Raw genomic sequence first — 119,429 nt, forward strand, 5'->3', positions numbered from 1 at the left:
TTTCTCAATGAACAGGGAATTTATCTTTAAAAATACCTAATGACATATCTTGCTCAGGGGAAACCTTCATGTGCCTGAAGTGCCAGCTACACTCTCCAGCTCATTAAATGAAGGTTTTATGGCATTTTTTGTATGGGAACTATTTACTGACATGACTGGCTGGTTCAATAAATGCTGTAGAGCTCAAAAAAACCCCATATTTTTTGTTTCGTGGCCACTAGGTGTCAGAGCACGGTGATGTGGGGGTATCCCATGAGGACCATGGAGCCCACCACAGCAGCTGAGGCTGAGCCAGACTCCTCAGCTCAGCACAGGGACCAGAAACATTGAGCTTTAGATAGTTCTACATGATGAATAAAAAAAAAAAATTAGGAGAGTTAAAAAGTAAGGAGAGGTCTTGTATCCCTTGGTATCCCGCAATCCATCTCCTTTCTGCTCCACATGCTGGCTGCTACCTCATGAGGCTCCATGGAGAGGGTGTTTGCCTGCCAGCATTGTGTAGCTTGCTGCCTATGGTGGAAAACATACACCCCAACATATAGTTTGATGTCAAATCCACATTCAGAGATGCCTATTTTTTTTCTACCCAGGTGCTTACATTGGCAACCATCAAGGTTGCTGCTAAGTGCTGTTGGCTGCTTAACAATACAGTTTCATCTCTGTGTCATACTCAATTTGGATTAGAAACTGGCAGTGTTTTCTCAAGAAAATGCTCCAATCTCCACTGGGATTTCTGCTCTTTCTCATTTTATGTAAACTGCACTTATGCTTGGATCTGATGATGGGAAGTGTACAGGATCCTTCTCTTTTTAAAACAAAATTAATTTAAGTCCAGCAGGAAGAGCTTAACTATGGAAGAATCTATATTTAGAATATTTTCCTTTTGTGTACAGCTGAGTGTATTTCCAGATCCCTTGAGTGTCCGTCATGCTCTGGACAAATACAAAACATATCCCACCTTGAAAGTCATTCCAGAGGCAGAAGGAAGGCAAGAAAAGAATAATTATCTCCAGTGATCACAAAACTTAGGAAGAAGTCTCTTCCTTCCTCTGAATGCAAATATACCTTGTTTGACAGCACAGTTGTTGATCTACTTTCAATATTTTGTTGTGAGTGTTAAAACTAGCCCATAGAAGCACAAAAACATTGAATAACTTAAGTTAGAAGGGATGCCTGGAGATCATCTTGTCCGCCACCCAAAGCAGGGTCAGCTCCTAAGTCAGATCTAACATAAAAATCAGATCAAGTTGTTCAGGGCCTTGTCTAGTCCAGTTTTTAATATCTTCGAGGACAGAAATTACATGGCCTTTCTGGCCAACTTGTTCAAGTGCTTAGTTAGCCACATAGTGAAAAATTGAAAAATTGCTTGGACTAAGGATAACAAAGAAGGACTGATTTAAATATAAATAAATCATTTGGTGCTATATGAAAAATAAGAGGGTTTTTACCTCCTCAAGAATGTATCAATGCCAAAGGCCTCAAATGGGAAATTTAGCATTGTCAGCAGCACAGAGGTATAACTTTTATAATTAAAAAAAAAAGGTTAATTCAGCACATACTCATGTTTCTGTTCTTCTTGACTGCTCTTTCTTTTGATCCAGTCAAATACTTGTAGAGAATGAAATTTACAGTCTCCAGTAGAAATATTTTAAAGACCAAAAGTGCATTAACAAATCTTCCTCTCCTCTTTAACAGAAAAGAGCTTTAGGATGTGGTATTCCAGAAAAACAAAACAGTCCAATTCTTGCTTAACTGAAATTAGTTCAATTTTAACTTCTGATTTTTATTCTAGTCTTTGTGGTTATAGTTTTCCAGATGGATTTTCCTTTTATTTATTGTACATTATTTCTCAGTGCTGTGATGAATAATAAAAACTGTACCTGCCTGTGCCACAAACAGTAAGACACAGCAGAATAAGTGTAATCTTTAGACATACTTATTTCAGACTTCCACGAGCCTTTCAAAATCAGTCCAGCATAGAGTGAGATGGTCAAACAGCATCAACAATATGAACATGTGAAATTTGGAGGCAAAAACGTAATCACACACTGATCTTTAGATGTGTCATAAGTGGTCTCATTTAGAAACTCAAGCAATCTCACAGTGGAGGTGATGTACAAGATGAGGTCACATCCACTTCAAGGTGACCTCATTGAGAGGTTAAATGTCATCTTTCGCATGATCTTGTAATTTAACCAGTGCTCTATCACCATTTTTGAGCTATTTTTATTTGCACGATCCTAGCACTCTGGTCTTCATATACCATGCCGCAAGTTTGACCTTCAGGCTGCTTCCAATTTTTGGAGATTTCTAGAAAAGAATTAGCTCTTTCCTTTGCAAGAAGATGTGGGGAATGGTACAGCTGAACAGGATCACCAAATCTTATCTCCATTGTTAGGGACAAAATAAACTGTCAAAGCGTGCAAAGAAAATAAGCTCTTCTGTAAGCAGAGCAGATCCCTAGTCTACCAATCACAAATATAAAAATAATGCTTTAGGAAGGAAAAGTGCCATGAAAAGCAATTGAATTATCCTATTGCTAAGGAAAGAAAAATCCATATGAGGCAGGCACAGGTTGCAGACTGCTGATGGACCAGTAGCTCCATTCACACAAGGTTGTTTTGATCTGTTTCTAAAGTTCAGGATTTCAGAAGCAAACGCCTGATTGGCACACAGGTGTACGTGGTGTATGGGACACGGGCAACCACAGGCAGTCGCACATTGCCTACAGCTCTAAGAAGTGAACACCCAGCTCCATGCTTTGTGCTCAGCGTGGTATACACTGCTGGATGGAGCAGTAGTTGATCTTAGCATTACTGCAATTATGTCAGAAAGCGCACATGCTAATTAAATACAGACTTAATGGGAATAGTTTATAAGACACTGAACAATGTCTGACAATTTGCACAGGTAACAACAAGTTCAGGCTGAGTAAGCAATTGAACTACAGCTTCTAATGTGATAGTGTATAAAGGGTCCAAGCAGGGATTAAATCCTCCTTCAGCTAGGTACTATACAAACAAATAACAGAAAGAGAATCCCTCTCCCGAGTTCACCACCTTGAGCAGTGCATTGCCAATAACAGTATCATTTACAGCTGAGACTTGGCCACGTTTTCTGGGCTAATAAACAGGGAAGCTGTATTCAGTATTAGCTGAATTTTGCAAGAAATCTGGAAGCTGGCACTTAAGAGAAAAGTACTGGCAAGGAAAAAGTAAATGAACAGCTTATAATTTAGAATCCAGCCATCACTTAAAAAGGACCAAAAATCATATTAGGTTATGGTATGACCAACTGATAGTCCAGGGAGAACAGGTACTGCAAAAAAGAGCATGGAGTGGCACACAGCATGGCATTTAAGTAATTCAAAGAAAGATTGGAGGCAGGGGCTATATTTCAGAACAAAGATAATGCAATCAAATTTTTCTTCTGTTAAACTCTTAGATATTATTGCAGAAAGGTGTGACAAGAGAAGGAAAAATCCAAAAGCCTTTGTCAGGAGACCACCTGCCTGTGCAGCGGGTGAGGAAGGAAGAAGCCCAGGAGCACCCAGCCCTGAGAGCATGGGCGGGGGGCTTGCTCCTTGCTCGCTCCTTGCTCACTCCTTGCTCAGCCCTAGCTCACTCCTCACCCAGGCCTGCCCCTTCTCCTCAGGTCATGCCCCCATGCTGGCATGTCCCTCTGCCTGAACTAGAGCTGCCTGGGGCATCTCCCAGAGAAAAGTCACTGCAAGAATGGCGAGTACAACTCCACCCGTGTTGTAAGTGATGCCACGGCTTGAGTGAAAAGCCCCAGTGGTGGAATAAAACTAGAGAATGAAACTTCAAGTAAATGGCAATACATTTGCTCCATTTTCCTATCAGCCTGATACTTCTGTCCAGATATGGTGCTCCATCCACTTTTCTCTTTCTCATTTTAAAGATCCCAAGGTCAATACTGCTGACCCCCAAATTAGCCTTTCCTTTGGACCCATGAAACTTATGTTGCTTTGATCTCCAGCGCTCTCGCCAAGACTGCTAGGGCTGTCCTAGCCATTGAACACCCAGCTCCATGTTCCATATTCAGCATGGTATTCAATGCCAGGTGGAGACAGAGATAGTTTGTCTTAGCATTACTGCAATCAAGTCATAAAGTGGATTCCAGTATAGGAGAGCTGGTGTACTGGCATTTCAGGTCAATCAGAAGGAGGATGTGAGGGATCGCTCTCTTAATCCCGGTAAAAAATATACTCAATGCCCCAAGAAATCAAGACACTTGAGGTGCATCTTTATCATAAACACTAGATTTAATAATTCCTTTAGTCCTACGTCAAATTCACTGTTCCAGCTGTCACCATTTAATATTTTTAGAAAATATTTTATGGAAAACAAGCACACAAACATGGTCAGGCAGAGCATTACCCTCTAGCACCACAAACCCCTTCAACTAACACAAAGCCACAGAGGTCCATCAAGCTGAGAATCTGCCTTGTAGCTTAGACATTCAGGCTGTGTCTGCAGGGAGATGATGTGTGGATGATTATGTTACAGAAGTACCATGTGAAAAACATAAAGTGTCACAAGTAGTCTGGAGAGTGATTTTTACACTTATCAGCTTAATGACAAGCAAAGGCCATTAGATGCACTCTAAAAATTCCTGCCTGCTATTTGCGGGTCCCCGCAGCATGCCGCAGACACGCGCCGAAGACACGCTGCATCGTGAAATCCTGCCGTTCTCGGAAGGTGGAATCAATTAGCATGTAAGATGTGTACTTAGGGAGAAAAAGCCTTGCTGTGAACACCCGACAAGAGAAGTATCAGCTGGGCTGTTTGCTCACATGGAGCCTGTTAGTTACACAAACACAGGGAAAGAAGATAGTATTACAGGTGAAATCCTGCAGTTCTCCTAATGAAAGTGAATTTGTTTCCCTTCCTGTTTTTCCTACTTGCCCCTACTATTTGACCGTTGTTAGACTCTGGCATGTACACTGGTTGAATGCCAGTTTTCTCCCTCCCATTTGGCATTTTCTATCTCTCTCACTGATTTTAACTCAAAGAAATTGCAGAAGAAATATTTTGACTTTTCTTGGGAGCAGCACCCAAGGAAAATGTCTTTGATACAGATGAGGGCTGTTTCAAGAAACAGCTGCGGAAAAGAAACCCTAAGAAATCAGATCAAAAATGGCAATTTGGGAAAGAAAAGCATGCTTTTTCAATTTGCATTTTCCAATGATCTTTGACCTTCCCATTTACATTTATCTTCCTGAGTTTAAGAAGGAAGCAGTGTAACCAATACTGAAAAAGTAAAGCATTTCAAACAGAGCCCCAAGAATATTAACCTCTGGGGAGGGAAGACTTGCTTTACTCAGAAATAGCATAACCTGTACAGTGAACATTCCTTTTAATGCAAAGCTGAGGAATTAAATTCTCTTCTCTACCAGAGGATGTTGTGATGAACAAATATTAATTCCCTCTGTCTGATTTGGTGACACTCCTAAGCACTATTCAATCCCTGTGCGTAGTGAGACACGAAGTCAGTGTTAAATTCCTTTTCTTATTCGGAAGGATGGAGCTCACAGGCAAGGAGAGATAATCTTGGCCTTAATGGGGAACAGAGGTTTTCCACTTCTTCAGACTGCTGTCTTACTTCCTAAGACTCGGGAGCTGGCAGTCAGCACACTGGGCGCAATCTCTGCCCTGGCTTCCTGCTGCCAAGGGACACAGGTGCTGAGTGGAGGTGGGGTGTGGCAAGAGCTGAAGCAGAGGTAGTTCAGCGAAGAAAGACTCTTCTGAGATCTTGGCAATAAATCCTAGATCAAATTTTCAGATCATGGCTACTTTTCAAAAGATTTATAATTTGAAAAAAATGTGCAGATTTTTTCAGGACCAATACGCATCTTAAATTCAATTCTTTGAGTTAGGAGCGATAGTTTTCCAAACAAAACCCACCATTTTGAGACTGGAAAGCAGAATATTCTTATTTCTTAGCCTTGAAAACAACTAAACTGTTTCTAGCCATGCCGTTTTTTTAAAAGTACCCTGAAGCAGACAACCGGCATGAGCAATATCAATTCAAAGGGCTGACATCTGCAACAAGAAATAGCAAGTAACTTCAATAATAGCTAGCAATACCAAGCAAATAAAACTGCATTGCTCTAACTTGTCAAAGTCTGGGAGCAAGTATCATGGAGAATCCTGAAATGCTTCTCTCACCGCAGAAATACAAAGACTAGTAGTTTGCTTAAATTTTTTTCCTAAAACTATACAAAGCCTGCCATAATTTGAAAACTCCACAGGTTTTTTTTCTCTGCGTTATCAGCATGAGTGACATTGACCTTAATATCACTGCATTTAAGCTTCAATCTTTCAGGCAGCAAGGGGGAAGAGCAGAGTCTCTTGAAGAGAAACCAAGAATTAAAAATTCCAATGCAAAAGATGAATATGTTGAAGAATACATTAAACAGGGAATTTATAATGCAAGCTCTTTTTATCCCTTCAGCTCTGTAACACACAGAAAGGCTGAGACTTGGGTGAAATCAAACTGAAGATGGGGGGCGTAAGATCCACTCTCCTTTATGCAGGGTAAATGCACAAAATATTTAGGCTCTTGAAGGAACAGGATGGGTTGAAAATAGAAACCATCTCTTAAAATATGAGTTACCTGCAAGGACTGGGATTGAGCTCCATGGTTACAGGGTCTGACTGAGAACTGAAAATGGAGCAGGAAAATGCTGAGATTTTTTTGGTCTGTTTAGAGGCAGTGGGGATGGGCTACTTATGTCTAAATGGGTGTCTAAAAAAAGTGATAGAAAGGAGGGACTGACCAAAACCACCACAACACAGACCAACAGTTTGAGTCAGAAGAGGTATCGCTAATTGTACATATTGTTTTTCCCTGAAATGAGGCACATCCTCTGCCAATTTGAAAACTCTTGTTGCTCCACAGGGTATGGACTCCAGAGAAGGAATTACCTGCAAGCAACCAAAGTGCAAGTCGCTGCAGTAAATAAAATTTCAACTAATTACTCTACTATAAACATACTTGCTTTTACTGACAGATCATTGGTTTTGAAAAGTTTTTTCTCATTTTGAAAAGGAGAAAGACTTCCCCTTCCTCCCAGAGCTTTGAAGCTGTATTGTCCACTTGATGAAAATATGAAAATATGAGCCGGGTTCTTCATATGACAATGCAGGAGGGGAAAAAAAGGGAAATGAAAAAAATAATATCAACTCAGCACCATCATTTCAGAACATTTTGGCATATTTTATTGTTTCCTCTTAACCACCCCCTCCTTCTTATCTCATGTACGGGCCCATCTACAGTAATGTTTTAAATGAAAAGCTTTTTAGTGAGCCAACTGCACGTTTCTCTAGGGAGTTCCCAGTGAAATTCCTGATAACACCAAACAATGGAGCTTTTTTCAAAGAGTTGCAAAGCATAATGAAAATGACATAAATTATAATTTAAAAATTTCATCCCTTTGAATACATTTTTCCTTCATTATTCATAGCATTTTTTCTAGAAAAACAATCCATGATAGACCTTTCCGCAGAGTAACTTAATTAAGCCGTAATATTAGTAGTAGAAGTGGGCTCCCTCAATTACTTCCATTCTGGATTTCTATTTTAAATTGCTTTTTATAAAACAAGTAGTTAGGGAGATGAGTGACTCAGGAGCCAAAGCTTTCCAAGTCTTTACAGCAACCAATTAAAACTGTAGTAGAGAGGACACAGTTTAAGTTGGTGCAGGCTTGACTCAGCTGTCCATAAATTGCATTTAGTACCTCTGGAGATGCCCTGGAGTATCCCACTAGTCTCCTCCAGGAAGGGGTAAGTCTTTTGAAGACCATCTGTCATAGCTGTCCACCCATGGGGATGCCCTGGCTACCTCTGGGCATTTCCAATGGCACCTTATACCTGAGCATAGGAAACTCAGTCAAGCCCTTAGTGTCCACTTTCAGAGCATTATATTATGCAGACAAAGCCATAGACAAGGAATATATTTTAATCTGGAGCCTACTTTTTATGACCTGAAAAATGTTAGACTTTATCATTATGAATACAGAAGACTAAATTGATGTGGAAACTGGTGCCAAAGTACGATGGAAGTATTCCTCCTATATGTAAGTGAGGATTTATGGATACTTGGAAAAGTATGTCAATAACAAATTAACCTCCAAAATACAAATCCTGAGCCCCATCCATGCAGGTAAATCAATGTGTGGAGTAAACTCGTGCTAACTTTCTTCATTTGGGTAGATAGGAGATGGAGGGATGTAGTTGCTCTAACCCATTCCTAGCCTGCCCTCAAAGCCATGCCGTGTGTCAGGGATGCGACTGGAAGCCCAGGGGAGACAAAAGGGAGACCTACTGAGATCAAAGGGCTCTGTGTGGCACAACTTCACCTGGTGGAAAAGATGGAGTCATTGCCATGTTTTAGCTTATTCATTGACTAATTTAGGTGCCTAACTTAACCTACATGGTAGTAAAATCAGGTCCTTCAAATGTCGATAGCTACTTCACTTAAATTGTACGTATGAAGAAGGAGGGGGTGACCTAGTCCTCTGAAAGTAAGCTCTTAAATTCACTATAAAGGCCATGGCAGGAGGAAGGTGTCTCTGACGACCCCCAGAAGCAGATCCTGTCCAGTGAACCGGACCTCTCTCCCGTATGGGGAGAACATGCCTGCCCAAAGGGTGATCTGCTCAGGCCAAGTTTGGTGTCCATCCCTCTGCCGGGGTGGCCCCAAGAGGGGAAGCATGAGCCAGGGGATCCCCCTGCCCAGAGGAAGAGGACCTGGCCTTGAAGGGCCGCTGCGGGCTGCACTCGCCCCAGATGCTCAGCAGGCAGATGGATGCCTGCACAGCCCGGTCGGATGCAGGCAGAGGGGCTCCTTCAGACTGGGGCAGACATGGACCCTGCTTTTGGGGGGTTCTCTAGCAATTTGATTATTGCAGAAAGGGGGACAGGTCTAAAAGTGTGGGTGTGGGCTGCTAACACTATGCTTATAATTTTTTGCTTCAGTAGAGAGATTAGTGAGTCCAAGAAAGTAGGATCAGTGTGGGATTTAGGCAGACCAAATCCTATCCAAGGTTTTATGCTATTTTGCTTTCTTTAGTCTCCTGCCAGGCCAATACACAGATCTGCAGGAATCCCTCTTCTTCCAGCTTCACACACACTCACAAATGCCAAAATTAACAAATCAAGATTGCATTTAATTCCAGATGAGCACGTCTGAATTGCTCCATCTTATGATAATATTTTGCATCTTATTCAGAAGAAATGCTTGCATACTTAAGCAACTAAGCAAAACATTTCAAAATCAATTTCCAGCTCACATCTCTTCCTGAATCCAAGACTATGTATGAGTCCTCCCCCTCTCTCCCCAGTCAGTGTTTTCTGGTGCAAGGGGGAATTGAGGAATTGGCCTCCAACAGTGTCAGGCAATGGGTGAGATGTGGGCATCACGGCGCTGCCAGAACCGGGACCCTTCCAGCCGCTTCCAGCTGTGGGCACTGGTGGCAGTGTGGTGGTGAAAGCTGGGGTGCCGGCGGGGGCTGAGCACCGTGCTCCTGGGCGTTGGGGCTGGCGATCCCATTAAGTGGTAGGGCCCCCTGCCACTTATGGACTGCAGTCCCGGGGACTCAGCCGCAGCTGCACAGGAAGACTGCAGCAGAGAAGGTTATTGCACACGCAGAGCCTGCGCTCAAGGGTAATTTCCTAACCATTGCACCCTCCTTTATTGTTTTTAGTGCTTCTTCACCACGCAGATCTATTTTTCAAAAGCAGGTGCAGCATGGTGGGGTCTCCCTGGGGGTAACACAGGACGGCTCTTGTCGAAGGTCAGACCTGACCTGCACCAGCTCTAAGTCATTTCAGATGGATCTGAAAGGAAGACTTGGCAGTAATTCAAGAGGTTTGAGTTCCTGGTTGTGGAGTCCACTGAGTCTGTAAAACCACCCTTGAACATTTTGTTTAAACACACCCCTGCCCACCCCAGTCTTCCTTCTCCAACCATTGTAAAGGAATAGCAGAGTTTCTTAAAAATAGTTCTCTTGTATAGGGGACTATGAGAAATACTAGGCAAATCACCAAGCGATGAAGACCTAAATCCCTAAGAGCTTACACATATGCATTAAAAAGAGCAGTTTGAATGTCAAAATAAATAAATATAAAGCTGATTTTACACTACAGGATTATGCTTGGGAGGGAAGGTTTTCCTCCTGTCTTACATGACGAAACTTCAAAAGAAAAATCCCTGTGAAATGATACTGGGTTTCTGCAGTCATGCGGACAACTGGACCACTCGTTGGGCAGGACAAAGCTTTTTTCTGTTCGAGGGAAAAGCTCCATTTGGAAGGTTTGGAAGCAATTTCTGCTCTCAGTTTGCAAAGTGCAAATCAGGACAGTTTGTAACAACACAGAGCTATTGAGATGCAGGGAACTATTTACATAAGTAAGGTAAGCAGGATTTGACCCAGCCCCGTGAGCCCTGCAGATAGCATTGTCCTGTCAATTTTCACTCCCTACAGCAATGAAGCCAGATAAATGGCTTCCTGCCATATGGCATCACCTTTTTACAAGAGATCATGTGGACATTGCCACTGGCCTCTAGATGCTTTGGAGGGAAGATCCCACTTTGCTTCACAATGTAAATTCCAAAATGTTTTCCAAATCTGCCATGTACTATGAGTTCTCTGCTGAAATATATAAAGATGTCCTAGGTAAGGCACCAGGAAAAGAAGACTCACGTGTACTAGCTGTGAGGTTCAGCATCTTCAGCCCTCACCACCTGGCAGGATGGAGCTCTGCATGTGATCTGTGTGATCGCTTGGGGTCATTATTGCCTCTTTTCACTGGGCAAGGTTCTGTACACAGTATTTTGAGCCATTTGTGACGACTTCCATAAGAGCAGATACCAGCCTGAGTTTTGAACAGCACCTTTCATCGTAGGGCTTAGACCATCAAACGAACGAAGCTTAATAGCAGAATTTAGTCTGTTAGTCAGAGAAGATCTTCCTCAGTATTTCCCAGGCTGTGCTTTATCCATAAATGTTTCCTCTCATCCTCTACTGCCCCTCAACTATAGACTAGCTAGCTGTGATGTGTTTCATGATCGTGTAACACCAAAGAAGGTCAGAGAAAATAAATGGTATTATTCAAACTTGACTCAAGAAAAGAGCAAATCTGAAAGGAAAGCACTCCTCCCCTTTTATTTATGAAATAAAACTCTAGAGTCTCACCCCTCAGGGAGGGATCCCTTTATGTTCTCACTATATGTAAAATTTACCCTGCCAAGAAGCAGCTGATAAACTCAAATCTCTCCTCACAGCATGAGCTTCTTAATGCCTCTGCCTCATTTGTTCATCAGCACTTTATGAGAAAATAAACAAAAACACTGTCTGTTTGCCCATTGTCATCAAGGGCATCTGAACGCTTCCTGCCGGGAGAGGTGGTGTACCACCCTTGGAGCAGAGGCGATCGCATCTTTATTCTGCCTCTGCATTTACAATGGCCAATCTACAAAGCCGGAATCCCAAGGAGCTTAATCAAAAGCCAGAAGACACCCCAGGGTACGTGTTTTTGTCTAATAAGAGTAAGCGGCGCACATTGGCTAGCGTCAGCGTTTCTGCATACTCGGGCATCCCTTGGAGGAATCCTGCTGCTCTTACGGGGCAGAAATTGTTACAGATGTAAAAAGCAGGCTATCGCAATCATACAATGATTTTTAACAAGGTGAAAATTAAAAATAGGTCCTCAGTGTTCCCTTCTGGTAACAGCTTTTTCCCTCTCATCAGTTTGGAAAGAACTTTTATGCTTTTTTCAGTTCAGCCTATCAGCTGCTACAGTAAACCAGTGCAACACTGCCTCAGAATATCCCCATCATGGAAGAGGAGTAGGATCACAGTGATGTTTAGGTTAAAACCCACAGGTTTCATCGCAAGCGCGCTAGCCAACGTTTTAATGTATTTTTAAAGCGCAGTTCTGTGAGAAGCTCAATGCAACTCCTACCATCCATCCCTCAAACTAGGCAGCAGCGCATGTACAATTTCTGTATGATGAGTGCAGTGGATTTTTCTCCAAGTGCCTTCTTTGCTTCTTTCCTGCTTTTTTGTGGTCTCTGGCATTTTTTTGCCATCGTTCCCCCTCAAATTTGTATTTTTTTCCTCTGCAGTTTGTCCATTCTAATAGCATTTTCCTTCCTTGTTTTTAGTGTAACTGGGTAGAAGTGGATTATTTGACCCCAATTCTGAGCCCACATGTGCACGTGTCTGAGAAGTGAAGGGCAGCAGATGTGCAGCTGGGAGGCACGTTGTTCATGCACGCTTTGCTCATCCAGCGTCTCTCTGAAGAGATGGAGGGAACTGGTTGGTATGAAAGATGGCTGATAGCACTCATCTGCCTCCATCCTTCATGTAAGGGGCAGCATGGAAAAGGTGCTGGGGAGGGGATTCACAGTCCACAGGGGAGCTCCTGTGCCCAGACACAGAGACGAAACAAGGACCTGCTTCCACCCCTGCCCACCATAGCCTGAAAGTGAGAGAGAGAGTGTACACCTGTGACTATACGTGCTATAATCAGGGGAAACACTCTGCTAAGTCCTATTTATACCATGCTTAGGCAAAGGGAGACCTAAAGATCTCTGCATCTTCCCTTTGCATCAATTAACTGGTTAACAAGGGCAAGAGGGGACGAAGCAGAAGTGTCCTGGGCAGACCTACAGCAATGTTGTCATTCACGGCAGCTGAGTGCCAAGATGTGCGTTCAGTAAATGTGTTGTCCCATTACGCTGACACCGCAGTGCTCCTTCTCCTCCATAGCCACAGCATAGGAAGATGTATCTCCAGCCCATGCATTGGCCTACACCATCATACCTATATACTGTATATGCATGCAGCTAGCAGATGAAGGTGTTACAGCCTCTCAGAACGGGTGGGAAATCTGATGCACAGAGCACTCTTCCCACCAGAAGTACCTCCTGTAGAGAAGGTATTTTCATTTGAAGTAAATTCTAAAATAATTTTTTTAAAGGATTGTGCAGTCTGCTTTAGTGGGGAACTAGGACTCCTAGGCAGGTTTCAAATCTCCCTCTTTTAAAGTGTTGGTAGTCTGGTAGCAAGTGTTTTTCACAAGAGATTTTTGCATTTTAACAAGACAAAAAAATCCTTGAACTTTAAAATTCCTCCTGCTATCACCTACTAGTAGCCAAGTTTGCATAAATATACCCAGAGACACAGATACAGACAAAGATACAGTTATTAAAAAAAAATTTGAGCACTAAGAAAACTAACAAAAGCCAGGCACAGCTCAGCAATTCTCACTGACTTGGTGTCTTGTACTGCCAGAGAACATTTTAAAAGGCAAATTCTCATCAGATATTGGGGAGGGAGGGAAGGGAAGGAAATTCATGACAGATTGTGCTGTGAATTCCTAAGCCTGGAGTTTTGTTTGTGATTTATCATTGCTAAGCCTTATCAACCACTGATTGAGTCTTTCCTCTCTCAGCCCTCGAGGGTGGCAGTCTCTGGTCTCCTGTGGTTCCCTCCCGGCTGCCCAGCTTCTCTAAATGCTAATCAGATGATACGGACCCTTCTGTGATCTTGTGAAGGGCTCTATCAGCAGTTTGGTAGAAACACCGTCATGTAAAAATGATACTCCCTTGTCATCTCCAAGAGGTGTCTGCCAGGAAGCAGGTTAGAAACACAACATCAAATGGCTCATATATTGTCAGCTGCTACAGTTCTCCCTGTGATGTGTCAAAGTGTGGACAAATACTTAACCTGACATGGCTTGTTACAGAACTAGGGCTTTTGCAAAGGCAAGAGATGTTTTATAACTCATGAATTTTGTTTGTTTGTTGGCTAAACTGAATTAAATTCAGCCAAAACCTATGCTGTTTCCAGATAGGATAAATCCGGGGCCAAGGTCCTAGCAACTTCAGTTTTCTCATGGAAGATATTGTAAAGCATCTACAGGCAACAGCAATTTCCCAACATATAAGCAAGCAAGGGAACAGTGCTCCTACCAACACGGCTACGCAGTCAAACAGCTATTCCTCAGTGCAAACTGCCAAGCTAAGAGCAGAGGAAGAATTTTGCTTCCCCTCTTGAGGGACAAAGCTTCTTGTGATGGGGATCTGGCTGGTACAAGGTGTATAAACGTGATCCTTCCATCACCAGCTGCTGTCCGAGTGGCCCTTGGAACAGAGGGTGGCCAAAGGCTGCCTCGGCACCTCTGTATCTGCCCAGCATCTCCACTGTGTCGCATCCACCAAGGGCTGCCTCTGTGGCATGTTATGGATAGACTTGTCCGGGCATCACCTGGGATGCAGGCTCTCCAAGGACTTCTTGCACAGAGCTTGTGGGGCTCTTTTCAGGTGCTCCCTCAAGCTCAGAGGGTTGCAGCTCCCAGTTGTGGGCCAGTGCTCTGACCATATCAACGTAACCCCCATTGAACCAATATCCAAAATATAATATATAATATAATATATAAGATAATCCAAATGCTGGGCACTGCCTGCCCTTCCCTTTCAGATGCCCTTCCCTACTCCGCAAGGTGGCCAGCCTCAGCAGAGGAGTGGGTGGTCTGCTCCTCTCCAGCCTCAGAGGAGGGTTTGGTTTGTTCTCTGGGGGCAACTGCGTTCCTGGGACAGTCCAGGTAAAGAGGAAGGCACCTTTTCAGGACTGAATCTCCCTCCAGAAACCTGCAGAGGTACCCACATACAATTCACCCAAGGGGCTACAAGGGAAATGCCTCTCCAGCTGTGCAACACTATTCCACTGTCCAAATACAAAATTGATGCAAAATGCAGTTAATTCCTTTTTGCTATTACCATTCAGGCTAAAGCTAACTCGGCTTCTCTCATTGCATATGCCAAAAAGTTTCAACCTGAGATCAGTCAAAAATCATTTATTGATTTCAGGTTGTTCAGTTAGCAAACAAAAACTATCCCACCTTACACCCAAAAGCATTGTGACAGCCTTTGAGGAAAAAGCCAACCACCTGTGTGACAATATGCCAGAAATACCCACCAACCAAGTCTGCTGAATTTAAGCTATCCAAAGAGAGACTGTCTTCTAAAATGGCTAATAAAATGTGTCTTAGGAACACTGAGGCAGTCCCTAACCCCAGGCCATGAGGAACCCATTCCCCAGCCCAGGTATTGCTCCTGTGACAATTTTGGGAGCAGGTCTGCTACCTAGCTCTCAGCACACACCGTCCACCTACAGACCTCATGCAGATTCACAGTTCATTTCTCCTCTTTCAGCTGTGCCCTGAATCTCACCAGCAGATTGACGGTAGCTATAGTCTCCAGGTGAGAAAAACCAGCCAGGGCTTCAGGGGCAGTGCAGTGGCACCAATCTACCCACGGTCACCATACGTTATTGGAGCAGGGTGGTTTTAAACTCACTGCAGGGCTGCTTTGATTCATTAGTGGCAAAGCAGGTTCAGATATTAATTACCGCTGGCACTGCAGGGCCAAGTTCAGTTCCCCAAGCTTTATCCAGAAGTGTAGGAGACTATGGAGATACAACCTGATATGTTTATCTTTGCGAAGCACGCTCTCGGCCTCAGTCGTGTGCCAGATGTAGCCACAGCTGCAGGAAGTTGTTTATCTGCCCTCGTGACCTTGCAGAAGTGTCGGGCGATGGTAAAATCATGTTTTTACTGAGCATCTCTTTTCTTCAACTGGAAATTCTTCACCATCAGTTAAAATGTATTTTAAATTCTATAAGGAAGCCAAGCACTGATACTGCAGAGGTCTTAATCCAATTATATCCTTTACTGTGTGCTCACTGTAAGAATTTATTTTGGGGAGCTAGCTTGAAAATGTTCACCTCGGTGAAAAAAATTGACTGTTTGAACACCTGTGGTAGCTACTGCTGCTGGTGCCCTAAATCTCATAAGTGTGCATATTTATTGCTCTTTACATCTCCACATTTTGTAGAAACTTAATCTATCACGTTAGATGTACTGTAACATTATTCTGTAGCGTAAGAAAGATCCTAATGAGCCTTTGGCTGGGTTTTCCAGGACTCCTGGGGCATGCAGGCACTTGGTGCCCCTGGGATTTCACTAAGAGGCGGACACCGAATTCTCCTAGGTCCCTCTGAAAATTTTAGCCTTTACAGTTCTCCAAAGGAAAAAGGATACTGTGTGTCAGATAATTCTGTCGAAATAAATTTACAGCTGCAAATGACAGAGCAAGAGCATTTGTTAGTACAGCTAGAGACTAATATACATTGACTGATCAACACTATAGTGTAAGTGATAGTCCTGAGCATGGGAGAAAAAGGATTAAGCAAAATACAAGTGGTATGTATCCATCAACCTTATCACTCAGGAGAAAAAATAACAGTGTCATTAGCTAAGTTTCCAAAATAGCCCAGTTTCCTGCTTGAAAGTCAATCCTTCAGAAACAGGTTAAGCCTTCATTTTGTTATGACATGCTGGTAAAGTCACAAGGGTGCCTTTGGTCTCTTTCTGTCAACATTAACGTGCTAAGTGAAAATCATTGTTCCAATGGAAAATACTTTCTTGGCTTATAATACGTTATAATTATCAATGTTTCCTTTTAGTCGAACAGCAGTTGTATCACAGAAAGATCTTGTTTACCAAAAAAAGTGAGTAAAAGAATTTAGTAATGCTTTGTTTTCATTTTTTTCTTCTACTTTTAATCATTTCATCTGAGCCGAATTAACATACAAATTTTAGTAATTGTTTATCTTTTGCCTTTTTAGAATAAGCAATGCAATTAATAGTAACCTAGTCACTCGAATATTAAATCTTCCACATAACATTAAAAACAATGCACATTTATTACGCCTGCTGGTCCTGTACTCAATTAGCTGCTTCTATCTTAGCTCGTAAGTTCCAGACATTCGCAGTAGCTATGTTTAGACACATTTACTATGTGCTCATGACAAAACCACAGAGCCAAAGATGCTTTAAAGCTTGGAGTAGATCCCCATAAAGATGAGGCTGCTCTTGAAGGTTTGCACTGACTGGAGGTCAAATTTGAGAATTACATAATTCTTCACAGCAATCTCATTTGTTAGGGCCCAGAGATACTCTGTTTACATTTGGATGCAGACCTGGTTTTCTTTTAAATTAATTTAGTGTTCTTGAAAGGTTCAGGAGCAAATATCTTATTTAGCCACAGGGAAGTGACAGCTTGGGTAGGAGCAGCATAAACTCCCCACCTGTTCCTACTGAGGTGCCTCATTTCTTTTTTTTAGAGGCATCCTGATGCAGCTGAATGGGTAGGTCTGTCTCTATAGTCATTTTGGCCTTGGAACGTCTACCTAGCTTTTTGGAAAGGTGCCTGCTAAGAACAGCCATGGTGGCAGAACCATGGTGTGGCTACTTGTGGTTATAAGACTCAAGAATTCCTTCCACAGGGGACACCAAGTAACGATTAAAGGTCAATAATGCTCACTTACCAGTGGTATGAGGACAGACTAAGCCTACAATTAAGTTCCTCATCCAAGATCTTCTAGTTCCTCAGTGGAAAGTAAATCTTCATTTATTTATCTGGGCAATTAGATGACTGAATTACATAGACTCAGAGCACACATTTTTTCAAAAATGTTAGCTTGAGTCTATGCCTTATATGAATCTTTACTTCCTAAAATCCCCTTTTCCAAAGGCAAAAGAGCTCCACTCTAGGCAAAGACACCCTCAATAAAAACCTAAATGTGGACCTAGGACATAATCCAGTTATTTGTGAACACAGTAGAAACCTACTGACTTCACAAAATTATCCTCATAGTTTTTAGTGACATATGATGTTGACATGTAAAATTTTTGAGGTTTCAATTTAACTATCAGACAATTAGGTGGACCAAATGAACACACTGTCTTATTGAAACTAAACTGTATTCAGGTTTTAATGAGATACTGGCTGATAATCACTTAAACACGAACTCCTATTGCATAGGATGGCTTGTGCAATTCTTGGTCATGTAATATAAACTGAATAGGAAAGTCAGATCCTTCTTTATCTGGCATGGATGAAATTGCTGCCAGAGCAGTGGGATTCATTCTGGTGCTTGCAATCAAAGAGCGACTTCGCTTTATCAAAAGAGATTCTAAGAACAGCCATAAAGGAAGTATGTCTTTCATGGACAGATGCAAGTGGTGGTTCTCATCTAAACTAACAAATAAGAACAGGGATGATTTAATCATAGGTGCATGCACTTGTGTTGAGTCTACAAGCTGGATTTTTAAATCTACAGGAGAACAAGGTATAGTAAGTCCGTAGAGTGAGAAGCTGAAGCCACACAAATTCAGATTAGAAATAAAGTGCAAGCTCTTTGCCTGTGAGGATAACTAATCACTGGAACAACTTACCAAAGGTTGTGGGAATTCTCCACCACTGAAAATTTTTAAGTCAAGAGTAAATGTCCTTTTTTTTCCTAAAAGATGTTCTATGTCAAACTTTCATGGAAGTCTCACATCTTTGCTGGGGAAGAAGGAGGTCTGTATGCTCACAGAGGCTTCAGAGTCCATGGCACTGTCAAAACTGAAGTAACAATGATTCATTTTGATTAGAATTATTTAAAATACCACATAAGGAAAAAGTAAAAACAGAAACAGAAATTATCTGTTCATTTTTTTCTCAATTAATTATCATGGATGAGTACATATTTTCACAAAACATTCCACCTGAAATTAAGCCAAAAAAGCGCTCCTAAATGCACCATTGGGAAATTTTGGCCAGCTCTAGTTTCAAAATATAGCTTCAGCACTCTGTGCTTGCTGCTCCTTTTTCTGTACAAACCTCCAGTTGAGAGCAATGCAAACTGTGATGCTACGAGAAACTCAGGACTGGACTCTACAGGCAATTTCAACTCAGGCATAAAACAATAGAAGTGACATTTTATACGCGGCATCACTAATGTTCAAGACCTTCTTTAAACATGAACTTTTTAAAAAATGAGTGTTCTGATCTTCTTTGTTATTTTGTTTCATTAAGAAACAGTTTAAAAGTTGAACAAACCCCTTTATGTCTCCTCCTGAGATTTATCTTTTCATGTCTCTATGGTCTATATTTCTTTTGTTCACACCATAAATTTAGGTTCCAAGCCAGATATTTGTAATAAGTCTATAAAGAAAACAGAAAGAGGTGTGGTAAGTTTATCAGCTTGAACCACACATTTAAGTTTCTGGTGTACATAAAAATTCCAGACTTAAGTCTCTTGACTCTCCCTTCCAAAACATTTCCTGCATGGTTTAGAAAAAAAAAAAAAAAAAAAAAGAAGAGACAGGGAGAGAAAAAGAGAGAGAAAGAGAGAGGGATATTTTTGCACAGGAAAGACACAAAATACAGTTCAATTTATTTTTTTTTTAAATAGCAGAATTTATCGGATTCTCAGCAGTGGCATGTTCAGACTAGCCCCATTGTCCTCCCATGCAAGCCAGACTGGCTGCAGGACCCACCAACCACATTTGATTTCCAAAGCAGAAAGAATGGAGTTAAGTAAGAAGCAGTGGTATTTCTTGCTAAGATTTATGCCTGCCCTTTATTTCCAACGAGAAATGAAGAAAGAATGCCCTTTTGTTTCTCTGGGAGCGAATAGGGGTTTCGGTACAGACCAGACTGGAGCTCGTGCAAGGTGAGGTGCAAGGAGCCAGCCCCCTCCCTGCAAGGGCTCAGTGCTGCTGGTGGGCAGCCGTGGGATAGCGCCATGTCAGTCCCACAGACAGGAATCCAAAACCCCAGGATGGAAAACTTAGCGCTACACAGAAACCCCTTTGTTTTTCCCTCCCTGGCATCTCAAAAATCCTGTATCATAACAGCTTAGTACTAGTCACAGAAAGACTTGAGGAAGTAACAGAGCGCTGCATAGAGTTATTTTCATTTCCTCCTAAGTAGCCTCTTCTAATTCATCAGATCACTTTCCAAGTCTCTTTAGACGTAAGTGGAAACAAATGTCGCACGCAGATAAAAGGAAGGAACCGAGCAGAGAAAAACATCCACTGTCATTGCATTTTTAGGTGTGATGAACACCGAAGCTGCCTCACCAGTGTAGACATCACTCCAGCACGGGTCGCTGGGAATTAAACTATGCTTTTCCTGAAGTCCTCAAACCAGTTGGAAGCTGTTGATTCCACTAGGAGGTGAATTAGGCAGGACAATGTGCTAAAACTGTCTGGATTGGGGTGAAATGAAAAACTAGACATTAGATGCATGTTTCCTCAGCCAGGATGGATTTTCAGAGGAGCTCATTGAGCAAGTCGGGAGTTGAATTTAACCAAAGGGGTGGCCTTGGTAGGAAACACCAAATCGAAAGGTTTCCACCAGACCCTCTGATCACTGAGAACCGGTAGGCAGAGGAGATACTGTTAAGACTGATTTTTGCAGAGGCAGGGAGGAAGCAAGTGCCGTTGTCTCCCAGACATCAGGTCAAGCAGGGGCTGAGGGCAGGCAGAGGGACTCAGCATGAGTGTTGCACAGATGGTCCCATCAAAACGCAGGAGTGACGAGCAGCAAGCTGGCCATTCAGTGGGCCTTCACAGTTCTTACATTCACTGTTCATGACAGCCAGACCTCTGACTATCGTGCTAATAAATATGAGGAAGGTCCTGAGCTTAACTCTATCCCTGTTCAGCAAAGCCACTTAAGCTTGGGTTTAATCCTTTGCTGAAGAGGGAGAGGCTCCTGAAATAAGACCTAAGTCAGCAAGATAACTGAATTTGAAGGATCAGAGAGAGTCACTCTTGCTCAGTTAGAGCTGTGACGTGCCACTGTCTGTCCTCTTGGCCAGCAGCATTCGTGCACCTTGCCAGGCCAGCCCACCAGGCACAGACCCATCATGCAGGTTGCCCAGTGCTTCTGTCCCTACGTCCCTGTCAATGAGAGCAGGAGAGAGGGCCACTAACACCCTTCTGAAATGCTGTAAACGACTGGCAGTGCAGGAGAGGCCTTTATCACTTATTGCCCTGTGCTCTCTCTACCCTGAGCGCTGGCTCGGACAAGCCAGCCTAGAAGGTTTAGTGATCCTACCTTGGCTGTATTTCTTCTTGCATCTAAGGGCTGCATAGTTGGAAAGAAAAAACTAAACTGTTTACATACTGGTCCAAATTGCTGCCGTTTTCATCTCCCCTTTTTTTTCTTCCTTTAACTACTTCAGGACTGGGATTGATTTCAGTAGGAATAGTATTCTGTATGTAAAGCACAGCAGAGCTATGGGTATAGCAGAGCCAGCGCATTGCTCTATGCTCCTGACACAAAGGGCAGAGGCACATGTAAGCAACGCATCCCTATTGCTCTGACAGTTATCTTGTTGCTCTCATTTCAAGGGTTTTAAAGCCTCTCAGGGTAAGACTTCATTAAAACAGCCCAGAAATCAGCCGTCTAGAGAGTGCAGCCTGCATCTCCTCCTAGGTAACAGTGCCAGCCCTGCATGACCTCAGCTTTGTTTTGAGACCGGACAATAAGAATATTTATTAGCTGCTGTCTCGACTGCTGAACAACACACAATGAATCTGGCAAGTAAGTCGTGATGTTAGCCAAAGCTGCTGGCAGTATCTGAACACAAGGGCTGAGATTATTTATTGTCGGAGACCCCACACGCCTCAATCATATCTACCCGCTCATAATCGTTTATTTTTCTAGCCTCTAGTTCAGAGAGCAACAGAACAGACTGTCAGTACAAATCTGTAGGTAAGGCACTACAAGTAATTAACTTGCGGATGACCTTTTATTTGCTTTTACCACTTCCAGATTTTTTTTTAATTCTTTTACCCAGCCATGCGTACAGATGCGAATGAAGCGGGTACCGGCACACTTGCCTAGCTGTATCACAAGAAGCCTTTCTGGCTTCTCACGTGTCTATCAAACCAAGAAGACTATTTCCACTGGGAGAAGCTGCAGTGTATTTCTAAAAGTGCTTTAAAACCGGTGTCAACCCCAGCTCCCCTGGTTTGGCTGCTGCCATTTTGAGAGACTTGCCTCTTAATTCTATGCCCCCCACCCAGGAGCTAATCCTGTGCCATCATGCATGTAACAGATCTGGTAGGTAAGGAAAGCTTAGCTCTCCTACCTAAAAATCACCAGATATTTATCACTGATTAGCTGCATCTGAACATGCTTGCAGCACACAGGGCTCTTCAGGTACAGTTTCTGTCTCGGCTGTAGTCAATATTTATCACAATTCTACAGGGGTTTGTAGTGTTAAGCCTCTAATAAATATTTATTGAGAAAATTACTAATATAACAATTTTCTGATAAATATTTACTAGAGATTTTCTGTAAGGAAGCACACCAGGGAAAAAAATTTCCATTAAAAAACTATTACTGCAAAAAATCAATTAGAAAAGCCAGCCAAGATAAAAATAAATCAAACAGCTGGCAAAAAGGAGTATACAAAATTAAGCATATGTCAGCAAGGGAAGAAGTACACAGCAAAGTAAGGGTTTGCCAGGATAAAAGAAGATGTGTGAGCTAAAGGGGAGCTGACTCTGTTCCCACTCCCGGTTTCATTCAGAACTAGCCTGGGATTTGTAACCAAAAGCTACAGATAAAATTAATTTCCTTTGAATAAAATCACATTCTCTTGCAGAGAGACACCTTCATTTGGAAATACTGCAAAGCCAGCACTAGTTTGTCTCATTTCCAACCTGTACCTCAGTCTGAAAGCTTGAGCTCAGATGTATTTAGGATCAAGTTCTGCTAAGATAACTCAGCAGTTTGAAGCACAAACCGTATACTATTAGCACAGACCTTACATGCTATCTATGCTATCACCTTTTTGCCCTTTATAACAATGTGTGAATACTTGTATTAATAAGAAAACAAAGATGTTAAATTATCTTTCAGATATTGCACTGAGTTAATTAGGAAGAGTTAATTTGCCAGAATGATATTTATACAATAAGGATAAATGGGAAAAAAATTGAATATTCATAAACAGCTTTCATTTCCCTTGTGACATGTTTAAATTTAGCAACACAAATGATTTTCTACAGCTGTTTTTACAGCTGTTAACTGTACTTAGTAGTTGAAAACCTGAATTTCTTTCTAGTCGCAGTTCATGGACAATAAGGGTTCATTGAGCCGCTGTATCTCTCCCAAGGCAGGATCACCAGTAAGTATGAACAGATATGGGAATGAAGCCCTTGTCTTCATGTTATGGCACAACTCAGCAAAACACAGATAACATATGGAAAAAAATACACATCTGCATTCTGGAACACGGCAATAGCCCGGCATTTTCAAACCTAGCGTTTGCATTGATGAAGCAGGCAGTATCATCTCTGGAACACAGGCACTTTCTTTAGCCTTCTGTACCAAGGGAGAAGTACCCACCCTGGATGGTGCTCATCTGAGAAGGTGCTTCTGCTACTCAGCAATAGCATTCCCCACAGCCCACGATAAATGTGGGTGATGTTCTTCAAATGTCCTGGTATGGGATTTCATGTATAGATTGGGTATCTAAAACGAACTCAGTGGCATTCACAATTCTCTATGTTCACAACATTGCAATACAAAACGGGGAGTCTCTTCTTTCCAAATGGGGCCATATGGATATTTGAGATGTGACCAGATCCACAGTCACATCTTGAACCTGCCTCTATCGAGGAACACCAAAGCATGAGGACTTTTTTTTTCCTTTTTTGTCCATGGCAGATGAAATCTCAGAGTTAGAACATAGGTTCCACATAATAAAAAGCAAATTCATAGCCAAGATTATTCTACAACACATTTTAGGAAAAAAAATATGGTAGTTTTCAGTCCTTGCTGCTGTGAATGACTCAGCTAATGAACAGTAGAAGAGCAACTGCCTGAACTGTGCTCTCCATGACCTCTACGGACCATATGCAGGCTCCTTTCAACAGCCACTGTAGAGTTTCTCCAAGCTGGGTAAGCCAAATAAGCTACTGGTCATGCTCACGCAGGTCACAGCTTGGCTGCTCTGGAGTTTGGCCACACATAGGCCATGCCTTTCAGGCTGGCCCTCTGAATGAAAAGCAACCTCAAAATAGAAAGGAGTCACAGAGTGGTCCACAAGATGCGGTGTAGACAAAGTCTTTCTCTTCAGATTTGAAGCAACTTTTATCCTCCTGGAACAACTTCTACAGCCCCAGAAAACAGCAGCTATCATGTCCCAAACACCCTTCCATTTCCCAGCTGATTCTTATGAAACAGGTACCAGCATTAAAACACTTGCCATTCACGGTCCCAGAGGCCGTAGGAAGGGGCCACTAATGCCATCCATTTCCATGGAGTGCAAAAAGCAGCATACAGAAGGTCTTTGTTTACTTGAGGAAATTTTGACCCGTCCCAATTGTGAGTTATAAATGTTGCTGTTACCTTTCTCATTGCCTGCCAAGTTTACATAGAGCTTTCCTTCTTCAGCTGATAGCCCTGTTAAAACGAACTGCCCTCCATGGCTTTTATCAGCACTGGTCTTTCTCCTCTGGCAGGCAGTCAGTGCCCCTGAACTCTCAACTCTTGTATTTGAGTCTGCAAGTTTCAACAGGAATCTCAGAGAAAAACTTTTACTTTTGAACCCGTGCCTGAATGCAGCCTGTCTATTCCAGGAAAACCCTGATCATTTTACAAGCAAATAGGTTCTGGCATATTTCTAAAATAACACAAAACAAAATACAGAAGGCAGAGACAGGTGAGTATGTCTGCCATAAATCCTTTGAGAATTTTGGTACAGAGTCAATTATTTGCTACTATTAAGGATCTGAATTCTGCTCCTGCCAAGCCCTAGGATTGGATCATGGACCAGTGCCCTTTGACAAAGACAGTATTAATGATTCATCCCTGAGAATTTTAAGTCATCTTCCCTGCTCTCATTTTAACCGTAACTTAACTATAATCCTAAGTAAAGGCGTATTTGTTTTTCATTAAGCTATTCTGCAAATCAAAATGATTCAAGTGATAATTATGAGCTTTAGGTAGTTTTTTCCCTTACAAACTTCCTTAGATAATGATAGTTTTTAAAAAATCCAAATGCAGGTTCATATAGCAAACAATAACTTGCCCAGACTTAGCCTTCACAGCATGTGACCAGCCCACGATCAATACCATATCCTACAAGCTGTAATAAAGCTGCTTTTATTCCCAGGGTGAAAGTCCAAACTGTCTCAGATTCCAAGTCGACTATGTCGACTTGCTAGCTGCAATCAGTGAAAATTCAGCAAATAATATAGCTGAATAGTGAATAAGTCATATATCTTAGTATCATGGCTCTAAGAGATGTAGAAGTCACACCTTGAAGTCTATGGATTCATGCGTATGAATTATGCATTAAGAGCTATGCAAACATAATAGCGTTTATCCCAGGAGCATAGCACCAATCCTACATGGGAGCTCTCGTCTTATCAGAGACTAATTCCTGCTTTCCGTCAGCTAGTGGAAACACTCACATTTTCTAATTTGAAAGCCAAGGGCACGTAGTGATCCTTGAATGGTGGGAAGTGCATTTCAGTGCAAGTTTCTCACATCTCTAAGCACACTTTTTTTGTGCTCTGTGATTTATGTTTTCTTGGCCCCACTATCTCGGTATTATCTTCCAATGACTAAAACCAGTAGAGCACAGGCTACTATTTTAACCTTCAAAATGTAGCAATCTGTTGACTTTCTTGGTTTATTTTCCCACAAATCACAGAAGTGAGTGATTTTACCCCATTGGGCTAATTAGCTGAATCAAGGAATGTTTTACTAATTAAAGTTCCTAGACCTGCTGGTACTGACCAACTTAATTAACATAGATTATCATGTCCCATAACTGAGTATCTAGATTTTAGGGTCCTCACCCATATTGGCTTTAAGCATGTTCATAAAGGTCTGAAGGACAGTGGCCTCAATTTTTGCTTTTAAGGTTGCCCTTACCCTAAATTCACATCAAATCCTGTCTCACAGAGATTACCAAGATACCCACCTGTAGTTATTTCATTCACAAAGCTTTTTGGGCTTCGTTAGCAAATTAAAATCCTCCTTGGAAAAAAAAATCTGAACACAGCAACCGGAAAAAAGTATCTGAGAAAGGGAGCAATTTCCCTGTTCTCCCTTATATATTAAAAAAAAACTAAACCAAAATCACCACTAAAATCAGTGGGTAAGTCTATTAAGTCCAGAGTTGCTGTGAAATCTGCTCTGAGCTGGCCAGTAAACTATGCTGATTTTTGTCCCTCACGCAGACAAATTCCTTTGAATCATATGATGATCTGAGTCGGAAATCTCCGAGCAGACCTTTGATCTCCCACCCCTACAGCCATTTCATGAAGTGCTATCAGACATTATGGTGCACTGTGGCTCACACGAGTATAGCTTTGTGCTACATAAATTTGAGCTCTGATCTGTTCTCTCCAGCATTTTCTATATGGTTTAGCTAAGTCTTGACCCTCCTTCCCACCTTTTGCACAGCATCTTTTCAGGCTCTCTCTGCATTCTGCTTGGTGAACACGCTTCGTTGTAAGTGATGTCTCACCGCAGCCTATAAACTGTCCTGGCAGGTCTCCTTCAATAGGCAGGAAAGGCGAAGCAGTTACATTTACACATAACTCTCTTGCATGGCCCAGGCCTTTGTGGAAAAGTGCTTTTTTTATCAAGGTGAAAGACTCATTGCTTGACACTCATCGAACTAACTCTAGATCCAGGAGCATAAATAATTTACACCTATTTTTATTCTGGATCCTTTACAATTCTCTTTCCACCAGGAGGCTCTTCACCAGGGAGGTCAATTCAGCTCAACAGCCGAGACATCTGTGTTTAAGAAGAAAAAACCTGGCACTCTGGAGGTACCTGTCTCCATCAGTTATACTAGGAAATCCTCTACTTAGTTTCAGCTAGATAGTTAATTTTCAGATGGGTAAAGTTAGGTAAGATGAACTCCACCCATTAAGATGGGATAAGCGTCACAGAGCTGAGAACAAACACTTCCCACGAAAAGCTAACATCCAACCACAAACGTTTGTAATTGTCAAATTACAAAGCCTACAAACGCTACCGGTGTATCTATCGACTGTTACAAACAGCTAACGCCAGGAGTGACTGCGAGGTGAGAGCTCCGCAGCACTGCTGGTGGAAGGGTGCTCGAAGGGTGCTCGAAGGGTGCTCGAAGGGTGCTCGGGGCCCCCCCGGGCTCTCCCGGGCAGCAGGCGCCGGAGCCCAGCGCAGGGCGGGCGGGCGTCGGGGGAAGGGAAGAGTGCTGGTGCCACCTAGAGGGAACTATTGGCCTAAAAAGCGGGAAAATCCTTACTGCATGGATGTACAACACTGGGGAAAAAACTCCTAGAGAGAAGGGCTCTTACAGCTGCGCAAAAAATATACACGATTATGAGAAGTAGCAGCGTACAACTTACATCTTCTCCTCAACACAACTTGCAAATATAAATACAGAAGGTATATTTAAGACGACCAACTGCTGAGTCCTCTCCCCTTCAAACCATTTCCCAGCCTCACAGCTGTATTCCTTCCCTTCTTCCTCCAATTCTCTGAACTCTGAGGAAATGGCCGGCAAACTGACTGCATCTGGAGGTCGGATCTCGCATCCCTGCGCTGCTGTAGCACCGGCCCGGCTGGAGCCAGCTGGCAGCTGGGATTGCCTTGGGCATCCAGGAAGCACCAACAGCATGGCCAAGAGAGCCTTGGGGATACAACTTCACAGCCCTCTGCTGATCGACAGCTTTGCCGAATGACCCACCTGAAGTCTAGCATCTGCCCATGTAACTTAAAACCGCACTGCATTATAGCGGGAAATGAACCAGCATCCACAAGCAAAGGAAGGATTGGTGCATAAATATCAGTCATCGTCTTTCTCTCACCGTTAAATCTGCCACCTACAACTTACGGTTCACTGTGGTAACTACACTGGTGATGATAACTTGCTGGGACATTATGGAGCTTGGGGAGATGTTGCTGATGGGTGGACTCTGCAGCTTTTTCATAGTAGGTTGAAGTAATGTTTGAGCAAGTGCTCACCAAAACATTGTGGACCACAGCGTCTTCCTCACCCTTAACCTGCTGCACATGGTCACTGCCATGGGCTGGTCTGCGGGCATGGCATTCATGCTGTGGCTCTTACTTGCCCCACAGAAAACCCCACATGGTAGTAGTGCTGGAGCCAAGGAATAAGATATTAAAAGGGACCTGTTCTGTCTGTTACAGCCGTAGTTTTCCTCAGACACTCATTTCTTTCCCTTCCCACCAATATATCCCGGTAGAGTGCAGAGCAAGTCTTGGCTCATGCCTACTAAATCCCTCTTTGCCTGGCTTTGCTGCTAGTAACATTGCAGTCAACACTTCACAGCTGGTGACACAGGGTGCCATGTAGAATTAGTGTCTCGATCCTACTGTGCACTACAGACCCAGGCATAGAGGACTCCTATTCTCTAGTCTTTAAATAAAGGTTACTTGATGGAAGAGTATTTGATATTAAACATTTGCTAGTTCACTGACCTACATGACAGCTGTACCTCCAAGGCTCTGGGTTAGTTAAATTTAGGAGATGACTGTACCTGTAACCCTAAAGGGGAACACAGCACAATGCACTGCTTGTCTCTGGGTACGTGTGCTGTGCTGATGGAGTCCTGCTGTTGTTCATCAGCTCCATCCCCCAGCAGCATGCCTGTAGGCCCTCTGGCCTCCACTGTGTCGTGGACACCATAATGGCCACATTCCTTATCCTTCATTTACAAACACCCTCAAAGCCCAAACTGCACAGAAAAATATAACTTGGGTTCAGCGGAAGCCAAGGACCTGCTCAGTATGCTGCAGGGCCATGCCATACACCCAGCCAGGAGTCTTCAGACCATGATTTCATGAAAATGGCATCTGCACTGGCCACCAAAGTTGCTGAGCAAAGCTATTTTAAGTTTTAAAAGTTTGCTGTTCAGACAAAGGAAGGACCCTCTTTATGGACCAGACCGTTGCTCCCCCTTGCCTTATCTGTCTTGTGAAGGCCATAAAAGGACCAGCCTGCAGAGACAAGGCTGCAATGCACCTCTTGCATGTTTCGGAGAGGAGCTGAAGCTGAAAAGAAAGAGGTGTGTCTGCCGTGCTTCAGAGAGACATGCTGCAAGCGTGGACAACCTCCAGCTGTAGGAAGTGTGCAGCACAGGAGGACATGGTGCCTCGAGTCAGGACCTGCAGAAGCACATCGCTGCCTTGACCTGCAGGCTGTCACAGGGGGCTTCCATGCCTTCGCTGCTTGCAAAGCAGATGTGGCTGCTGCCTGCTTACACACAGCCTGCTCTGCCCAAACCAGTCACCACAGCAGCGCTTTCGAAATGTGGCTGCATGGGACGCAGAAATAAGTATCTGCCCGCATGCTCCCCGGGACAAGGGCAGCTATGGCAGAGTGGCTGCTGCCTGAGCTACCTGGGCATGCTCTCCTTCCCCCTGTCCTCACCAGTGTGGGACTACCCGCACATCATCTGCTCCTCCCTCCCACTCCCCAAAAATGTCCACCCACCTGCCTGGTATCTTAATCTCTGGCTAATTGCCCAAAACAATTAGCCATGAAATCCCCAAAACAGATTTAGGATTCAGTTATATTTAACTGACAAGAGAATTAGACTGAGCTCCAAACCTGGACATAAATTATATTAACTCTAAAATATTTATTATAACCCATTATGCAGCTATTAGTGGAGAGCTACCAACAAATTTTAGCAGAAAGTGTGAACTCCAATGATTTTTTCCCAAAACAATCTTATTGATATCATGAATGGTTCAGGTGAGCATGCGCTGCTTTGCAGGAGTCACCGATAAGACGGATTAACAGTCATACATGACAAAATAATTAGGGAGGGTTTATACCTCTGTTTAGGAAAACACATTGGTAAAATTTAAAAATTTTCTTTCAATCAAGACTGATCTACACCGAAAAAAGTTACTCTATGGTTTTGGTAGCTGGTAGGGATGCAGTCAAAGTGCTTATGCCATAATTCAATCCCATATGAGAGAAAGTCATCAATACCTTTAAAGATACCTTGGGAGGTACCACTATAAAGGCAGCCACACTGGCGCTGCAGAAGCACATCAGTATCAACAGAAGTTCCTCTTGAAGTCAAAAACCTGTGTGTACTTCAGGCCTGAACTTCAGTGAGCTGCAAGGTGGTGGCCATTGCTTTAGCCTCTTAATCTGTTGCTTTCATGATGATTTGAAGTAGCACTAAAGACTAATAAGATTAGGTTGTTCTGTATTTAAAGACTTGGAAATACAGTCCAGCTATTTTTTCCTGAGAAACCTGACTTAAAATCTTATTTTACTCTACAGCATTAGTAAGTACTAGCATAACTATGCCCACACTAAACATCATTATTTTCCCATGTATATTATGAAAAGTTTGAAATATCTTTTGGTATCTCCTTGGACTGAGTGAGTCAGAGAATTGACTCGGTGATGTTCGGTCAGATAAACCAACACCTGAACGCCTGCCAAGTAACACTCGGGTTTCTCTGACGAAGACAAGGCTTGACCCGCATCCCTGCGTGCATGCAAGAGGGATGCGGCCAGGACATTGTTCACGGGGGGTCAGAGGGAACCGTCTCCCCTCGGTGCCAAGCCGCTTTGGCTTTTCTCAGGGCAAAAGAAAGGCCAAGAAAGGCTTTCCTTTCTGGACATGACAAAACCTATAGTATTATCAGAATAAAATTCCGACTCTGGGACCTACACACACCTAACGTGAAGGAGGTGGCTGACGGGTCACCACGCAATTGAGATGAGCCCCGAAACGGGAACCCACTGAGGTTACGGGCAGCCGCAGGGAAGTTGTTTCTGGGTTACCGGAGGGGACCATGGCATAACTAGCGGGTTTGCCTCTCCCCAGCGTGGTCAAACCTGCGGCAGCTGCCCTACCGCCTCTGCATCTAAACGAAAAGAGACGATGGCGACAGCGCAAATGCTGAGGGATGCGCAGGCTAACGTTATACACACACTTCCCCCCGCCCCCCGCGCTGCTTTGGGCGCCAGCTGCAGGGACGGAGCACAGCCACCGCGACTCCTCCATCCCCCGGGTCCCTGCGGTCCCCCGGGGCTCACCCGCCTCCCGGCCGGTCGGGCGCCGCTGCTCCCGAGAGCGGGAAGAGGAAGGGAAAACCGCTCCCCCGCCTCAGGCCCCGGCCGCCCTCCGCGGCCGTAGGCGGAGCGGAGCGGGGCGTGTCTGCGCCTGCGCCCGTGGCGGGGCCGCGGCCATGGCGGCGGTGCTGGCCGCCGCCTGGGCCCTGCTGGCCGCTGCCTTCCTGGCGGCGCTGCTGCTGCTGCGGCGGCGGGCCCCGGCGCGGTGGGCCGGCGGCAGCGTCGTCGTCTCCGGCCTCTTCCAGGATCTCATCCGCTACGGGAAGACGAAGCGCGGCTGCGGGGAGCGCCCGGCCTGGCTGCGCCTCCTCCAGGTGCCCAAGAGGTGAGGGGGCGGCTTGGGGGGCCGCGTTCCTCCGTGCGAGGCGGTTGCCTGCCGCCATTTCTGTTCCTTGAATGCTGCGTGCCTTATGCCACAGTAGCGTAGGAATAACTGTGTATGCATTTCAATTAGTTCAGCTGAAGAGGTAGAGAATAAATAGCGTGTGTAAATAGCATTGCGTATTTTTAGAGTTGGGCTCAATTTTTTTGCAGAAGTGTTACTCAGTTTTTACAGATGGGGAACCGAGGAGCATAGAGACTGCGATCATACAGAGTCCATATGTTCTAAATTGGAACAAAAGCCTAATCCTTTGAATCCCAGTCCCATGCCGTATCAGCAAAACAAAAACCTTCCTGCAAGACTCAGGTCAGGGACCTGGGAATGTGGATTCCTGAATGTAACTGTGACTGTGCAAATATACTGCAGGTTTACTGTCTTAAACCCATTCTCAGTCGTCGTCTTCTTCCTTCAAGGTTTCTTTGTAAAATGTGACTTGGGATACTAATAACAGCATGTTAACGTAACGATCTGGACCCTGCGTGAACAGTCTCCAATAAGGCAAAAGAACCGCTGCGTTATCCAAATACATCTCTTAATAGATGTTTAATAGGATGAAAGAGGAGAAAAAACCATTTACAGCTTTCAGTATGTTACTGGGATTTCATTGTTTTTGATCAGCCGAGATTCATGACTAGAGCTAGCCTTCGACTTGAACGTAGGCGCGACAGGATCTTGCAAGGCCAGCAGGACAGGACTGGGAGGCTACTTCACCCAAAGATCCCATCGCCCCTAATGTAACAGTCTTGTTATCACTGATGCATTTTATATACATAGCTTTCAAACCAAATATTAAAAAAAAAGTTTTGTGATGCAGCATGTTATTCATGGAAAGGTTGTAATGTAGTATCTTGGTTATCAGGCTTCTGGTTACAGAAAATACCCAGTGATGTGTTTAAGCTCTGTGGTACCCTCAGCGAAAATAAGGGCTTGTAAAGGCTTTGTCTTAATTGCAGTGTACTGCAAAGTGCCACATTCTTAAGACAGGTTCTTGTTTGAGTTGACCTTTCTCCAACAGAAGTTTCCCCACCACCCCTTCTTAGGAAAGATGGTGTCTGAAGAACGTGACTTTTTCAGGGAATTGGTTTTGAGCTCTCAACATCCACAAAGCGATTCTGTTACTCGAGTAGTGAACCCATACCCCCGCTAGCTGAAAGAATAGAGGCGATCCTGAAGGTAGCCATTGAGGCATTTTCTGTTTCCATTCATCTGCATCTTGTTTCCAAACAAGCATTGTATTTTCCCTAGCCTGGGCTTGTTTTTAACTTTACCATTCCATCTTGTCAAATTTTATGATTCATTTCGGGTTGGTTTAGCAAAGAGTGAACATTCCTTTCTTTAAGGGATGGCACATGTACTTACTGCAGTGCTGGATCACTCCGTAAGTCAGATACATCCCCAGTGTAACTGGGATTGCTGAAAGCTCGCAGGGCATGTCTCTGCTAAGCTGGCAGGGCTTGTTTGTGTGCTAGTAGCAAAAAGCAATGTGTGTGGAGAAAGTTCTCTGGCAAGTGATGAGGCAAGTCTACTGAGTAACAGGAAAGCAGGGAAAGAGCTTGAAACTTGGAGGTGATGGTGAGTTTTTATCAATATAAAAGTTCTATTTGTCCTCTAAGTAGACAATGAGGGAGAGGGGCTAAATTTCACTCTGCTGATTTGCAACAGCAGAAGTAAACGTTGCTGTTTCTGGTACGAGAAGGAACCCAGGAGGAGAAGTGATTGTTTGAACGGGCTACCAACAGGTAATGGGCAGGGCGCTCTGGGGCGTGCGGGGATGCTCACTACCTCTGTGGTTCTGACTTGGCCTCTGTATTGCTGTTGAGAGATACCTGAGCTGCTTTGGGAGGGGGTCACTTTGGTTTCACTAAGCAAGGGTGTTGTAACCCTACACTCCCCTGAAAGAAAAGTTTGCATCTTCCAGAGAAATATAGTCTTCTCTGACTCTACAGTTACATCCTAGTTTTGTACCAATAGTTACATTGTCAGGAGAAGGCCATCAGCATCTTCCCCTATCATTCTGTGATTCCTGCTTGGTACCACTGCAGTCCCGAGTTCTCTACTTACTGATGTGGGGACCAAAAGGGAATGTACTACTTGCCATCAGGCAAGCACATCCTGCAGCTACATTTCCAACTAAGGAAGGATGAGAACATTAATGAAAATCCTTTTTGTTCCCACAGGTGGTTTACTCACTTCTATGTGGTTTCTGTGCTCTGGAACGGCTTTCTGCTGATCTGGCTTTTCCGAGCTGAGTTCCTTGGAGGGTCGCTCCCATCATGGATTCAGCACATGCACCATGCTCTTGGCAGGGATTCTCAGAGTGAGGACACAGGCAAGTATTCCAGCCATTACGATGCAGCTATATAAGTATTAGAAAGCTGCACTACCATCCTGTGCTGAATTTGTATTCTTCAAGTGCTACTTCATCAGCTGCTTTTAAACTAGGCTCCAAGTGACTTTCCTGGAATACCAAGTCCCTTTGTCATTATTCAAGGTAGAAATCATTCTAATTTATGGATATGATGGCTTTCAGCAGTCCTTTTAGCAGAAAGGGCCATTAGCACCTTCTAGAAGTAATCTTCCTGTGGTCAGCAGTGCCTCACGTGTACAAATATTTTCCGCAGTGCTCAGTTAATTTAAAATGAGGGTAAAATTTTGCTATGGGGAGGGGAAAAAATAGCCTTTTTGAAGCACTGTTGGGGTTAAACTGTTCCTATCTGCCTCAAAGTTGCTATTTTTTATCTGCAAGCAGATAGTGAGCACTTCTCTGCGCTCCTGGTTCTCCTGCTGCTTTGGCTGCATAGCTGTCGAAGACTTGCAGAATGCCTCTGGACTAGCGTGTTTTCCAATGGCGTCATTCATATCGTGCAGTATTGCTTTGGACTTGGTTACTACATTGCCGTTGGCTCAACTGTGCTGTGTCAAGTGCCTACTACCGTCAGGAATGGTAAGTGCCTGCTTAGTTATTACCAAAGATGCAGTTTTGCTCCCATTTGTTTCCATCGTGGTGAACAGTTTCATAGAGGGCCGCTTGTGTCAGAAGTGTGTTAATTGATGAGATGTAAAGATACTTACTGGCGTAGTTCAAAGTAACTACATTTCAGCATATCACATAGTCAATGAGCATTATACACAAGTACAGACACACACTTTCACATTAACCATCACTGTTATTTCCTGAAAAGCATCTCACGTAGATACTTTCAGGATCATTACTGATCAGTTTTGCATTGAGATACATATGCTTTATGAAGGACGGTAATAGGTACCACCTCCTTTGTTTGCCATTGAGAACTCACCACTGCTCTGCCTTGCATCAGTCAGTGTCTTCTTTCCCTCGGTACTGTAATGCCTCCATTAATACAGCAGAAATTGGCATTCCATGACTTGTTTCTGCCAACGTGTTCCACTGAGTCTCACAACTGAGTTGCACAGATGAACCATGAACTGATTGTAGCATTTCTCCCATGACTAATTTTTGTAAGGTGGTCATTACCAAGTATGTAACTGCAGTGAAGTTTTTAACTAGTTCCAACCACATCAGCTGTAGTTTAATCCAGTGATTTTTTTTAAAAGAACCTTCAGATCTCCTGTGTGTGGATAAAACCTTTTTCTTTCTGGACCTGTCTTCTACTTTTCACATCTTGTAGATTCTTTGAGATGGTGTATTGGCTTGTACATCAGAAATCATCCTTAATACAGTTAACATTTTTTGAACGCCTAAATGGTTCACACTGTGCCTGTGTGTGTGTATGTATGTATCTCACTCACTGTGAACAAGACAAACAACTGTGTACTTATATGTTGACCTGAGCCATGACAACATCTTTAAGTAGGATGATAAGAATTATAAACAGGGTTGAATATTGAGGTCTTAGACTATCAATTGTGTACATTATGTATATTACATTTGTACATTATGCTGTACCTCAAGCTACTGGAATAAAAACTGGGTATTTTTAGTATAGAGCAGTTAAAGGAAATGAACTACCAGCTGAGCACTTAAATGATGCAGGATTTAAAACCAACTTTCAAGGGATTAGAGGCTCACTACTAGAATTTTCTAAGACAGTGACATTTAAAAAATGTATGCAATGTTTTGGGATGATGCTTGGGAGGGTATTTCCTGGACGTATATTAATGAAACATATTTCATTCAGGAAAAGAGCTTTCTGTGCAGATCTGCTGGTATCATATTATAGGAGTTATGATGTACATTTGGGCCTCTCTTCACCAACACAGATGTCTTGTGATTCTAGCTAATCTTAGAAAAAGTAAATCAGGTAAGATGTTTCATTTCTGCCAACCATTTACTTAGGTCGTTTTTTCTTGGTCGTTTCAATAGGCTTCTGTAGCTTTTAATACCTTAAAACATGAGTATTTTTCCGTTCCTTTAGTGTGGGGCTTTCTATAAGACTTTCAGTAGATTAAATGAGGCTGTTTGTAAAAGAGATTGGATGGCTGAATAGTGGGGGGGTGTGTCTCTGTCTGTATATATAATTTTATAGAACTTAAAATGAAGATCTATCTTCTAGTATCCTAAGGACAGACACAGGCTAATGCTTAGGACTTGTGCCACTCCTAAGGGACTGCACTTTTGTCTGCATGTGGGCTAAAAATAGGTTTCCTTACTCTGTGTTTGCACAAACAGCCAGAGGTGGCATCTTATTTCATTAAGAAATGCAAAGCTGCCAGATCAGATGGAGGTGGATGATGATGATAACTTTAATGAGCATGTTGTTCTGTAAGTGTGAGTAGAAGATAAAAGTTTGTTTAATGCATGTTGTTCTAAAGTAATTTCTTTCTGTTTGCTTGCAGGAAAGGTCATAAGTCTGAGCCACAGTGTACCTTTCAGAGGCTGGTTTGAGAGAGTTTCTTGCCCTCATTATTTTGCAGAGCTCCTGATATATGTATCTATGGCCATCACGCTTGGATTTCACAACGTGACCTGGTGGTGTGTAGTGATGTATGTTCTTTTTAACCAGGCTCTGGCTGCTGTTTTGTGTCATGAGTTCTATCAGAAAAACTTTAGCTCCTACCCGAAGAATCGAAAAGCATTTATACCATTTGTTTTTTAGAATATTTCTTCTGAAGTATCTTCAGTGCAAACGGGGAAATGTTTTATATAAGGGAATAAGAGATGTATGGTTTATTAACGCCAAGGTAAAATCACACATTTTCTCTAATTCTAGCTTAAAAGCTCATAATTTTAATGATAATCTCATCCGTGTTACCGATTTATGTGGGGAAATGTAAGGTCTTTGCATATCATACAAGCTAAGAAAAGGTTTACTGAAGAGATGCTAATTGGCTCTTTTCTGTTTTATAATTATATCTTACACATAAAACACTTGCTGTTGTGCAGCAAGCCCAGATACATACATGTGAAAACTGTGTAGTGAAAGGAGGGTGCAGGGAATCACTTGAAGTACTGTATTTCATGCCTTGGCTAATATTTAAGCCTATTTTTTTCCTAGTCTCTTTTCTTTGAATCACTTCAGAGGGAGGCAAAGTGTGTATTGTCTTTCTCTGCTTCCCTGTTGATAATTAAAACCAACCACTGCTTTGTAACTGCAAGCGCAAAAAACGGTGGAGAAAGCTGCAGTGGAGGAATGACTCATGCTCAGCAGTGGAGATAAACAGACCCATTCTCTGCATTATCTCTTCTGCACCAAAGTCAGTATTCATTGGTGAAAACTCCTTGTTTATCCCTAAACTGGGAAAATCATGGAAGACTCTTTGTCTAGAGAGTAGAAGAGAATCTACAGAAAATTAATGTTCTTGATTATGGTTCTGTCATCCTTCTAGTGGGTTACTGGAATCCCTCTTGTGTTAGAGGGGGCAGTTGTGCAGGATGACAGCAACGATGACTACACTGTTTTTTAAGCAGCCTGTGAGAGCAGATGTAATGAACTGTCGAGGCAGAGAACACATGGAAACCAGTACCTGGCAAGTGTTGCAGAGAAATTCTTTACTAGGGAGATGATCTCACTCAGCACAGGGTTTATTTGCACTTAATCATTGAGTATTTTGGTCCTTTTCATGATACTGGAGTGAATGATCAGTTTGCGTGATGTAGCATATGAATGCTGGTGTTTCAGCATGTTTTTTACTTAAATGCGTATATTTTGTATATGAGAAGAATTTTTATATACTGAAGTTATATCTTATGAATTACCTAATTAAAACGTTTTATTACACCTTCTATTTCCGTTTTGTATAATTTTTCAAAATTGAGCTACGTATTTGCAAAACATGAGCAATTACTTTGCACAAACTGTTGTGCCTCTTGGCTCTCGCAGCCCTCTCTCCGTCGACACTTCCATGGCTTCTGTTCACTGTGCAACATAAACAACCCTGTCTTGTGACTGCATCTTGCCGTATTCATTTTTTTTAGCGATACTCGGGGGGGGGGGGGGTGGGCTCCTTGCGCCTGCCTCCCAGCGTCTCCCGTTTTACCAGCATTCTTGGCCCTGTTTACTAGACTGTTAATTGCTTCTGGGGGAGCGCATTCCTGTCCTTGCCCTGGGCAGAGCGGGGGTGCGCGGGCTGCCTGCGGTCCCCGGGGAGAGCATCGGGGAGCGGGGCCCTCCTCGGGTCGCGCATACCCAAAGCGCTGCTTTGTACTTGGGTTTTTAGAAACCTGGGTGTGCCCAGGCCAATTCTATGCAGGTTTTTTGCCTTCTTATGCAGCCGTTTTGCTTTCCGTCCCTCAGCGCCCGTTCCCTGCCCGCAGGCAACTCCGAAGGGAGGAGGGACGCGCTTCGACTCGCCCGCTCCCCCGGGAAAGCTGGACAGCCGCCCTGCCCGCCCCTTCGCGACGCCGGGAGCCGAAGAAGGGGTCAGAAACCGGCGCCTGGATCTCACCCCGAGCGATGCGGCGCTGTCCCGGCCGCACCGACACCCGCCGGGGCTCTGGAGCGACCGCGGGTCCCCCGCCCGCGCGGGGCGGGGCGGGGCGGAGGGCGGGGTGGGGCACTCGTCAGCGGCGGCCGCAGCCAATCGGCGTGGCGCGGCGCCGCCCCCTCAGGCCAGGCCGTTGCAGGAAGTGGTTGGGGGACGGTTGCGGGGCCGCGCGGCTGAGGCGCTGCGGGCAGGGCGATGACGCGGCGCCTTTAAGAGGGGCCTCGCGCCGTGCCCCCGCCCGCACCACCACCGCGCTCGGCCGCCATGGGCTCGCCGCCGTCCTCGCCGCCGCTCCCGCGGGCCACCGCGCTGCTGCTGGCGGCGTCGCTGCTGCTGGCGGCCCCGGGGGGGCTGCGCGCCGCTCCGGAGGAAGAGCCCGGCAGGAAGAAGGAGCCACCGCCGGCGGCGCAGGGAGCCGAACCGCGGGCTGAGGTGAGGTGAGGTGAGGCGGGGCCAGGCCGCGCCGGCCGGCCGGCCGGCTGCCTGCACAACCCCCTCCCCCTCTCAGCCGGGCCGCGGGAGCGGCCCGGTCGCCCCCCGCGGCAGCTCTCAGCCGGCGGGGCGGGGCCGGCCTGCAGGATGCCTCGCTTTCCGGAGGCCGTTGGACTCCTAAATTCTCCTCTTTTAGCAGAAAAAGGGAAAGCTGCAGGGCCACCTAAGGGGGAAAATGGGCTAATACTTTTTTTCACCAGACAGATGTTTTTGTGCCCCGCTTGCTCGCATGCAAAGGGCTCGAACCGACCTCTCCAGGCCTTCCTCACAGCAGCAGATGAAAGCAGGCTTTGTTGCAACTCAAAACCTACTAGTTTTCCCTCGATATTTAAAATCAATTTCTTTGTGTTAAAACTTTTTACATGGTGTTCTTGGTTAGGGGATTCTAGTGCCGGGTGATCACTCAGAGGGATGAAAAAATTACTAACATATGGCTTGACGTAACATATAGAGCATGCCAGGTTTTAAATATCAAACCCAAAAAATTTACAGCACTGCTAAAGGTGAAGGAACTCTGGGAAGTGACCATGTATCATATAGAGCATGGAAACTTTTAAATAACAAAACTGAAAACTTGCAGCACTGCTAAAAGTGGAATGCTGGGAAGTCATCGTGTTAAAACACGTTGCGATCTGTCTGCCGTTAGATGTGCTGCAACAAGCTTTCTTAGCCATCTCTGGTCAAGCATGCGAACATTGACTTCCTTGTTTTGGGTCTTGCTTCTGACTGTAGGTATCTTAATTTCTGTAAAAGTAAACACTTTGGTGAGTAGGTAAGATCTGGAGTGTGCTGGTCCGGTTTGACCACTGAAAAGTCTTAAAGCTAGTTTTCAACAAACATGGAGCATGTATAAAAAAAGCTGATGAAAACTTGTGTAAAATTTCAGGCGGCTCAGATGCAAAGATTCTGCAAGGGAAGAAAGTGGTCCTGACAATTTTTGAAAGGACTTTGTATTTCTGCTAAGCTATCCTAGTTGCCCAATTTTAGTTTGAAGAGTTTTATTCTTAATATTTGTATCAGAAAATTGCTTGTTTGGTCAAGGTCATAAAGTAAATAGCCAGGGATTGCAGAGACAGCAGTAGTAGAGCTGAACTAAAGCAGCTTTCCCCATGTTTTGTTGTAATAGTGGTTCTCATGTTCTGGTAATAGTGTGCACAGTGAAGTACTGCTTTAATAATCAGTGCACGGTCTGATCTTCTTGCTAAGTGCCTAAGTAGCAATTTGAGGTGGGTGGTAGCCAGTAACTAGTTAATGATCATTAATGCTGCGTGAGAGGTGTATACTTAAAATGTCACACTACACAGTATGGTATGACAGGAGAAATAAAAGGCTCAGTACTTCTGTGAACTAACTGTTGAAGCCTAATTAACTAGTGGCTTTTTTATTGGTTCCCTCCCCCTCCCTTCTCCCCCCACCTTACAGAAGGGGTCCTCACCAGTTGCTCCAGTTCACATTGTCAATGAAGAGTCAGCTGACAAGACTAACTTGGGCTTTATTCATGCATTTGTGGCTGCTATATCGGTCATCATCGTGTCAGAACTAGGGGATAAGACTTTCTTCATTGCAGCCATCATGGCAATGCGATACAACCGTTTGACTGTACTGGCTGGTGCTATGCTTGCCTTGGGACTGATGACATGTTTATCAGGTTAGCACTCTTTTCTTTTTGTTTCATCTCTTAAAATGTGCTGGATACATATTTGTCAATAAATCTTAATTGACATTAAAATGAAGGTAGTAGGTATATGCAGTTTTCTGTTTTGAGGAAAGCGTGAAGGTTTTCCTGGAGACCACAGCTCAGATGGAATTTTTAGGCTCTTAACTGTAATGAGGTGTTTCCGCTCCCAAGACCTCGCTATGAGTTTAAGGAAGAGGAATGGGACTGGGAGCCCAAGCACTTCCTTTGATTTTTGGGCCACTAGTTACCTTTTTATTTTTAGCTCCTGTTAAATTAGCATGCCTGAAGGGAGTGTGGGAGTGACTTCTCTTTTTCCTCCTAAGGCGAAAGATTCTTAATATGACAAATTTGTCTTGTCTGACTTGTGTCCCCGTATGTGTAGCTGTTTGGATTTGTGCTGGGAGCTGTGTAAGTGGAAGATCATGTTCTGCTGTGATCCTTTGGGATGGGTGGTACTGACAGACCCAAGAGCTGGGGGTGGACAGGCGGTCAGGCATTGCAGGGAGCGAGGTATCATATCAGGTGGCACTTGAGGAACCTGTAGCTGTAGCTGTGGGTGCTTACATAGCTATGATCGTAACATGGAGCAGCCTTCAGGTATATCAGATGCAGCATAAATTTTGTTGTAGGTGTGCTCATTTCTAACCATGCCCATTTCAGAAATAATTGAAAAAGCGTTCATTGATTTATATGCACTGGAGACAGCTGATTAACTGGCTTCAGGCTTCTCAGGGAGTGTTTTGATGAATGAATGGGTTTTGGATGTGTAGCTATTGCTATATATATTGCTGCAATTATTATTGCATTCTTAGAGCAGTTTCCATTTGCACTGTGTGTAATGATAGTATTGTACAAGTTTCTTCTAGTACTCATTTAATGTAACAGTCTTTGGCACTTCTTCCACTTCTGCACTGCTTGCTTCATTTAATGGTATTTAGTATCACAGGTGAATGCACTATTCTGTAAATCTTGCAATCTCTTGTCTCCTGCCCATTACAGCTCTCCCATTTTCTATAAGTCTTTCTTCAAATCTTTCTTGATGCTTTTTCATAAAACTTTCTTTTCAGCTCTTAGAGATTCCCAACTATTTCTTCCTTTTCAGAAAGGAGCCTTTCCCCCCTCCCCCCACCCACCGCTCCCCTGCTGTGCTTGTTTTATATAAGCTGTGTCTGGCAATTCCTGGGGTTTTTGCCCACCTTGATTTCATGAAAATGTGCTCACTGAAGCTCGCTAGCTCCAAGTAAACACTGCTTGGGGTGTTTTATCAAGCTGTGCTTAGAGACAGTTCTAGCCTTATGACAAAATAAGCTGCCTTATCATTCTTCATATTTCATTATTTCTATGCTTATATATGCAAGTAATACTAAAAAAAAATCTTTTTGTATAGTTTCTTGCATTGCTTTGCTTTAGTATTTTCAGTCTTTGAAAAGAAGTTTAGTTTAACTCTTTTCTTGTTTAGCTGTGCAACTAACGCTGTTAATTCATATATGTATGTGCAGTGTTTTCTAATAGTACAACCTGATTAATTTTGGTCTCATAGTCTTACTTTTGGTAATGGTAGCACAGATTAATTTCCAGATTATGTAGTAACTTCTGAGTGCGTTTTTCAACTAAGAAAGTGCGTACAAGAAAACACACATGGTAATATGCTTCCTGTTAGCTAATTGCACGTGGAGTAAAACAACAGAAACAGTTGTGAGTGCATGATCCAAACAGCCTTGAATGTTAGGTGTGGAGTTTTAATTCCCTCTCATTTATACAGGCCTTTTTTTGTCCAAAAATGCTAACTAGTCTTCCTTTGTGAAGAAGCAGTACTTTGTCCTGGATACGTGTTTCTTCTTCTTTTCAGAACTAGTTTTGGCTTAGTTTGATTGCCTTTGATACCTGTAAAAGTAGATGCATTATGGAGGTAGCTTTTTGGTCTTTGAGTGCGATCAGTGCTTTTAAATTAAAGGAAGATCAAAGCTGGTTACGTTGTGTATTTGTGGGGAGTGTGGGAGAGAAGGGAATACTAACGTGCAGGTATTTGCACTTGGCAGAGGAAGACAGACGTGGATGCACACAGCTGGATAATTTGTGGGTACGTCTAGTAGATTGAACTTGTAGAAAATCTTACTCTAACTTTCTGATAAATGAAATAATTGGAAGGAGAAGCTATCAAACGTAGCCATATATAAAAATGGAATTAACTGGTATACACTGTGACTAATCTAACATGATTACAGATGATAGTTTATGGCATGCTTGGAGAAAGGCAGGACTTACATAGTCCTTCATGGGAAAGATAATGTTGCTTGGACTGGCCCTTGAGAATAGCAGCACATCAGCTTTGCCTGGTGTGCCTTGTCTGTGTGTTAATAGACTTCAGTCTCTAGGATGAGCAGTAATGGTTGGCACTTCTAGAGTGTTGTTATCTTGGAAAAAAAAAAAGGAGAATTATATAAAACTAACAAAAGATGTAGTATTTATCGGTGGATATTTGAATCGCAGACTTTGCTAGCGAGCATTTCTTAGATATGGGAAAAACAGTTATGATTCTTATGCTTATTTTTTTAAATGACACATTTGTTTTCTTTCCAGTTTTATTTGGCTATGCCACCACAGTTATTCCTCGTGTGTACACATACTATGTGTCAACGGCACTGTTTGCAATTTTTGGCATCCGAATGCTCCGGGAAGGCTTGAAAATGAGTCCAGATGAGGGTCAGGAAGAGCTGGAGGAAGTTCAAGCAGAAATTAAAAAAAAAGATGAGGAAGTAAGTGATAAACTTTCTGTGAATTATGGCTGATGAAATAGTTACAGCTGTGAAGCTGCAGAACAGCTTTGTCATGTTTGGGGTGTTCAGCTGTGTCTGTGATTGATAATCTGACACAGAGAATGTGTGGTAAATGGAACATAAGTGGTCCCTGGAGGCTCTTTCAACAGGTGATTCCAGTTCTGTGGCAAGCCTGGCTTCTCAGGAAAACAGACACTTTCTCCATAGCATCTTTTTTTTTTTTTTCTTAATGCACTACTAACAGAGAGGACATCAACAGTTTACCCTTGCCTCTACCTTTATTTCTTTTTATCGTCAGGCAGAATAATGCTGAGCTTTGCAGTGTTGCAGTAAAGGTCTCTTAGAGTAACTTTCTAAATATACTGGTCCACTTCTAAGGAATAGTGTGGATTATTAATCTTATTTCTTTCAAGATTTTTTTCCATTAATTTTATGAAATCCTAATTTGAGAGCCACCACTTGGGAAGAGGGGGATCCCTGCCCTAAAAATAGGAGGAAATCTGTGGTTAGAAACCAGGTGTCATTCCTACTGAAACTGCTGCGTAAGTGCAAGGAGTGCAAGATCAACGGTAACTGGAGATTAGAGGTGATCACAAGTGTGTATATATGCAGCTAGTTTTTTAAAATGGTGTCTAAATAGAAATAATACATTGAGAATGCAGCAGTCAGTGGCTAATAACATTCCAGATACTAAGTGGCTAGCTTTACAGTTTAAGTATTTCATTTGGGTTGTTTAGATGACGTTTCTAATCTTATGTTTTGTTTTGTTCTGTTTTTTTCCCCTTGTTCCTCACAGCTCCAGAGAACTAAACTCTTAAATGGGCCAGGAGATGTGGAATCAGGGCCAGGCGCCACTATACCTCAGAAGAAGTGGCTACATTTTATTTCTCCAATCTTTGTTCAAGCTTTTACTTTAACGTTTTTAGCAGAATGGGGTGATCGTTCCCAATTAACAACCATAGTCTTGGCTGCCAGAGAGGTGAGTGTTGCAGAATGCCCACTGTTCTTTTGCCCTCTTTGGGTTGCCTGCAGAGAAGTGGGAGAGACAAAATACTCTTGCAGATTCACACCTGTTGCCTTGCTGTGCCTTACTTATTGTACAGCTGTGCTGAGACCTGAAAATAAATATACTGAAGCTCTGTGTATTGTTAAAACTGTTGTTACATGATTGGGACTGCACGGGCATTTCTGGAAATAGTTGTTTCATATCATGCAGCTGAATACAATTGTTTTTGTTACAGTGTTGAGAGATGTTACAGAACCTCTTTTTCTTTGATCTGTGTGGTCATACAGTTTCAACACAGTAGCTTTAAAAAGAGACCACCATCCCAGCAAACTTAAAGCTGTTAAAAAGATACCTCTTCTTAAAAATCTAAGTGAATATAGTATAGTGTATAGAACTAAAAAAACCTCTTAACTGCTGTGCAGTAATACTGTAAATTAAATTATATTCAGCATGATGATTAGAATGGATATAACTGTATTATGTTTAAAGGAAAATTAAGGCTTATAGACAACCTTTTAATAAACATAAGTAGCTTGTCTGTGCTTTTTCATGCATTGAGATAATTTACATTTTCCCTAAGACTCATGCTTCTTTCAGTGCACTTTCAGACCTTCCCTAGGGATAAATCAGGGCTGCGTAATGAAGAAGGCTATCATCTGTAGGAACCTCTTGTCTTTATTGCAGTGCAAGGAAGGTGCTTAGACCTAACAAGTCAGGGAACAACAGGATGAGAGGATGATCTCATTGTTCAGGCAGTTACATGCCGTCTTGGAAAATGAGGAATTATTACTGCCTCTGCCCAGGTTTTTATATGGTGCTAGGCAAGTTGCTTAAGCCCATCTTTTCACAGGTGGTGGTTGACTTCTGGTTTGCGTTTTCAGAGTGTCCCATTAGGAAGTGTCCATCAGACTCTGCGGTCTGATCTGTTAAGTGCTGAGCATTGCAACTAAAGATTGTGGATGTTGTGCCTTTAGCATGTGAAGTGTTTGTGTAAGTGCTACAAAAATGAATACTACAAAAATGAATTGAAGACATCTTGATCTTGGCTTTCAAAGTCAGTGAATGATTATGATCTGGATCTTTTTTCATTTTATCTGTGGGATTCTTTTATACCCCTTTGTTTCATAATCTATTCAGATAAATACTTGTTTGTGAAGTACTAAGATACATAGCAGGAGTACTACAGAAGTGCTTATGTGGAAAGAAATTAGCTTTATACAGAGATTTGAGTAGTGTGGTTAAGTCAGCTGGGACAATACATTCTTCAGGGAAAAGAAAACAAAATACTACGTGAATGTTCATTAAGCGAGTAGTGTTCATCTTGTCACAACAAACAAACAGCAGGGCTCCTTTGGAGGGGGAAAAAAAATTGATAATTTGGCTGTCTTGGTGTATACACCAGGGGAACGAGTTAAGTCTGTCTTAACCTAATCCTGACAATAGTCCTTCAGAACTTTATTTTACACCTTAATAGTTTACTGTGTAAACTGTATCATACTGTATCATACTGTATCATTTCCTAGATAGTTTTGCTGTTTGCCTGTTAGATTTCACGCATTCCTCATGTGAAGGCAGCAGCTTTTTTTCTTCTCGGAGCTAAAAGTCTCCCTGAGAGGTGTGCAGGGGACTCGACTCCACTTTGCGTCATTCATCTTTGTACAGCAGAAAGACATGCTCCTACCTTGCCTTCTTTATCAGTCATTAAAAGATTGATTTTTGTTGCTAAAGTCTTCTGTTTTATGAGGTGTTGAATATGTACGCTGCCCTTAACTGTAATTTGTAAGTAGATCTGAGAAACTTCTTTACATAGTAGATTTATTCATGTATTGAGCAGCTGTTTGTTATGCAGTGACGTGAAAGCTGTTGACAGTAAACTTTTAAGACAGTTCATTATCCTCTGGACTTAAATTCTTTCATACTTCCCTCTTTGGATGATTGGGAGAGGAGAGTGTAGAGCACAAGCTTGTGAAGCTGGACAAAGGAGTCAGAATGTTTAGCTGCTGAAGGCTGTCATTTGCAGTTCATGGATTTATTTTTCTCTTTCTTTGTAATTAGGTTGCATTCTTCCAGCTGATGTGTATTGTCTTTCTCAGCAGCTGCCACCTTCCCTCTAGAGGTTGCTTAACTGTTTAAGTACAGCAGAGCAATTTCTGGATCCATATTTAATGACTTGAAGATGCTTCTTGATTGAAAGTTGCCATATGCTCCTATATTAGTCAGATTCAGATTTAAGTCTGTCTCGCTAGCTGCCGTATGCAGTTACTGGTCTTTAAGGCAGTGATGGATAGCAGAGCAGAGTAAACACCAGAGAGTATCCTCCATGCTTGACCAGCAACCTGTTGCACATGCAACCATGGAATCAAGGTATTGCTCCTTCGCAGCAGGAGGTTGTCGTAGGACTAGTGGGTTTTCAACTGTGCTGATGTTTCCCTTCTGTGGTTTTTTCCTCAGGACCCCTACGGTGTGGCGGTAGGAGGAACAGTGGGACATTGCCTATGCACTGGTTTAGCAGTTATTGGAGGGAGAATGATAGCACAAAAAATTTCAGTTAGGACTGGTAAGTGAAAACTCCAACCAAAAAAATGCGTTTATGCCAGTAATATCTGTGGTGTAAATGACAACTACATGCTTGGGAACAGTGTTTCTCAAAACATTTGGAAAACCCAAAAACTTCTTTTTTTTTTTTTTTTTTTTTTGAGTCTGTGTCTTCCATCTCACTTCCCCACGCGCCCCGCCCCGTAGTCAGCTCCCCTCATGGGGGGTGACACTGGGCTGCATGTCCTTCCTGCCAGGTGGAGTCCAAGCATGTGCCACCACCCTGTGTGGGGTGCTTCTGAGGAGTCTGGCCTTAATTGAACTTAATGATTTACTGACTGTGATTTAAGGAATCAAAATGGGTATTGTAGCTCCAGGTTTAAAGATGGACACAGGTGAAGCACATTCTGCTTCACTATTAGCTAGCTTGTAGGAGACCAGAGGAAGGAAATACAGTATTTTGAATAGTCAGTATGTATTGTTCGACAGTGGGTAATAGAAATTCTGTCATAATTCTGAGTGCAGACCTTCATGTGGGTTTTAATCATACCTGCTATCTGTAACAGGAAGTACCAGTAAGGTTACATTGGGTTGTTTTTTTTCTCCTTAGATTAGGTTGCAGCTTGTTTCAACTGTCAATCCTGTGATGTAGTGAGATTTCTTGCCTGCAGGAAGGATTCTGTGAAGCTGCTTCCTATAAATGTTCATTCAGAATATTTCTTTTGTAGCTGCAGAGGTTGTGAAAGAGAACTTCACTGCAAAAAGTGGAATGTGCATTCTGTCTTGTTTGTTTGCCAAGGAAATTGATGAGGTGCTAATCTAACAATGATTTCATATACTTCTAATAAGCTCAGTGTGGATCATTGGCCACAGGAATAGCCTTATGAGGTTAGACCAAAGATCCATCTAGCTCATTAGCTTGTTTGGAGAGGAGTAGAATGGTCCAAATCCAGTGGTGCTTTCCCAGAATACTGTCCCAGCCTCCAGCAGATTGTGGCCATTGCAAGCAGTTAGTGTTTTTGATACTGTCTCTTTCAATATAGTTACCTAAACTGTGCAAAAAAATGCTAATTAGTATGTCATTCTTAACTGATGGCTTGCTCCAGCATGAGAATATTGTATCTTATTTTCCCCCATACAGCCAAATAGTCAACAGCAGGCATCAACCTCAGCTTTATACTAGCTGTAGTAATAAGAGTAAAACAAAGCTTCCTTCTAAAGACCAGAATAGATTCTTGTAGATGCAGTTAGAAAAGGGGATGGCACGTGGACATCCTGACACTGAGCTAGAAACAATGTCTACTGTTTGCAGCATAAATTTTAAAGTAAGATTATTTGGGGATCGGACACTTAATAAAAAATAAATCTGTAATGTATCGTGGAAGATACTTAACTTTCAGTAACTAATTTCTTTCTGGTTTGTTTTCTCTTTTCAGTGACAATCATAGGAGGCATTGTCTTCTTGGCATTTGCATTTTCTGCACTATTTATAAGTCCAGACTCTGGTTTTTAAAATTTTTCGTCACTGCGAAAGAACAAGGATTGGAAGTACCAAGCAGCTGTCCTTGTGCATTTTTGTATATAATGTACAGAATTATAGTTAAGCACTGAAGATGAGACACTGAACTTTTTATAGCAAATGATTTGTGGGACTGACACATTTATGGACAGCTTCTGCAGTGGAGATCTGTTCATTGTCTGGTTTGTTTATTCTGTGGCGCCTGCTCCCTTGGTGGGATTTGCGTGGTTTCCTTGCTTGCTGGACCTGGCTCAGCTGAGTTTTGAGGATCTACTCTCACAAATATTGAGGCTTCCTTGCCTCTTCCTCTGTTCCACGTGGCCACCTTTCCTGTTTCTTCAAGAGCTGATTCTTAAGGCTTCTCGAAGCAGACCATGTGTTGTTTCATGTTGCTCAACAGAAGGTGTTAAGGAGCAAACTGCTTGCTCCCCCCTCCAAGGACTTCAGTTCCAGGGTGCGCCCAAGGCTAGATAATCTAAGCAACGAGAAACCTGGGAGCAGTTCCTATACCATTGAGTGGCTGAGCCACCAACAGAGAATTTTATAAACTTAATTTAGAGGGAAAACTTCTTAATCAGGGATTTTTATCAGGAAATTGATGTGTGGTGATTAACAACCAACCATGTTCAATATGCAATCTGTCTGGAGCTAGTATTATTTGACTTTTCTGGTTTTTTGAATTTTTGAAACACAGAGTATAAGGAAAGTAATAAAATGGTCCAACTTAACAATGTTCCATTCCCAGGATTGAACGGTAATGGAATTCTTAGTTAGATGTGTTCTGATTTTTCTTTTTGGGAATAGAAATGTAATCTGGAAGAGTATTAATAAAATGTAGTGTCTCCATTTGCATTTTTTTCAGTATTGTTTTTGATGGTTCCCATAATTCCTGCCACAAAGGTTTACCTAGTGATTATGTACTCAAGGTGAGGAAAGTTCCCTAAATTTATTTTGGATACTGTTATAAATGCCAGTTATAAAGGCTTTGAAAATGTTGACCACTGAAGATAAGTGGGTTGCAGAAATACATACTTTGCTCTTCAGTGATGATTTGGATTCTGAGCTAATGGCTTAAATAACCCACTAAGATCTACTCAGTAGCAGTCTTGTAAAATAGAAGATACGGTTTCTAATACGAATCTGCCTTACTGAAGCTAAAGCAATATGGAGCATTACATTTGTAGCTCACAAACAGAGCGGTCCCTAATCCTTCCCTTAGGTTTCTCTGCCCAGAAAACGCCTTAGTGCCACATCTCTCAAACTCTTAAGACCGCAGTAGTGCAATGCCTGTCATGCACAGCCGTATGAAAACAGGCTGTGATTTCAGGCTTCTAGGTCTGAATGTTCATGTCTTGGCCTGAAGGAAGGGTGCTGCTGGCAGTACTGTCGCTAATTACTAGGTGAGGCACTGCCTTGGTTTGGTGTTGTGGGTTTTTTGTTTGGTTGTTTTTTTTTTTTCTTTTGAACCAATTGTTGTAGCCAAAACCTGCAGCCTCTTTTTCTCTGCAGCCTGGAAACATGCACTCTGTCCCTGCTGTGTTTCAACTTCTGTGTGGAGGGGATTTGTAGCAGAGGTCATGTTAAAACAGGGCAGCAACAGGGAACCTGAAATAGGGAAGAGCTGAAACTTTTAGCTGTTTGCTGGACAACTGCTTGTTGTATTAATCAAAAGTGGTGCTGCTGGGCTACAAGTATGTTCATACAGATGTGTCCTGGGTAAAGTAACTGTGGTGCCGCGGTTCATCCTGCTGAAAATTCTTGCTCAAAATAATCAAAAAAGCCAAACTAGTTGGCCATCTTCTAATGTAGAAGCTTTCCAAACTTTGTATGTGCTACTTAAAGCTGTTTTGATATGAAAACAATTATTCTCAACAGAAAAATGGAGCTATTTAATGTGTTGTTTGTAGAGGTAAGTGTGAAGTTGCAGAACAAATCTCTGCAACTTCCACATTCATATTTTACTATTACAAACTTACACATGATGCTAAGTACTGCTTTTGACCAGTCATAGCAATGTATTTGGCTGCTTTCTAATGCTAGCTAGGCACGTAGGAGTTAGTTTGAACAGTGGTCATACTTTTTTTTAAAAGCACAAACATTGACTTATCTTTGGAAATCTATTAAAAAAATTAGATCGCTCATGAAATTTTAGTAAAAGCTTTGAAAGGTGCTTCAGTAGTTGCTACTAATTACAGTGATTCAATGTTGTCAAGTGCCTGTTGGAATTTTTCATAATTTAAAGAATCTGGTCGGGGTGTAACCAAAGCCTGGTGAAGGTGATGGAGGACTCCACTGCCGTATTTTTTGCGACACTGTGTCTGCTGCGCTCCCTCCAGCACAAATGGTGTTCTTCCACAGCATCTCAGAACACTCGCACCCCGGCCATATCTGTTGCCTATTGGCTGGTTCAGGCGTTGGGATTTTTGCAGCTTTCATCATACTTCTTTCTTGTATTTCTAGTTCATTGCCATCGGAGAGGTTTGTAACATTGTTCCATCTCAAAATACGTGGATACTTGAGATACAGGTAGTATCTTAAGGAGTCTGCGTGTGCACATATATAGTGGCTTACCCTTTACAGTGAGTTTGCATCAAAAACTTCCAGATTTTGTTAAAGCCTTTCCTTTGCCCATGCTTCCCTTAAAGTAGCGGATCTTAATTGAAGAGGTAGGCATGTTGTTGGTAAGATGAAGTCTGCTTACTAGACATCACTAAAACACATTCTGGGAGAGTGTGTGAGCTGGGTCACTGTCCCCTGGACTAAAACACCCAGAATGTGAGAAGGTCTGGACTGATGCTGCAGTGACTTGGGATGCCCTCTGAATTCAGAGGGCGGGGAGCTGAAATCTAGTGTTTTGCCACTTGAGATGCTGGTCGATGTGAGCAGTAATTCATTCGTTGCCCCTCCTTTTCCCACCCTGTGCCCAAAGTGGAAGTTACTGATCTCTTAGTAAAAGAAACTCTGTCTCTCTACTTCTCCTTATGCTACGAGATAAAGCAGGAACCATGGGGCATGCTGATCTGATTGAATCAGCTATGTACTACAGTAGGCTCATGTGTTGCACCTTCATCTAACTTCTTCGACATCCTCAGTGAGCTGAAATGTGTTTAACAGCGGAGCTGGGCATATGGGAATGGATTATTTTGTCTTTTCAGCAGCTAGCTATAGCACTGGCTTCCTCTCTTCCAAGGTACTGTTCTGACAAGTTAGTAAATAACTGGCAGGAGCATTAAGCCTGTGCATTAAAGCACCAAGGCTGAGCAGAATCTGTGCATGATCAGATTGAGCTGGGGAGATGCTCAAGCTATGAAACTAGCCAAGCACTTGGGGAGGGCGGCTTAGTGTTTTTGGCCACATCAGCTTGCTTATGAGGAAGAAATACAACTGCACCTGTAGTGCAGTCCTGCAGTGGCAGTGTTTGAGCTGCTCTCAGGTAGGTTGGAGGAGCCATTTGCAGGGCTGGGAACTGCAAGATCTCAGCGATCAAGACACCAGAGCAGGCCTGATGCTGTACTGGTGGGGAAATGTGCCCCATGTGTTTTTACCAATGCTTCTGTCCTGGGGCATTACACGTAGCCATTTCCTAAATGGTGGTACTTTTGAGGAAGGAGCTGGTTGGTATATTAGCCAGCCAAGGCCTGGCTTTTCAGGAAGAAAATACAGAAAAAGTTTAAATAATAGTGCTCCTTCCCTTTCAAATGGAGGTAAGTTTGGGGGTTGCCTTGCATTTTAGAATATGAAAGAAACACTTAAGGTAACTAGCTGAAGTTTTAGTTGTCGCTGCCCGGTGCAATGTCACAGAATCACTATCACAGAATCACTAAGGTTGGAAAAGACCTGTAAGATCATCAAGTCCAACCTAAATGTCTTGTTCTTCTGTAGCTGGAGAATACAGCGAGTGGGTGTTGAAGTGTTGAAGGGAAGGCTCGGCAAATCATTGCGCCTGCAATGTGGGAAATAATAGGCAACTGTCCATCGCAGGTGTCCCCTCTGTCCTGCAGCTCTCCCTGATGAGGTGAGATGCACTAGCAGCTGCAGCCAATTTCAGTCACTGCCAAAGGAACCTCCAAAGCAGGGTCTAAAGCAGGAACATGCATCTCCGGCTGCATGTGCACACAGACAAGGTCTGAACCTGCACACTGCCTGCAACTGCTTGTTTCCAGGCAATAGAAACAGAAGGGAGATGATGGTCAATTCTACTCGGAAGAAAAAAAATCTCACATCAACCGAGATGTTTAAAATGAGAAAAGCTTGTGCTCGTTATTTTTGAAGGTGCCTATTCCCAATCCTTAGGCCAAGACCGTCTCATTACACTGTATGTGGCAAAGTGCAATAAGCAAAGATTAAGGTAAACTTGTAATTTCTGTCCTGCCAGGACAAAGTTTTTCAAAGGAAACCTATTGAACAGGTTGAGTTCACAAGCAAGCCTGTTCCTCCTTGGGCACTGCAAGCAGGTATGTGTATGCTGGGCTTGTGCTTGGGCTTGCTGTTTTGAGATATATTACTCGGATACGAAGTCTGGAAACTTGGAAGTTAATGAGCAGCTGTATTCACTGCGTGCTGTTAAGAGGCAGCCTGCTGGTGTACAGGCTTCCCCTTGCCTCAGCTGCACCTCTAGTTTGGGGCAGGCTGTGCAGCAGCTGGAACGCTGCCACTGCATTCACATGAGCTGTTTTACAACGCATTTCTAGAAAGGGGTTGGCGGTTGAGCCTACCTACATTTTAGTCTCAGATTTTGTGTATTAAAAACAAAAAAATCTCTGATCTTGAATTAAGAGGATCAGGCCCTTTCATCCTAATGTAACTTGAGTTATCCTTAACTTCCAGAGACGTGGAAATAATGATGTAATGGCACTTCCTGTACTGACGTGGCATTTTTCCATAGATGACCTCGTATAGCCCCTGAAGTCAGCACCCTTGGCAAGTAATAGCTACAGGATTTTGCTAATGTTACCACAGGTTACATTTAACCCGTAACATTTTCCATCTATATGTGGCATGTACTATAGATGTGTATTTCTTCTGGATTATTTAAATTTACTTCCCAAGTGAAAATGTAGTTGCCAAAGGGTCTGACAGTGATAGAGACTGTGTGCTACAAGGAATGCTAGTAAGACTATGGAAACTTTTGTTGTTATATGTTGCCCTCAAACAGCTGAAAGCTTGTAGAAATTCTATCACTAATGCCGGAGACTCAGAAGGGCAACTAACCTTTGGATTGCTAATCTTTACAAGTACTTAACAGTTGCATTCTCATATAAGCATGGGTTTTGTTTCTAAGTTGGCACAACAGCAACATGCCATTGAACAGCACTGCTTCAGGTGTGGCAGCAGTTATAATTACAGCTCTTCTTCTTGATAAGTTTATGGAAAAATATATTAGTATTTCCAAAGTTCAATTTTAAGAAAACTGATAATCTTGCTTGCTACATGCTATTGGTCTTACCACTGGTGGGTGTTGACAGTTTTTACTGTTGCATTTCTATAGCTAACTTTGTTTTGATTCCTGGGGCACAGGGGGTTTATGGCATCTAGAAGTAGTATACAACTTGCACAAGTATTATTTAATTCCCAAAGGCAAAAGATCAGTATCTTCACATGGGCATCTAGTCTGATATTACAGAACGAAAAGAAATGCAGACTGTAAAAATGGCTAAGCATATTTATCATTTTCTCCAGGCATTCAGCTTCAATTACAGGATTTCCTTCCTTCCCCCTTTTCCTTGAACATTTAATTAATTTCAAATTATTAGAGTTGTCTTATTGATGTTCACACTTAAAGGATCAGGGAGAAAGGGCTTTAGACGACCCTGACAGGTCCCATGTTATCACACAGCTCTTCAAAGCAACTGCTGCATGCTCTGAACGAGTTGTGCTCTCAGCTAGATGCAAGTATCTCCTCCTTTTTTTCAGTGGCATAGCTGACATTTCAGATAATCTCTCTTTATTTAAAGATATTATTCTTTGACAATTCACCAGCAGCAGAAACACCCAGGGAGGGGAGTTGAAAGAATTAAAGAAGGGTGTTTTGCCCATGCCAGAAAGTGAGGGAAGGGCTATCTACACTTGAAAAACCCTCTCGTGCACGTACACACACTCCGCAGTGCTGCTCCATCATTTGGAGAGAACAGGGGCTGTACGCACAAAGATACAAAAGTAGTTTTAAGTTGTGCACATTCAAACAAGTGCTGCTTGAGTAAATTCCAAGGCAGTAATGTAAATATGCAAATCAAAGATCTCTAGCCTTTAGAGTAGGGCATCAATTTATAGAGAGATACAGAGAGAAGACAAGAAAAAACCACAGTAGGCATTTTTACTGAAATCTCACAAGTCATTTGTCTGGGTAGGGGAGAGAAAATAGAATCGACATCGAGCAACTTCTCACAAGTCAGTTCTGTGGGTGGGGGAGAGAGAGAGCGCCTTTGTTACAGTTGTGGGAAGGGTAAGAGAGCGCTTCACTGAAACTTTGATAAAATTGACATCAAGCAACTCAGAAAAAAAAACTTCTAGAACCTTAGAAGCTACAAAAAGCAAAATTTTAAATGTTACATTTATTCAGTTAAAAAATTGACAGTTAGTAATGGTCACATGAACACCAGGGAACTGTATCTACATTTCCTGACGTCAATATGAGCGGCACTAGGGTTTTTCTGTTTGTTTTCTTTTACTTATACAAATCTAATGCCAGTTAAAAAAATACAAAACAAAACTGTGAAATCAACACTGCTTTAAAAACTCAAAATTCAATCTGATATATTTGAAAATAAATAATTTTCACCTTTCTTGTTAAAAAAAGACAACTTGCCAACTGCTTTCAAAGCAGTAACATCTTTAAGACCATTCCCAGAAGCGTTTCATAAATAATTACCCATTGATTGTCTATTAATGCAGCATCTCTCAGTCTCAGCTGGGGTGTCTATATTAGGCCATACAGTATTTTGTTCAGACACAGTGTTTTGTTTATTCTTTCCCCCCTCCTTTTTATTTAGGTACAATTTCTTTGAATATAGCATATCATGCTGGCAAAATTCATGCAGATGACACAGCATGAAGCATAGCAGAGCTTAAAATCGCCTGTTTAAAAAAAAAAAAAGACAAGGAATGTAGTGTTAAAAATCATGATAGTGAAAAAGCAACTATCCAGTCCCATGGACAACCAAGACAATTTCAAATGTTCTCTCACAGTTGTGTCATCTACTATGATTTGTTTAAATATGTCTTTTTTTAATCCAAATTCACTTAATTCTCTTCAACTTTTTCCACCAGGGATAAGTAAAAAAATAAAAGGTTAATTATTAAAACTAGTCTCTTTTCCTTTTTAATCAAAATAACCATTTTCCAGCCCTCTGACTGTACATCTAATTTTAATGATTTCAAATAGAGAAACTTACGAATCAGACATGTTTGACGCCTCCTGATGCCCCAACATTTAAAACACTCATAACAATACCTGGGTTAAATCTCTGAAAACATAAATGGTTCTTGAATTGACTTTACATTTGAAAAAGGCCACATCTTCAAAACTTCAGAACATTTTCACACAAATTATAATCCTAAGGAACACTTAGAATTATTGAGCAGGCAAATGAGCCTCCAGATGATTCTCTCTCATAGGCAACTGTGCAACTTAAAAAGTCTCCTTCCAAGGAAGCTATCATCATCAATCCCTTCCCCTGGCCATATAAAACACAAAGCCAACTGGTTTTAGAAGCCTTTTTAATCTTGCACTTTGAGCCTCAAAGGATCACCACATTAAAGAAACATTTTCCAGAAATGTCTCTCTTGACAGTTTTATGCATGTTATTCCTTGATGCCTCCCCTTTTTAACGGTTTCACTGACTAAAGAAATAAACTGTTTTTCAAATAGTCTTTTCAGTAAAGTGCTTGTTATTACTCAAAAAAAAAAAAAAGAGAAAGTGCTATTTGAGTCTTAAGAGAATTTCTTTTTCTGTGAAAAACTGCCTGATATAGCTTTATTTTATTCATTTTTACATAAAGCTGAAATGAAACCTATCTCTTGTAAGGATACTGGGTTACTAATTTTGGTGTTTGGCAGTAGGCAAGATGCCCACAGAAGGTGGTGACACACTGGAACCATAGTGCAGAAGGTAATCCTTCTAGATGAAATGGAAGGCATATGGAGAGCTCCTACTAGAATCCTTTCATATTTATATACAAATATAATATATATTAAATATAATATAAAAATAGCTATATTCTTTTTCTCTGAAGTTATCCTAGAAGCTTCTTCAAATCCTCACCCATTGCAGGCAAACAATGTCTTGTCTCCTAAACTCCATGCAACTATGCCATCTTTTTCACTCCATTATGTATCACCAGCCCATTTCTTCATAAATACAGTCCTCTCCTTAACAGACTCCTTCCCTTCTGTCAGAGCCATTCTGTAACGTTTGCACTCCAGAACCTGCAGCGTCACAGCATTCATTATCGTGCTATTTATTAGGATGTTGCAAATAAGTCTATAACTGTAGTAAATGAGTCGGGCAGAAGCAAAAGGCTGATTAAGAAAGAGGCAATAGCCTGGTCCTCCTCCCACTAGAAATCAAGGACAGTTCAGCAATTGATTCGGCAACAGGGGAAGCTGCAGACCCTTTAAATACATACTTTTTAGTCACTAGCTGTGAAACAAAGCATCTCCATCCTTGCACAGAATCCGGACCAAGTTCTACACACTCACTTTTGTAAAAAGTTTGCCTGGTTTGTGGCAGGAATTTTTCAAATGCGTGCTATATTTTTCCAGTTTCTTTGAATTTCCCCATCTTCTATACTTTCACAACTAGCTGGTAGTTCTGTAATTGAATGACCTCTCTCTGAGGTTACAAAAAGCTTCTTGATCAAAGCGTATGTTTCTATAGTTCTCTTTCAGCAGCCACACTATTGTCATAATCTAATTTCTCTCTCACCTGGTTTAGCCTTTTTACCGACAGACCTATAGCAGCACACCAGAATATCTGGGAAGGGGGAAATGGGAGAAGTAGTTTAAATTAAGCTTTATATAAAAAGCTGCATCATTAACCGTCTGGCTCTATTTTCTGTAATTCTCAGTATAATAGCTTAATAAACCTATTTTACCACTATTCAATAGTTCTATCAGCACTGTTAAAGCTCTCCCAGATTTTTTTTTTTAGTGCTGTATTATTATTGTAATTGTTAAAAAATTTTTTATCTAAACTATTTTCCATTACGCAAAAGTACTGATAGTACAGGCCTCTAGTCAATGCAGCTTAATTTAGAAATGGGTGGAATGGTGTGGTAGGGATAGTAGAGCAAGGCAGGATTTCTTTACTTAGAACTTTACAGAAACAGGTTTCTGACAATTATTCCAGCTCAGAGAATGCCAGAAATCCCTTTAAAGAAGGGGAAGTGTTCCTTGCTATGTTTGGTATTGGCATCTGTTCCTTGCTCCAGGTTGCAAGAGGCTTCTTGGAGCAGAAAGCAATCTGGTTCTCTTTGGTACTGTGTTTCTCACACTCCCCTTCCTTGTTCACTACTGTGGTTTTTGGCACTACTGTGCCAAACTCTCACTTTATAACTGGGGAATAACAAAGATCTAATGGTGGGACACGTGCAGAGGCAAAGGCTAGCCTCAAAACGCAACCAACTGTATCAAATGCTTGGCTAAACTGGTATTACCTTCCTGTGGGTTTGGTTCATCCAGTAATACAATCAAACTGTTTCATAGTACAAAATAGTCCATCACCATTTGATTACATTCATTCAACTCCTCCTCAGTGTTCAAGCTTAATCCAGCTTTCTCTCCCTAGTACTAATTTTAACTGCTTTTACTGTTTTTGGTTTTAATTATCAGATCTATCAGCATTTATTCATTTTTCTCTGAAGTTCTGGTTTCCACAAACTAGTACCATAAAAACCTACTGAACATTTACTTAAAATAGCACATCATATCTGTTGGAACTTTTTATTTTCTTTGTAAAGTGAAGTTGCCTTCTGAAGTCTTAGTTCAGTGATATCTCTTAAATCAATAGCCTGGTAGTGTTAAATGTAATCATGATCTCCCCCAACACACACTTTAAATGCTACGAAAATTATTAAAAAAAAAAAAAAAAAACAACACAGCTTACTGCAAAAGGAGTAATCTATACTTTTAGATTTTTTGCTCTTTTAAGAGTATTACCTTCAAGGTCTGAGATTTTAGAGACTCCTCTGTTTCTGGCTAGTGTTTGAGGGGGAGTACCACTCAAAAATGCTCATGTTCTCAACTCAGACCATAATTAAAATCAACACAGTACAGAAATAGCTATGAAGTAGATACACAAGTTTGGTTGACAATGTACTAAGACTTCAAAATTGAAAATGGTTACAGATTCAAGACGTTGTAATTCAAGATGTTCAACGTTATCACCTGAATTAAAATCAAGGCACTATGGGTTTTGTTGTTGTTAAAATGACCCTGAATTAGTTCTGACTAATTTTTGAAGAAGAATAAAAAGATTCCAACATATTTTAACAAGTTACAATTCTCCCACAGAGAAAGTGGTTAAAAAGTGCCCAAAAGGTTATTAAATGTAAATATATTTTTGTGCAAATTACTCCTATAACTGAAACATTCTTGAAAATTACTGTAATTTTTTTTAAACCTTTTACATAAATATTTCCAACTATGAACTATATCAAAAGATAGCTTTGGGGAATAAAATTCCGAACCATCCGCAAGAAAGCAGTGCAAATTCCTATTTTTCAAATAAAATTATGAATTAATTATGAAATGATGAATGATATTAATGAATCTGAATGTCCGGAACCCTGATGCATGATCACCAGTTCAAACAGCTTCATCAATAATTTAACCTCGAGAAGTCAACTAACCAACACACCATACCTCACCGAACAAACCCTGACATCACAGACAAAGCACAAACAAGAGACTTGTGCCCACATTAAGGGTGAAAATAATGATGCATCATGTTGTAAACAAAAGGGTAGAACAGAGGAAAACATTAGTCTGAGTATGGCGTGAGAATTTAGGGAAACATATTCAAACCTACAAATAACAGATTACATTTTCATGCATCATATAAAATATTTTGCTCTTTCTCCTTTTATGCAGACATATACACAATATTTTACAGCATCTGTACAACAGAGAACTGGATTTCACACAACATTTTCAAAATATTTACTGTCCCGTAATCATCTGAAAAAAATTAGACGGTTTTTGGACTATATTTCTGGCATTTTTTTCTGCTAATTCAAACAATTGCTCCATGTCCATTTTAATACTTTAAAAATGTACAGAATTGATAAAAATACCAATATTTTCAGCATCCCTCTCATTTCAGTCACATTTTGAGATTTTACCTGGACAAATTAACACATGGCAGCAAATCCTTTAGAACACAGAAACTGGGGCAACTGTCAAAGTTGGCCATGTCTCCATCATCATCTTGTGGCTTTTCTTAACAGAAGTAGATCTCAACACTGTGGTGTTAGAAAGCCTTCATCCTGCTACTTCTGTAGCCTCAGTGCAACTGTTTATGGAGCAGCCCTCTCCCGGTAGTTTGCTTCAAAAAGAGGCAGAGCCCCACACTATTGTGGCTGAACTTTGGAAGGATCAGTCATCTTGTCAGTTCTGTGTCGTGAAAGTTGCTGCTGCTGCTGCTGCTGAGACTGATGCTGCTGGTGGTGGGACTGAGTAAAAGTGCTTTGTTGTAGTGGGAAAGCAGCAGAAAGGATAAGCTGAGCTGACTGATTTCCATGAAGTAACCTGGGTGTCTAAAACATGCAAATAGGAAAAGATTATTTTTCCTGCTGCTCTGAGAAACACAGACCTAGCTCCTTTTTAACTTTTCACAAGGGTTCAATCAAAATAAACTTCTGATTTGGTCATTTAAGCTGAGCAAACAATGCAAAGATTAGTTCATACATAAAGTTAATTAGAGCATCTGATCAATGAATAAAGCAGCTGTAACTTGTCTTCATAATTTCCCGTGACAATGGGTAGGAACACATGGCAATTTGTCTCCATTTCAAACCACAAGAGCAGAACAGGGCTTAATGACTAACAAGCGCAGGTGTCTGTCACTGCAGTCAAATGAAGAAACAGTGCATGACTTGGCACAGATCACATGTATCCCCCACAGCCAAAATGAACAGTCAAAGAAACAGCCACAGAAACAGCCACGTTTGCAGACCCAAACATCTCCTTTGAAGGGGATTAATTACTATTGGAAATAGTACTTAGTTTTAATACTAATTTTCTGAGAAGCAAAAGATGATGGTTAACGCAGAGAAGCAATGAAGGACGGGTACCAATGCACTTGGACGTCTCAATCCAGAAACATGTTCTGCAGCAGAAAGTAAACTACATCGCCTGCTGCACCTACAGAATCAGACTGTAAGAAGCCCCAGTGAGCAGAGGCAGGAAAAGCACTGTTGCTCTTTAAAAATGGAGAAGAGGATTTGCTTCACTTCGAATTCTAGCACTTTAATAGTTTGTATTAAAAATACTAAACCTTTGCCTAGAAAGAAATTCTAGGACAGGAACAGATCTTTGGAGATCTTCATCTTTCACAAATCTTCTGTTTTTCACCAGTACTGAGTCAAAATTGTACAAACTTTTTAATTTAGAAACAGAGCTACAGACACTACCGACCTGCTAAACAGCATTGTTGTTACAGTATTTATTTAAGTTGTCAGAGAACACATTGAAATCTGTGCTCTCTTTTGATTCTGTTCAAGAGTCTCCCACTACATAAATGAGTGCTGAAATTGAAATCACTAGGTATTCTTCAGATTGCTTCTTGAGAGTCAACTTGCAGCTGAAAAGCCTTTGTCTGATGCATGACTGAAATTGGTATGTTTCCATGAAAGGTTTTTTCAATAAGTCAGTATTTTCTGTCAATGACCTAGTGAAAGAAAATTTTACACACTCCTAAACAGAACCATAACCATTCCTTGTGCATATAAATGTAGGTTAAGCCTCCAATTACTTACTGCATTTGTATATATTCCACCTATGCACAGGATCCCTCATTTAGTGCAAATGGGAGACCACACATAGTAAGAAAGAAGAAATACTTGCAAAATAAGGATTTTTAATTATGTACACTCTTAAAGAGTAAAAAAAACTATTACACTCCCCGAGTAGTTAAAGAATGTTAAGAATGTGCACAAACTACATTGTGATAGTTAGATGGACTTTATCTTTCTTTGGAGAAGGCAACATCAAAGGCCAAATTAAGATTTTTTTTTAACTCATGCCTTCTTGGAGGCACCTCCTCTCTAGTGTTCCAGCTACCACTACATCTCCCTCACTAACATCACCTGCTGGGTGAACTATGTGCCAGCAATTAATTGCAATTAATTGGATTGCCCCATCAATGCTTTCCACTTTCTGGTTCTTTTCTTTTCTTTTCGTAGGTGTTCCCTATCTGTCTCTAAACTCCTTAGGTTTTGCCTTCCTTCTCTTTTGAATGAATCTCTCTTCTTTCTCCACTAAACCAAGGTTCTTCTCTACTTTCTGCTTACAAGGTTACTTGCTGCTCAGCCTCCCCTGTAGCCTAGACAGATGTTCATGCCTCATGTTACGGGGCCATGTCTTGCTTTGGGCTGCATGCTGCTTTCCAGACCAACCAATTCTGTTTGAGGTCATCTCCAATACCTTCTTGCATTAATATCTGAATGCAAAGAAAATGCAAGCTGTTTTAAAGGGAAACATCTGTTTCTTCATCCCATGCTCGATCAAGAGCAGCAATTCAAAGGGAAGAAGATATAAAATAGGACCAAGCATAGAGTGAAATTGCAGGAAAGACTACCTCTCCTCTAAGTAGCAAGATTTTAGAGAATGTCTATAGCATAAACTTATCTCATGCATCAGGCTTGTTCATAGGTTACTATTTTAAGCACTATGTTTTCAAATAAAGCACCCCTAGGATAAGCTAGCAATGCTGAAAGCGTCAGGAGTTTGAAAAATTTGTAGAGAATGCTGCATTACCTGTAGGAACTGTTGGGGGTGCTGGGTCAGCTGCGGCTGAGCTGGTTGCTGAACTGTGGTGAGCTGCTGCTGCTGGTCTTGCTGACTTTGCTGCTGCTGCTGTTGTTGCGTTACTGACAAAGTCTGTGGCTGCTGCTGTTGGGCAGCAAAAGTGGGATAAGCTGTCACCACCTGTCCCATAAACATAGTACTTGGTACCATTACCGCTCCACATGCTACTGGGGCTGTGACAAGTTTTGTTACAAGTTGCTGACCTTGAGAAAATCTGTTAATGGAAAAAGAAATTTGGAGTCCCTTTAGAAAAAAAAAATATCAAGCACCACGTGCACTTGAGAAATGCAGATTTGTCAGGTTCATACTTTGCTGTAACAACATGGGTTTTGATAAGCCTGCAAACATGTTATTTTGGGCAAAGTTTAGTTTAGCAGTTGTTTCCATATATAGTTAAAATAATAAATTGCGTGATTTTTTTAACGCTACTTTTGTTCCTTTTGTGTATGATGTAGCTATGTAAGCATATCATTATAGCAAGTCATCTGAATATTGATCTTGAAGATTTACCTGATTTGTCTATCCTGTGTAAAAGTGGTTACTGCAGCAGTATTCTGGTTATTGTTCTGTGGTAAGCTAGAAGGAACCTGGACCACATTTCCTGTTGTTGGCTGAGAAATCACCATAGTGTTATACAGAGGTGTCGAGACTGTGTTCTGTGACTGACTGGCAAGAGAAGACTGTTGATTGTGTCCACTAAGTACATTTTGTTGATTATGCTGAAAAGAAAAAAAATGTTATTAGATAGTAATTTGAAAATATCCAGGTACTATAGCTGTCCTCCTCATTGTCATTGCCCATACTTCACAACTGCCAATGTTTTTCTATTATAAATGAATTCTTAATTTAAAGTCGACAGGTATTTCTACCAACTGAGGATTTGGAGGTGGGACTGACCCTCAGGCATCTGAAAATCTGTTAGATAAACCTCTTCTCCTCTTCAGGTTATTTTTTTCCTGAATTTTTCAGCTACTTGCGTACTGTTTGTTCAGGATCCTATTTTCCACTCCTTTAGCATCTCTGTGCCAGACAGACTAGAACGTGCACATCACGTCAATCAATTTCTTACTTGAAAGTCTGGAACTAGCTTACTGATGAGATGATAACACTGTCCACCACTAGTCTGCCTCTTCACAAATCTCAAAAAGAAAGTATGGAATTTGGGTAAAGGTACAGAGGGGGGTGACCACAGAGATCAGAGGTGTAAAGAGCCTCCATACACAAAATGGTCAAACCCATTAGAAGTGTTCAACTTGAAGAACATGCTTCTATGGAGATACATGTGACAGAGAACTTTAAAATCATGTATGACTGAGAAGATGAAAAGTGAATAGCTGTTCAATGGGTTTCCCCGTATATTAGCTGGGTGGCAGGTTTAAAAAACAAACATAATCATATTTCACAGAAAGTAAAGCTGTAGAACTCACTGTGAGATACTGTGGATTTCAGAAGTTTACATAGAATCAAAAGAAACTGGATAAACTCATAGAAAATAAATCAATCAAAGGCTATTACAGATGCGATACACCTATGGTATCTGACTGAAATTGCTGAAGAGTAGAAAAGCCAACTGCAGAAGCACCAATATACGCTTTTCCTGTTCCTGTGCTTTTCTAGGTATTTGCTGTAGACCACTGTCTGGACACTGGGTTTCAAGCTCACCAGTATAAAACTCCTCTTATGTGTTCTGTCAACAGACAATTCATAGGTATTCATAAAAAGGCAAGCTAAAAGTTTTCTTGATACTGGCCTTTCCAAAAAGCTACTTGTTATTAATTATTTATGTGCCTAAGTCTTAAAATAAAAACAAGACCTGAAATTGCATTAGCAAGAACAGAAATGCATTTCAGTTGTAAAACTTGGAACACGAAGAAAAGAATATGATTCAAAGGACCTTGTTAAAAAAAAAATTTGGGAGAGGGATGTCAGGGAAGCTATTGTTGTGTTTCAGCTATGGTTTTGAGTATATATTCTGTCCAGCAAAATCAATAATAAGAATTTTACCTGTGTTGTAGTACTCTGCAAAGGCTGTTGCTGTATCATGTGTGGACTACTTATATGCCCTGTGTTCATCCCACTTTGAGTCTGATTAGTCTGAACAACTTGACCTTGCATGTTTATTGGTGTAAGCTGCTGAACGTTTGATGAATTTCCAGAAGCAAGCTGCACAGAACCAAAGTTGAGTCCGGAAGTTGACTGCTGCAAGAACATCTTAAAAAAAAAGAACCCACAAGTTAGCTTTTAAGAAAAATCTGTTAATTATTCAAGATGTTTTAGAGAAACTAAACTTAATTATTTTAAATCAATATAAGATGAAGTTTCATCTTAGTTATCAGAGGTGTTGAAACAGCATTGCAACCACCAAGAGCAAGGCCCAACTCCCATATAGCATCAGTATTCAGAAATTCTACTGTAACTGATAAGAATCAGAATCCTGATTTCTAGAGCCCTAAACATTGTTTAATATTTGTTCTTAAAGAAAAAGTACTATTTAGAGACTAACCTGTAATTTATTCTACAACTGTCTAAAGACAAAATGTATTTGAGATCACATTTCTATTTGTAGGATCTCCAGCAGTGAAAATAATTCAAATGAAGAAAATCTCAGAATCAATAGATCCAGGCATAGCACCAAGAACATAATTTACCTTGGCAATCAAGAAATTATAATGATTATACTGAATTTTCCAACATCACTGTAATAAACTGAATTCAGCACAAAAATACTTGAGTCTTTAAAAAAAGTTAGGCCCGAGACTTCAACAAGATAGGGTAGTAAGGTAGAATGTGCAGCACTTGGATACTTTCCCCTAGCTTCCACAGTCCTGAATAAGGTCGCTCCACAGTGCATGGGAAGAGAGCTGTGAATCTCTTCTTTTGAGGCATCTATAAGGCAGTCTACTGCTGGCAGACTTGCACTAGACATGATAAAACACTGAAAATGCCACATGCCAGAAACTCCTACTCTTCAACAGAATTTAATCATCATACTCAATACATCAGAAAGTAAATTTTTCTACTCTTTAGTCACAGTTCACACTGAAAATACTTATATTCTTTCCTTAAGGTGTATTTTAGTTTTTTTGTTTTGTTTTGGGTTTTTTTGTTTGTTTGTTTGGGGTTTTTTAAGTACAAAAACCCAATAGGATAATTCTTTTCTTCCAAAGATAGCTGCTGAAAAGAGAATCACGAATTAGAAAAAATATACTGGTTAGAATACAGAAATCAGGTAGTCAGCTGCTAGACTGAGTAATGCATCCTCTAGACTTGTCTTTCTGGCTTAGTAACTACTTCAGTACACCATGCAAAGTAGAACCACTTCACCAGGAGGGTGTGTAGGAGGACCACAGCCTGATAGTTAGGTCAGTCTAAGAAACAAAAGGTTTAACTTTGACACCCTTGAGCCAGAAGGGGAAATAAATGCTTATCTTGCACATTTTGGATGAATACTCTAATGGCTGCAAAACGATGCAAGAAGTAATAACCACTGCATCCTTTTACATTCAGGTTTAGGCATAAGCTAAGCTTGAGCTGCTCAACATTGAAAAGATATGCTGGGGCACTTCCAGATACATTCAGAAGCAAAATGGCAGGTACCTCAGGAACAGTAGCTTCAGATACTATGGATTTTAAGCACATTAGGTCCAGATGGCAGCTGACAGGGGGTAGGGAGGATCACCTTGTGGAATTAAGTGCCCAAGTCTCATTTTAGATGCCTAAATTCTCTACAGATCAAACCCGTAAGAGTTACACTAACTCACCTGGAGTCCTTGACCATGGACAATTTGAAGCTGCTCTTGAATCTTACGCAACTCTTCCTGCTGCCGATGAATATTTGCCTCTATCATGCGTGTTCTTTGCTCTAGCTGGTCCTTTAGGTGCTGCATAGCTCCTAATTGAGCTGAAAACTGAAACACAGGCTGTAGTGCAATGAATATATCAAAAGCTGAGCAAAAATAATGACATTTTATTTACAAGCAGTCAATACACTCCTCCACAGTAGCAAAATAACCAAGCACTGCTTTTTAAACTGCTAATAACCATAATATGAGGACAGATTCATTAGCATGAAAATGTCACAAAACTCACATTTAATTGATGTCACATTTAATTGATGCCTCAGAATTGGTGAACTAAAAAAAAAAATCCATAGCAAAAGAGATTGACTGGTGTTCAAATCACCAAGATTCTATAAAAAGCCTTAGTAATTTGCATGGTACTGTGGATGTTAAAGCTCTCTCAGGTTAAAAATTAGAGTTATACCAGTTTACCAAAAAAATTCACCCAGAGCTAAAACATATGCAAATAATTTGGGAATACCCTCAGTCACAAACTGTTGAAGGCTGAGCCCACAGAGAAACTGTGTTTGCCACTTCTATTCTTCCCTAGATATCTGCTACGGCCTACAAATCAATACAACCTTTTGATAGTTACATCCTAACAGAACACAGATCTTCAGTTGGACCTGATACTGCTTGTTCTTATTTCACAAAACTGTTTCATAGACGAAGTTGCCTTGTGTTACAAGCATTATGTGTAGAAAGTTAACAGCATAGTAGGTGGATTTTTTAAATTCATATCTTAAAATATTTTATCTTGTGTTATCTATGTTTCTAATGGCCAAGGCTGAAAACTATACCCACACAAATACCGTGAAGAAAAAAATAAAGGAAAGGTGTCAAATTGGGGAATTTGCTCCTTTCAACAGAATAATGTTAAAGGTGACTTTGGCACCCAAGAACTCAATTTCTGAAAGAGAAATTAACCTTATGTTCAGAACAAGACTGTTTAAAAAATACTAAACAATAAACCAACTTAATCCATACCTGGGACATGCCAGACTGGAGCTGTAAAGTTGTAGGCTGAGACATCGTTGGCTGTGCTACTGGTTGTCCAAGAGACTGGGAGCTTAAAGACTAGGATTTAAAAAAATGTTCCATAACTGGAAGAGAATGAACTTCATACTTGACGTGAAATATTTCTTTACATAAAGTGTCAATTCCAAAATAGCATTGTATGAACAGATGACAAAAACAAGTAAACGTTTCCTGAAATAGCTAACCTTAAATATTAGAGAATTAAGAACATAAGAGCAACTGATTATATACATAATATATTTATAACTTTTCCACTGCTAAAAATATATAAATGCAGTAGGTATAAAACAGGAAAAACAGAAATTACAACCGCTTTAAAAGTCTTTTGTAGTAAGGGAAAAACTTTTTCAACAAGTTTGGAAGTTGACACCTTTGATTTATTCTGAAACTAATAATTTTTTAAAATGCATATTTTAATAAGCATTCTCTTTTTGAAGTGAATATATTAGTTCAACTGGAACATGAGCACCAAGTATATGAAGCATGACATTTTCTCATGTTACCAAGATTTCAGAAACTATATCAAAGTATTCACTAATATTCTCAGAGTCATAAATCTACATGAATTCTCTTTAGAGATACACAGCATTACACTGGCAATTTTTTATATTTATGTATGGAATTGCATATATACATACATATATTAAAAACACAGAATCCTAGAAAGAAGTTATGTGTGAGTGAAAGCAGAGATTCATACACAATCTTGCAAATCCTAATGCCAAAAACCAAATATTTATATGCTTAATTATTGTATTCCCTTAAAATATAGTATACCCAAGTTGCATACTGATGATACAATTCTGATAGTCATGGATTCCAAGTGAAAATGTTACAGTTTAAATTATGTGTTTTCAGAAGAAATAAAACAAAGGTTATATGGATTTAATAATACCTTTTAAAAGTGAATTACACTGATTGAGTACAAAATTTTTCTCTGAAGAGTTACCTGACTACTCAGAGATGATCTTCTTTGTGCAGTCTTGTCATGACCAGATAAGCTTTGCCTTGGAGGAGTGCTAGTGTCCACAGTCATTTTAGTTGGTGTCGCTGACAACGTACAGAGTTACAACAGAAAAAGACATGTTAATCTCAATTCTGCAATGCAATAATCAAATCACAGGAAGCTTTTCATGAATAAAAAAAAGCTTAATGCTTGGACTCTTTTTTTACTCGGACTATACAACAATAATGCAATCTGATGGACTGAAATAGGCTGCTATTGTACTTTTAGAAGTAGAAGTCACTATACAACCTCTGAAAATCTGAGTGGTCAGCAGATCTCTGAACCATCAAAAAGGACATTTTCATTTAAACATTTTTCACAAAATGATGATTAACTGCTAGTTATGCATTTAATTAAAGTAAGTAAAGTAGAAAAAGCCTTCAATAGCAAGGCAATTATATTTTCAACAGTTGGTGCTTACATGAATGATCTGATACTGCAGTATGTGAAGATTTTCTTGAACTCCTGGAGGAAGCAGAAGGTGTGGGGCTGGTATCAAACCTTTCCAGTGCTTCTTTGAGACTCACTGTGTTTATGTGATTGTCAGACCCAGAGTCCTGACTCTGAAGCGACACACACAAACAAAAATTATTTTATCTGATTCAGCACACAATGTACATTTCTGTTAGCAAATATCTAAGACAACACTGTGTCTAATCAACCCCTGTACACAGGTGACTGTGCAGAAGTAGTGGCCCGGTTGATATCTGTAAGCTCAGTTTCCATTTGTGGCTTTTATCCTTGGAAAAGAAACCAAACCAAAGCCCTGTAAGCCTAGAAACCAAAATGCATGCAGACATAGGCCACAAACTGACTGCTGAGTTGACCTCCTTCTCTAGCAACTCAAGTCACTCTGAACACCTGTGTAATGAGTGAACTGCTTATTCTTTTGTGGAAGGATGAGTTAATTCCATTAGAAGGAGCACTGTCAAATGAAACTTGCTGAACTGTCAAGGGAAAACATTTCTGAACTGCCAGGGGAAAACATGACAGAGCATCTGCACAAGCTGGCTTATCTAAGACTCACTGAGCTTTCAAGGACATTAATTCAACATGAATTTTGTATACTTCTAAGAAGTGGGACAGAGTCACACAATGGAACAGCTCCTGCTTTCCTCTTGTGAAATCCTTTAAGCCATCTTTGTATGTTGACCTTGGTTTTTCAGATTATGGGTGCTTCCAGTAAGGACGAACATTTATTTACAAATTAAACTCTGCAGGAATCAGATGTCAATAAGGACTTACGGATGTTGCCATGTTACAACTACATGCACATGAACTCCCGAAAAGAGGAGGGTAAGTGTTCAGGGCAGAATACAGTTAAACAAATACCCTTCCTAGACTTCTTTAATCATTTTAAATAGTCATATTATTTAGAGATCAAAATAATTACTTTATCTGTAACAGACCAAAACACTTCTTGCTGCTGTGTATTTGCTTACATATTATTTTTAGTATGAAAGAAAGAAGAGGTAAAATAAAATTATGTAAGACACTCACTTTATCTGCTGTTATCTCTGGAAGAGACTCCTCAATACCAAGTTCTCGTCGTCTTTCTGCTCTAACTTCTGCATAACTGGAAGAATGAACCAAATATCACTACTATATTCTTGGATGATTTAAAAAACACACTTCAAAAAACAAACTCCTCAGAGGTATCTTGCTTACAAAGTATCCCAGGAAGTTCTCCAATGATTCTTTAAACTCCTATGATTTCTCTACCTTCAAAAATACCAGCAATGTAGCTCCCATGCCATTAGAATTTCTCCAATACAGATTTTTAAAAGATAACTTGCCTCACAACAGTGTGCGTACAGACAATAAACTCTGGCCTGGAATTCCACTGGTGATACGTGATATAGTAATGTGTTTGCAGCCAAATCCATTGTTGTCCCTTTGTAAGGAATCTGTAGTAACACGACTTCCCTTTCCCATATTGCATTACTATAAAAGTGAAGAATAAAGTTTACTGTCTTTCCAGTCTGTAAATATTGCAGTTACATAATAAACATTATTTCCCAGCTTCATATGACCCAAAAACATGTCCAAATCCAGTATTAAGACAATGAATAAGAACAGGTTTAAAACTGTATCTTTCTTCCAAAAAAAATTTATACTGCATTTTTCAGAGTACTGCAGAATTCAAACTTCCATTTTTCTGGGTTTTTTCCATATTGTGAAAAATCTATGTACAAAAAATTAAAACACAGCTTTATAAAGAAACCCATAGCTAAACAGAAAACTTATTCTATTACATGTCTAAACAGTATTTGCATTTATTAAACATCACAGAGCCTTTTAAATGCTATTGGAAGAACTGGAGAAGTATTAGTCATAGTGCGCATTCCAATTTACCACAACGAAAGTTCTAAATTATAAGCTAAAGTTAAATCTGTTATTTTAGTTCTGTATCGAAAGAAAAGAGATTAAGATCAGCAGTGCAGTAATGTCAACTGAATGGGAGTAAAGACACTTCACTCAAATATATCACAAAATTTCACTACAGCATTTGTACAATTTAACAAACTTTAAACTGACATCTATAAAGCAAACCCGTTTATTGTAGCAACTTAGTCATACTCACAATGCTCGTGACATTTTGCCAGATTATCTAGATCATCCACATGATAATAATCATAGCCTGATGTTCCCAAAACTTCAAATGGAAGATAACCTATTATCGGAGGTGCCCTAATTAATGCAAAAATTAATGTAATTTTATTTTCACACAAAAAAACCAACCAAAAATTATTTCATTATATAACTTTTCTTGTTTACACTATGTGCTCTGGAAAAAATTAAAAATTAAACCAAACACAAGCTATGTGTAGTTAATGCTGATTAGTGAACTCTATATATTATAGCCACCACTGTAATTCAGCTACTATTGCTGCTATACACAGAAGGAATTGCACCTGTGATCCAAGAATAGGAACTTCCATTCTAAGCTATGTCTAGATGTGAATTCTTCATTGGGTTCTTCAACAGTGCACATTTCCTAAAAAGTAAAAAAATAAAAATCTCTCTCAAAACTGCTCTATTCTAATTCATAAGCTCTTTCACAATTCAGACTTAGCTAAAGTTAGTAGATAACTACACAATAGTTATAATGTTATTTTTAGACAGCTTCATTGGTTTTGCTTTTTTAGATGCATAGTACTGAGGTAGAATCTAACTTCAGCTGTGCCAGGCTGACACTCAGTTGATTTAAATGGAACAATCCCGGCGTGAGATTAAACTCAAGCTCAGTATCTATAAATACAATAGTACAAGCAGAAATCAGTAGTTCCTGCAGTTATGCTTTTACCTTGTAACAAGCAAAAGAAGAGATGAAACACTCCCACCAGATACTCTGACTACAGTAGACGCTTATAATGGGTAAAACCTAACATTAGCAAGATGGTCACATTATTTTGACTTTAAGAATAGGATTCTTCTTTTTATTGAACACAGAGTACTCTAAATCACTTTGCCTTGAGGGCATAGACATGGACTACAAGTAACACACTATTCTTATGTTTAGAACTCATGAACAGTAAAGAGAATGACTGTATTTCCACTATTACAACAAATCCTCAAGGTATTCTGTACATAATTTTAAAATATTCGGCTCAGACATATGTGCAATCAGTGCATGTCAGTCAATTTCTGTTGTCCCCTTCCAGAGAGGGAAAGATGCCCCACCAAGTACTGTGCCTCATGCTGAGACAGTAATGGAGCTAAGTACCCCAAGCCAGTCAGTTCTTTTGCAAACTCTGCTAGTACTGCCTTACAAGAATAAAGATGGATGATGGAATGCATGCATACATACAAATACACCCCTCAAAAAATTACAATAAAATTAGAGATCAGTAAATATTTCTTTTTTGGACACCTGCACACGTTTGTCACACTTTTAGGAGCTTGCAATGTATTCCCTTTGCCAGGAACACAGCAGAATCTATCGATGATCAGATATCACAACAGTTTCCTAAAGACTACAATATGGAAGCCGCTGCTGCACTGACATAATGTTCATGACAGTTGTGGACAGACAAGCACACTGCTGCTCTGCAAACACCTGTAACTAAAATAGTCCGGTGGAAAAATACAGTAGAAGACTTAACCGTTGTTCCTACAAAGGGACCACCTTCCTTTTCATTCTTTCAGGTTAGAATACAAAAAGTTTAAGTGGATATTTTGCAATTCTTTAAATAGATATTTCTAAGTTTTCTTTCTATGAAAGAAAAAAGTTAATATAGCTAGGCAATGTTTTTTCCTCACCTTCATCGGTGTAACATTTAAAGACAATGACCAGAAAATGAGTTATATGATGGAGGAAATTAACAAAATCATTCTGGGCACAAATTTGTGACTCTTGGTGTAACTTCCAGTTAGCAAAACTTTACCTTCAAAACTGAAACTACCCCTAAAACCCAAAGCTCATCTACTTTCCTAAGATTACAATATTTAATAAAGCACCACACATAGCAAAGTAAAAGAAATGACAGAGCAAGCATGTATCCTTGAGATATACACTTTTGATTTGTTGTTTCTTTTCATTTAATTATTTTGGCACAAGTCAAAACAAAAGTAAAAATAACTTAAGTGCAGGCAGTAAAATCACAGTAAAAGCACCATTGTTACAGAGGAGTTGGCAGCGGGTTAGTATCTGATTACTCAATGCATTTATATCAATGATTTACAGATACTCCACTGCAAAATACTCCTGGGCAGAAGCTATCTTGTTCAACAAGGCATCTAGAAAAGAAAGGACTTTCATTTGTAGCAAAAAGTATTCTGGTAGAATCCTTTTGGCTGGATTAATCTTGCTTTCTTGATAGGATACAATCATTTACCAGCCAAAATGCAAGACAAATGTTTTAAAGAATGTGTAGAGCCAAATCCCTTCACTGGGGAGCAAAATTTATGGCACATTTTGTTACAAAAGCGGTGGGGTCATATGCAGAAAATAAAAATGTGAACTTTCAGAGATTATTCTCACAAATACTATAGCTTTCTACAAAAGCACTGTATATCCTTGAGAAGTTACATTCTAGGTAAAAAAACCTCAGAACTGTATACCATCTGAAACAAAAAGTGGCAGATGAGAAGGCAGGTTCTACCTTAAATAAGGCAATCCAGTACTAAAATACACATCTCATTACTGGCTGCATCATGCATCTGTTAGTAAAGTTACTGGGATGGTAAAGTTCCTGACGTAACACTTATTTGCTAGAGTCTAGTCAATGCTAGCCTCAATAATAACAGAAGGTATCAAAAGAGTATAAACAAGTATTGCCAGATTAAAAGTCTTCACTCTAATGTTAGTGTTCTTCACAAGAATATTTCTCAGATGAACAGCACTAGCTGAAACCCTTGAGAGGATCTTAAAACCTCTGTAACATGAAAGCTTCCTTAGGCACTAGGGGCTCAGTAGTTCAGGTAAAGAGAAATGAAACTTCGTCCAGAATATAATCTGTAAGGCTTTCGCCCTCAGGAGACTGAGACCTGAAAGATCATAAATGGATGTTCCTCAACTTCCAAATGTCCTGTTCCAGAAGTAGGAAACACAGAAGTTTTACTATAGTACATTCTAAACTGTCAGACTTTAAAAGATAAAAATATCTGCAAATACTGCTGGGTCAGTCTTTTTTCCCCAAGGATTTAATGAAGCAAAAATCATACATTTAACATCTCTACCAACTGTAGGCATAACAGAAAGAACATTATTTAGACCTGCATGGGAAGAAAAGTGTCACATGGAAGATTTCCATGGCTTCAGAAAAAATAAACAACGAACTGTCTATGGCATGCAGTCTGGAGAGATCCAATTCCTATTCAGCCTGACAGAACTGAAGTTTATATGATTTCTCCACAGGCTCCCTACTACACTTTCAAAGTGCAAAGTATGTAGACCATGTCTTCAGAGGATACCACCAACAATCTTCAGCTTAAGACACTAGTGCATTCAACTTATATGCAGAATATTTAAATGTTCAAAGAGTTCTGCGTGACAGACAGCAGCTTAACCATGTACCATATACATTTCATGGCATTTCTTTACAGCTGACTTGTAAGAACAGATGTTCAATAGTAGACTACCTGTACCTTGATTAATATATTTGTAGAAAACATAATCTGAATCACAATCACAGACTATCCTATACTGTATCCTGAGTATTTATTTTGATTCATTTTGGTGAGGAACAGGCTTAGTTAGTAAAGTCTACAAATTTCACACACATCCAATTCTAAACTTGTAAAGATGTCTTCAGTGTGCACTAGCAGTTAAGCAAAACGTTCTCTTGAAACAACTGAGTTATTGACTAACAAACAGTACTGAAACAAAAGATCTTTATTACCTCAAGCCTGACTCTCAGTGCTGACAAACAATTCAAGCTTTCATTAAGCCCTAAAAGATTTGCTTCTGTGTCAAACTACAGCAAGATCATCACCAGCATAAAATTCACATCCAAGTGTCAACTAAAATTATTAATGTTTCCAGTGAAAGTGGAATCTCAGTGTTATCTTTCATCTAAGTTAAACTTGGTAAATTATATTCCTATGGACTTCTAAATTTATTTCTTGTGTATTACTATTTTATATGACTATTTAGAAATGGCACTCAACATAGCAACTTTATTTGATACTTTGCATAACATTTAACCTATCTGTATGTGAAGTAAAAAACACAGACACTTTCATTTTCATATACTAAAATGTCTTAGGGTTTTCATTAATAGTATTTGAAATGTTGTGTGCATTCTCTCTGAAGTTTTCCTGTTCAGAGTACGTTTAAAAATGATATAGAAGTGATTTCATTTGTACATACCTTTATAAACTGAGGTGTAGCTAATCTAACTGTGGCTACAAAGCAAACTTTGTCTTCATATGAAGGCCTGTGTGATCGCTGAATAGTTCCTTCAAAACCGTTGTGTGCTGAGTTGGGAACTGAGGGAAGATAGATGAGGTCAACACAGATTACAATATAAGCATGGAGGAAAATGGCAGTAGTATCACAAGACGAATGGCCCAATATTTATTTAATGTGGTTTGCTTATAACTTAACATGCATTAAGAAAAATGCTACATCTAATATATACACATATATGCACAGGAATAGTAGTTCTACAGTAGTAATGGGAACACAACTACCAAGTAACTTTCTCAAAGAACTAAAATTACAGTTAATATTATCTGTGACAAAGTAGTTTTAAGAAACCAATAATAATTCTAATCTTTCTTGGTAACTACTAAAAATGACTGAAATACATCTTCAAAAATATCTTTAAAGTTCCTCTTTTGCATCAGCTTTTGCTAACTTTTTCTTTTGAACTCTGAGGTAAGTATTTCTTTTCTAGGCTTCCATCACATTCAAACGACATGAGCTGAAGACAAAACTGAGTAACAAAACAGTCAAAGGCACAACAATTATGTACGTGGTAGAATCAGGACACCGAGCTGAGAACAAATAAATTCCACTTACTGAATCACAGGGAGGGATGGACTCACAAGTGGACAAAGGATGGACTAGATCTCAAAGCAGATTAACCTAATCTTTCATTTCCAGTGGGTATCAATTTAGTTTATCCTTAATAAGCTCTAATGATGCGACTCCAAAACACTCTCAGGGTCTTACAAGCCTAACTGGTTCTAGTTCAACTCTAGATTTGAACTTCTACTGAAGTTTCTTCATGCAACTTAAGCTTACAGCCTCTTGCTCTTTCCATCAGAAAGAAAACAGGTAATTTCCTTCATCTTTATCTTATCCCTCCTCCTTTGTTCTTCAGAGTTTATCGTTCCTTGTAAGTTAGATTTTTAAATTTCTGATTGCTTCCATTGCTCTACTCTGAACTCTTTCCACTGCTTTACTTACTCCTGACAAATAGTGTCAAAAACTGGATGAAGACATATGGGTGCTAAGAAGTGCAGAGGGATTATTTCATGTGGCCTAGACTATATTTTAGAAAGACTTTGCATTTTCACAATTTGGTGATTGGTCATGGTGACTTGGTCATGTTCAGTTTACATCCACAGTAACTCCTTGTGCTAAAGGACCGCTATTTAGCTGACTGTAACCTTTTTCCCTGTTATAGTTTATTATTCCTGAATGTAGAAACTTACATTTGTTCTTAAGTCAATTTGTCTGGTTTTTTTCCCCAAAACAATTTATATTCTAAATTTTGGGCTGAATTCTTATCCTGTTTTTAGTGTTCCTGCATCATTCGATGATTGCAAACTATGTTCCATTATTCATAACGTTAATGAAAATACTGATCAAATCCAGAAGTCGTCCATGAAAACTCCATTTTGATGATGAACATTAATAACGTTTCCAGCCAGTTTCTGCAGCTACTCCCCAGCAATTTCAATTAACATGTGCTTCCCTTACATATTTGTGAGAACAGAATATGATAATTGTCAAAAGCATATTAAAAAAGTCCATAATTTATTTGCGTTTTGTCCTCTTATCCACACAGTGGGTCACTTTTTGGTACAGGCAACTGAATTGATTTGATGCTATTTCTACCTGAAAAATCCACAACGGTTGCTTTTCAGTTCCTTGCTAGCTTCCTGAAGCTCACATATAATTTAATTATTTGTTCTGGAATATTTCCCAATATTGAATTGCAACCGATAGGCCTGCAGTTTCCCAACTCCTCCTCTTTCCAAGACCAGCACCATATTTGGCCTTTTCAGGCCTGTCTCTTGTCTTTCCTATAATATTACATACCTGCATTTGGCACTAAGACTCAACCTCTCCCCATTTTGTGAGAAAAATACTGGTATCACATAAAAACCCACAGGTTTATTTACAAGATATTGGCTTTGATAATATTTTTGAGGGTGATCTTTATGAAGATCTACTACTGACTACATTGCACAACTCATTTGTCTGGCTGACCAAATAAACATGCCTCTCAAGTAAATAGTCAGCATGGGCTGGCCAAACACATTAGAGATGTAGTACACAAAGGAATAATATTAGTACATAACTAATAAAAATAATTTCAATGGAAGGGAGAAGGAACTCAGTGCAGAAAACTGTAATGGCCCATCCACTAATCTGAGTGGTAACTCCTGTCAATGAAAGTACAGAATTGAAATGGGGGGAAAACCTACATTTTACTTCCCAGCTCACTGCATGAGAACTGCAGGTACTCAGTACCACTCATCTTCAAGTTACTCAGTCACCTGCTTAAGTACGGGTTACGCTTAACTACATTCAGGCTCTTAATTTTAAAGCGTTTGCTTAAAGTTCTCTTACATTCTTTTGAAAAATGTTTTACAAGTTACTAGTTTTCTTTAATTGAAAGCATTAAGCATAATTCCTACATTTTGCATTCCAATGCACAGACTCATAATACCTGATAAGCAGTTTTTCTTCTTTTTCATTAAAACAATATAGAGTATTGTATAACTCTGCTTCAAGCTCTTCTTTAGGAAGACTGATTTTAGTTCATTGTTAAGTTTTGCATAATGGTCCCAAGCCTGTTTAGCTGTGAAGCTGCCTAAGTATCACACTCTAACATTGCTGACATTACTTACCGTTATTCAAACACTTGAAATTTCCTATAAATTTTACATATTCGTATGTAGGTTGCTCTTTTGGATCTATTGTTCCTCGCAGCATATGGCAACAGAATTCTAGTTGATTTTTTGCTGAGAAAAGAATAAACAAATTAAAAGGCTACATACTTGATGAAGCTCACAGGCAACATGAAATGGAAAGCAGCATACTTATTAAAATACTGTAAATGTTGTGATTACAAATGGCTACAGCTTCTCCTTTTAACAAGTGTGACATTAACTAACCTAAAGAAAAGGAGAACTCCTTTAGAATTTGTGCATGAAGGGCCTCAATGCTAATGACACAGAAAACCCCCGAAAACTAGAGCTATTTTAAAGAAGCAGCTGCCCTAAACTTAAGTTTACTAAAGCATGCACTTCCAAAACCCATTAGGGTGCTATGTTTTTATTCTTGCCAACTGCTACAACTGTCTAAATAGAAGCTATATAAACAAGACGAACATTTCTAATATATGGGAAAGTCATAGAGTGAAATGCAATGCAATGCTGAAAATTTTACTCTTCTGGGCGGAAGAAAAACCCCACAAATAAGTACTTCTGTTCTTCAGGGCTCACCCATATGTTTCTGCTTAAATAACAGTGGAAGAAAAGAACTGATCACATGTGATACAAAGCAGATTATTTTTAATACAACTATCATACTGGTTTCACCTGGGATAGAGTTAATTTTCTTCATAGCAGCTCATATGGTGCTGTGCTTGGGATTTGTGACTAAAACAGCATTGATAACACTGGGATGTTTTAGCTATTGCTGAGCAGTGCTTTCACAGTGCAAAGGCCTTTTCTGTTTCTCACACTGCCCCGCCAGTGAGTAGGCTGGGGCTGCACAAGACACTGGGAGGGGACACAGCTGGGACAGCTGACCTAAGGAATATCCCATACCATATGACATTGTGCTTAGCAACAAAAGCTGGGGAAAGAAGGAGGAAGGGGGAGACATTTGTGCTTACGGCATTTGTTTTCCCAAGTAACCATTACACATGACAGAGCCCTGCTTTCCTGGAAATGGCTAAACACCTGCCTGCCAATAGGAAGTAGCGAATTATTCCTTATTTCGCTTTGCTTGTGCACGCAGCTTTTGCTTTACCTGTTAAACTGTCTTTATCTCAATGCACAAGTGTTCTCACTTTTACCCTTCTGATTCTTTCTCCATCCCACCGGGGTGGAGTGAGCAAGTGGCTGTGTGGGGCTGAGCGGCCTACCGGGGTTAACCCGCAATAACTACTTACATTTTAAGTATTCTGGTGTCAATGAATCACTTTCCAGCAGATGAGAAGACAATATTTTATAAATTTCTGAATGCTCACCCTCTGGGATAAAATTAAATACACTCTGATCCACAAGATCAGACTGAAAGAAAAAGATTTAATAAGCATTAAACTAATGCAAGACGTACAATGTCAAAGTCTACTATTTTAATGCAAAACAATTCCACAGTTCAGAAGAACATTACTGACTCAACAAAGCCACCTGCTGGAATACACACGAATATTTTGCAAGAAAAAAAATCTCACTTTGATCTGTCTTAATTTTGACACTGACATTTAATGAAAAACACCATGAACGCAGCAGATATACATACACGTTGAAGTACAATTGAGCTTGTATTAACCTCCCTGGGATGCAACAATTCCAAGTAAACGAGCAGTATAATTAGAAATTATGGGGTATTGGTCTAGGCACTGTAACCTGTCAGTGGAATCCAATACATTGAAATGATATCTTGGAACAAAAGACAGTCGCTCCCTACACCATATATGTTATTATGTTACCAATAATTACATCCAATTGCAACTGATTTTATGAAGAAATTTTATAATCTGTTCCGCAACTATGTACACAAAACTGGGAATAACAGACAGGAATACAATAAAATTGAACAACTGAATGACTGATCACATGCATAAACGCATTTGATTAAATATTCAGAAAAGACGGATCACAGAATGTATGTTTCGAATATATAATCACACCTAAAAGCAAAGGACAAATGTGCCTCTGAGAACTTAGCAAATTCTATTTTTTTAAAACAATCACAATTACCTGTATATTTTTCAAAATTCTCAAGCTGATATCATGTGTACCTTAGTGGAATTTGTGCTTTGCAGAATCATTTTAAATATGCCACTCCAAGTTTTACAAAATACTCTTATCACAGTAAGACAACTAGCCTGTAAGAATAACTTGTCTCTTTCTTCTAAAAAATAGCCCATTGTTTTACTCATCAACTGCTTGCATTTTTGAGTACTAGTTTGCCTCATTTCAGAAAAACATTATTCAGAGGTAACTTCAAAAAACCAGAATGTTACATTTACCAGTGACCAATGCCACCAAGATTAATGATGAGTGAATGTTATAAAGCCCAAAGCATATACCTAGCAGAAACAGCAGCAATATATTTCTTATAAGACTTCTTTGGAAAGAAAGGAGTAAAAAAGTGGTTTAAAAAAATTCCAAGGATACAGCTCTTTAGAGGCTGTGATAGGTGTGAACTCTAAAGGGTATCCTGCAGTCAACTCTGTTATTTCAGTTATGTTGAAGAGAAACTGATGCTAGTCCGGCACTTCATAATCCTGCCTAACAGTGCCGACGGCATTCTCTATTTCCAAAGTAAATGTTTAATATAGGAGACAGACCAGTAGCAAGGAGTTGTGCTGAAGAAAAAGCAGAAGCATTATACCAAAGCATACATCTGTTCTATAACACCAAAAAGGCTAACGATTAATTAGTACTCATAGCAGAACACCATCCATAGACAAACTGATATGTTACTGAAAGCAATTTGTACTTACTGGCAAATGTTCAAGTAAGGGAGTTATACTTTCAGACACATATATTATATTTCCATCTGTCATAATTGCTAAAAAAAAACCATCAAGAGCCTGAAATTAAACATAATGGGCAGTTAAATAAAAAGAAACAGAGTATTAAAAATGTTAAGCTATATTCAACATGGAAAATAATTTAGACCAATTTTAGTTTAGTTTATTATAAAAATGAGAATGCCTTTCACAACTAAAACTTCTTAGTCTGGCTTTTACACTATAAGCATTACAATTTCCATTCTGTTTTGTTCTTAAATAATCTGTAGTTTCAGAAGCAGCACTTCAGTCCATATACAGCCACTGCTTCCCCCATCTCCTACTCTGCCTGCCTGTTATTTTTAATTCCATCATCCTTTTAAACATCAGAAAACTCAGAAAAATGAGTTAGAGACAAAAGCAAGAACAGGTGAAAAAACTAAGAGAAGAACAAGTAAAAGAGGTAATGAAATCAACGAATTTTGGTATTTAAAATCTCAATATTCCTAATCTCAAGAAAAGAAACTCACAGCAATATTTTACTGAGACTTGAAAACTGTAAGATACAGTTCTGACTGCCTTATCTTCTACTTAACTCAAACTTATTTTCACTCAACAAAGCACAACTATCTTCTAGTTGAACACTAGCTCACATCTTTGAAAGACATTGTTATATCATATTGTTCTAGCTTTACAGTCACTAGTTGCAGACACGTATTTTGTAAGGACTTGAGAAACACCAGAAACAGCTACAAAAAAACCCCAAAACTAGAAACGACTACAAAAAACCCCGGAAATCAGAAACAACTACTTCACTAACTTGTTGGAAAAAAAATGCAAATTCACCGCGCAGAAGTTTTTGAAAATTTTAGGTACAAAAAGTAAGCACTTTTTATTTTTTTAGATGTGCCTCAAAGAACAGATTTAACTATGGAATGAAAATAAAATGTGCTTGTTCATTTATTTTAAGATTTTTCATTCAACTATTATTAGAAATTGTTTCACTAACAAGATACAAATGACTTATTCGCATTTCCAAGAAAATGACAGCTTATACCGAAAGTTTATTTCTAGTCATAATCCAACTACTCATGTAATCTTCTTTAGCAAGGTAATGCTCACACACCACTTTCTGAAAGTGTAACAAGCAAAGAAATTACACACTTTATTCCTCACAAGTTACATGGATGTGTTGAGCCTTTTTTATAATTAAGATTTTAATTTATGCACAATTCTTTATTTGACTAGTACCTTCCTTATGTTGATAATTTAAAATATCCACTTTACTTTGACAGTAAATATGTTCTTTTGTGGACTTGCTCTGTTATCACTTTTTATGTAATTGAAAATGCCGTTAAAAGCAAAACTATTTTGCATAACATTGCATACATAGGAATTTTGACTGTCTACCTTCATGAAAATGTATAGTTACAATTAAAATACGAAAATAAAAAGTTATGTCATCAAACTGAAAAATTTTATCATGGAATGACTCCCTATGAGGAAATATTCCACTCCCAGAAAACCAGAAATAATATACCTCTAACATTAACTGTGTGAACTCTTCATTACTAAGGAATGTCGGTTTCCAGTCCTGTCGAATCTCACTGGCATCTGATTGTGCAGTAATTTCTACAATCAAACATATATACAATATAAGGATTCACACTTCCAAAAAACATTATTTTCCCACTAAGTTACATATACACAGTAGGAAATAGCAGACGGTTCTCCAGTCTCCTCTGTTGTTCATTCTTTACATATAGATGCTGTTCCTTAAAAAGAAAACAAATGCCTTCTCCCCTATGTCATAATGAGATTTGCCTTCTCTTTCCTTCTACCACTTTGTGCTATAGTCCTGCCAGACTTCAAGGTAATGCTGAAGTTAATGACAGTAAGTAACGGATTTTGACCATGGAAAAATACTCTTTCCTCTGAGACTATAATAAAATGTTTTATTGAGAGTGTTGTTTTCAAAGATTTAGAACGCCAAAATTCCTGATCAGTTTAGGTCATTAAAATGCCCAATCCTCAAGTATCTTGGCCAATCCTGGTCATTCTAACCTTTGCACTAAAAGTTGTCACTGTCCTTTCTCTTCTTCCCACCCTTTTCTGTAAAGAAATAAGGTTACGTTAAAAAAAAGAGTAGGTTTGCAACAAAGACTGCTAAGAGCTGTATGACAGACTCCACTGCAGAATTACTGTCTGATTCGTACACAGAGATGAATTTTGAACAGATATTCCTGCGGGACTTAAGACAAATATATAGATTAACTTCCCACACATAGGTGAGAGAAACAACGGCTGCTAAGCAAAACCAGACTCCAGGTTCTGAAACCTGATGCTTCCTTATCAACTGATAACTGAAACAACAAGAAGCAAGACCACGTAGTACTTCAGTTTTGATGAGTAACAAGGGCATTACAGAAGTACTGTTGTAAGAACAACCTTGAACAAGTAATCGTGAATCAAGCATTCAGATGAACCAAAAGAATCAAACCATGTCTTTAAAGCTTTTTGATTTCTAAAGGACAAATCTGTACAAAGGCCGTAAGCTACTTTGTTAGTTCAGGTGGCTCAAAGAGAACAGAAAACCTGGAATTGAGTTAAATATGCAAAACGCCAGAACAGTTCAGAAATTTGTTTCCGAGACTGAAGGAGGAAAACTTTACAAAAGAGCTTTAGACTTAACTAAAAGAACAGTAAACAACAGCAATGTCATGCAAGAAACTGGCAAGAAGTGGAGAGCTGCAAGGAGAGGGGAAAGTAGTACCAACAAATAAGACGGACCAGAATTTCCAATGATCAGATCTCACAAAAGATTGATCAGGCTTTGCTATCTGTTTTGAAATGGTATCACAAAGCACTAAGAGTGGGCTGGATATTTATAACCCCAAGACTAACTTTTCAGTCAGAACAAACACATTGAGCACCGAGGGGGAAATCAAAGGACATGGAAATTAAAAGCTCTGCCACTAAAGTGGAGGCAAAATTCAAAGAACTTAATGCATTCAGTCCACAGGACACACACAATCTCCATTTTAGAACTGGAAAAGTCCGATTCGCTGGCTCATTCTGGTCCATTTAACCACCCTACTTCAGAATTTAAAAAAAAAAAAAAAAAAAGTCAGTCTGGCTTCTACAGTAGAAAGGATTTATACTAAAGAAAAGCTGAAGTTTATGCCTTTAGTGAACCATTCTGAATTATCTTACCGCAAGTGCAGGTGTTCTTTTACATTTCCCATAATTAGAACAAGTATGATATTGGAAAACAGAGCCAAAGTGACATGGAAAAAACTTGTTTCACTTGGTAACTTTAGAGAAGTGCTTAAAAATTATGGCAGAAGGTTGCACTCAAAGATAAATGACACTGAGGTCACATTCCTGCGCTAGATACCAGACAAAGAAGCCTAACCAAGCCTGCATGTTAAACTCATCCAGCCTTCAAATTGTGGATCTGAAGCAACTCTGCATCAGCACTGAGCATCCTCAAAAGAAATCGCCAGCTGTGCCAAGATCTGTAGCATTTATCTGTGGGCTGTATGATTATCAGTCTACTAGTTGTAATTATAAACAGCAAAATTCTTCAGTATTTCATAATTTTCAAAAATTTCTTGTTTGCCAATTCAAAGGAAGACGACAGGCAGTATTAGCAAGTGAGAAGCTCTCAGCAATATAATTTCAGTGTGCTTACCCTGCTGTTTTTTTCCCAAGGAGAAACAGAATCCACTCTGGCCAATAACCAGCTCAGATAGTTCATCTGGAGCTGCTGCCAGAGTACCAAGCCTGGCCAGTGTGGAAATGGTCCAGAAAGAACCAGAAGCAATGCAGTTAATCAAAACCTGGTGGCTGAACACAGTAGGATTTTCAACAATAAAGAGGCTAATCATTGCTGAACAATTCATTTATTGCTAGGGTCACTCTGCTTTATTGTTACAAATAAGATCCAAGCACCTCAGGAAGCAAAGCATGCTTCTGACCTTTGCTAACATTTTGTCCAAAACATTTTAATGTAAACCAGTGCAGAGCAATGCTAGTAAGCACTGGCAGCCAGAGCTTTAGAGACCTTAGTATGACGTGTGCAGTCACACAAAGCTGCACTTTGTCCCACCAGGTGAAGGACAAAAGTGCCATGCCCTAAAAGGCAACTGTCTCCATAGCTGCTTTTTCCCCCCTTATCCTAAAAAAATAAAAATAATTTAAAAAATAATCTTGGAAAGCACTTTGAAAAAAAAGATGACTGGTGCTGCTGGCTGGCTGATACATGTGTTCATTCTACACTCTATATTTTACGATAGGAATCATCAATACAAAATAAAGTGATCTTGAAACAGAACCAGTTTTCACAAAGGCCTTAGAACGTACAGAACTGACTTCTACAGAAAAGGAGCCTTCATACTGCTTTTCTCTTTGTTATGAGACAAACACGTCTCAGAGAATTAAAACAACATAATCAACATGTAATTGGCAAAAACCTCTCAAACCCATGAATTCTTGCACAAATTATTCCCCCTCACTTTCCATTTTGTTATGTTAACCTTTTAACGGCACTATTCAGTACACATCTGGTGCTACTTGAACCATTACACTAATGGAAGAGACATGCTAGAGCATGGAAAAATATTTATCATACCTTAACATACCTTAAATTGACAGACATACTGTTGATAAATACATACCTATCCATCCACTTAATAGCTTTACTTATTTTATTCTATAACCTAACAGCTGCTTTTTTTGTCCCTACTGCTTTCCAGTTAGTATGCATGGTCAGAAATTACTCAGGGAAATAGGTTAACTAGTGAAAAAGCTCATTTTCTTGGATTTTTAATCTTGTTTGTCACAGTGTGAACCACAAGGTGCCATGTTAAGAACAAGTGTAGGAGCAGGAACAGGGATTTTTTATATACAGAAATATCTAACAGCCATAAATAAGTGTACGCTTGATGGAAGAATTTTTTTGTGACAGAAATAACTATCTGTAACGAACTTCAGTACAACATATCTGGGTATATCCCCCCATCAGCTGATGCAGACAACCAGAGAAACAAAACATAGCAAGGATGTTTGAAGACATTCATAATTTTGACATTTCACATGAAGGTTTACAAAACTACAAACACACACTCATTAGCTTATACATCAGTGGATATGTCTTGAAAATTAGAAAGTTCAGCTAAAAGTATTTATAGATTTTCTGGTGTTTCTTTCCAGCTAAAATGAAAAAAGAAAATGCCCATGCTCCTGGTCTGCATGCCCACTGCATGACACCCTCTCTCATCAAATAACCTACCCAGTAATGCTTGCTGGAGACCACAGTGCCCTACTGCCTTATCTTCGTTAAAGCAACCAGTTGTGTAGATACCTGACATGAAGAGAGGGAGCGTTATGTTCCCTCAGACTACCGTTTTCAGTGATTTATCTTGCTTTATATGGAACTTGAAGAGACAAACCTAACTGTTCAGATCAGTTTTACCTAAATATCAAAATAAGCACTTCTAGCAAGTACTTCCACTGAAATGGATCAGCAGTTTTCCTGTGAAGCAAAACTTTGACAACTTGCACCTCATGAAGCAACTGTGTTCTAAAGGTCTCCATCTGCCCAGAACAAAAAACTTCAAGCTTATTTAAAAAAGAATGCTTCTCTTTATGAAACAGACTTCTCTGACAACTATGGGACAAAAAGAAAAATAGTACAGGCTTTTGCAAAATATCAAAAATGTAGTTATATCTCTGCTACCTAAATTATGATCTTAAGAATATCTTTCTTCAGGAGCTCTTTACATTTTTGACAATTTCTTTAAAGGAGCTGCAAAATAGTTAACGTTGTATGTACAAAGTGAATACAATTAAAAAAATTTAAGAATTTACAATTTTTTTTTACTGTTAGAAATAATTACCTTTGTGCTTCCGTAAAAAGTCAATGCTCTTCTGCAGTACAGTGGATTTATCCATCTTCCGAGCATTACCTGGAAGCATGGAACCCAGCTCTTTGATAAGAACATTAAACTGATCTCGACGTTTCTTTTCGGACTTGTTTCTAGACACTCTGAAAAACAGAAAACGTTTTGTAACAAATATGAAACTGTATTATAATAAGCTGCATACTACTGACAGGTTCCTGATGCAAAGAGCCCCTTAAGAATTTCTGCTGTGAGAACTGTCACAAAAACACCTACTCCATATCTCAGATACCATTTTTGAAGAGTGGCTTCCTCCTTCTCCCAGAGGGGTGCAGCTAAACCTTTGGAATAAAGCACCCTTTTACAAAAATACAAATCATTAAGCCACAGTTACAAATACACAACATATCTGAAGCATAACAGTAAAAAAGAAATGCTGTTGAGTAATATGGTTATTTATAACAGAATCACGTTTTTATTTTTTAGAAATCACCCTGGTAAGTTCAAGTGTATAAGTATAGGACATTTCTTAGCTTTAAATAACTTAAGAACATACCTTTTTGCTTTATCTTTGTCATCTTCTTCCACCAGCCCATCAAAAATGCTTCCATCATTTCTGAAAGAAACAAAAAGAAATAGATGTTGGAGTGTAAAATTTCTCTCTTCTGGAGTCCAATCACAATGGGGGGTGGGGGTGGGGAGGAAGACCTCATTATTCATCATCTCCATCAAGTCAAGAAACAAAAGCACTGTTTTGCTGTGATGTCTCACAAGGACCATCAGCAATAATTTGAAGCCAAGTCTGCTACAAGTTCTCTTTGTAGGACATTTACTAAAGAGAAAGGAAAAAACCTTACATTCCTGACACAACTCAAATGATTTTTCAGACTATTTCTAATGAGAACTTACAACCCTATGCAAACACTTAATTGAACACTACTTAATTTTATTTTTCTATCTTCTTGATTATTTGCATTACCTTACCCTTTTGAAAACAAGAGAGAAGATACATATAATTTATTTTTATTTATTGGCAACCTCTATTCCAATTATTGGAAATATTTATAGTAAGAAAGTATTTTTTTCTTAAATACTGAAGTATTATTAATGGAAGAGGGCTGAGCAATATGCTATACTTCATCCACATATGTAATCTTATAAATACACAATTAATATCAACGTTAAACAGTGGCAATAATTATTCATTATATTTGCTTCCTCACCAAGTATCACATAACTTTTCCTCAGCTTGACAACTACCCACATACTGCTAAAGACGTATCAAAATATCAAAATGAGAACGTGTTTTCCTTTGAAGATGCCTCAGTATACTTCATACAACACCTTTGTTTCATTTCCTTTTCTTTTAAAAGTCAAGTCAAAACTGTTCTTCTGTTTTCAAAAACTGCTGTAAAATGGACTTTCACGTTTTATTTTTCTAACTTCTTCTGTCTGCTTTCAGTCTACTGTCTACAGTCCACGCTGACATCTGTGTATCCAGCCTTAATTTTTTTATCCTAATGTTTCCTTCCCTTAAGGCAAGTAATCATCTTTCTAAAAAGCTTACCTCATCTCTCTGACTTATAACTGATAAATCATCAAGCAACTGTACATTATGATAAGAAGTGAGGTTAAGAAGTAATTATTGTGTACACTACTACATAAACATATAGCTTTTAAAAGGAATTCGTATATTCAAAAGGATGAAGTTTCAGTGAAATACCACAAAATTTCACTACAAGAATTGACAAGTCAGACAAGCATTTTAAAAGTTTTACCCTTTGCTTTTATTGTTACTTATTTCGATCGGGTTTAACTTCCTGTAAATTTAATTCAAGTTTCATTTCCTGAAGTCTCAAAAATGGTAATAGATATAATATTAAGGACAGATGTTCACCTAAGCTGCTAAGAAAGTCCAGCTCAAGGAATCAAGTAGAAAGCATGTCTCAGCTATTACTTTTCCCTTGAAATAGGTTAGCAGGTCACTTTACTATCACCTGCAGCATCACTGATCATTTAAATGTATTTGTCTTCTTTAATCAAATACTGAAGTAATTAAAAAAAAAAAAAATCAAGTAAACATTAAAAATCAGCTCAACTTGCACAGATGCTGTTCCATGGCTAAAACCAAGTGGTAAATTTTAAGATTCATCTCAAACAATAAAATTATTTTTCTATTTCCAATGACTATAAAACACCTTCGTCAAAAATAGGCAAAAACTCCCTCCCCTTATTTTTTGCATAAATTAATATTCTTTATATATTAACCATAAGAAAAATATTATTAAAGAAAGCATTGAACAGTAATTCCCCCAAAACTCTCAGTATCTATTAACATACCTGTCTGCAATGGAGCTCATTTTATGGGTGCTTATGGTAAAAAACATAACATATCACACTTTAGTCTTGTGGTAGACATTTGTACGTTTGCCTACAAGGGAAGAAAAAGTATCAAAACATGACTCTGGAGGAACAAACATTTTCTTCATTAGAGTGTACTGAGGTCTTCATTTGCTCTATAAACTGCTCTTAATCTTCCCCTCTCTTCCAACCTTCTCCTCTGCCCTCCTACCTTCTCCAATGCAGTCTCCATTACAACCATAACCTGGATTTTAATATCTCATTTTACATGACAGAGAGTTCACGAGAATATTGTTTTATTAAATTCCACGATAAATAAGTCTGAACTAAAACAATACAAACCTTTTTCTGACTCTGAATTCAGATACAGCTTTTCATTTTTATTTGAACTTTTACCTAAAAGACTTTAATAACTTTGAAGGTTGAACAGATGTAAAATACACTCCTCAATAGTAATACATTCTATTTAGAAATTGTGCAAACAGAAAGCATTTGGGATATAGTATTTTACAGCTATAATTTATTTCTTACTATATTTTTTTCTTGAGTACATTGTTATAATAGACATATGAAGTACCTATTAGAATGTGTACTCCATACTGTGAGAAAGTTAGTTAACCTGGCCATTTCTTAAAGCAGTCACTTATTCATTACAAAGTTTCAGCAGGAAGTTTTTGGTTTTCCAGCTGTACATATGATTTTGAATAAAGAATGTGAATGAACTATTAATAGTGAGAGAAGGAATATAAAATTTAAATAACTATTTAATTCAAGAAGTACCTACTTTTAGTCACCCAAAAATTACAAAATTACACAGGTTACAGAAAGGCTGAAAGTCAAACATAAACCAATACAATTAAACCTTTTTCTTTCATATAGAAAAGTCAGTTGTCATGAGGCTGCTCAAATGGAGCAGCAAGACTGTAACATAGTCAGCGATGAAGGAACAACTGCACGCAGCAATAAGTTTTATATGAGCTGAACTTGCAGATCTTCAGGAATTTTTACTATGTTACAAACAATAGTAAAAAAGCATTGCATTTATTTCAAAGGAGCTGGTTTTAGTCACTTTAGTGACTCATAGTTTCTGAGAACGAAGGTTTTGTTTGTTTCTGAGAGTGCCAAATCCAGCGGAACTTGCAGTGTTAATACCACAAGAAATATGGCAGCAACTCCATGATCCAGACAGTCTGCAAAATGTTCCAGGAAAAACTTATCCCAGTTTTTTAATATACGGGGAAACTGAGGAAGAAAGCTTGTTTCAACCAACCTGTTTCAGAGTCTACAACAGCCACATACTATGCAGGTTTTCTTCACAAGACTAGTATTTTTGCGCACAGAGTTTCGTAACTTGAGTGCAGCAGGAAAGTAAATGGGAGAGCTGTGCTGCAGCACAATCTCTTTCAAGGTGCATCACAAGGTGTGCCATGTGGTTTTGCACATATGCCCCACTCTTCAATTAATACAGCCCAACTTTGTCTTCCCTTTATTCTCCAAAGTCTAGGGCTCTGAAGACACACTGGAAGCAAACCATTCCTTCACTGCAATGTTTCAGAGTAACAATTGCATTGGCCATACTGACAAATTAAATTCCCCAAATTAGTTGGCCAAGTTTTATAAGGCAATGGAGCTGCACTATTTGAAAACCAGCCAGAAATGGCACAATGAAAATAAATTACGAGGAAGTGTTTGTTTGAATTTTTGTCAAAAGCACGGAACAACAATTGCTCAGCAGTAAAAGCAAACTACCATCACTGGCATGGAATTAAGTTTAAAATCAAGACACCAATTAGAAACTTGTTTTCATTTGGCTTACATAGTATGCACTAATACAGGTATGCACTAATTACGCTTTTAGCCCTGTGTTAATTTTTAAACGAATTTGGTACCTAACATTATAGGGATCAAGAGTAATGTGAAATTCTGTAGGACAAACGAAATATTTTTCCCTTAATCTGCAATAGGTAAATACATGTACAGCTAAATACAGAAAACTTTTACCTGTGACGTAACTGACATCTTTGTTATGCAGAATCAGAATTTAAAAGTCAATATTTTCACTTTAACAAAGCACTCAATTACTAGAATTCAACAAAATCATTCACTTGTTACAGTATACAGATCCTATGTCAGAAATGGCAACTTAGATTTGGTATCCAAGACAAATAGTTAAAAGAACTTAAAGACTACAGGAAATACACCTGCAGTGCATTTGTTTCTCACTTTTCAAGGTCTGACCCTTCTGTCTTTGCATCCATATTTGCAAGACACTGAACATTCTCAGCGCCTATACATGCCAATGGGTTAAGACTGCAGACATAATTCCAATGAAACCAGTCAAGTTTAAAGCAAACACTACAGAAATCAATGACTATGTCTATTTCTAAGATTCAAATTCAATTGTATTCTGCAGAACAAAAGACACTACTTAACACTGCTACTCAGCCCTTCAGTGTTGATAACTGAAAGCCATAGGAACCTTACTAATTATAAGAATACAACGGTACCTTTTACACTTTGAGACTTATTGAAGTGTGAGGTTTAGGGATGAAACCTGGCTTCTCTGAAGAACAACGTGGAGTTAGATGTATCCTCTTCTGCAGAGAAGCATTAAATTCTGAACTGTAAAAAAATTAAAAAGGAGAGTTTTAAAATCAATGAGTTTTAAAATGATCACTTATTGTTTTTTTAATAAAACAGAAGTCATCATTCCAACAAGAGCAATATATAAATACAATATTCTGCTTAATAAAAATGCCCTAAGTATTTCACTATTTGAATTCACCTTGCTTTAAAGCTCTTCTCCCTGATAAGCAGGATATTCTGACACAGTTTCATCTCTGCTTTAAGCTATCACTTTATGCCTATCTTTAATCTTGACATCATTTTAACTTTTGAATTTGGTATCACCCACACCATCTGCATCTTCACTTCCACTTGTGACCTTCAAAGTATATCTTTATACCATTATTTAAACACCTTTTCTGCTGAAACTCTTACTTGCGCCTCTTCTGGCTTTCTCAGTTATGTCCTCTCCTCTCCAAGTCTCCAAAATTGCCACTCTCAGGACTCCAGAATGTGTAGAATGCTGCTGCTGGCAACTAGCAAAGTTGCCCAGCTGCATTATTGCTACTCCCTCAGACACAGCCATTAACCCCTTCTTTCAAAACCCACTTCAAAAACACTTTCAAGAATGTATTCCAGACTTACCTCACAAATGCACTTCTTCCATAATCTCAGCACCAGTATAAGTGATCACCAGCTTCCAGTCTCTTTATACCATTAAATTTCTTTTGCAGTTTCTTCCCTTGAACCATGCTACTTTCCACATTTTTGTTACATGAAATCAGTTTTTTCTCTCATTTTTATCCCGTTTCTTACTGCTTCTATTCACTATACAATGTACTTGTACCACTTCTGAAAAATTTTATTTTAAAGCATATTGAATTCTAAAAAGGAAGCTGGGATCTAAAAGCTAAGCTTATGCTACTCTTAAATTCATTAATGGATTTTATGGAAAACACCAGAATTATCTCTTATTTGATCAGAAAAGTCAAGTTTCTCCTTCCCCTGCACCTAGCAGAGGCTCTTAAGTGGTTAAAATACAGATGCAAATATTAACATAGGAAGTTAAAGCACAGCAGAACAATCTGCCAACAGGAGAAAAACAATTACAGCATGATTCAATGAAGCCACTCGTTCTTTTCTGGCCAAATAACCTGCTGGCCCATTGACCTACTTTTTTAGGTGCTTACAGCCTCCTCTCTGATTCTGTTTTGTTCCATTTGACAAGTGCAAACATTAATAGTGACAGAGTCCCATGGAAGTCTAGGTTACAGAGACTGCAACATGAAACCTGTGTTTTTTAAACTGCTTGGAGTCGAACAACTCTGCCAACTCTCACCCAGCTCCTAACAGAGTTCTAACAAGGAAAATTTTAGACCTCATCTCTGCAGTGTGTAGAGGTGTATTTTTTTTAAAATCACAATTAAACTCTTAAGATGAACACCACAGGACTTAAGCACAGAACCATATTTGATAATGTCTAAAACAGAATTTAAAAAGAAAGCGTTTGAGGATATTTCAAAAAGGGATTTTAAGATGAGGAGGAAAGGAATATTTTTATGTCATAAATGAACATAAGGAAGCTTAAACCAAACCAAAAGGAAAGCTAATCACAGTGGAAAAGCTTTTGTAACCAAAACCACATAGATCTCTAACTCAGTAGAAATGGCATGCATGTGAAAGCCAGAAGAAAGGTTAAGACGCCTACACGCCAGCATTGTCAGCCACAAGTGTTCAAAGGTCATGGGTCTGTCTCCACAATCCATGAAGGTTTTTTTAAATACAATGAATTATGTGTATTTGTCTCTAGATACTATGTCTTTTGTACACATTCTGTGCATGTTTTCAAACCTTCCTGCAACCAAGAAGGCTAGAAATTTGCTATCTTTAAGGAAGCTGAGGTCCCCAATCAAAAACCTTAGCTGCTGCCATGGATATACAAACTATTAATACATAACATTGCTCAATCTGTAGCAAAATCACAAAAACTAGCAAAACTGCCAACTTCTCTGCTACGCTGACTTACCACTCACAGAGAGGCAGTAAGTTATTGAGTGCCAAGGTATTGCTTGGCCAAAGAAACAAGGTTCTGAATAAGTCAGGGTAAAAAGCCACAATCCAACCTAAGGTAACAGCCAAAAGTTCACGCCATCTGATAAAACATTCAATGTTTTAGACTGAAGGAATTTCAGTAACTTCAGTCCAATTTTATCATCAATACTGGTATGCACGTTGGTGATATTAAAACTTAGAAACAAATTCAAAGATTGAACGAACTGTGAAATTACAATACAGTCTTGCTCATGGCAGAGGTTCTGTCAGGACTGGACTGAAAAATGGATGGCACAATAGTCAATGTGTTGCCTGTACGTCATTTTGTATATAGTCAGTGAATGAAACCCTTACGTCTCCAGCACTTGACCTTAATGGTAACATTGCTAAATATTTTTGAGGAAGAATCAGTATTGCACTTACATTGTAAAAAAGATTTTATGCAAATTTCTTGATTTTATAAGTAATATTTTAATGACTTTACAGATTACAGCCCTCAGACAGAATTAATGTGAGGTGACATGTATTATTAAGACAAATAATTTCACCCAGGAAAGATCAAAGGAAAAATATAGGAAACAACACAGTTTTCAAACACTATAGTTTCTGCAAACAGAAACAGATTAACATCTTTAATACAACCTGATCTCTGTGCTCTAGTCCTATTTTGCCAGGGGAACAAACTAGTTATTATAATCACTGAGGATTCACTTTAGAGAAGATCTAGTTTAAAGAATCAAAATCACAGCACACCAGTCCACGCTTCCACAGCACCTGATGCCCCAGCAGAGCTCTAACACTAGTTATGTACCAGGGTAAGCAAGCCAAGGAGCAGAAAAATCACACTGTCAGCAAAACAGCTAAGCCAGAACCTGACTCCTAAGATAAGCACAGCACCAAAAGCCCTATTCATTGTACAGATTCTGAGGATAATTATAAACCTTCTTGATATTCCTTTCCAGGAGCAAAGAAACATTTGCTTACGATAACTTGGATTATGAACTTCTGGAATTTTACTCGACTGGGACATCCCACCATAATGGGCGAGCAGAGATCCATCCATTATCTCATGCCCAGAATAGTGCATCACTATCATTCATGTCCCATTTTGCTCTTTGCTTCATAGGTTTACCTCTAGCCCCACCATTTTTCTCTTTAGCTTTTTCTTTTTTGGAGGTGGGGTAGAGGGGAGAAGGGGAAGAATTTGTTTTGGTTTAGTTCCTCCTTAGTAACCATAGACTTTTGTAGAGAGCAAGAGAAAAACCATAACCTGCTCTCTAATCAGATATATTTTAGCATAATAGAACAAGCTAGCAGGTTTCGAGATACTTGCTCCTTTGCTTGCAATGGCACACACAGCAACAGAAAGCAAGTTAGGGTAATGATTGATCCCTTCTCACTAATCAAAGGCTATCTGTTAAAATACTATGTTTTTAAAACTGACATATGTCTCTCTCATTTTCTACCTCAAGATAAAAAAAAACTGCAAACAAAACAAAAATATCGGAAGATTGGGCTGAAAGGAATTTCAAGATGTTGTCCAAACTTTGCAGCTGAAAAGGTTATTCTAGCACCTGGGAACAGTCATATACTGCAACCTTTTTCTACCATGTCAACAAATCTTGGTCTAGATTTTAGCCAGACTTGTATAAGCAAAGGTCCATTACCTTTGCAGGGAGTAGACAAGGACATATCTGTTGCAATATAATGAAGAAAGGGTGGTAAGACAGATGACTGATGGTGTGGGTTGCCATTGTCAGAATAACTCCTCCAGTCTATTCCTGAGGGACTTTTGGGAAAGAGGGTACGTCCAAGCAGTCTATAGGAGAGATAAACTGCCTGGTAGGAGGCCTACTGTGGTAGTGGTCAGAGATATCACAGATTTAGTCAAGTTATAATGGCACCTGAAAGAGTGCATACTATTTGCCCACAGACCTATTTGTACAGTTCAAATAAACAGCAGCAGTTGGAAGAGCCTACAGATCACCATGAATTGGAGACAACGTAACAACCACAGAGGTAAAAAGAGGCGTAGATCTTAGAAACAGTTTGTCACACATGTGTCCTTGTCTACTCCCTGCAAAGGTAATGGACCTAAGCAAGCTGTTCTGACAAGTCTGGCTAAAAGTCACTGTAAATAACATCCTCATAGAAACACGGATGATTGAGGATTAGAGGAAAAAGCAATTCTGTCCTGCATTCTTCACATATTAGATTGTCCCAGCATCAGGAGAGAACTTTGCACTGTAACTTGGGTCTGAATGCAGTTTGCATTTCCATCTCTCTAGCTCACGGTTAAAGAAAACACCCCTGCCCACCACTTGTCTGTTCCAGATCATTCGGGCTGATCTGTGCTCAACCAGCTGTTCTGCTTCCGCTATTCTCTGGAGTCTGCATCTCCTTTCCCTCCCTCCCCAATACAGCGCAGCTCTCTCATCTCGGTTCAGACCGTGGTGGAGATATGTGCACGAAAGCTGTAAGAAGCTGGGCTGGGCTATATTGGAGCCTGGCCCATGCCTGGCCATGTACCCCACTGATTTGGCCTCTGACTCACTGATTTGACTTCTAGACTTGTCCCGAGATCTGCCTCCTCACCAGGAACTTGCTGGTGATCTGAGCTCTTGCTGGAGAGCCTGGCTGCCCTCCCCTGGGAGCAGACTGACCCTCCAGCTCCCTGGGAGCGACCAGGAAAGCGCTCAGCAGGTTGCCAGGCATCTAACAAAACTGGTCCTTGGCAGTGGGGTGCTAAAGCGCTTACCAGTCTTTTTCCCCCTCCATCCCTTTCTAGGCTGCCTGTAGCTTCGCCTTCTAGGATCCAAATTAACCAAATTAACTACATCAACTACACCTGAGGTGTTTTTATGTGCCCCCTTCAAGTTATTAACAAAGATATTAAAAGAAAGTGATTACAATACTGATTTTCAGAGTTTGTCAGTGAACATGCTCCCTGTCTCAGAAAAGCGTAAAGGATAATCAAAAAATCGTCCAAACACAACTAAGTTTATAAGAATAATCTGAAAGGCAGTGTTTAATGATCTGGCCCTCAGAAACAATTGCTATTCTTCTGTATTCTCATTTAAAATATTTTCTGTCCTTTGTATTCACAGTTGCTTACTGGAGATCCCCTTCCTTCAACAACAAAATCGTAAGTGTGGCAGAAATAATGCTTGTAAATCCTGTGCAACTAGTCTGTACAAGAGAAAAACTGTGGCTACACGTTAAGATTCCACTTGCACCTGTGTCTATTTATAAGGCTCCACTCTGCTTCCTGCCACCCTTCAGTGGCTTTCACTGGAGGAGCACACCGCTTCAGCTCTGGCCACACACTGAAGCAGATTTCTGAAATGATGTGTCTAGAAGAACCCACATATCACACAGTTTTAAATACAATCTTTATTATCTTGTTCTTATTAAAAAGTGTGGCTTCATGTACCTTTGAAAATAGGCACAGCTGAGGAACAGTACCCCTCTACGAAGAGGAGTAGCGTTAGACTTAAGAGTATGCATTGTGTTTGCACATCTAAATTTAGCTCATAATCAAGCCTGGCTGAAAAATACACCTACTGCCTCCTCAAATGGTGCTTAACAAAATAGCAGTACTTCACAACATGAGTTTTAATCAAAAGAAGCTAATATGTTAGTGTTACAATTCAAAACTGAAAAGCTTCACATCTCTGTAAATGTGCATTTCCTTTAATGGGATTCTGGGCAGAAACAACCTGAAGCCAGCCAGCTCAAGAACAGATCCTAAATTAATGTTCACTGTGCTGCGGAAAAAGTGCTGTGGATTGTGTAAAATCTGGAGATTCTGCTATGCACTCCCACAAGAGGCGTCTAAACTTGGTATATTTTACAATAAACAAATAAAATCCCAGCTGCCTTCTTCCAGCCTCTTACATGGAACTGAGAAGGTAAGCAATTGACAGGGTTTTTTCAGAAGTTCAAAAGGGGAAAAATACCACACACACACGCTCAAAAGTTTAAACTCCCACTGAATATCATTAATTATCCCAGAAAATTATCTGATACATACAAAATAATGATTTTCTACATAATAAAGCTACTAGATGACAAAAAGAAAAATATTTCTTCACTTGATGATTTCTCAGTATCGACAGAAATTTAAGGAAAAACACCTTTAAAATACGGTACCAAGATATCTATCCTGGAGTTAACAACACTTTGAAATGATTAATCCAATTACAAATGTGCATATTTATGAAACAGAGCATGAGCAATTTTACATGTTTTGTATCAGATACAGATACTAGTTTAAACAACAATTTGGTCTAAAATGATTTGTCACATTTTCCTCAGAGCATAAATAATACCAAGAATACTAATAAACCTAACCAAAGAGGAAAAATTAAACTTTTTATTCCTACACTGAAAAATATACATGAGCATTCACCAAGAAATGAGACAGATTGAAAAGTTAAACATTGTTTTTCCCCTACCCCAATAACAAGAGGGAAGAATGTCTAGATATAGAAAGTAAACTAATTTTTTTAAACTGTCCTGGAGAAAATTCATTACCAAACTCAGACATAATTATTACACATTCAAAGCAAGATAACACCAAGCAAATTCTTCTTCCATTCCATACAAAATTTCTGCTTGGTGTTGTTATAAACTCATGATTAAATTTAGAAAATGAGACTTTACAATTATTATTATTACTGTGACAAAAGCAAACACTCAGCTATCCACTACAACTAATCTTGCAGAAAAACATGAACCTACATGTTAGGTGAGCACCTAACTGCCAGACTTTCAGTATGCATGTGTACTTCCTCTGAATCAGTCTGCAGTTGAAGAATTACCACACATAAGATAGCAAGACCAATGTATACATAGACCATGCAGGTAACTACATGGCTACAGATACTAGGCACTTCACACCCTAACAGCTATTTATATTTGTAAGCACCCTTACCAAACTCCTTGGTCAAGCTGAAACTTTTCATAATGTTAGCCTTTGATCATTTCTTTAACCCCTCATTTCCACACCCATATTAAATACCCTTGCTTCTGCTCGTATTAGTATCTGTGATCACACAGTCAACACAACCTAAAACTGGTCCAACCTAAAACTAACCCAAATATTGTTTCATTCAGCTAAATCAGCTACATTTGTGTCACCATACGGCTTCTCAAAAGCCGTGTTGGCACAATGGAAGGGGAAGCAGTGAATCACCAGGTTAGGTATCTTTTGGCAACAATGCCACTTCATGCTGACCTACACTATGTGTTAAATTACAACCAGAGAACAAAACTAAGAAAAATGAGACTCAAATTTGTGCTCAAAGAAATGAGCATTGTAGCTACTACTTGAGAAGTCTGCTTCATGTTTAAATGAAACATCTGTATGCTCCCATGCATTTCTGCATCTCGTGTGGCAACCTGTGACAAATGAAATTTCTGGACAGAATGAGGTTTGTTTATACACAACTGATCCAGACTCCTGGATCAGCTTCTGGACAGGAAAACAAATCCAGAACTCAGCCTTAGAGTCAATGAGAAACTCAAGCAAAATGTAAAGCACAGGAGTGTATATACCTGATATGTTGCTAAGTAGTTATCAATCTATCTATCAAATAACATGTTAATTAGCACGAACTGTGACTGTTTTAAGATGATCCTCAGTACGGATACTCATGCAAGGGTATTCACCTAAATGAATAATATGAAACTAAGAAAATTTAATGAAAGAATGATTTACACCAACAGCAGCTATTTGTAACTCTTAGAATTGTACAAATGTAACAAATGGACATATATAAAAAAAGATTAGGACAGTCGCTAACAGCAACACCCAAAACAAGTGACAGGTGCTTCAGAAAGCTAATATTTAATCTGAAACTTAATTATCCATCTTATGCAGAAATGCAAACATGTAAATAAAACACTTGAAAAATATTTAGTGATCAGCACCTTTTTTTTTCCAAGTTGATTGCACAATCCTCAATTTGTGCAGCTGTGGAACTGCTTCTGATGCTTAGATTTCCCAGTGCGGGTGACTCATGCACAGCTAAATTATTCTGTAAAGCTTTTGTGAAGAGTGGACTGTTTGACTGCCTGAAGAATGGACTAGGCAGTGCACTTCACTGGAAAGCGTCCTCAAAAATAAAGAAGTGAGACTTCACATTTAAGTTTCCATAAAATGAGAGAGTAGGAACATTTTAAGCTCCAACACTGAAGCACAGTCCAAGTCAAAAATTACCAAACAAGCAGCTCCTCCTCCCTGCCTCTCCTCACCCCTTTCCCCTAGAAGGCCTGCACATCACCCTGGAGACCAGAAAGTGATAACAAAAGAAAAAAGAATGAGGCAGTAGAAAAACAGAATGAAACAAAATAACGGGAACGCTAGGCGATGCCAACTTCAGTGTATTCAAAAAAGATGTGGCAAAATACACTTCTGTATTAGCATGCTTTCTGTTATGTTCATAAGATTAACAAGATTTAACAAAAGTAAAGACTTACTTTTCTAAAATTCTGGTGTCTGCCAGTGGATCCTTCAGTTTTTCCCCCAATACAACTCCCTGTTATAGAAAGAGCAAGTTTATACATCAAATAAAAACTCAATACTATAGTTACAGAATTCCAAACCCCTGCATTGCACTACTCCTTAATTTCATTAAATAAAATACTGGAGTTATTCTTTTGTCAGAACTTTCAATATAACAATCCAGGCTCAACTGGAATTACAGTGATTGCAAAACCCGAGATACAGGACGAGTCCTTCATATTACATAGGCAAGAAGTGCCTTAACAGGAAAGGGAGAAAACAAAACAAAACAAAAAAGTTTTGCAATTGGTACAGAGAGGAAATGTCTTAACTGTTGTCTTGGCTAAAGAACGGACAGAACCAAGGCAGAAAGAGTTTATTTTTCTTGTTCCTGGAAACTCTGCAAAACACTTTGTCACCACTTTGGGGATAGATGTTAGGTATCCTTTTGCCACCCTGCTATAAGCAAGAATCAAAAGGAAATGAACATCAGCCAACGTTTAGTCAATAATTGGACTTGCTCAGGCAGGAAAGATAGTGCATTATTTTAACAAAAGGGATGGTACTGCATGAACTAACCAGAAACAGCAATGCAGCAATAGAAAAAAGCATATAAAGTCAACTTTAAATTTAATGTAATTTTACTGTAATCATTCTGCATATAAATTCTTATATATATGGAAATAAGAAAGGAAGAACATCTTTTCTTAAGTATTCAAATATTAAAGCACTGCACACAACTGAATTTCTGAATGTTCAGTAAACACTGTTCAAAGGAAAATTATAGTTTGAAGTAGCACTGTAACAGTTAACCAACTGTTTTTTAGCATTCTGTGTTTCTAAAACACCATCAATTTATGTAGAGATAAGATTTGCTCAAATTCTTTCTTCATTCCCCTAAGCAGCAGCAGCACTCACTCCTCCTTTGTGGTTTGCTACTGACATGAGCGGAAATTTTCAAAGCTTGTGCTGACTAAGCAAGTCCAGAAAACCTACTGAATTCACCTTCTGAGGGTCACCAGAGCAGCAGCGAAAGCAAACCCAACAAATTGCTTGTTCCCATAGATAAGTATGATATTCAAAAGGTTAGGCCCAGTCAATTTAATTGTAAATTAAGTTGGTTAATTATGACGACAATATTACTCTTCAAGCATTGGGAATTTTTTAAATGAAGGCTTTCTGGACCTTGCAGACTAATACAATGCTCATAGCAAAAATTCTGTCAATTATTTCTCATTCCCCCAGCTCTTTCAAAAATATTTTAAGATCACAATATTGAATGAAAGACATAAAGCATATTATAACTGAGGAATTTCTAAGCCAAGCTTTTTTAATCTTTGCTGCTACCATATTTGAGATAAGAATTTTCAGGTTTAGGCTATGGGGGAAAAAAAGGTCAAAAATTCAGCTCTTTTTTGTATTTTTGGAAATTCAGATTCTGTCCTGATACCTTCACATAAACTTTAAAAAGTTTCAAATGAGTCCTCAAAGCTATTTATGCGAGAACTATTAGTCTTTTTTACCATCTACAATACTCAACACAAAATCGTATCGACTACTTGGGCCATACTCACTACATTTACGTAACTGTAAACTCTTTTCCTCAACTTTCTTTTTTTTCCCCTCTTTTACCACTTCTCAAGCTTTTCTTTCACAGAATGATCAGACAACACTATTTCTATCTACCAAAACACATGTCTTGGTATGCTTACTTCTTGTCCCTCAAAGCCTTCTCTGCACTCTCAAGTTCTCAACACCTCCCAAATTAGTACCACCATATTTTATTTGCAAACATTTAAACCCTTCCCTTCCAGGTCATTACTGAAGATGCTAAAATTAGCACTGCTTAAAAGACTGCCATCTCAACCAGCAAGTAGGACCTAGTTAAAAATCAAGTTGCACTGGATGTATTTTACAATTACTATTTTAAATCAAATCAAATGTGGTAATCAATCCCTTATAGGCTCTCTTCCTAGATCAGCCAGCACTTAAGTCCTGAAAAGTAACATTAAGAAAGTACTTATAAAGTGTTATAGCTATTCCGATTTTCAATTAATGTATCAGTTATCAAAAAGTAAAACTATAATCAGGTTTTATTTTCAGTGGCAACTCTCTTCTGCTCAGAACATTGTGAATACAGTTTCAGTGACTAGGATCTTGCTAGTAGCCTGTTTAACACTGATACCGAGGAAGGGGATTCCAAAAGCTATCAATATTCACAGGAAATCCTGAAACTAATATAAGTTATATGTTGAGGACACATGCTAACAGGCCATTGAAAACAGCTGTACTGTATTTAAGCATACATTAAGGCTTGAAACAGTTTAGTTATGCCTAACACATTAAATACGCAAATAGGGCGAGAATGAAATACACACTTCAACATAACAGTGCAATATTCATAAGACAAGATTACTTAAAATAATGAAGACTTTTCATAACTTGCTGGCTTACAATTCTCACATTTTGACTCTGAACATTTTTCTTCTTTTTAAATTGAGGCTTGTACCTTCCTCAATAAGGCCTCCTCCCAAAGCTGCTATATGAAGCAGCTAGCTAAAGTGCTACATACACACGTGGCAGTAATAATCACTGTTTTAGAAAGGATTATAAAAATTGAATGGAGAAATGCTTAAGCCTAGGAGAATAAAATATACTAACTTTTATAATAAGTTTGTGCTAGTTACAACATGAGGGAATAGACTGAATAAAAACAATTTAAATAAGACTGCAAATAACTTTGAAAAAAATCACTGGCTTTAATAAAAAAAAATAAAGTTCTCCAAAATGCTGCTGATACTTGTGCTACTTGCCCCATCCCTGGAAGAGTTCAAGGCCAGGCTGGACAGGGCTCTGAGCAATCTGGTCCAGTGGAAGGTTTCCCTGCCCAAAAGAGGGGGGTTGGAACTAGATGATCTTTAAGGTCCCTTCCAACCCAAACCATTCTATGATACTACAACCTTAGAATTTTTTTTTAAATTATTATATTAAAGGGCTGTTGTTTTAAATATCCCCATCAATAGAAATCTTACTTGAATCTTGGAAATTTTCTGGAAAAAATGCTGAAAGCTAAGGTCTAGATTCTGCAAAGATCTAATAAACAAGAAATATAACTGAGTTCAGTCCTAATCATTGGCTTAGATATGTGGGATATTACCATAGCAGTAAGTGTACAAAATTCTTGGGAATCTCTGAACTTAAAATTACACGGGGCAGATGGGGAAAACTCTTACAACTGTTACTTCAAGATAAAATGAGTTAACACTGGCAACTAAGTATTAGTTAAATATTCAAAACCTTAACAACAGCCATCTACAACCTCAAATTGAGGAATTCACTCCAAGGGAAAAAGAAAACAACACCTGTCTTGATTCATGACAGCTCAATGTACAGAAAGATTGTAAGAACACCTGTGAAGACTATCTCTTCATTTGTTTTTCTTGTTCCTACTTAATGACTACAATAAAACACTGGGCTTGGTTTTTTTCAACGCAGATGAGCAGCTCAAGCAAAACATGTGGGGTGAGAAGTATACAAATTTTATAATGCTATATAAAAATTAGGAAATGAAAGAAATCAGAAGATTCCTATTTTTAACAATCTAAGAATATAAGCAGGGAATAAAAACAGACTAAACCATCAAAATTTCAGAAGGCAGTTATGATTTAGCCATTTGATTTACTGTGACTTGTAGTACTTATCTGTTTCCTTGACAGTTTGTATTAACAAAAGTTGCAAAGAACGTTTGTGGCACTTTGAAAGTTGAAATATTAGCATGGAAACTTATGCATCTATTCTACAAATCCAATTATATCACAGATGTTCATTGCCCTCACCTACTAACCTATAACCAAAGTGAATAATTTTGGCTAGGTCTCCATTAGCAAGCAATCTGGAGCAGCAGAAGCAGATCAGTACATCAAAGCAGCTGGTGCTGACACTCCTATGCTAGCTGTTCAAGAGGGTTTACTTTGGATTAGATTTCACCTGGTCTCCAGAAGCAAACATCACCATCACACAGACCGTTCAGTTTTCCAAGGATTTAATAATTGATTCAGACCTGTATGTCCCCAGTAAAGACAGAAGAGCAATTTGCACCTGCAGCATAACTTAAAAACTAGTTTGCTGGGAAAGGAATGTAGTTCAAACACCCCGAGCAAGTATGTGGTAAGGGGAGATAATTGAGAGATTTTCTCCAAAACAGTATTAATGACCCAAATCAAAATGGTAATGCATACACTGGAATTGTATCCTACCTTTCCAAACCAGACTAACCAAAGCAGGTGTTCACCTCACAAAACAGAATACTTGAGGGCATTGAAAGAGTCTAGAAAAATTCTGTAAGCTTTTATTCTTAACTCCTTATCACAGTAAAAAAAAAAAAAAAAAAAAAAAAGAGAGAGAGAGAGATCATAGTACATGGCAATCTACAGGCTACCATAAAAATACTGTCTTTCCCCTATTCCAGAATTCAGCAGAAGACACAAAACTGGATATCCCTATCACTTTGGCTTCATGTCTCTTTGCTTCATTTCTTCACTCCATCTTTTACGTCCTTTTTTTTTTTCCCTTAAAATATTTTACTTCTTTTCTTGTTTCTCCCTTATTTCTTTCAGCTTTTCTCTCATTTATTTATTTATTTCTTCCTATTACCTATGCTATTAAATACAGCAAGAGAAAACTGGAGATTCTGGGATCTCTGAACTTTCAGACAGCTGTCAGTGTTGTTTTTTCATTTGGAAATTCAGATGATGTAGACTGAGACAGGCATGTAAGCACTACCATTGTGATTTAACTTGCCCTAACTCAAACAAAATTTAAAAGGGCTAAAGATGAACCTGTGTTTGCTTCAGTCATTCAAATTGATCTCTAAATCCAGTGCTAAGCAACTAGGTGAACTGAGGAAAAGCAGGTTAATGACACAGGAATATTAGTCTACTATAAGACTGAAATTAGCCTTGTTCTAAACATCATCTCAGAGAACAGCCACAAGAACACCATGACAGAAATGCTAAGGGAAACTAATCAAGCAACTTATGTCATAGAAGAGCTTCATTACAGAAACACTAGATAAAAATATATTTGGCATATACACAGCTTTTTACCTTAGGATTAAAGCCAGGAATATATTGCTTAATCTTTGCCTTTTTTTTTTTCCTTTCTGAGCTATGTCATTTGTTTATATAATAATTTAATCTTTAGATTTTAGGTTAAATGCCAGAGTTTCTCTTAGCATTGTAAATTATAAACAGGATTTTGTCACACACTGTTAACTCATTAGCTGCTTATAATAATCAGAATATTCAGAGACTTACCTAGTTTCACTGACATTCAATATACAGCATCCAGGTAATTTTCCAGAAGAGTTTTGAAATGAAAGAATGGGCTTCACTCTGCATTTGCTAAAATTTAGATGAAAAGAAAATCAGATCTCTTAAAAGCAATTCCTAAAGAAAAACTGCCTTTTAAGAAAAACAAACCACAAAACAACTCTATACAAACTTTCACATGCACATAAATCGGAAGTTTTAAGTATAACGACAATCCTTTTCATTTCAGAAGCTTCCTTCTCTGTGGATCTGGGCTTCAAAGAAAAACCAAGAGTTTGTAAGCAATTCTGGTTTTAGTAACAAAAAAATCAGTTAGCAGCAATTTTCATCAACATCAAATACCACTTATTCCATTGATTTTTTAAACCCTATCAAGCAATTACAGAATTTTAATATGAATTCAATACTACATTTTTAATCCATAAACATCTAAGAAGCAATGAACCATTCCCTTCACTCCTACACTGAACACACATTCCATCTTCCTGTAACTCATGAACACCAGATGCTCTTGGGTCACTTCAACACAAAAACCCCAAAATATTTTAAAAGAAAGTTCAGTTCAGTCCTATAATAAGCAAAAGGGAGGGGTGGAAATGTTAAGATCATCCTCCACACTATACATTCTAGTTTCAGCAAAAGAACATGGAACTAGAAGTCTCCAGCCTGTCTTCTAACTACGTCTGTCTTCATTTGTTTCGTAATTTGAATCTTTAGACAAACAATGTGGTGATTCTTCCCACATAGCACCTCTCCCTCCTCTCTGCCTGACCTAGGGCATACTTTTGCTTTGGTCAGCAACTCCACTACTTTATTTCATTAATTTAAATCAACTCCTCTGATCCAAATGTAAGACCTAGGATAATCTCATAGCTTGCTCAGAAACAATCTCTTTTTCCCCTTAAATTTCAGTTAGGAACCAAGACACCATTTTCAGAACATTAGCTCTCTATACCCTATTAAACAAATTTAGATTTAATGAGTTGCAGTTTTTCCTTCACTGTGATAGGCAGAGCAGCCCCAATAATTACGACCAAGATAACCCACAGCCCTACGATACTACACTTCCCATTTCTTATGGATGGGTTCCGATTGTGCTGCTGCTACTCCTTATTCATTGGACTTCTACAGCAGTTGTGTAAGAACAAATCCAAGTAAGGGAGTGGTTTGACTTCACTGTTCTCCTGAGTAAATGTGTGTTTGCACAAGTCGTGACGTGGGCACATTTCCAGAGAAGCACAGAGGCACTACTGCAAGCACTCACACATGCACACAAGTCAGTGAGAGAGAGTAAAACGACTTTCAAATCTCTCTTCTTTTCTATTTCTACAAATCAGTGTCAAAAGTATTTTTCTCTCTATTTAGTTACTTGCTTTTCGTGTGTCTATGAAAAACGTTAAGAAAAAAATGTATAAAAAGATGTTTTTATGTAAGTAAATACAAAAGTTCTCTAACTTAAGAAGAGTCTTAAACTGAGGATTTTCAGCACAAGTTAAAAAAAAAGCTCTGAAGAAGAAACACAAGTAAAAGGACTAACGAAAATGTAAACGTGAAGGAAAATGGCTCACGGAGAGACAAGCAGTCAATAAAGCTAAAGAACGCCCTGAAAAACACAAATTCTTAATAAAACAAAGCAGGTCCTCATCGTCTCAAAAGGTTAGTTGAAAAGCAACACCGAAGATGCACAGCATCCGTAAGCTTTCACAGTGCTCAAAAAGAAGTCTTTTGTAACTTTTAACCACACACAGTATGCATTGTTCAAAACACTCTATTATGATCTGTTCTGAACACAAGGGCAGCAATAAAGAAGAAAAATCAAAGAATATAGAAAAGTTGAATCAAAAACGCGTAACGGTTATGGAAATATACTACTGAAGCAGCATTTGAAGGACAGAATCAACAGTAGATGGGGGATAGGGTTAAGGAAAAGCACAAGGAATGCAGAAGAAAGTCTCCTTACTCAGTATTTCTACCTGACATTACAGTGGAGTGGAGGAGATCAGTCCTGTTTATTTCACACAGTCCAGCTAGAACATGCTCACTAGCTCTGTCTGGTTATGACTAAAAGGCTTTGCAGTATATCTACCTCATCTGATCTGGAGAGATGAAATGGATTTAGGCAAATCACTAAACTGGTACAAACCATATTTTCAGAAATCTATCATGCTGCCTAATGTAAGACTTTGGGATGGCACAAAAAACCCCCAACAGCCTGATACTGCAGCATAAGAGTTTAAGTTTTCTCCTAAAATCTTGAGTGCTTGCTCTAACATATGCAGGTGCTTTATCTTTCCAGTGGTAAGATTTTCAACGCATTTTGCATCAAGTATGTTGCTCCTCCTCATCTCATTCTCAGACACAGGCTGACTTTTGGTAAAGTTTTAGCTGAAGCAGGTATATAATGCAAAGAATTACTGCTCAATGATTTAAGTCTTGCTAAATTATAAGCAACTAAAACCAGGGTCTTGGAATAGAAAGTGTCAAGCCTCATTAACTACAAGCATTGCTACCTGTAACTCCATTCACGACCAAACTTCATGCACAACCAAACATCTCCAATGCATGATAAGCCATTAGGAATATAGGAAGGCATTCTGCCAGCAAGACAAAATAATCCAGTTTCAGCAAGAGTGGCACAATGTCTGATCTACCTAAATAGATCAGTTTCTTGGGGTGTTTTGACCCAGCCAAAAAAACAATGGAACATCTAAAAAAGTTTAACAATAATATCTGCTTACAAAGAAAAAAGCATATAAACACATACATGAAGGCTACTGTGGGCCATGGCCATGATCCTCATGATACACTGAATCAAAACCCCTTTGCCACTCATAACACAAATCTTAAACAAACTACCCTGTCTGTCATGTGTTTCTCTTTGTGTGACCATGGATGTACAAAGCAGTAAGTAACCTCACTGCAAGATAAGACAAATCTTGCAAAGATGAAAATCTGCACCTCCTGGCCCACCTTCAGCTGGACAGTACATAGTGTCCGATCAAAGAAGTAGGGAGATGCAACCCTTTCACAAATAAGATGACATGTGAACAGAGATATTGCTACTTGAACCTATTAAGATGCATTGTTTTGCTTTCTATATATTCTTACATTAATGGGGTATTGAGCCCATCTCCACTTTAACAAGAGCATCTGCGAAAAAAAAAAAAACCCACCCAAAAAAGCTGTGAACATGGCAATACACATGCTCATTCACTGCAACACATCCCGGGGAGAGATACTAATTCAGTCTCCAGAAATGACAGGGCCCCATGAGCACACTTCATTGCTGGGGACAGTGCCATCGTGGGGTTGGGGTTTTTTCCCTTCTAGTTTCCAAGGCAGCTCAGGTAAAGTTAGTTCAACTGTTTCATTCCATGCTTCAGTGTTCAGGATGAAAGCTTATTAAAAGCTTATTTGAAGTTTATTCTTGCCCCCACACATTAATTTCAATCTCAAATTGAAGTGGAATGTGTACCTTGCCTGAGGTTGAAAAAGAGATGCTGTTGTTTAAAGCATTACTGTTCTAGTAGCAATAAAATCTACATACTTACTTAAACTACCTAGAAATGCATTGTGCCTTGTAGCGTGGGCGGATAGCATTAGTAGTCCAAATGTGATGTCATCTAAGCAAAAGTCTTCTTTGGCACAGTCTTCTGAAAAACAACAACAAAAAACCCCACAGTTCTATAAAGATGAATCCATTCAAAACAACTTTTAGAGGTGAGCCCTTGATTGCTGCTCTCTGTTTTCTCTCCTGCCATTTCAGCCACTTTATTTCCATCCCTAAACTGTCCACAACTTCACTTTCCAATTCCTCTATTCAACATAACGAAGTAAATACACATGAAGGAGAACTTCAAAATTGCATACCACCTTTTACATAGCTCAGGCACTGCCTGAAATCCAAATCTGCAAGACAAATGCAAATGCCTAATGGTAGCGTTAAAGTTCTAACACTGCCTACAAAACGTTAATGCTACAATTATTATATTGCAATTGCTTTGGAGTATATTATGACCTTGCAGAACATCAATAATACACCAGGCAAATTTCTGGAAAGAAAATAAATCAATACAATCTTAACTGTGTGTATGTATTACGGTTCAAAGAGGACATGTGATCTACTTCAGAACACAGTTTAAAACTCTGCAAGAACATGGCACACAACAGTGTAAGAAAGACTCAAACATCTTGCCCTCACTAATGAAAAACTAATTTCAGTAAGCTGTACTGAGCAGAAGCTCACTATACAACAGATATTTCTATACACAAACACTCTACTTATTCCACAAAGAAATAGCTCCCTGTCTACTACAGATCACAAATTCTGTATTCCTACATACAGCGCTGTGTTTTAAATAAGCATGCACCAATTTGGCAACGTAACCTTACTGCTGACAATCCTGCTGGGAAAACTACTGCAAGTTATCACTAATGATACTTTCTATTCAGCACTCCCATGTGGCAAAGTATATCCTTTATGGTATACATAAATCTATTTCCTTCCATCGTATGCAAGGATAGGCAGATTTCCTTTAACATAAGACAACAAAAACAAAGAACTTCAAAACCCCTGTTCTTTACCACTTTGTCCCCCAGTACATACAACATAGAAAGAAGAAGCTGTCAAGCTGAGGAAGAATGCCAATGTTTGAAGGTGGTCTACTGGACAAACCTAATGGAATAAGAAAAGTAGACCATTATTATCTACTCTTCTATAGAGCAAAATGAAATATTCTAATGTTAGAAATCAATGTTTTGAATCAAATACCAGTATATAGATAAGAAATAGCAAACTATACTCTGTGGGGCAGAAAAAGTGTCTATATGCCATTTTAAAAAACAATCTATACAAGTTTATGAGAGATTATTTTTCATTTCTCATGCCAGCAATACAAAGATTTACATAACTCAATATAAATCAACCATAAATTTAATTGTCCATATAAAGGTACTACCAGTTTAACTAAAATAATTTTGAAAAGCAATTTCAGATACTTTAATGAAAAAAGTTTGTGATCCTTTTGACTTAGATAAAGTGGTAGTGCCTCAATTACCTTTGATGTTAGAGGCTTCTGTAACCCCACCTCAATTGCGCTGAAACTCATAAAAATTCCTCCAGCTTATACAAAAACTGTGTGTAATAGGAGGTAGTGACAGAGCAACATGACTGCCTGAGATTGAATTTTCAGGCACAGTTGCCTGTTGTTTTGCCACTCACTTTAAAAGGAAGTGAAATTGACAGCTAGATTTCTTAAGGGGGTAAAAAAATTCTTAGTACTAGAACTTGTGTCCTGACTTCCATGCCAAACCTATCAAACCAGCACATTCTCAAATCCCTTTTCCTGTCTCATCTTTTTTTTTCTGCATAAAACCCAAACCCATCAACATAATTCGTAAGTTTCTACATACCTTTTTCCTGTCCCATTTCCTAACACCTTCTAGTTACTCTTCACCTTGATTCAGACTACTCTTCTGATTTTATTATGCTTTCCAGATCCTGCAAAATAACACATTTTCCCTCTTTTCCTCCAAATCCCTGTACTATTTGGACTTGCTTTATGCTGTCTTTTGCTTCTATATTCTCATCTTCCTCCTTGCTGATCTACCTTATTCTGTTCTTAGCAATGACAACTTGTTTAATTCACTCACTATGACTCACATTCATTTGAATCCTTGTCCCCCTTTCTGAGGTCGTTCTCCTCATTTTCTATGTCAGTGAAATTCAGATCACAAGCTCTTCAAGGCTGGAACTGTATCTTATTATCTATGAAACATCATGCAAAGCTTTAGTGCAGCACTGAATGTTTAACTAATGTTTCTGAGCTGGAAAAAAAGAAACAATTTAAAAAAAAACTGAAGTACAGTATTTTAACAACAAAAACATTTTCTGAAAACATATTTTAAGCAAAATTGCTGAGATGTTAGAGAGTTATCATTGGAACTACCACACTAGTTCCAAACTCCAGTTTCATCCTCAACCACGCAACTGCTAGTAGTAGCTTGATTACATATAATAACGTTGCTGCTGTGGATGGCAAGAAAAACTTTATTAAATCACATTACTACATTAAAATTGACAGCGAGGAAAGTGTGTGTCTCTGTGTGTGTGAGAGAGAATCTGCATTCCTATTCTGACAGTTCTTGGAAGCTGTGATTCATGCTGCTACTTGCTTTTCTACTCACAGTCAGAGGAAAATCCGGTTTCCTTTAGAATATTTGTTGTTACTATGAAAACTAATTTAAAATAAGCACCAGTCAAAGTCACCTAACTATTTTGGAGTCCATTGTGGTATTTTAAAACTGCAATATTTTAATACTTGAAATTAATGAATTAAAATCTGTGAACACTATAAAATTTGTGAAGATTATATTGGTTACTGAAAGCTTGAAAAGTATATTTGACATTATTGAGCAGGGAATTCTCTAGAAACGAAAGCAGCAAGCTAATAAAGTTTTCTTCACTTTCACCATTACTAAGTCTATGAGAAGTTTCTCTAAACCTATCAGCAGGACACACTACAATTCTCCACTGAGACTTGATAAAATCTTACAAGTTGAACATAATGAGGTAAATTTCAGTCTGCTGTTTATAATAATTAATAGGTAACACAAATATAGGCAAGACAGGAGAGAACCAGAGAAATGTCATTCTAGACAGAAGTCCAGCTCCTCCTGCTTTCAACTAGTAACTCCATGTTACAAGACAGAGGAGTGGGCTTACAGGAAATCCCATTTGGGAGGTACTATCTTTTGTTCTTACACTGAAAGAAAAATCTTATTCTTTGGCTATTAATGGACATATTTCATACAGCAACTGGTATAAACAGAAATCTTTAGATGGCACCCTTTCAGTTTTATCTCTCCACTACTAAAAGCACTTATTTGCTATGGCCTTTAAACAGGAAAGTCCTATTTCTTAAGCTCAAGTTACACTTTCTTTTTCCTCCTTGTTACTAAAAGCAAGGTCTAAGTTCTAGTCTTTTCAAAGAAATACACCAAAACCATTTTTTCCCAAAAATAATAGGAAAATATTAATTCAATCACACCTTAAAGCTATTCTTCTGATTTCAGAAGCATTTATTTTACATACTAAACCAAACCAGGAGTCAGGCAACCCTGCAGTTGGTCAAACATAGTATCATCTAGTTCTGATCAGGACAATAATTCCCTGGTTAACAGTCAAAATATCTTTTACCAGCTTATCATTAAGTGAGTTCTTCAGCAGGCAGTAAAGCACAGTTCTGATAGCTCTACTCTCCTCGCCCCCACCATGAGAAGCCAGCTTCCCCTCCCATCGTCCCTCTGACACACCATGATATTCTCAGTCCTCATCCCCTTCCAAAGCAGCCCAATGTTCTGCCAGTCTCCTCAAGCCCCGTTGGCACATACAACAATCTCCTGTTCTCCTACCCAACACAGATTCAGCGTGTGCTGAAAAAAACAGGTCAGTGCCAAACTCACATTGCATTATCTCTCAAGAGAGGGTAGTGACACATGTTTCTCTCTACCCAGTTTGCCTATTTTCCCAAAACCTGTAGGAACATTACAGTCTTTGAGACTTCTATCCCTCCTACAAACATGGTTGCAATCGGTCAATGATTTCAAAAGCTATTGGTGAATATGTAAGGAAAGAATGAGAGGAAAAAAAGGAAAAAGCATAAATCATGTTTTCTTAGGAAATCAGGCTTAAAAAAGGCAACTCCCTACAGCTTTTAATGGAGAAAATTTCTTGGTTGTTTACTGAGCCAAGGGTAATAAGCAGATTTTGGTGAAGCATTTTCCGATTTCTCTGACTTTTCATAACTTCACACTTAGGTTTCAAATATACCTTTAGGAGACCAAGGACTGGGAAATTCACTCCATCTAACAAGACAGCTTTTCCCCTAATATATCTTGAAGCTTTTGGATGACCTATGAAAACCCAAACCTTTGACATTTCTTTAACAAGATCCATCTTAAAAATTACAAACTTTACACCTTACCACACCAGCAGAAGTTTACCCTCTCCAAATTCACAACCACCTTCTCGCCAGCAGCCACCAAACTGATGGAATATTATTCTGTCAGGGTGCATGTCATTAATAGCCACAACTCAAAAATGAAAAGCCAGTCTCTGAGATTACATTAAACATGCAATGAAATAGCCACCAAACGCATCAAATGCTCTTAAATGCCAGAAACTAATACTTACTATGTCATTAAAAACTTTATCAAATGTAAAAATGGCGACTTATGTTTTGTTTACAATAGCAGCAGCATTCTTAGAATTGGAAATACAAAATTAGCTATATTAATATAATTTATTTTGAGGTATCCTTTTTTATTAGGCAGCTTAGTATCTCATTCTCTAAGATCATAATTTAATATGTAAAAATACATATTTCCTCAAGATTTCTAACGCACATTAGGAAATTCACACATTATCTTTCCTCCTTCCTACAACAGCCACCTGTTACAGGCCTGCCACCTCTATGTTCACAAACACTTGCCCCAATGGCATGTAAAAGAAAGTGCTGGTACTTTCTGGATATCTACCAGTTCAGCAGATAATGAGATGCTTATGGGATCCGAGATCATCCTTCTGCAAGCAATTGAGATATACTCAACAAACTTGTGGAGCGGCAAGCTAAAAACTCTTGTAGGTGACATTGTTAGCAATACTACACCCTACTATAAAGCTCTTAAAATTCAGACATCATGCTGGATGATCAGCCCACTCCCAGGTACTACTCCTCTTGTAAGTGTCCCACAGCAACACAACAACCATGTCATGAATTAGTAATTAAGTTTTGCTGCCTGCTCTGGCTGTAATAGGCAATACTATCATAAACTATAGTCTTCACTAAAAGACATTATTGATAGGGCACAAAAAGGGGGATTTCATACAACAGGATCCACAATTCTAAAGTACCAGGGAGAGTTGCTTCACTCAGCAGGACTTTTGAAAAAGTTAGTAGAGATGCAAACCATAAAGGTAACCAGTGAACACAATATTATGCCTTCATCTTCACCTGTTTCTGAAGGTCTAGGACACAGGTAAGGTTAGTACTCACAATCCTGGTCCCTGTCCTTGACGTACATAGCTAAGCTTTCCCCATCAAAACAGGAGTAATAGCAGGAGGAAAAAGATGTGCTCTCATCTTGTCCAGCAGCAAGGAGTTACAGCACAGTAACCCGGAACAGAGAAGTCTGAAAGTCAGTCTCTACTCTGTCAGAAGGGATTCAAACCATAATCTCTCAGCAGGCTCCATGTTGCACTGGGAAGATGGATCAACTCATAACTTCTCATTTCAGTGGCAATCTTCAGAATGAAAGGAAAAATAAAAAGTAAAGCTTTGCTGGACAGAGCAGAACCAGCAGTGTGCATGCCTTTCTACGGAGAGGGGCACCCAAAAGAGAGAGACAAGTCCTGGTTTTGAGTTCCTAATGGCATTTAAAATTTTAAATGGAAGAAAATATAAAACAGTTTTTGGAACACAGGCCAGAACACAGGTACTCCCCTCTTTTTTCTCCAAGAAAATAAGTGGCCTAGTATCCCTCTTTGGCCCAACTAGACTTTAATCATCTTGTACACAAGGAAAAGTGGATTTTCAGGATTTGGGGTTTTGTTGGTTTGTTGCTTTTTTTGTTTTGGTTTGTTACTTGTTGCTTTGTTTGTTTGGTTTTTTTAAGAAGACATCAACAAAACCTCTTCCTCCTCCCCCCTTTGTGTTTCTGAACAAAAGGGAGAGTCACCACAGGGTTTTGGTCTGAGTCCAATCCCATAGGTGTGCCTGAGGTGTGGTTTGAACATGCCTTTGGACAAGTGAATGCCTAATTTATAGATTGCCTAATTTATGAATAGTAAACAGATGTAGATGCCAAGATGCTCAGTTGTGACAAGATCATGGAAGATCTGAGTGAGGACAAGGTTTCAAGGTGTTTGGAAAACTTTGCTAGTGAAAACCTAGAGACCTGTAAAATTTAGCCAACACATGGCTTCAATTTTATTTGGGGCTAGATACCCAAAATCCATCTAAATCACAGTTTTGTCTCCTCTATATTATTTTATGGATCTGGCCATATGCCAAAATAACATACATCAAAAACCTTCTCAGAGATACCTGCAAGTATCCTTTTTAATGGAGCTCTAAAAGGACCTCTATAGAAGAACAAGGCCACATATTTATTTTTAAAATTCACTTTAAATGGATCTATCTTACTCCAGGAATGGTTTTCTTCTGTTTTAACATAAGCATAATAGTCTAGTGCCATTTATCTTGCGGTACCAGGCTGTCATTATGGCATTAGCTTCAAAACTGAAGCTTTCTCATGTACTCTGAGATTATTAAACACATAGTTATAAAGAAAAAGCATTTAAGCAGCCACATTTATGCCTAATTTGGCTACATTTTTATCACGAAGATAAGGAATGCCCATAGCATCTACTAAGCTTCATAAGATTCACTCTCTAAATATGTCTTTATCAGTCTTGAATCTCATAGGGTATATCTAATCTTTAAGGACCTATATTCAATAAAATATTAATACTACTAATGATGATTTTATAGTATACTCAGCAATGCTCCTCAGAACATCAGTGCAGAATAAGAAAATTAATTCAGTGATTTTAATGACAAAATTTAACAGTTGGAAAGAGCCAAAGTATGCAACACTAAACTACTGAAAGAATCTGAGAACCAATGAAGCCTCGTTGCTTCCACATAATACTAAATATATGAGAACCGCAGAGCAACAAAACTTTTTACATATATGATTATATATTCTGAAAGTGGCTATAATTAGGAATTTATATTATACACAAAAGGTATGGTAAGAGAATATTAAGGCTATAAAATTAAACACTCAGGCATGAGGTATGCCAGAATTAAAGTGGCCTTTGCATTACAAAGGAATTTTGTGGCAGCAGTATGGGTTGAGAATTCAGTCCTTCAGGGCAGCACATAGCTGCATTAACCATGAGTCTCCTTCCTCTTCCATGATTTTGCCTTTCACATCTTTAACTTCTGCAACAAATGAACAGGGGAATGTCTGACAAACGGTTTTTAAATTATTAAAGACTGCCATTAACTGAGTTAACAAAATAACCAACTGCAATAGTAAGTGGACCAGATGGACCATCCACACAAGTGGATGAGATATCTTCCCAATGGATATAGGCAAATTCGCTTGTGCCAGACTTACATTGAGACACTGGAATCTTTCATTTCAGACTCCGCTACGTGACTGAAGGTGCGCTTCCTACATCTCTTTCTACACTGAAAGGCCACTAAATTCAAAATAATAATACCAATACTACTAATAATAATAATTCAGTATTAGCAGATGAGAGAGATAGTTGAATGGTTTGGCCACTGTCTAGCTGTAGTCTCACAGATATTTTTTTCCCCTCCAGAGATAAAGCTACCTTAAAACAGCTACTGCTCTCCCAGCAGCCTGGCGACTCTCTCCTGTTCTTGTGCCACCCCTTCAGTGGTGCCAGTACAGCTTTCTACATGGTGAACCAGCTCAATTAACATAGAAAGGTTAAAAATACATTGCAAAATAAATAAATAGAAGGTAAGAATGGCAGGAACAACTACTACTGTCTTTGCTATGCAACTATCTACTAATACCATCTATCCTCAGAAGCATTTCCAGATCTGCTTTATCATCTGGCCTTTATAATTTCTAGCATTCATACAGAAATGAGTAATTTTAAAAGGCTGAATTAAATGCACTTTTCTTTATTTCAAACATCTACCAAAATCTTTTCCTCAAGAAAAACTAACTCATTACACTGTGATGAAAAGGAAGGCACCTTAGCTGTAATTCTACTTCTTCCTAATTATATTGTGTATTTTATATTAAAACTGTATTAAGGTACTAATTAGGGTACTAAGACAACTGTCCATATTCTTCAATCTACAAAATTAGGCTGAAGCTGTGAGGCTTTAGAAAGCAAATTATACATCCCTCCTGAAGGAGTGCATAGCTAAAAAAGGAGCTGTTTTCAAATAATTAAACTACCTAGAGAAGAAAATTGCATTTTTAATTCAACGCAAGTCTATTATTTTTAGTAAAAAAATTCACAACTTTTCAAGTTGATAAAAACATTTCATATAAATAACATGTGGGGAGTGTAGGGGTCAATATCTCTACCACTGATTTCTATCTTCAACTTTTTGCACAAATTTAGAATAGGGACGAGAAAATAGCAAAAGCCCAAAGCTCTCAAAAGCAACCATTTCCTTGGCAAGACCAATCCATCCATCAAGATTCATGACTTTGGCGAAATTCTATGCTAACAAGATAATTAACCAACACTACAAATTAAATTTAAAGGAACTACCACTCAGTTTTTAAATTGCTGAGTACAAAAAGTGTAAAATTAGCTACAACAGAGAGTTTATGGAGTCCTTACAGCATTAATAGAGAAAACACTCTCTGCTTTCCTCACATCCTTTTATTTTACCTGTATGTGTTAAACTTTTCTATGTAAGAACATAAAGTAGAATAAATGAAAAACAAGACATGGCTGAATGACATCTTAAACTATTAAATATCAACCCGGGAGTTATTTTTTTTCTTGTTTGGACTGTTTCTTAAGAACAGGTAACTCTTGCCTTACCAACAAAATTCTCAGACCTTAAAAACGCTAGCAACCACATTCAACCAAAAAACTCTAACCCATGTAATGTTTGGTAATCTGAAAGCAGTGTATGTAACACTTTTGAGAAAGTATCTTAAATGGACATATATGAAAATCAATAGTTTATTAAAAAAAAATTTGCAGAGTTACTTGTCAAGTAGAATTTCTCTAATATAACAACCAAATACTGTCTAATTTCAAATAACAGGCCCAAAACCAACAGATATTCATAGACAAAATCAATTTTATTCCTGTAAGATTGAACACTGTGAAATCACTGCAACTGCTCATATTGAACTTTGCCAGGACTACCACAGTTGAGGTGTATTTCTCAAGTACTTCTTTCACTAGAGTATTTCCTCAAACAATCCTCTTGCCTTCTGGCACACCTGTCACCCACAGAAATGATCTAGGTTAAATATAACCACATTAAAAAAAAAAAAAGGTAGTTAATTTTAACCTGGACCATTTCCCCAACCCAGTTATGGGACGGGGTTCCACGAACCATTGTGCTGGTACAGCTGAGGGGGGCAGCACAGAGGTGAGAGCTGGGAGCAAGGAACAGACAGGCCTGTTTAAGTCAACACTGCCACCAAAAGCACTGCTTGTCAAACTATGCCATCAAAAAAAAATACTTACTTGAAGGATTTAGAGGATCAGGATCTACGATCAGCCACTCCGCCTCTACATGCCACTTCATATCCCAGCTAGAACTATATCTGACTTTCCACATGCCTCTTAGTAGGTCAACTTTTAACGTGTACATGAAAACAACGGCCTTATAAAAATCTCACTACAAATACGTTTCATTAGTTTACAACCACTCCTCCTCATGAAAAAAAAACATTCCGAATTTATATCCAGGCCTAAATTAATTTGGAAGGAAAACCAACCAAAAATCCAAATCTACCTTAACAGAAACACAAAAATGAAGTACCACAGATTTCCAGTCCCTCGATGGTCATATTTCACACACACACGCACAGAGTATTTGACACACTGATTTTAAGGATGCACACAAGTTGGCAGAGGACCAGGCACTACCGAGAAGTCCTCATGTTTAAGAGCACGAACACGTTGTAGGCACAGCAATAAAGTTATCGAAGGAAAAAAAAAAAAAAAAAATAAGCCCACTAAGTGCGTACTCAACCCTACACCCCGCAGCTCCAGTCCACCTGCAGCAGGGAGATTCCGCGCCGCAGAAGCGCCGGGCACCGTCTAAGCGCCCGGAGCCCCAGGCCCCGCAAAGCTGTCCCGCCGCAGGGAGGGCCCGGGGACCCGCCGCGGCCCAGCCGCCTCCTCAAGGCCCAGCCGCCGGGCGGGCAGCTACCGCCCCGGCCCCCGCGCAGCCGCCTGCCCGCCATGTAAACATGCCGCCCGCTTACCGCGCTGCGCGGAGCCCCCGCGGAAAAGCTCCCCCACGAGTGGGGCGGCGGGGGCGGGCGAGCCCCTCCGGCACCCGCGAGACGAGCCGCCCCAC

At 39.4% G+C, this 119,429-nt stretch overlaps 3 protein-coding genes across 4 annotated transcripts; 2 read left to right on the forward strand and 1 right to left on the reverse strand.

The window, feature by feature from the left end:
* The first annotated feature begins 31,131 nt into the window (after window positions 1-31,131).
* Window positions 31,132-37,651, forward strand: SRD5A3 (steroid 5 alpha-reductase 3). Its single transcript, XM_009820243.2, has 5 exons — window positions 31,132-31,346; window positions 33,581-33,732; window positions 34,153-34,347; window positions 35,561-35,683; window positions 36,219-37,651. Exons 1-5 carry the CDS (start codon window positions 31,138-31,140, stop codon window positions 36,476-36,478), a joined length of 939 nt encoding a protein of 312 aa, XP_009818545.2. The 5' UTR covers window positions 31,132-31,137; the 3' UTR covers window positions 36,479-37,651.
* A 919-nt stretch (window positions 37,652-38,570) lies between these two features.
* Window positions 38,571-49,163, forward strand: TMEM165 (transmembrane protein 165). The gene is made up of 6 exons (XM_059817972.1): window positions 38,571-38,738; window positions 40,221-40,446; window positions 43,057-43,232; window positions 44,050-44,232; window positions 46,711-46,816; window positions 48,231-49,163. Exons 1-6 carry the CDS (start codon window positions 38,571-38,573, stop codon window positions 48,305-48,307), a joined length of 936 nt encoding a protein of 311 aa, XP_059673955.1. The 3' UTR covers window positions 48,308-49,163.
* Window positions 49,164-59,097: 9,934 nt separating this feature from the next.
* On the reverse strand, window positions 59,098-88,923 carry CLOCK (clock circadian regulator). 2 transcript variants are annotated; one of them, XM_009819246.2, is made up of 20 exons: window positions 88,840-88,923; window positions 87,056-87,115; window positions 86,497-86,645; window positions 82,137-82,228; window positions 80,588-80,677; window positions 79,025-79,145; window positions 77,754-77,867; window positions 75,037-75,155; window positions 71,138-71,220; window positions 70,807-70,913; window positions 70,019-70,166; window positions 69,723-69,798; window positions 68,644-68,785; window positions 68,166-68,266; window positions 67,166-67,255; window positions 66,101-66,247; window positions 64,344-64,550; window positions 62,850-63,058; window positions 62,289-62,553; window positions 59,098-60,067 (listed from the first exon to the last, which is right to left on the reverse strand). In XM_009819246.2, the coding sequence occupies exons 1-20, from the start codon at window positions 88,884-88,886 to the stop codon at window positions 59,882-59,884; spliced, it is 2,553 nt and encodes an 850-aa protein (XP_009817548.1). In that variant the 5' UTR covers window positions 88,887-88,923; the 3' UTR covers window positions 59,098-59,881. The 2 variants fall into 2 exon arrangements, with proteins under 2 accessions (XP_009817548.1, XP_009817547.1); XM_009819245.2 differs by having other exon boundaries at window positions 66,101-66,259.
* Between the last annotated feature and the right edge of the window lie 30,506 nt (window positions 88,924-119,429).

Source organism: Gavia stellata, chromosome 5 (assembly GCF_030936135.1).
Source record: "Gavia stellata isolate bGavSte3 chromosome 5, bGavSte3.hap2, whole genome shotgun sequence".
Taxonomy (NCBI): domain Eukaryota; kingdom Metazoa; phylum Chordata; class Aves; order Gaviiformes; family Gaviidae; genus Gavia; species Gavia stellata.

Bases quoted from the DNA above. Each gene is read 5' to 3' on its own strand.
- SRD5A3 (XM_009820243.2), top strand. From the start codon at position 31,138: ATGGCGGCGGTGCTGGCCGCCGCCTGGGCCCTGCTGGCCGCTGCCTTC. The intron at 31,347-33,580 runs GTGAGGGGGCGG...TTGTTCCCACAG, and splicing joins CTCCTCCAGGTGCCCAAGAG to GTGGTTTACTCACTTCTATG. The intron at 34,348-35,560 runs GTAAGTGCCTGC...TATTTCATTCAG, and splicing joins GCCTACTACCGTCAGGAATG to GAAAAGAGCTTTCTGTGCAG.
- TMEM165 (XM_059817972.1), top strand. From the start codon at position 38,571: ATGGGCTCGCCGCCGTCCTCGCCGCCGCTCCCGCGGGCCACCGCGCTG. The intron at 43,233-44,049 runs GTAAGTGATAAA...TGTTCCTCACAG, and splicing joins TTAAAAAAAAAGATGAGGAA to CTCCAGAGAACTAAACTCTT. The intron at 44,233-46,710 runs GTGAGTGTTGCA...TTTTTTCCTCAG, and splicing joins TAGTCTTGGCTGCCAGAGAG to GACCCCTACGGTGTGGCGGT.
- CLOCK (XM_009819245.2), bottom strand. From the start codon at position 88,886: ATGTTTTTTACCATAAGCACCCATAAAATGAGCTCCATTGCAGACAG. The intron at 63,059-64,343 runs GTAAAATTCTTA...TTTTCTTTTCAG, and splicing joins TGCAGAGTACTACAACACAG to CATAATCAACAAAATGTACT. The intron at 62,554-62,849 runs GTAAATCTTCAA...TTCCATTAACAG, and splicing joins ACACAGGATAGACAAATCAG to ATTTTCTCAAGGTCAGCAAC.